A 123626-nucleotide genomic window follows, 5' to 3' on the forward strand; every position below is an offset into this window, starting at 1 on the left:
ACAGTAAAATATTGCAAAAATTTTGCCAGCAACAGGTGGAAACTGGATTTGCTGGTATCGGCAGCAAAACACACAAGCCATTAAGATAACAATTTTTTTTTTAATCTTGTCTAGATGTGCATACTCCAAGCAGCAACTTGTATCGCGAGAGGCCTTAAGAAATATTTCAATAATTTGTAATGTTTCTTTTTTTTTTACAAAAAAAAAGAAATAATAAAAAATAATTGTTAATATCAGGAAACAACTATGGCCGAAGTTTAGTGGGAAATTTTTTTAATTGAGAAAAATTTTGAAATGTTTTCTTTAAAGTTTTTAGAATTTGACACAGTTTTTTTCGAAATTAAAAAATTTATAAACATGGTGATGATGATGCTAATTATGGATCATGGGTGGGATTGATTAATGACCAACCCAGCCATTAGTGGATAAATAAAAAATGCTATTTTGACAAAAGAAAAAAAAAAAACCTTATAAGACATACGAATACGAATATGTAAACATCTATGTCCAATCCCTAATGGCTGGACCTAAATAAAATGAATAATTTATTGAACCAAAATAAAATTAAGACATATATGGAAAGTGAAAAAAAATGTCAGTTCATTTTACAGAAACAACTATATATTTTGAAGAAGAAGAGAAGAAGACCATGGTAGAAGAATACAGGTAGATGCATCAACGCTTTTGATAATTGATATGTCAAAAATTTTAAAATATTTTTTTTCAAAAATAAGTAAATTTTTATAAGTTTTCTTGTACAACACCAACCGGAGGTTATTATGATATAAATTTTTCAATAATTTTTACAAATTTCAATAATTTTTCATTCACAATTGTCAACTTCAGCAGCTGTGTCGATGCGACTACCTGTATTCTTCTATCATATATATCTATCATATATATATATACCTATATGTGTGTTAATATGCCATTTTTATTTTAGCTTTGGAAATGTCTTGTACTTGTCCTGTGGAACGTATTTTTTAGGACTTCACAACTGAAGGAAAAATTGGAATCATGGTAGAAGAATATAGGTAGACGCATTGACACAGCTGATGGGACAATGAAGTGTCAAACCAATCTTGGAATGGAAAATGTTGAATGAAAAATGATTAAAATTTGTAAAAATTGAATTGAAAAACGCGATAACCTCCGAATGACGTCGTATGAGAAAACATATAAAAATCTATTTATATTTGAAAAAACATTTAAATTTTTTGACATATCAATGCTCCCAAGCGTTGATGCATCTACCTGAATTCTTCTACCATGGGAATATTGATATGACAAAATTTTTACAATATTTTTTTTCAAAAATAAAAATAAATCGGAGGTTGTTATGATATGCATTTTTCAACAATTTTAACGAATTTGAATAATTTTCATTCAACATTTTCAATTTCAAAATCGGTTTGATTCTATATTCTTCCATCATGATTTTGGCATTAAATTTGGCAATCATACATGTGGTATGGAACGTTTTTCAGAAAGTGGTTGATTTCCCTTATTTAAAAGCGTGTTTATACCATGGTAGTTGAATATAGGTAGACGCATTGACACAGCTGATGGGACAATGAAGTGTCAAACCAATCTTGGAATGCAAAATGTTGAATGAAAAATTATTCAAATTTGTAAAAATTGAATAAAAAAACGCGATTTATAATAACATCCGAATGACGTCGTATAAGAAAACATATAAAAATCTACTTATATTTGAAAAAACATTTAAAAATGTTTGACACATCAATGTTCCCAAGCGTTGATGCATCTACCTGCATTCTTCTACCATGGAAATATTGATATGTAAAAATTTTTACATTTTTTTTTTTTTTGAAAAATAAGTAGATTTTTATAAGTTTTCTTATACGACACCAATCGGAGGTTGTTATGGAATACATTTTTCAATAATTTTTAAAAATTTGAATAATTTTTCATTCAAAATTTTCAATATCAAAATCGGTTTGACAGTTCATTGCCCCAGCAGCTGAGTCGATGGGACTTCCTGTATTCATGATTTTAGTCAAAAAAAAACGTTTTATGTATTCTCACCCTTAGTTCCAGCACACGCATATTTCTTTGGGAATACATTTCATTTAAAAAATTCTCATTCCGTTATTATACCCTCCACCATAGTATGGAGAGTATATTAAGTTTGTTATTCCGTTTGTAACACCTCGAAATATACATTTTAGACCCCACAAAGTATATATATATTCTTGATCAGCATAAAATTCTATGTCGATATCCGTCCGTCTGTGGAAATCATTCTAGCTTCCGAACGAATTGAGGTAGATTGATAAAACTTTACTCAAATGTATACTATGTCTGCGGGACTTTTGGTATTGAAAATGAACCATGTGGGTCCATGTCTTCGTATAACCCCCATATAACGATACCTCCCGATATTCGGTATTTTGATGATTTTAGCGACATTATTCACCGGAATTCTTTCAAAATTGGTATTTGATGTTCGTAGTGGATACTACAGCCTTCGGCATAAAATTATCCCTGTATGTTTACGTCTTCCTATAGCCCCCATATAACGGTACCTCCCGATATTCGGTATTTTGATGATTTTAGCGACATTATTCAACGGAATTCTTTCAAATTTGGTTTTTGAAGTGCGAAATGGATACTACAGCCTAAGACAGAAAATTGTCTGTGTAGGTTCACGTCTTCGTATAGCCCCCATATAACTGTACCTCCAGATATTTGGTATTTTGCTGATTTTTGCGATAATATACATCGGAAGGGTTTCAAATTTGGTATTTGATGTTCGTAGTGGATACTGCAGCCTTCGGCATAAAATTATCCCTGTATGTTTACGTCTTCCTATAGCCCCCATATAATGGTACCCCCCAATATTCGGTACTTTGTTGATTTTAGCGACAGTATTCAACGGAATTCTTTCAAATTTGGTATTTGAAGTTCGTAATGGATGCTACAGCCTAAGGCAGAAAATTGTCTGTTCAGGTTTACCTCTTCATATAGCCCCCATAAAACGTTACCTCCCGATATTCGGTATTTTGATGATTTTTGCGATAGTATACATCGGAATTGTTCCAAATTTGGTATTTGAAGTTCGTAATGGATACTGCAACCTTCGGCATAAAATTATCCCTGTATGTTTACGTCTTCCTATAGCCCCCATATAATGGTACCCCCCAATATTCGGTATTTTTATGATTTTAGCGACATTATTCAACGGAAATCTTTCAAATTTGGTATTTGAAGTTCGAAATGGATGCTACAGCCTAAGACAGAAAATTTTCTCTGCAGGTCCACGTCTTCGTATAGCCCCCATATAACGGTACCTCCCTATATTCGGTATTTTGATGATTTTACCTACATTATTCACCGATTTTTTTTAAGTTTCGCATTTGAATCTGACAAAAGTTACCTATACAGGTCCATGTCGTCGTATAGACCCTAATGTAACAGCCGCATTCGGTATTTTTAAGATTTTAATAGAATTTGTAACAGATTTTATTGTTTTTGAGAATTGCGAAATTCCTTCCAAATGGTGGAGGGTATTCAAAGTTCGGCCCGGCCAAATTTCATTACATATCATATTTTTTTGGATCCTTGTTATAATTATATCCTGCCTTAATTAATTCCCTTTGATTCCCACACACACATTTGATGTGGAACGTTTTTCATTTTAGATTGCGCTTTTTAGGGTTAACGTTGATAAATAAATTATCATTGTTTTTTTTTTTTTGGAATGTCTAGGAAAATATTTTAAAAAAACCTCAAAGAAACTTACCTTTTTTACCGAACCTCGTTGAAATATGAAAAATATATTTTGTATTTATAATCCCAAACAAAATAATAAGGCTTAATATCGTCGACACTTAGTTCGTTTTAAAACTGTAATAAAATCAAGATAAGAGGAGATTTACTTTACACACAATAATAAATATTTTGAAAATAATTAATAATTCAGTATTTTTTTTAATTTTCAATTTTTTTTTTTCAAATTCTTGCATTAATATGTTTTTTTCTAATTATAAAAGGTATCAAAAGGTTGGGTGGGGGATTTTCAACAAGCTCTGGTAACACACAGTTTAAACATAGTAATTAAAATCGTTTCAACTTCTTTTTTGTTTGTTTTGTATTATTTTTAGGTTTTGAAACTTGAAATCACCAACAAAACAAAAAATAAACATTAATCAATTGGTATTTGTGTTTTGTTGTTGTTGCTTTTTTGTATTTTCTTTTATGGGAGCATTTGAAAATCTTTCACTTTTTTAAGAGGCACCACAAAGACGGCTTGTCTGTGTTTTAGGGACAAGTTATTCAAATTAAAAAAAAAAACATCCACGAAAAATAGAGAAGTCCATTGGTATTTTATTGATTTTTTTTTTCAAGATCCACTACAACAACAACACGACAATCAGAAAAAAAGTCGAAAAACCGGACTCACAGTCAAGTCAGTTAAACACAGCAACTAAAACGTTTTATTCTCCCCAAAAACTAAACCAAATTAAACCGAAAATCTTTATTTATTTGTTTTTTTTTTTATTTCTTCTTTTTCCGTCGCGATATTCAATCCCGCTTTTTGCTGAACGTTCTTCAATGCTCTATTGACAAGTTCTGTGCAATGCAGTTCCACAATTCGAATGCAGCAGCTAGTTTACAAAAGACAATCCAAACGACGACCATCCGAAGAAACCACCTCCAAAAACGACAAAGCCAACAACAATTTTGCAACAACAACAAAAAAATAGACGTAACTAACGTTTACAAAAGCGCATGCGTTTCTGGCTCCCAAAAACAAAAATGTGTGATGTTCGTTGCGTGGCTACAAACGAAGACTACCACCAGCTTTAAGACATTCACCAAGTCATAGCTCAAACAAAACCCCAAGATATGCAAGTCGAATGGCTCTTGGAATTTGTTCTCTCTCGCTCCTCATTTTTTTCTGTTAAAGCTTTTGGGTTAAGCAAAAGCTTAAAAATAAACGAACTATAGACCAACACGAAGAAGGCTAGACACTCGAAGAAAAAAGTTAGTTAAAGTTTAACAATTGTAAGTTTTTGATGGAAGAGTATGGGGAGGCGATCTTCCATGGACAAACTGGAAAGAGGAGAGAGAGAGAGAGAGCGAAAAAGTCTTCGATAAGCCAATTTAAAAGAGAGTCTCTAATTGGGGACGACTACTTGTTAGAAGACGGCATTTTTAAATATTCAAAAATAATGAGTATTAAATATTTTGTACAATATCTCTGGTACTTGACAAGCTATATCCACCAAATCTATGTAATTTGGAAGTGTGCTCATTTTTCTTTCTATAATACTTCACTACTTGAATTTATTCCAAACACTTTCAAAGTTATGGCCCCGAGAAAATGCTTGCTCAAAAATTGTAAAGTTCTAAGAAAATAGAGCACATAAGAAACTGTTCCGATATCTCGGGTATTTGAACTGTTTTATTTACTAAATTTTTATTTTTTCTAAAGGTGAGACTTTCGTCTTTCAAAAAATGTGTTACTTCTTGAAGTCGTCTTCTGCGGTTTAAAAGTTATGGCCCCTAGAATATGATTGCATAAACTTTTTCAAATGTTGCGAATTTTGAGTATGAAATATTTTGTACGATATCTCTGGTACTAGACAAGCTACTTCCACCAAATCTATTTTTGTTTGGAGGGCGATCACTGCTCTTTCTATCAGACCTCAATACATGAAATTATTCCGAATATTTCCAAAGTTATGGCCCCGAGAAAGTGATTGCGCAAAAATTATAGAGTATTATGAAAAAAGAGCACATGGGAACCTGGTCCGAAATCTCTGATATTTGGAAAGTTTTAGTAACTAAATGTTTATTTTTTCTAGAGTTAAGACTTCCTTCTTTCAAAAAATACCTTACTTTTCGAAGTTATCTTCAGTAGTTTAAAAGTTATGGTCCCTAGAAAATGATTGCACACACTTTTTAAAAGTTTGACAAAATATGAGTATGAAATATTTTGTACGATATCTTTGGTACTAGACAAGCTGCATCCACCAAATCTATTTTTGTTTGGAGTGTGATCATTGCTCTTTCAATCATACTTCACTGCATGCGATTATTCCGAATATTTCCAAAGTTATGGGGCCAAGAAAGTGCTTGCTCAAAAATTATAAAGTTTTAAGAAAATAGAGCACATGGGAACCTGCTCCGATATCTATGGTATTTGAGCAGTTTTACCAGCTAAATGTTCAGTTTTCTAAAGGTAAGACTTCCTTCTTTCAAAAAATAGCTTATTTCTTGGAGCCATCTTCAGCGGTTTAGAATTTATGGCCCTAGAAAATGATTGCACGTAGTTTTTAAAAGTTTGACAAATAATGAGTATGAAATATTTTGTGCCATATCTCTTGCACTTAACGAGCTACATCCACGAAATCTATTTTCGTTTAGAGGGCGATCATTGCTCTTTCAATCATACCTCACTACAAGAAATTATTTCGAATATTTCCAAAGTTATGGCCTCAAGAAAGTGCTTGCTCAAAAATTATCAAGTTTTTAGAAAATAGAGCACATGGGAACCTGTTCCGATATCTATGGTATTTGGACAGATAGACTAACCAGACTTTAATTTCTCTAAAGTTAAGACTTCCTTCTTTCAAAAAATAGTTTACTTTTTGAAGTCATCTTCAGCGGGCCATAGAATATGATTGCGGACATTTTTTTAAAAGTTTGACAAATTATGAGTATGAAATATTTTGTACGATATCTCTGGTACTAGACAAGCTACATTCACCAAATTTATTTTTATTTGGAGGGCGATCATTACTCTTCCAACCATACTTCACTACAAGAAATTATTCCGAATAGTTCGAAAGTTATAGCCCCGAGAAATGGATTGTGCAAATATAACCCATTTTTTTAGAAAATAGAGTAAATTAGATCTTTTCCGATATCTCTGGCATTTGAACAATTAAATTAATACTGCTTTTGGGGATTTAAAATCGGGATGTTCTTCTTCTAGAAGGATTTCAAATTTTGAATAGGAAGCGATTTTCATAGAAGTTATGACCTCCACAAGACGATAACCAAAGAATTTTCTAATGAAAAAAAACCGGAGGAATGAAATTTCTTTTCCCAAAAAAATCCTTTCTCAAACAAAAATTCCTAGCCTAAAAATTGCTTACACTGAAATCAAACAATTTCCAATTCCGAAAAGTAAAACATATCCAATGCTATTTGATGCGGAAAATTTTAATAAGCATTTGTGTCTGCCATAATGATTATGATTGCAATTTCAAATATTATGTGTTTTGGTTGGTTTTATTATTTTCATTATTATTGTTGTTGTTGATGATTTTTCTTTTAAATTGAGTGTGATTTGGAAATCGCAATGCAATGGAGAAGAAAAAAAACCTAGTAACTGTTTTTATACAAAGTTGCTTGCAATTTGCTCCATTGCAAATATATCCATGGGCCGGACGAAAACACTTGCCTCTCCGCCAAGGCAATTTGATCGTCATTGTAGGCAGTTTGTTGGGGTTTTTGTTTTTGTCCATTTGTTAGATATCAATTTTTGCGGTTTCTGACGATGGTGCCAGCCATTCTGTTTGTGGTCACAAAAATGGAAAAAAAGTGCTTGGTTGTTGGGGTTGGGGAAAATCTCATAATAGATAATTGGTTTCTATATAACAATCAATAACCTCTCTCCCATGTAGTAGTTGCTGGGAAGGAAAATAAGTCTGGAATAGGAAACTGAAACAGATAATAAGCATAGATAAGAAGGAAGGTTAGTGGCAGATATCTTTGGAGGAACAGAGTAAGAAATACACAGCGTTCAGCTTTGCGGGGAAACCAGCACCATTCCAATGGGATTTAGACAGCATTATCGAACCGGAACTGGAGCTACATGCTTTCGCATATCTCGATGGTATCAGTCTCCTGATCGGAAGAAGGTTGGATGAAGATCTGAAGGTCTTTCGTAGGCTACGATCGAAAAGAGTAAGAAGTATACATCATTCGCTGATGCGGGGAAAAGTCTTGGGATGTTCTTTGGCCTTCATTCTGCACCAGCACCATTCCAATGGGATTTAGGCAGCACAATCGGACCGGAGTTGGAGCCATTTGTTCTCGCATATCTCGATGATATCAGCATCCTGATGGGAAGAAGGTTGGATGAAGATGTGACCAAAATATTAGAGGTCTTCCGTAGGCTTCCTTAGGCCAATTTTCGTATAACCTCCGACAAATGCCAGTTCTTTCAGAATCAAATCAAGTATCTGGGTCATGTAGTATGCCGCTAAGGTATGCAGACCGACTCCGATAAAGTAGCTTCAATTCTGGAAATAAAAAAATGTCGGGGAACTGAGAACTTTTCTAGGCCTGGCGTCCTGGTAAGGACTTTGACCAATCCAGTAAAATCTCTGCTAAAGAAGGGAAAGCATTGGCATTGGACCGAAAAACACTGACGGTTTTTGTACCCTCAGCCATATGGCTAGAGAGGGTATGTATCATTTGATGAGGGTATGTATCATTTGCCTCATCGAAATAACTGTTTTAGATCCTAGGTCTCTTTGGACCAAATCCGTTTCAGGACATTTGGAGTCGATCTAGCGTTGTCCGTCCGTCTGTCTGACTGGCTGGTGCGCACGATAACTCTCAAGGGGAGTATCCGATTTGATCCCAGCTTGGTACATCGTAATATTGATGTCAAACTAAGATCGGGTTCGGAGAAGGGCAAATCTCGGTCCACTCCTTCTGGTACCTCCCCCACAAAATGCCAATATTTTCAAAGAAAATAATTTACTGCACAGAAAGGGAAAGGATAATCCGATTTAGCTCCAACTTTGCATATCCTAATATTTGCGTCAATGCTAGGTCAGGTGCGAAAATTGACAATATCAGACCACTCCTTCAAGTACCTTCCCCACAAAGGGTCAAAATTTGGAATAATCATAACTTTTATAAAATATGATGTAAGTCTCCGATTGTCTTCATATTGCACACATCACAATATTTTTATTAACCCAAGCTGTGGTGTGAAGATGGCAGATATTGGTCCACTCCTACAGGTACATCGCCCACAAAGGGTCAAAATTTTGAATTTTCAAGAAGCTCATAAAACACGAAATTAACATCCAATTCCATCCAGACTTGACATATCTCAATATTTCCATCATTAAAAGATATGTTATAAAGATGACAGAGATCGGACCATAATTCTGGTACCTCCCCCACAGAGGGTCAAAGTTTTGAATAACAAAAACGATTATAAAATGTGATGTAAGTTTCCGATTATCTTCAAATTACACACATCACAATATTCTTATTAACCCAAGCTGTGGTGTGAAGATGGCAGATATTGGTCCACTCCTTCTGGTACATCCGCCACAAAGGTTCAAAATTTTGAATATTCGTGAAGCTCATAAAATCCGAAATAAGCATCCGATTGTCTTCAAATTACACACATCACAATATTTTTATTAGCCCAAGGTCTGGTGTAAAGATGGCAGATATCGATCCACTCCTTCTGGTACCTCCCCCACAAAGGGTCAAAATTTCGAATATTCATGAAGCTCATAAAACACGAAATTAACATCCGATTCTCTTCAGACTTGACACATCTCAATATTTTCATCAACACAAGATCTTTTACAAAGATGGTAGAGATCGGACCATTCCCTCTGGTACCTCTCCCACAAAGGGTCAACATTTTGAATAACCAAAACGATTATAAAATCTGAAATAAGCATCCGGTTCTTTTCAAACTACACACATCACAATATTTTTATTAACCCAAGGTCTGGTGTGAAAATGGAATATATCGGACCACTTCTTCTGGTACCTTCCCCACAAAGGGTCAAAATTTTGAATATTCATGAAGCTCATAAAACACGAAATTATCTTCGGATTCCATTCAGACTTGGCACATTGCAATATTTCCATCATCACAAGATCTGTTATAAAGATGGTAAAGATCGGAACATTCCTTCTGGTACCTCCCCCACACAGGGTCAAAGTTTTGAATAACAAAAACGATTATAAAATCCGATATAAGCATCCGATTGTCTTCAAATTACACACATCACAATATTTTTATTAACCCAAGCTGTGGCGTGAAGATGGCAGATATTGGTCCACTCCTTGTGGTACCTTCCCCACAAAGGGTCAACATTTTGAATTTTCAAGAAGCTCATAAAACACGAAATTAACACCCAATTCCATCCAGACTTGACATATCTCAATATTCCCATCAACGCAAGATCTGTTATAAAAATTGTAGAGATCGGACCATTCCTTCTGGTACCTCCCCCACAAAGGGTTAAGATTTTGAATAATCAAAACGATTATAAAATCCGAAATAAGTATCCGGTTCTCTTCATAGTACTCATATCAAAATATTTTTATTAACCCAAGGTCTGGTGTAAAGATGGCAGATATCGGTCCACTCCTTCTGGTACCTCCCCCACAAAGGGTCAAAATTTTCAATATTCATGAAGCTCATAAAACACGAAATTAACATCCATTTCCAACCCTCTTTGTATATTTCTCCTTTTCATTCCATTAACATAAGACTCCAGACTTCCTCTCGTCGACAAGGGTTTTTCCTACACTTGTTCATAAATAGGTCTTTTATTTTTTCCTTAATAATACGAATGCCAGATTCAAATAAAATTAAAAAAAAAAAACGAAAACAAAAAAACAAAACGTATTTACAAAATTTCCATACTTAAAATACTCTACTGCATTTCTATACCCTCTATTTGTTTGTTTAACTAAGTTCTTCCCCTTCGCTCAGCTCCCGGCCAAGCTCATTTAATGTTAAAATAACTGCCCCAATTAAATGTATCGAACCAGTAACCAGCACATCCAATTGCTGCTGCGGATAATTCTCTCTTATAGACTGAAAACAGGACATAACTGTGGTATAGGTTTTGGCTTGCTGTTTTGTTTTCGCTTCCATTTCTTCGCTGGGAGATCTCCGTATATCTTCACACAATTCTTGCCAATTGCGCAAATGCATTTGGGCCCGTTTCAGTTGTTCCACATGGGAGTGTAAAACTGATTTGGTATCTTGGGTATTTTGGGCCGATGTTGCAATATTCGGTACAAAACACACCATATCGAAGTGTGTGTAATTACGCAGGATGCGGAGGAGATTTTTGGAATCACGATCACCGGTTGTGTTGAAAATTAAAATTTTGGGTCTTCGCCTGGAGACCTGGGCAAACCAGTTGCCACAGACCTGCATACTTTCCACCGTGTGGGCACCATCCAAATGCATGCTGGAGCGAAAAAAAGAGGAAAATTTAATTTCAAAAGTCCTGATTTAAACAGCAGGTTGTACCTACTTGAAATTATAAAACTTCACCACCTGACATCGGCCGGGCCACACACAATTCACCAAGCCCTCCAGGGCTAAATCGCTTAAATGCGGCCGATTAACGCCATAGTGTTTAAAGAAACCATTACGATTTTGTCTCAACCAATCGTAGGCCAGCTGCAAGGCCAGGGAACCATTCAGGGAGATGATGTTACTAAACGACTCCCTTAGCTTTTGATTTTTTTCTCCAAAATACTCGCCAAATTCCGGTACAATATGGAGGCAGGCATTTTTCTCCTCAGCCCTGGCCTTTATGACCTCCAAACATTCCGGCTGTTTGACAGAGGTATATACCTGACAATTGGGTTTTATAATACCCGCCTTTTGCCAGGCAATTTCCTTGAGCGTATTACCCAGCAAATTTGTATGTTCCAAACCCAAGGAGGTAATGCCCACCGTTTTGCTATGCGGCACTATGTTCGTGCAATCCAATTCCCCGCCAATACCCACCTCCAAAATGACCACATCCACTTTCTCCGCCAAATAGATATGGAAACATAAAATTGTAAGGAATTTAAAATAGGCCGGCATATCTGTTTCATTTTCCTGCAGGGCCTTTAATCGATTGTAGACAGGCCAGAAATGTTGCGTAAACTTTTGCTTGGATATCGGCTGTCCATTGATGCGTATACGTTCGGTAAGCGATACCAAGTGGGGAGAGCTATAGAAGCCTGTTTTTACACCATAATGGCGTAGTATGGAATCCGTCAAGGCACACGTTGAGCCCTAGAAGAGATAAGGGAAAAAAATATAATTATGGAATCTTAAAGTGGTTCGAACCGGTTAGTTTTGGAACTAAACAAAACGCAGTTCAAAAAAAACCTTTGACCCCAAAAAGTGTTGGCAATTTTTTTTTTTTTTTTTGTTTACAAAAATTCCAAAATGTTTTGCATTGTTGTTGTTGTTTTTGTTGCCAATCTTATCGTTTACAAATCGCATAAGCTACCCGCCCTCCGGTTCCCTGATATGACATTCCTGCCATAATTATGGTACGTCATGGCGTTTCATTAGATAGTTGATAGCATTTTTTTTTTCTTCTTCTAAGTTTGTTATTGTTTTATTGGTGGTCGTAAGGTTATCGGAGCTTTCTAGCGCAATTCTGGGCGAATAAACAGAATTGTGTCTACCTCACGATGCCATTGATCGTATTTCATTGCAACTTTTTTGCAAGCTAATGGCTTTTTTTGTTTCTCAGGTTTTAGAAATAGAATTCCGTTTTAAAAAACGGAAAACAAAAATTCGGAGGAAGACGAAGCAGAAGCCATAGCTGCCAAAAGATAAGAGAAAATGCCCATCAAGATAAGTCTAAGAGATGGATGGATTTGGATGCTTATTTTGCTTTGTTTGAGCGTTTCTTTTCCAAAAAATCTTAAACCCTATGTGGGGGAGGTACCAGAAGGAGTGATCCGATCTCTACCATCTTTATAACAGATCTTGTATTGATGGAAATATTGAGTTGTGCCAAGTCTGAATGGAATCGGACGTTAATGACGTGTTTTATGAGCTTCATGAATGTTCAAAATTTCGACCCTTTGTGGGGGAGGTACCAGAAGGAGTGGACCGTTATATTCCGACTTCACACCAGACCTTGGGTTAATAAAATTATTGCGATGTATGTAATTTGAAGAGAACCGGATGTTAATTTCGCGTTTCATGAGCTTCACGAATATTCGAAATTTTTACCCTTTGTGGGGGAGATATCAGAAGGAGTGATCCGATCTCTACCATCTTTATAACAGATCTTGTATTGATGGAAATATTGAGTTGTGCCAAGTCTGAAGGGAATCGGATGTTAATTTCGTGTTTTATGAGCTTCATGAATTTTCAAAATTGTGACCCTTTGTGGGGGAGGTACGAGAAGGAGTTGACCGATCTATCCCATCTTCATACCAGACATTGGATTAATACAAATATTGTGATGTGTGCAATTTGAAGAGAACCTGATACTTATTTCGAATTTTATGATCGTTTTTGTTTTTCAAATCTTTGACCCTTTGTGTGGGAGGTACCAGAAGGAATTGTCCGATCTCTACCATCTTTATAACAGATCTTGTATTGATGGAAATATTGAGTTGTGCCAAGTCTGAATGGAATCGGGCGTTAATGACGTGTTTTATGAGCTTCATGAATATTCAAAATTTCGACCCTTTGTGGGGGAGGTGCCAGAAGGAGTACATCGATGCATCCCATCTTCACACCAGACCTTGGGTTAATAAAAATATTGCGATGTGTGTAGTTTGAAGAGAGCCGGATGCTTATTTCGGATTTTATGGTCGTTTTGATTATTCAAAATTTTGACCCTTTGTGTGGGAGGTACCAGAAGGAATGATCCGATCTCTACCATATTTACAACAGATATTGTGTTGATGAAAATATTGAGTTGTGCCAAGTCTGAATGGAATCGGATGTTAATTTCGTGTTTTATGAGCTTCATGAATATTCGAAATTTTGACCCTTTGTGGGGGAGGTACCAGAAGGAATGGACTGATATATTTCAACTTCACACCAGACCTTGGGTTAGTAATAATATTGTGATGTGTGTAATTTGAAGAGAACCGGATGCTTATTTCGGATTTTATGATCATTTTGGTTGTTCAAAATTCTTGCCCTTTGTGGGAGAGGTACCAAAAGGAATGGTCCGATTTCTACCATCTTTATAACAGATCTTGTGTTGATGAAAATATTGAGTTGTACCAAGTCTGAAGGGAATCGGATGTTAATTTCGCGTTTTATGAGCTTCATGAATATTCAAAATTGTGACCCTTTGTGGGAGAGGTACTAGAAGGAGTTGACCGATATATTCCATCTTAACACCAGACATTGGATGAATACAAATATTTTTATGTGCGTAATTTCAAGACAATCGGACACTTACATCACGTTTTATAAGAGTTATAATTATTCCAATTATTTGACCCTTTGTGGGGAAAGTACTTGATGGAGTGCACCGATTTTGTCCATTTTCGCACCTGCTGTAGCACTAATGCAAATATTAGGATTTGCAAAATTGGAGCAAAATCGGATTATCCTTTCTCTTTTGGTGCAGTAAATGATTTTCTTTGAAAATGTTGACATGTTGTTGTGTGAGGAAGGTACCAGAAGGAGTGGACCTATAGTGCCCATCCCCGAACTCGATTTAAGTTTGACAATAATCTTACCATGTACCAAGTTTGAAACAAATCGGATACTCCCTTCGAGAGTTATCGTGCGCACCAGCCAGCCAGACAGACGGACGGATATCGCTAGATCGACTCCAAATGTCCTGAAACAGATTTGATCCAAAGAAACCTAGGGTCTAAAACCGTTATTTCGATGAGGCCCGTTTTACCCTCTCTAGCCATTAGCTGAGGGTATAAAAAACAGTTTATATACAATCTAAAGGGGTGTCCAGGGGTGATCTAAAATGGAGTCTAAACACAAGCTAAAAAAGCAGTCTAGATACAATCGAAAATAGTGTTGCGACACGATCTAAAATGGAGCCTAGGTGACTAAACGGTAGTCTAAAGGCGAGGTAAAAGGGAATCCATAGACGAGCTAACAGAGGGCTAGAAAAGAGTGTCCATAGATTAGCTAAAAAGAAGGCTAAATACCAGTTAAAAGGGTGTCTAGAGATGAGCGGTTGAATAAAAAAGGGATACTATTGGCCAAACAAAAGTTAAGCTAAAAGGTAATATTTAGACGAGCTGAAAATCTGGTCCAGAGCCTAGCTAAAATGAAGTCCAGAGACTAGCTAAAATGAAGTCCAGAGCCTAGCTAAAATTAAGTCCAGAGACTACCTAAAATTAAGTCCAGAGACTACCTAAAATGAAGTCCCGAGACGAATTAAATGGGAATCTAGAGATGAGCTGTTAGAGAGTCTTTAAATGATTCTATAAAGACCCCCCTTTTTGGTGCCCCATCAATAGTGGTCCTACACAGTAGGCCCTACTGTGGAATAGCTCTAACATTATATCGAAGTGACGTTTGTTCGCTGCTCCTATCGGTTCGCAATTACTACTCCCCCGTCTTCTATGATTAGGAGTTCAGAGCCGTTGCTGCAAAACGGTCTTTTCAGCCATCATAACTTAAATTTACGTATCCTTTTATTTTTGTATATCAACATTGCGAGGGGGTATGTTCAGCGTTATCCCGTCAATTTTCATATGTCGAGGCATCTTTTATTTGTAATTCATGGAATAAGAAATCTACCATGGTCTCTGACATCTCGAATTAAATCGCTTATTTGTATTCAAAGCATATACTTATATCTTGATTCCAGTTGCTATGCTTCCGACCTTTTTTTGTAAGAGAATCTTCTTGCAAATCTCAGCAATTCTTCCTCCAAATCGTACCAATTTTGTCCCAAGGCCAAACGAATAAGCTGTGCTATGATTTGTCTCAAACGCTAATTTGTTTACCAAATTATATAGACATAAAGATGGACGGAAGGCCTTTGCTAAATCAATTCAGAATGGGATGCATATGCATATCTCCAAGAGGAACCATAGGTCAATCTAGTTGCCTTTTGTATGTTACGAACAAATGCAAAAAGACAGCACGTCTATATCATTTTTTTGTGGGTCAAGCTATAAAAATTCGCTATACGGTTTTCTATGTTGAGTGTCTCTTTCGAGTTATGGAATATCTCCTCTCCGGTGCATTGCTGTATGACACCTTAATGCCATGGAAAATTGCAAATGGTTTCCCCCCCCCCCCCCCCCCCTCAAAAAGAAACTGATAATTTCCTCTCCATTCTTATCGGCATTTTATGAAAACATGTTTCTATTTAAAAAAAAAACCCACATACACATAATCGGATGTTCTGCGGAAATAGCAAACAATGAATAATAGCTGCAGGGGGGATTTTTTTTTACAAAATCCAAAGAATCCAAGAATTTCAAGTAGCAATGCAAAAAGTGGGATTTTTTTGAAACTGCATTTGAAACAGAGAAAATATAAATAAATTTTTCAACCACAAAAACCACACACAGGTGTTGGCCACACATACATACCTTTCCCTTGGTGCCAGCCACATGTATGATCGATAGAGCTTTTAAGTCATCTAAGGTTAAGCCACTGCGTAACAGATATTTTTCCGTTTCCTGTAATGAATTTAAGCGACGTCGCTGATGCAGGGATGAGCGTAAGGCCTCCGCATTCGATTGGAGCAGGTTTAGGGCCTTTACGGCTTCCTAAGGTAGAAATGGAAAACAACAAAACATAAGATTTTTTTTTCTCAAAATCCATAACACATTTCCACCTACCTCATAGTCCAAACTGGCTTCTTGTTGGTTTTGCTGTTGTGGTTCTTCTAAGTAGTTTTTATGGCCCACGGCCAGTAGATTGTTCAAAGTCAACCACTTAACATCGTTTGAAGGAACCTTTGTTGTTATTAATGAATTAGTTGTTGTTTTCACATTGTTATTATTATTATTTTTGTTGTTCTTATCAGAATCCATGCCAGGCGTAGAAGTGAATTTCTTGTCATGTGTTTGGAACACATATTCCTCAAACATTTTCCTCTGCAGCATTTTCTGGTGGTTTTTATTAGGTCGCCAGGTGGAAAATGCCATCCTTTCACATTGGTGGTTATGTATGGTCGATGCTGATCTCTGAGAGGCAGTAATTGCCTCACGTCCAACCAAATGCAGGGCACGAGTTCTAATGATGAATGATTGGTGGCGAAGCGTTGGCCACAACAACAGAACATGTGTGGCCAACATTTTGGTTTGAATTTGAGTTTGTTTGGTTGGAATTGGGCGGGAGAGGTGGACTTCACAGAGAGAGAGAGAGGGAGAGAGAGAAGTCGTAAGTGTTGTTCTTGTTGTGTGTATTTCTGAAAGAGAGACGACATTTACTTAGTAAAGAGAGAGAGCGCATCAACATAATAAAGAGATCAACATTTAGGGTTGCCAAATCATAGATAATTCATCAAAGAGGGACATTTCATGGGAAAAAGCGTGGTAGAAGAATATAGCAGCGATGCTCAAAACCGTGTTCTAGAACATGAACCGAAAAACGAGATATTTTAAGAGAAAATTAAAATTCTATTTTCCTTTATATTTTATGGTTCAATTTAATTGTTTTTAAACACGAATGTTTGCCAAAATAATTTATAAAGCAAATGGATAAAAAATATTTGTATAAATAATGACTTAACACTGTTTTGTTCTTGATTTGAATAAGCAAAGAGAAATTTGACTGAAAAGAGATATTTTTTCTTGAGCACCGCTGATATAGGTAGACGCATCGACACAGCTGCTGAGACCCTGAACTGTCAAACCAATTTTAGAATTGGTGAAATTTTCACTGCAAATTTCAGATCATTAAGCTCGTCTCAAAAGAGAAAACAAACACTTAAATCATAAAACATATGATCTTCGCCTTAACAAGGCAAAACTCAAAAATTCAGCCGAGCCTGGCTGTGGGATTTGAACCGCGGACCTCTGTGTGCAGCCAACTAGAAGTTGCCGTCTCTACGTTCAGAGCCATTAACCCGTCTTCCTAAAGCAGCACTAAAACAAGTGTATGCATTGGAAGCAATGTAGTTGTTGTGGACAAAATGTATAATTCGCATATGCTAATTTGCAATAAGTTCGAAATATATACTACTTTCCAGAGAACGGCCCTTGTAAGCCATCATCCACATCAAATATGCCTGATGAGCCGCTTAACCAACGGCGAAACGCGTCGCATAGTGGTGAGTGTGTGATAGTGTCTATCTGGCTTTCCTTTTCACTGCAAATTTCAGATCATTAAGCTCGTCTCGAAAGAGAAAACAAACACTTAAATCATAAAACATATGATCTTCGCCTTAACAAGGCAAAACTCGAAAAATTATTTAAATTTGTAAAAATTTTTGAAAAACGCGAATTATAATAACATCCGAATGACGTCTTATAAGAAAACATTTAAAAATCTACTTATATTTGAAGGAAAAAACATTTAAATTATTTTGACATATCAATGCTCCCAAGTATCATCTACCTGTATATTTCTGCCATGGGAATAAGGCAAATAAAAAAAATCGTTACTGAATATTGGGTGAACCTTCATTTTTGCAACAAATGGACAAACATGTTGTATAATTTTGGGATAAAACTGAATTGTCGTAACATTTTCGATTCAATTTTGTGGAATAACCGCATCAGTGCTAGGTCAAGTGTGAATATCGGTCCACTCCATCAAGTAACTCCCCCACAAAGTGTCAACATTTTGAAAAATTTTATCTTTTGAAAAAAATGGCAATATTTTTAGTAACTCCCAGGTCTGGTGTAAAGATGGAACATATATCAGTTCACTCCCCTCAGAGGGTCAACATGTATATCCATGAAGCTCATCAAATGCGAAATTACAATTCGATTCCATTCAGACTTGGCACATATCAATTTTCCATAAACGCACGATCTGTTATAAAAATGGTTTAAATCGGATTATTCTTTCTGGTACCTTCTCCACAAAAATTCCAACATTTTGCATAATCAAAACGTTCATAATATCCGAAATAAGCATTCAGGTGCTCTTCATAATTCACACATGCCATTATTTCTACTAATACAAGATCTGCGCTGTGAAGATGGAATGTACCGGTCCACTCCTTATAGCACCTCCCTCACAGAGGGTCAACATTTTTGAATACAGGTTGAGATGAAAAAAACTGCAACCAACTTCAGACTTCAGTAAAGACGCGACTTGATCGAAAGCCACGTCGCAGTGGCCGAAAAATGGCTCGTAAGCTGAATATATCGCAATATTCCATTCGGCAAATATTGAAAAATGGGCACCAAAATCTGTTGAACTCCGTTGTGTCTTGAGTATTTTGGAAAGCAAAGTTGGCACTAAAAAATATCAAAGTGTCGATCACCTCAAGCAATGGGAATGGGCCAAAATAGCGCAGAGCAACATTCGGGCAGCGTGTGACGGTTTGAAGGCCATCCAAAGACCTAAAATGGTAAAGACTAGACAAAATGCATTTTGAGCAAATGGTTTGTGTCTACAATACATAGAGTAACAGCTCATGGCAGAGACATGTTAATATAAAAACCAATATTACAGAAACGGATATCAAATAAAAAATTGAAAAATCCAAAATTTTGGTTTCAAAATTCTATTCCATGGACCTTTCCGAAAATTTGCACATTGCTTTGGCGGTTTAAATCAGTTAACATTTGTAATTATGTTGTTATGATATCGTAACAACAGAGGTATTTTCACAGGGTTACCATATCTTGACTCTGTCTTGTCCTATCTTTACACTTCTATGTCTTTGGGCTATCATTCGTGCCAAAGGTGACCAAATCTAAACTTATTCTAAAATTTGATGCTATTTCCGACATTTTTTGCTTTCATTCCATAAAATTTAAAAAAAAAATGAAAAAATTATGGCGTTTAACTTTGTTGCAGTTTTTTTTTGTTGCCATACTTCTGCGTTGTTCCATTAATTATAAAATTCTTATATCTAAGTTCTTGGAAATCTCGATTTATTTCAAAAACTATCATCTAACAGCTCTTTTCAGCGTTAAATCACAAAGTGTAAAGCCCCCTTAATACTACAACTGGCTCACTCTCTCTCTCAAATTCTTATGAGAACTGTCATTTTCATGCACGTTTTTTGTTTCTCATTAGTTTGTTTTGCTTTTTAAGTTGTTGTTTTAGTAACGCGTTTACGTCTTTTTTTAAGTTTTTTAAGTAGAAAAGTTATTAAATTAAATATCAAAATTGGCGTCTTAGCTTCCAAAGAATAGAAAAGGTAAATAAACTCTTTGACCTCAATCACAAGTGGATATAGCAAAGGTGGCTAAAAGGACAAGCAATTATTAAATTTGTGTGAATTTTTTGCTTTAACTCAATAAAATTTAAAAAAATGTAAAAATTATGTCGTTTGACTTTGTTGCAGTTTTTTTATCTCACCCTGTACAAATGTTGCCATACCTCAACGTTGTTCTATTAATTATGGAATTCATATATCTATATATTATAAGTTCTTGGAAATCTCGATTTAATTCAAAAACTATCATCAAACAGCTCTTTTCAGCGTTAAATCACAAAATGTAAAACCCCCTTAACACTACAACAAAAACTATCATCAAACAGCTCTTTTCAGCGTTAAATCACAAAGTGTAAAGCCCCCTTAATACTACAACTGACACACTCTCTCTCAAATTCTTATGAGAACTGTCATTTCCATGCACGTTTTTTGTTTCTCATTAGTTTGTTTTGCTTTTTAAGTTGTTGTTTTTTAGTAACGCGTTATTGTTTTTACATCTTTTTCTTAAGCTTTTAACAAGAAAAATTATTATATTAAATATCAAAATTGGCGTCTTAACTTCCAAAGAATAGAAAAGGTAAATAAACTCTTGGACCTCAATCACAAGTGGATATAGTAAAGGTGGCTAAAAGGACAAGCAATTCCAAGGGAATTTGTAAAGAAATGTTTTTGGATTTCTTCATTTTTTGCCGATGTTTATTTTTGGTATACCGGTCAAAAGTAAGCCAGAGGGGCTCGAGGGCTTCTTTTTTTGTTTTTGTTTAAATACTTACAGAAGTTGTAGACGGCTTGAAGATCTGTTACAATGAAAGGTATCTTTTTCACAAATTTAGCAATTTTTATAGGTATTTTATGATATTTACTATTGTCTTAACTTTTTTCATTTAATATACACAAACTTGATGAGGACACTGGTTACATGATTACAATTTTCAATCTATTATTCACTTATTCCTGTATATTTTTGGCCAAAATCAGCTGTTTGCAGATATGCATTGGCCTACCACACTGCGCAATTTGGTTAACTGACCTACCACCACCACCACAACACAGCAGCCACAGTAGTCAGTTGCCGGTGCAAAATTTTTGAAATTTATATTTTTATTATTTTAACAAAAAAATCTCATTTTTTTCTAATTTCAGAATAAAAATCTATTAAAAATCAACGAGAAGGAGGTATGCTGTCGCCGTCATATAATCACGTTTTAAACTGATAATTTGCTTTTTTTTTTGACATCATCATAGGCTTGATTTTTAAGTCTCGCCGTCGTTGAGGAACTGATAAGCCGGAAACCCCTGCGACTTTGTAATATAGCTTCAGTTTTGTGTGTGTTTCAAAGATGAAACGTACTTGTTCCACTTCAGATGATTCCGAAGAGATAATTGTTGTAAAAAAGTCACATAATGATGGTGCAATTAATCTAGATTTGAAAATAAATAATGAAGATTCTGATAGCGATGTGAGTGAAGGTGACAATGATGAGGAGGAGGACGGCGATGAAACACCGAGAGGAAGGTAGGTAACAAAGAAATAAAATCATAAACATATGATCTTCGCATTAATAAGGCAAACATTTATTTAACAGAAATTTCTTGATTTAGATGACTTACAAATTTCGTTGCCATAAAGTACTTGGTGGCTATTTGAACTTCTGACATAAAACTTGGCGCCTAGCTCGTCTTTTTAGTAAACCTCCCATAACCTCAAAATCTGAAAAAAATTTCAATATTCCGCAAAATTACCCAACGGATTTTGTTCTAATATTACAATTTAAGTTATATTTGGCTCAGGTTTATTTTGACCAAAAACCACCATAGTAGGCTCCAAATTTTTGCGACGGGGCCCATATAATTCTTCAAAATTTTAAAGATTTTAGTTAAAACTTCTAACAAATTTTGTTGTTATGAAGTACTTGGTAGCTATTTAAACTTTTGACATAAAAATTAGATATGTAGCTCCTCCTTTTTGTATACCTCCCATACAACATAACCTCAAAATCGGACATATTTTAAATTTTCCGCCAAATTTCGCAAAGGATTTTGTTCTAATATTGCAGGTGTAGTTCTGGACGCCTTTGAGATAAAATCGCAATATTAGGCTCAAAATTTTTGGCATGGGGCCCATTGAGTTCTCCAAAATTGTCCAAAATTTTGAAGATTTTAATTAAAATTTCTAACAAATTTTATTGTTATGAAGTACTTGGTAGCTAATTAACATTTTGACATAAAAATTAGATATGTAGCTCTTCCTTTTAGTACACCTCCCATACAACATAACCTCAAAATCTGATATATTTTCAATTTTCCGCCAAATTTCGCAGCGGATTTTCTTCTAATTTTGCGGTTCTAGTTCTAGGCGGCTAAGACATCATTTGAGAAAAAATTCGCCATATTAGATCCTACATTTTTGCGATGAGGCCCATAAAATTCTAAAAAATCGTCAAAATTTTGAATATTTTTATTAAAATTTCTAACAAATTTTGTTGTTATGAAGTACTTGGTAGCTAATTAGCCTTTAGACATAAAAATTAGATATATAGCTCGACTTTTTTGAATACCTCCCAAACAACATAACCTCAAAATTTGAATTTTTTTTTAATTCTCCGCCAAATTTCGCAACGATTTTTGTTCTAATATTGCAGGTGTAGTTCTGGACGCCTGAGACATCATTTAACCAAAAATCGCCATATTAGGCTAAAAATTTTTGCGACGGGCCCCATATATTACTCCAAAATTGTCAAAATTTTGAAGATTTTTATTAAAATTTCTAACAAATGTTGTTGTTATGAAGTATTTGGAAGCTAATTAGCCTTTAGACATAAAAATTAGACATATAGCTCGACTTTTTAGAATACCTCCCAAACAACATAACCTCAAAATTTGACATTTTTTTTAATTCTCCGCCAAATTTCGCAACGGATTTTGTTCTAATTTTGCAGTTGTAGTTCTAGGCTACTGAGACATCATTTGACCAAAAATCGCCATATTAGGTAATACGGAAGGGGAAACCTTGTGACATAAGAATTAAATGCATAGCTCGTTGTTTCAACATAACCTCAAAATTTAACCAATTTTTAATTTTTAGCCAAAATTTGGCAGGCAATGTTGTTGTAATGTGGCAGATTTAGCTTTTGGTAAAAAAAAAAGCTTTTGGTAAAAAAAATCGCCAAAATTGCTCCACATTTTGGGAAAGGTCCCATAAAAAATATACCCCAAAATTGTGCAAAATTCTCAGATTTTGATTTTGAAATTCAAAAAAAAAATTGTTGTTATGTGAGATATGATGTTCCTAAAGCATAATAACTCCTGCGACATAAGAAACATATCTCGCTTTAACATAACCACAAAATCACATAACCTTAAAAAAATTGTATGGGCTTCCTCCAAAGAAAGCCCTAGGGTTTTTCAATTTTATGGGAATTTTTATAAAGATCATGCCCTTATTGGATTGTATGATAACCTCAAAGCCAGGGAAAAAAGTCCCACATTACTCCCCCATTTGATATTGACATCCTTCGACATAACCTCACAATTTAAAACAGTTTTTACAATTTCCCCCCTTTGAGTTTTTTTCCCGAATAACATAATTTTTATTTAATCGTTTTCCAGTTCCAATGCAAATTTCCCCGCCCGTTTGGGTAAGTGTGAAGTATGTGCCGCCCAAGAAGCCCGCTACACCTGCCCCAAATGTGAAGTGAAAACCTGCTGCCTGAACTGTGTACGCATACACAAGAAAGAACTGGAATGTGATGGCATACGGGATCGCACCAAATTCATACCCCTCAAAGATATGACAAAAATGGATTTTATGAGCGACTACTATTTTCTCGAAGAATGCACACGATATGTGGAAGATCGTAAAGTGGATCGTGTTAAACGGTATACACGTTTCAATACCGAATTGCCCATACACTTGTATCGCCTTAGGCAGGCGGCCAAGGAGCGGAAATGTACCCTCAAGATTTTGATACAAAACTTTGCCAGACATAAGGAGAACACCACCTACTATGATTGGAAGACGAAGAAGATTTGGTGGCGGGTAAAGTGGATTTTCGTCAATGCCGGGAATTTGTGTTATGTCGATGAGAAATGCCTTGAGGATGAGTATCTAAGAGATTTACTCAAGAAATACATAGATAAGGATTGTCCGGAGCCGGTGGCAGAGAAAAAGAAATTGGAGTTCTATCAAAGCAAGGGGGTGCAGGGTTTAAGGGTAAGATATTTCGGTTAGAAAAATAATAAAAAAAAAACTTAATTTTATTTTGCCTTTAGGTCATGCTAAAATCGGAAGGCATTAAAGGCTGTAAAAATCGTTATTATCTCCTGGATGTCAACAAAACCTTGAGAAGTAATCTTAAACATAAAACCTTGGTGGAATATCCTTTCATATATGTTAGCTATGAGGAGGATCCCTGTGGTTTTGACATCATTGATTCAGGTGAGATTCCTTGTAGTTTTCTCAAATCTTTTTGTAAATATTAACTCTTGTGCGGTTTCAGAGGAAGATGTTGAAGGTGAAACAAAACAACATCAAGATCTGCTGGAACAATATCGCAAGGCGGCACTGGAAAAACAAAAACGCCAACAAGCTGAGGGCTCTGAAGAGGATGGCGATGGCGACGATGAAACCCCTGCTGATGTTGAAACTTTGGTAAAGTTACAGGCCGAACAAAGACGCAAAGAACGGCAACGCAAACGTGCCGAGTATGAAAAACAACAAAGTCATAACTTCCTCTTTACCGATGAACAGCTAATGGAGGCATTATCTTCTTCGTCCAGCGAGGATGAAGAGGGCTAATATAAACCTTTAATAATTTTAAAATTAAGATGTAATATACTTGTTTTTATACATATCAAGGTTTTCTCTTTAGTTCCCGATATATCTATTTCAGTATTCGAAAGGGTTAATTCTTCTCCGTAAGTATGAAATTTCAGGAGACCATGGTCAAAGTTCTCAAATTCGACGTGGAATAAAACTTTCCATGATGGTATACCACCTCATATTTTACTTCTGCCCATAGGCAGGCTCTATTTGTAGGAGAGAAAGGTTAGGGGACTGGAAGTGGGGAATCGAAGTCTAAATATAGCCTAACCTCAAAATGTTGGGCAAAGAACCTGACCTTAAAATTTAGAAAAATCCCAAAATATTATTGGCATTTTTATTAAGACTTTTTCAGACAGATTGCTATTTGATATATAGCTGTCCTGATGGATATTGAGATGCAAAAAGAAAGGCAAAGGTAGTATATTTTTAGCGATGTCCATCCGCCCGTCCGTCTGTGGAAATCACTCTAGTTTCCGAACGAAATGAAGTAGGTTGATAAAAATTTTACCCGAATGTATATTATGTCTTCAGGACTTTTGGTATTGAAAATGGGCTATGTATGTCCACGTTTTGGTATGGCTCCTATATAACGGTACCTTTCGATATTCGGTATTTTCATGATTTAAGCCACATTATTCACCGGAAATGTTTCAAATTTTGTATTTGAAGTTCGTAATGAATGCTACAGCCTAAGACAGAAAATTATCTGTGCAGGTCCACGTCTTCGTATAGCCACCCATATAACGATACCTCTCGATAGTCGGCATTTTGATGATTTAGGCGACATTATTCACCGGAATCGCTTCTAATTTGGTATTTGAAGTTCGTAATGGATACTATAGCCTATGACAGAAAATTGTCTGTGCAGGTCCACGTCTTTGTATAGCCCCCATATAATTTTAACTCCCTATTTTCGGTATTTTGGTGATTTAAGCGACATTATCTACCGGGAATTTTTCAAATTTTGTATTTGAAGTTCTAAATGGATACTACACCCTATGACAGAAAATTGTCTGTGCAGGTCCACGTCTTCGTATAGCCCCCATATAACGTTTTTTTTTTTTTTTTTTTTTTTTTTGTTTTTTTCGAACGTTCCCTCGCCTCACATTCCCACCCCTGCCGACCGAGGGGGCGACCTCCCTTTACGGAGGGATCGCGTACACATCATGATCCGCATCATAATGGGAATTCAGTAGGAAATTTAAAACCAGCTACAGAATTTAATTCATCAGCTAGTTTGTCAAATAATAAAACATGTATGTTAATTGTTTAAAAATAAAATTATTCTAGATTTAATAACTTCTAAACTCATACCAAAATCTACATTACAGTACACAGAATTAAAGTCAACACACATTTTACTAAGAGGTTCGCCCATTGAATAATTCGTGCGGTGAAAATCAGTATATAATAATTGGTAGTATCTACTAGATCTAAACGGAACATTAATTCTAATAGATGAAATCAGAAAATCTGAGGGTATATTACCATTTAATATTTTTAGTACAAACATGGAGTTCAACATAATACGTCTGCTTTTAAGTGTAGGCAATCTAATTAATTTTAGCCTGCTAGCATAAGAAGGCAAAACAAAATCACTATTCCAATGTAAACCTCGTAAGGCAAATAGCAGAAATTGTTTTTGCACGGATTCTATTTTATCTGAGTATATTGCATATTGAGGATCCCATACAACAGAACCGTATTCCAATATAGGTCTAACAAGAGACGTAAATAACTGTTTTGTTATATATGGATCAGAAAATTCTTTGGCCCACCGTTTAACAAAACCTAAAACACCATTTGCTTTATTTACCATTGTTATTACATGGCTATTAAAATTTAATTTTGGATCCATCAAGAGGCCAAGATCAACAAATGAATCTACAGTTGATAATGAATGACCGTCAATATTATATTTTAATATCAGAGAAGAAGATCTGGAGAAGCACATATGCTTACATTTGCTTAAATTTAACTCCATACAATTTAACGTGCACCATTTAAAAAGGCTATCTAAATCGTTTTGAAGTAAACTCGCTCGTTTATCACAATTATGGGAAATGAATAATTTAACATCATCTGCGTACATTAACAATTTCGAGTAATTTATGGAATTAGGTAAATCGTTGATAAATAAAAGAAAGAGGACCGGTCCAAGGTGACTTCCTTGCGGAACACCCGATGGAACGTTAATCGTTTTGGATAGATACCCTTCAAACAAAACTAGTTGTGATCTATTTTGTAAGTAAGATGATATCCATTTGACTAAGTTTGTGTTGAAACCCATATAATTTAATTTATATATTAGGAGTTCATGGTTAACCCTATCAAAAGCTTTACTAAAATCGGTATAAATTGTATCAGTTTGTTTACGCTGAACAAATCCTTTTATTACTGTTGACGTAAATTCTATAAGATTTGTTGTAGTTGAAAGACCACTACGAAAACCATGCTGATATGGACTCAATATAGATTGAATTTTCTGTGAAATTACTGCAGTAATTAATTTTTCAAACAATTTTGGTATGGCACTTAATTTTGCAATTCCTCTATAATTTGACACATTAGTAAGACTACCAGACTTATGTAAAGGTATAATATAAGATTTTTTCCAAAAAGTAGGAAAGTGACCAAATTTAAGTGAATAATTAAACAATATAGTTAACGGAAGTGCTAATGTTTCTGAACAATATTTAAGAATTATATTAGGTATGCCATCCGGTCCTGGACATTTAATCGATTTTAAACTACGCAGACTATTGGATACATCATGACGTTGTAGAAAAGGCATACAAATTTGATCAGCCTGTGATAACTTATAAGGATACGAGTCTTTAATTTGGCAATATGTACTGGAATAGGTTGTGGCAAAAAAATCTGCGAAACATTCAGCAATATCTGTGCCTGTGACAAATTCTTTATTGTTATATTTCAATACTGAGGGCTTTGAGGAAACTTTTCGTTTTAGATTAACAAAATCATAAAAAGATTTAGGATTGGATTTAACATTATTTTTAATCTTGTCTAGGTAAAGATTATACAATCTACGAGACTCTAAAGTATATTTAGATCTAGCAACAGAGTAATTAGTGTAGTCTATTGTTAAGCCTGATTTTATATATTTACGAAAAAGCTTATTTTTAGAATTTTTTAAACTTGATAACTCAGGGGTTATCCATGGATGTTTATTTGAATTTCTAACTCTAGTGGTTGGAACACATTCCAGTTTAAATCTATTTAAAATATCATAAAATTTATCAATTACATATTCTAAATCTGTATGGCTGTTACACAGGCACACAGAAGCCCAATTTATGGAGGAAATGAGGGTATTAAGTTTTCGAAAATTAGTTTTTTTGTAATTAAGGACTGTTTTAAATGAGTCGGACTGACTTTCTTCAATTACATAACTGTGAGTCATGGAGATATATAAAGTTGGGTGGTATATATCTTCAGGAGTGCATATTGGAGGAATTCTGAATATATCAAAATGCTGTGTTATATTTACAAACGCCAAATCAAGAATTTTTCCGTGGGAATTTTTTACACTGTTTATTTGATAAAGATTTAAGTCACACAAACTATTTACAACATCAAATGTATACTGGGTACTGTTCATTTCAGATTGCAAAGGAATCAAAGCTTCAGAATCTGGCATTGGAAGCCTATTTTCCCCTATTTCGGTATTTCGGTGGTTTAAGAGACAATATTCACCGGAATTGTTTCAAATTTCGTATTTGAAGTTCGTAATGGATACTACAGCCTAAGACAGAAAATTGTATGCACAGGTCCATGTCTTCGTATAGCCCCCATATAACGGTACCTCCCGATATTCGGTATTTTTATAATTTTGACGACATTATTCCCCGGAATTGTTTCAAATTTGGTATTTGAATTTCGTAATGGATACTACAACCTAGGGCGAAAAATTTTGTATGCAAGTCCACGTCTTCGTATAGCTCCCATATGACGGTACCTCCCGATATTCGGTATTTTCATGATTTTAGCTTCATTATTCACCGGAATCGTTTCAAATTTCGTATTTGAAGTTCGTAATGGATAATACAGCCTATGATAGAAAATTGTCTGTACAGGTCCACGCCTTCGTATAGCCCCATATGATGGTATCTCCTGATACTCGGTATATTGATGATTTTTGCTACATTATACACCGATTTTTTTTAAGTTTCGCATTTGAATATTGTAATAGTTCTGACAAAAGTTGCCTATGCAGCGGTTACATTCGTTATTTTTAAGATTTTAACAGAATTTTTAACGAATTATATTTTTCTGAAAATTGCAAAATTCGTTCCAAATAGTGGAGGGTATTCAAGCTTTACAGCTTTTTTATTTGTTTTTCAAAGCCCCCTGTTAATCTTAACCTAACATTTAAACCAATAATATTTAAACTTATTTTCAGGGAGATTTTCTATGAAGTTAGTAGTTCAGAATAGAGGTAGATATCCTCACTGTATGAAAAAGCTGCCGAAACTGGTCCATTCTTTTTGGTAAAATCTCTATAAAACATAACCTTAAAATTTTCGTATACAACATAACCTCAAAAATTCAAATATTTGAAAATGTAGCTCAGTTTTTTATGGTCTCCCGTCAATTTTTGCCTAATTTGACAAAACAATTAACATTATTGTAATTTTTTTCAATAAACACAACCTACAATTTAAACCAAAAATTTTGAGCGATTTTCAAATCGATTTTTTTCAAGCTGATGACAATATCAGTAGATGAAGAACCTTGTAAAAAAAGCTTCAATTTTTGGTATAGCCCCTAAATAATATTAAAGATATTTCGATATGCTTTTGATAAATAGATTGTTCGGAATCTTTGACGCACAAAAGTTATCAACATTTGTCAACTTTTGTATGGCCTCCCAAAAATATAACCTAAAATTAGATCACTCTTCAAAATTTTGATCACATTTTCCATAAGGTTACCCTTCAAAATGGTCGATTAGAATATGAGAAGAAGAAGAATTTTCGTATTAGAACCAGTTTTGTTATACTTTCTATATATTATGGAAACAGTTATAACTAATTTTTGTCCAACTTGTCGTACTGAATTCTTTATGGGTAGCGGATATTGTGATTAAAAAATGATTATTTTTGTATCTGCAGTTTTTGTTATAGATCCCAAGTAACATAACCTTACTTTTTAAATAACTATTTTCACTATACATTTTTTTAAATTGGCGGAGCCAAGAATTTTTAACACAAATCCTTTTTTTCCTATAATTCCTGTTTTTTACCTGTTTTCAACTTTTTATTTGTTTGTATCAAACAAATCAAAAAGTCCAAATGACCCTTAAGTTTGGCAAATCAGCCGGCTTTGTTTACATTTGCTTCATAGAGTTGCCGTGTTTTGTATTAAAAAGCTGTCTTTTCGCCCCTGGAATTATTAACACAAACCTAAGTTGACTCCAAAACTTTTTCAAATAATTTAAATTATAACATTTCGTTATATTTTTCTTCACTTCTCTCATCTTTATTACTATTTCACCTATTTTAATTTAATTTAAATTATGTCTTATTGTTTCTCATTTATAAAAAAAAGAATAAATTTTTTTTAACCAACACACAGAAAGAAAGATTTTTATATATAAAAAAAGGAAAACAAACAATACAAACATATATTTTAGAAGGTAGTGGAAAATGTGATAAGTTGTTGTTTTTTTGTTGTCCGCAAAGAAATATATTTTTTGCTCTGGTTTTAAGAAATAAATTAATAAAGTGCGGGGGATTCGTTACATTCCAGTTGCTGTTGTTGTTACTCTTTACACTCTAAATATGCGTATAACATATATATTGGTGTTATAAGTTTACGATTTTCAAATATTTGATATCTATTGCCTTGGATGATGCAGGATGATCTCCACTTTCGTTTTTTTTTTTTTTTTTTTTGGTTTTGTCTCACTATTACAAAACCCAAAAATATAAAATAAATACTATAACAACTATGCCAGCGGCAGCAGCTTTCACATACATTGATTTACGATTTAAATAGGTGGCATCTTTTTTATATTTCTGCGACATCATGGAAAGATTTTGGGTTTTTGTATCAAGTTCTAGAAGAAAACAGAAAATTAGTCTTTAAATTCAAATTAAAAGAGAACACACAAAAACATACCTGATAAAACTGTACCACGTTGTAGCACGTCATCGATGTTTTGAACCTAAAAAAGAGAAAAATAATTAATTAAGTGTTTAAAAATATTAGTTTGGGAAAAAATTCTCTATGTAAAATTATATTTCATGCAATAAATTTTGTCGATGACTGCATTTCTTTATAGAAACGTTTGTGATTATAATTTTCTGTGTATAAAAGTTGTCGATAACAAGTGTTATCCATAGAAAAGTTGTCGATAACAACTTTTCTCCTTAGAAAAGATGTGGATAACAACTTTTTATCCATAGAAAAGTTGTCGGTAACAACATTTTTGTGTAGAAAAGTTGTCGATAACAACATTTATGTGTAGAAAAGTTGTCGATAACAACATTTCTGTGTAGAAAAGTTGTCGATAACAATTTTCCCCATAGCAAAGTTGTCGATAACAACTGTTTTCCACAGAAAAGTTGTCGATAACAAGTTTTCGGTATAGAAAAGTTGTCGATAACAAGTTTTCTGTATAGAAAAGTTGTCGATAACAAGTTTTCTGTATAGAAAAGTTGTCGATAACAAGTTTTCTGTATAGAAAAGTTGTCGATAACAAGTTTTCTGTATAGAAAAGTTGTCGATAACAAGTTTTCTGTATAGAAAAGTTGTCGATAACAAGTTTTCTGTATAGAAAAGTTGTCGATAACAAGTTTTCTGTATAGAAAAGTTGTCGATAACAAGTTTTCTGTATAGAAAAGTTGTCGATAACAACATTTCTGTATAGAAAAGTTGTCGATAATAACTTTTCTGTATAGAAAAGTTGTCGATAACAACATTTCTGTATAGAAAAGTTGTCGATAACAGCTTTTCTGTATAGAAAAGTTGTCTATAAGTTGTCGATAACAACTTTTCTGTATAGAAAAGTTGTCGATAACAACTTTTCTGTATAGAAAAGTTGTCGATAACAACTTTTCTGTATAGAAAAGTTGTCGATAACAACTTTTCTGTATAGAAAAGTTGTCGATAACAACTTTTCTGTATAGAAAAGTTGTCGATAACAACTTTTCTGTATAGAAAAGTTGTCGATAACAACTTTTCTGTATAGAAAAGTTGTCGATAACAACTTTTCTGTATAGAAAAGTTGTCGATAACAACTTTTCTGTATAGAAAAGTTGTCGATAACAACTTTTCTGTATAGAAACGTTGTCGATAACAACTTTTTTCGATAGAAAATTTGTCGATAACAGATCTTCTGTATAGAAAAGTTGTCGATAACAAATCTTCTGTATAGAAAAGTTGTCGATAACAACTTTTCTGTATAGAAAATTAGTCGATAACAAATTTCCTGTATAAAAAACTTGTCGATAACAACTTTTCTGATGATGTGTCGGGAATATGTTTTCCCAATTGAATAGTCCTTGATGACAGCTATATAGCTTCTCCGTCAACGAACGTCTTTGTCCCCTCTTCATCACTCACCATTATCCTCTGTACATCCTGCAATTGTGTATTAATTGTATTTATATTACGTCTTCGATCGGTCAATTGTTTCTTGGCCTTTTGTATATAAACATCGAATTCGATAAAAGCATACGGTCTTGTCACTGAATTCACTTTACGGCCATAGTTTGCATGAAATTCTTGTGCCAAATCCTCCAGATAATTGAACGCCAAACGCTTCGAATACATTTTATCCACCATTACCAAATAGCAAACATCATTCTCTATTAAGTAGCTAAAACCGATAGGGAACATAAATAAATGGAATATTTAATTAGCCACAGTCACAACTTACTGAAATAAATATGGACCGGTTTCTATGCTACATCTGCTGGGTGAGTGTGAGCCCAATTTGCGAAACAACATTTTGGCTTGATTTTGATATTCCATAATACTGCGTCCAGTCTAGTAGGTGGGTGAATTAGGATTAAAACAGTTTAGGAATTATGAATCACAATTGGGAAAAAATTTGTTCCATTACCTGTTCATCATCCTGCATGGTGCCCACTAGTGGCAGACCATCTATAACTCGAGCTATCATCGTCAGCAAAGCCATTGTTTATGTCCTTTTATTGTCTTTCCTCCTGGCCTAGCTATGTTTTAAAATGTTTCCTCCGTGTGATTGCCTTTGGACTGTGGTAGTCCCGTCCAATTTGTCAATTTGTCTCGTGTAAGTTTCACAATGTTATGACGTTCGATTTGTATTATGAAATTTTTAAAAAAGAAATGTAAATTTCCTTTTACGAAAAAAAGAAACGATCAAAACTTAATTAAGAGCACAAAAATTTCGGGATGAACTTGGGCAACACGTCAGCTACGTCAACAAAAAGTCAAAACTAGATGACAAGAGGACTATTGCAAATTAGTGCAGCAGCAACGTAACGTAAAGCAAATGCAGGGGAGAGAATCATATGTTTGGTGAAGACATAATCAAAAGCGTTCCACTGAGATTTTATTTTGCATTTACGTCACAGAAAAAGGAGAAGTGTTGAATTTTCTTTTAATTTGACAATAAATAGCAATCTGACAATGAAAATACTTTAAATATATCCACGCTTAAGTCAGCTTTAAGAAGTATCCTCAAAGTTATGAATAATATCATTATATTTGTTACTCATCCACCGTTTACACAGGTCAAGGCAATGGAGAATGTCAATATGCAATGTAATCAAAATAAAAATCATTGACTTGGAACCATGGTAGAAGAAGACGCATCGACACAGCTGCTGGGACAATGAACTGTCAAACCAATTTTGTAATTGAAAATGTTGAATGAAGAATCATTTAAATTTGTAACAATTCTTGAAAAATGCATATCATAAAAACCTCCGATTGGCGTCGTATAAGAAAACTTATAAAAATCTATAAATTTTTGAAAAAAAATTAAATTTTAAAAAATTAAATTTTTTGACATATCAATGTTCCCAAGCTTTGATGCATCTACCTGTATTCTTCTACCATGCTAGGAACTCTAAAGGTGGATATACATAAACAGCTTGGCATATTAATGTTAAATTGTAAAGGAAAATAACAGCAGGGTTGCACATGAAACTTTAAATTTTGAGAATCAATTACAAAAATAATTAAATCTATTCATGGTAGAAGAATACGGGTATTAGCATCGACACATCTACTACCAAACCAATTTTGGAATTGAAATTTTTGAATGAAAACGTATGCAGTTTTTTAAAAATTGCTAAAAAATGTATATCATAACATCCTCTGATTGGCATCGTGCAGGAAAACATATACAAATCTACTTATTTTTGAAGAAACATTTAAAAATATTGATGTAGCTACCTGTATTATTCTACCATGGTTAGTATACAAATCATGGTAGAAAAATACAGGTAGAAGCATCAACGCTTGGGAACATTGATATGTCAAAAATTTTGAAATGCTTTTTCAAAAATAAGTAGATTTTGACATGTTTTCTTATACGACACCAACCGGAGATTGTCATGATATTCGTTTTTCAACAATTTTTTCGAATCTGAATAATTTTTTATTCAAAATTTTCAATTTCAAATTTAGTTTGACAGTTCATTGTCCCAGCAGCTGTGTCGATGCGACTACCTGTATTCTTCTACCATGATACAAATGGTCTGTTCCAGAACTGCAGTCGAATCCTACCGTCGTTTCCCCTTATAATTTGACATTACAATGCCTAGCCATGATGCCAAGCTGCTTATGTATCCTCACTTTAAAGGTGGGTATTCATTAACAGCTCGGCTTCGCATCATGGCATAATAATGCCAAATTGTAAAGGAAAGCAACAGCATCCGGATTTATTCAACAAGATTTACTATACAAAAATAGATCTTCTCAGGCGTGGAATCTACACACTAACAAAAATCATCTCTGTGTACAGCATTTGTACGGCATTATTATTAAAATTTTATTTGCTCATGATAATATATTGGAAGATAAATTAATTTCCTATGTATGTTTAGCTAAAAAACATTTAATAGTATAAATACTCTTTTATTCTAATAGGAACTCATTCCAATTGGTGGTAACTGTCATTAAAAGTAACCGGTTGATTTTCAACATCCCTAACGCCGTCACACTTTCCAATCAGTATGGCTCGGTTCTTCGCGTCTCGTAAAAAAATAAAAGTTTAAAAGATTTCACCTGGAAATTTACGAGGAAATTGTCAACAATTTCGACACAAAACCCCTTGAAAACAATAATATAATGTGAATATTATCGGTAGTGCTGAAAAGAAATATAAATAACGAGTGTTTTCGAGCTAAAAAAGCGATAAAAAATCCCGAATAAGTTAAGGTAAAAAAAAGCTACAGAGGATTTTTTCTTTTCATTTGCTTCATCCATCCATCCAAGAGGTGCCAACGTATAACATATATTTGTGAATGTGTTTGTGTATATGTGTGTGCCGAAGAACAACAACGAAAAAAGTTGACAGAAGGAAAGAAAAAAAAAACGCAGAGTAATGACTACTTGTTCAGTCATGCTCAATGGTGTACGTTTTCGTGTCACAGATTGTCATGAAGTTTCTCTCTCTTTTTATTATTAAAACGGTTGTTGTTTGACAAATGCAAAATTACTTCTCTTGTAGTGCCACTGTATATTTTGTGAGCAATTCTGTGATGTATGAAAAGTTTTTTTTTTTTTTTTGAGGGGTAATTTGGGGGGTAGTACAGTGGCTGAGAGAGAGCATAAGCTATGCCGAAAGGCAGAGAGAGAGAAAGAGTGTATGTGTTTGGTTAAAAGATCCACGTAAACTTAAGTTTTGCACAATTGCCACCAGCAGCAGCTACAACAACAACAAAATAAAAACAAGACAATTATCGGAGAGTAGAGTACTTATTATTTATTTCTTGTACTTGTATTGTGTTTCCCCAACAGCTGTGCATGGCTGTTGACAGACTGGATTGACTTGCTGGTTGGGTTGCTTAATTTTTTTTTTCGACAATTAAATGAAAGTAAAATTATTTGGGGCATTTTAAAAGAAGGAAAGAAAAAAAAACAGACGTTTTTAAAAGAAAACAAAGGTAAAAGAGAATTACGTTGTTGCTGCCATTGTTTGTTTAGTATTTAATTTTTTTTTTTGGGTACTTGTGACGTTGATAGAATCGAAAAAGAACAACAACAACAACCATCCATTATTACAACAAGGCAAGCCAAACGAACGACTTTTTTTTTTCTTTTTGAACAAGGGTGCATTCAACTTTTGAGCTAATTTTGAGTAATCCGGTTTCTGCAGACCAACAAAAATCAATAAATTGTTCATATATTTCTTGTTTTTTTTACATAATCACATTGTCCATTTTGTGTGTACGTATGTATGTATGTATGTGGTTTAATGTTTTTTGTATATATTTAATAATATATATTGCTTTTCTTAATATCTCAGGTGCTTTTTTGTTCATTGAAGAGCTCTTTGAGTATTGGCTTGGGAAATTAGAATACAAAAAACAAAAAAATGTCTTGGGTCCATCATCAAAATCAACATCATCCAACTCATCAAACATCAAATCATCAAAAATCCACAACAACACCATTATTGTCATCCACATCCACATCATCATCATCAAAACAACAAACATTTAATATTAATGTCAGCTCCTCCAACAACCCTTCTGTTATACAGCAGAAGCAGGTGTCGGCGGCGACAGCGGCACCACCACCATTAAGATCTGGTTCCCTGGCACAACAACCATCATCGTCATCATTACCATCATCAGTGGCATTGAGAACCACACAATCCTCTAACTTGTCCTCGGCGCTGGCAAATAATTCAACATTATTGATGACGTCACAACAGCACCAGCCACAATATTCCTCCCAAAAATCGACAAATTTGTTGACAAATAGCTTAGGCACAAGAATGCGTTTAAACAATGCTGCTGGTCCACCTCCCTACCAACAACAACAACAACAGCAACAACATGTTCATGCACCAACATCGCAAGCCAACATGGGCCACCACCATGCCACCAACAATAATAATAATCCCATGCCGCTTAATCAAGGGGCGCCTTATCAGAATCAACAGGTAAATGGGGAGTTATCTTCATTTTCCATCACTTTTCGTTTTTTTTTTTTTTTTTTTTTTTTGAAACTGGTTTGGCATGTTTTTTATTTTTGTTACAATTTTCTAATTTTCACATTTCCATAATTTTCCATTTTTTTTTATAAATGTCACTCCTTGGTTTGCATTTTTGGGATTTTATGTTTGGCACTTTTTTTTTTTGTAACAAAAAATTAATTTCAAAATTTTTCGATTTTATTAATATTTCAGAAATTTGTTTTTTTTTTTCAGAAGGTCATTATTAATTTTTAACAGAATTTATATCTGCTACTTTTGTTTTGAGATAAAATGAAAAGTAATTTTGAAAATTTTAAAGAAAGGAAGTTCTCAAAAAGGATACCTTTCGCCTCATTGAGTCCTTGGGGAATTTCTAATTTTTTATTGCAAATAAGAGGACAGATTTTCCCGATTTCGACCTTGGTATTCTTTGTTTTAGACCAATTTTTGGTCTTTTTTTATCTCCAAACATAAGTAGCAGACATCTGTATTTTCTCCACCCCCCCCAACTCTTTATTTTAAAAATTGAAATTAATTTATATCTTTTTTCCTATCAGAACTCTTGGCAAAATCTCCAAACGGCAACAACACAAAATTATTTGTCTGCAACGAAAATGATACCCCAACAAGCCACACAACCACCCATGCCACCGGCGATGGCGGGGGCATCAGGAAATACGACCAATGCCAAGAATTGGCAACATAACTATCAAAATTCCAATGTTATGTATCAGCAGCAGCAGCAGCAACAACAACAACAACAGCCGCCACAACAGTTACAACAACAATGGCCACAACAGCAGCAGCAGCAGCAACAAAATCCAGGAAATGCTGCTGCAGCAACCTATGATAATTTATTCAATCATGTCGTACCACAGGCGGCTCAGCAACAACAAGTCAGCAATGCCGCTTATCAGCAACAACAACAACAGCCTACACCAGCGGCTGCAGCTTCATATTTTCAACAGACGACTGCAGGATCAGTAGGGCCAAGCGCAAATGCTGTTAACTTCTTTGACAATGCCAATAACAATCAATCCAACACCGGTGGTGGTGGAGGTGGGGGTGCGGATGGTTGGGGTGACTGGGATTGGAATGATAATTCCACCATAGATGCCAATGGCTCGCAGAACATAAATGAGTCAAGTCAGCAGCAGCAGCAGCCTCCAACGCTGGCTGCAGCCCACCCACCACCAGCTTCTTCTGCTTCTACGGTGGCCAATGATCTTCAACACCATCCACCTCCTCCTCCTTCTGCTGCTGCGCAAATTCAGGCCAACAATTCCAACATTATTGCTGATAGCTTCAGTCAGCCACAAAATAATGATTCCTGGAATTGGAATGCCTCCAACGATAATGAGCAACATATTCCAACAAATGAGCCCAAATTGGAGCAGCAACAGCAGCAGCAGCATAACGACAATTGGAATTGGAACTCCTCCAATGATATGGAGCAGCCAGCAACGAACGATCATTCGAACGACAATTGGAATTGGCAAACGAACGAAAATCAACAACAACTAACAACAAACGCAGCATCCCAACAACACCAGCAGCCATCCTTGGAAAAACCGCCCACAAAACCGACGGAAATCCAAGCTCCAGTTTTTGTCAATCAAAAACCGGAAAATCCAATTCCCATTGTGCAAATGGCCACCTCAACGGCTGTGAATTCTGAGAACTATAACTACAATAGCCCGGCAAGTCAAGCCATGGCCCCATCCACCAATAACATTCCAAACACAGTATTTGTATCGCAAGCCAAGCCGGTGACCTTGCCTTCCCGGCAATATGCCTCACCGCCCATGGGCAATACACCGGTCAGTGAAAATCCACCGGAGACGGCACTGATGCCACCCCAGGCATTTCAAAATACGGTGGAAGAACCACCCGCAACCATCAGTAGGCCAGCAAATGTGCAAACCCCCAGTTTACCAGGGCCACCCCCAACTTTGGCAGCCCCGCCAGGTATGCCACCCGCTGTACCACCAGCCTCTGCCACCTCGGCTGCAGCTGGAAATCCCTTTAAACGCAGCGGTTTGGCCCAACATCATCGAGCCAGCGGCCTAATGGCCACCACAGCTCCCCCAGCGGTTGTACCACCCGCCCCCATGGCTATGGCACCACCATCGGCCTTTAATATGCCAGCACCACCACCGCCAGCTGATTTTGCCAACCCATCAGCTGCTGCCATTACTCTTATGGAACCCGAAAACAATGAGATGCCATTGCAAGAAAATCAAGAAATTCTAACACCACCCGTTGGTTCCATAACTCTACCAAATGCTGGGCCCCAAAACTCCAGCACCACCTCCTCCAACCAAACGGCGCCTCCAAATGATGAACGTAATCAATATTTACAAACCAGTCATTTGTCGGAAAATTCCGAGGAACAATCGGGCGAGGCTGATGGTGGTCTTTTGCCACCGCCAGGCTTGTCCCGTTTGGTGTTAGGCGAACCCGAATTGGAGGCTTCACAACGCATGGTTATGGGTACAGAGGCTCACACAGCAACTGTGGCAGCCCCAATTAGTGATGTTATGCATTTGGAGGAGCGTCATGCCGATGGTGAGGATACAGCCTCAGAAAATGCAGCCCCAAATCCAGATCCTTCATCCAGCAATTCCACCACAGATCGTAATTTGTATATGGTGCCCGGCGAGAGCAATGTGGCCAATCAACAACAGTTGCAAACACCACAACAACAACAACCCCAACGTGTGGTCACCGGGGTGGAATTACAGGAACAGCGAGAAATCGAAATGGACGGAGAAAATTTGGAGGATCAGCAACAACCCCAACATCAAGTTCTATCCCCCGAGGCCCGCAATGAGCCACCCGTGGAGGGAGCTGATGAAAGCATTGATAATGGCCTGACAGCTGGGCCAAATAATCCCGTACCCGAACCCATGGAAATTCATGCTCCTCCTTCCTCAAAACCAAAAGATAATCACCCTATCTCTTCGCCCAATGACGAGGATGACAGTGACGAACGTCTGCTAAATGATCGGGCTAGCTCCTCTAAATCCCGTTCCAAATATGAAACTGAACGGCATGGAGCCTCATCATCATCTCGACGTCGTCGTGACAAACGTTCCATGCAACGCTATGACAGTGAGGAGGAGTATCTTAACTCTGAGGATGGTGGGGAATATTCCAGTGATCGCGAAGAACGTGAACGTCGTGAGCGGAACAGTGAACAACAGCGCAGACGTAATTATCGGGAGGGTAGTGTAAGAAGCGACCGTGGTGGGGATGAGGAGGATAACAAGCGTAGTCGACGCCAGCCGGGGGCCAGGGATAAACGCGACAAATATTATTACGATGAGGAAAGGTCAAGGGGTGTTAAGTCGGAGAACAGGCGTCAACGTCAGCGTGGAGGCGGAGGTTATGAAAATGACTCCCGCTACGAAACCGAGGAGTCCACAAGGTTCGATGCCCGCAAGGAATCATCCAGGCGTAGTATGCGTCATCCCGACAGCGAACGAAGAGGTGAACGCCGTCATCAGGGCAGCGATCAGGGTGGTGACTATGACGACTATCAGCGTCGTGGAGGTTATCGTTCTTCGAAACGCTCCGGAGGCGATAATTACGAATCAGATCGTCGTGAGCGAAGACGTGATGACTATGACACCGTGGAGCGGCGACGACGCAGTGATAAACATCGTGATCCACGTTATCGCGTAGATGATCCCCGCTATGATCCACGGGAATATGAAGAGTATCGCAAGCACAGCTCACGCAATGCTCGCGAAAGTGATTTGGAAAAGGAGCAGGGTGGTCCCGGCTCCAGACGTATGTTGCACGATCCCCGGCATGCCGCAGCTGCCATGTATGGTGGTTATCCCTCGGCCGGGGGATATTATGATCCATATACGGCATATTATTATCAACAAATGGCTCGGACCAATCCCCAGGCCTATGCCGAGTGGTATAAGAAATATTATGGACAACATGCTGGTGCCGGCACAGGGGCGGTAGCAGCAGGTGGCGTGGCTGGCGTAATGCCAGCCATGCCGGGAGCTGGTGAGACCGCCGCGGCCACAGGAAACGATGGACGTGAGTCGGTGCACTCGGGACGTAGTTCGGCCCACAATGACATGGTGAAGGATAGGTAAGTTAGACATTTCGAAAAAATCCATTTAAATGCTAATGGAAATGAATTTTTTGAATATAAGTTGGAAGTCCAAGGATGCTATGGGAATGTTGGGTAGGATGTCTATGAAAAGGAAAGGAGGGATACTTTGAAGGATTTTCGTTTTGCAATGAAAGGCAGAAGAGACCCTGAGAAAGTAGTGAAATTAATTCATTTCATTTTCAAAAGCTCCCTGGAGAAGTGGGGGAAATAATTTCATTTTCCATGGCCGGGAAGCCATGAGCTTCTGAGCGAGAAGACAAAGAGTATTTGGGCCAAAATTGAAAGAAAGGATTTCACAGAAATTTTGTGAACGTTACGTTTTGGCAGAGATGAGTCTTGATTTTTGTTTTTCTTTTGGAGGCATTTTACTCTGGAACAATTTAGAGCTCAAGAGCTCTTGAAGAAAATGGATAGTAATTTCCATTTTTTTAAGGGGAAATAAATTTCAGGGATCCAGATGAAATTTTGCACAAATAATTTTTTTGGCCCAAGGACAAACCCTATTGAAATTGGAGATAATCTGTAAAAATTTAGATATAGCTCCCATATAAATCTTCGTCCGATTTGCCTTTTATTGTGCACCAAACGTGTAATATCAGCCCGAATAGTATGGAATTTTGCACATACAATAAGATTAGGCCTAAAAATAAGTGTGCCAAATTTGATCGAAATCGGTTCAGATACAGCTATAGCTCCCATATATATTGTTCATCCGATTTGTTATTTTTGTCCTCCGCAGCCGTAATATATACTCTGTAACAACAATATTTGGCTAAATATATCAAATGCAGCTCAGAAATACTTTTGCTAAATTTTATCGAGATCGGTGCAGATTTGGATATAGCTCCCATATATACTTCGTCCGATTTACCTTTTATTGTGCACCAAACGTCTACTATTAACCCAAATGGGATGGAATTTGGCACATACGACGGAATTGAGTCTACAAGCTAGAATGACAAATTTGTTGAAGATCGGTTCAGATATAGCTATAGCTCCCATATATATTGTTCATCCGATTTGTTATTTTTGTCCTCCGCAGCCGTAATATACACTCTGTAACAAAAATATTTGGCTAAATATATGAAATACAGCTCAGAAATACCTTTGCTAAATTTTATCGGGATCGGTGCAGATTTGGATATAGCTCCCATATATAACTTCGTCCGATTTACCTTTTATTGTGCACCAAACGTCTACTATTTGCCCAAATGAGATGGAATTTGGCACATACGACCGAATTGAGTATAGGAACTAGTATGCCTAATTTGGTGAAGATCGGTTTAGATATAGCTATAGCTCCCATATATATTGTTCATCCGATTTGTTATATTTGTTACCCACAGCCGTAATATGGACTCCGTAACAATGATATTCAGGGAAATATATGAAATACAGCTCAGAAATATCTTTGCCAAATTATATCGAGATCGGTTCAGATTTGAATATAGCTCCCATATATAACATCGTCCGATTTACCTTTTATTGTGCACCAAACGTCTACTATTTGCCCAAATGGGATGGAATTTGGCACATACGACCGAATTGAATCTAGAAGCTAGTATGTCAAATTTGGTGAAGATCGGTTTAGATATAACTATAGCTCCCATATATATTGTAGATCCGATTTGTTATTTTTGTCCTCCGCAGCCGTAATATACACTCTGTAACAACAATATTTGGCTAAATATATCAAATGCGGCTCAGAAATACCTTTGCTAAATTTTATCGTGATCGGTGCAGATTTGGATATAGTGCCCTTATATAACTTCGTCCGATTTACCTTTTATTGTGCACCAAACGTCTAATATTTGCCCAAATGGGATGGAATTTGGCACATACGACCGAATTGAGTATAGAAGCTAGTATGCCAATTTTGGTGAAGATCGGTTCAGATATAGCCATAGCTCCCATATATATTGTTCATCCGATTTGTTATATTTGTTACCCACAGCCGTAATATGGACTCCGTAACAACGATATTCAGGGAAATATATGAAATACAGCTCAAAAAAAATCTGGCAACGCTATGCCTGAATAAACGTGGTTTTTGTTCATCGCAGCTTTTCATTCTTCAAATGAATAGAATTTATTAATAAATCGGACGCATTATACACATTCTTCGGAAATTGCAGTTTGTTGCATGACTTGTTGTTAAAATTAAATTTAAAATACCGCTTTATACACAATATTGCATAATTGTTATTTTGCTGCTAAATTGTTGCTGTGCTGTTGGTTGCTGATTTTGTTGCTGCATTTTATTGTTGCTCTTGTTTGCCTTGTTTTTGGATGCTTCTTCTGTTTTTTTCTCCAAGTAACCAAAAATGCCTAGTGCGGAGAAATGTGGTATTTGCAACAATTCTATAACAAAATCCCAAGGAAGCATTATGTGTAAAATGTGTAATAAATGGATACATGCCGCCTGTGCTAATATCAATGAAAAAGATTTAGCTGCTTTAAAATCTGTCAAATCCAGCATTTTTACTTGTGTCTCATGTGAGAACTGTCAACGAACCAATCCCAATAGGAATAGCATATCGGACGAGTTTCGGAGTCTTAATGCTAAGTTAGATGGCATAATAATGAGTAACCAGACTGAAAAGAACTCCATTAAAGCAGCTCTGGATGAAATTAAAAATGAGATGAGATCTTATTTAACTGAACTTAAATCCGATATTAATAGCTGCAATGAAAAAGTGAGCAACCTAAAATCTGCTACAGATTCAAAAATATCAGATCTCCAGGCTGAAGTGAATGTGTTACATCGCAGACTGAATAGAGCTGACTTTTTAATCAGCGGCTTGCCTGCTGGGTTAACAGACTTGGTTGCCCCGGTAATGGCGTTAAGCTCATTTTTTAATGTGTCGCTTTCTACTCATGATATCAATTATATTGGCTACATAAGCAACGGAAAACAGATCCTAGTTAAGCTGAATAATGTTAATGCCCGCGATTTAATCATGAAGGAGTATTTCAGAACCAGGACTCTTAAAGTGTCGGACATAATTAAAGGTGAAGGTGGTGACCTGTCAAATAGAGTTTACCTAAACGACCATTACACTCCTGCTGCGGCATATCTAAATTCGCTCTGTATAAGGCTTCGCCGACAAGCAGTTATAACCAAATTTAAGGTTCTAAATTCAGACATACTGAAAGCCAAACTGATACTCACAGATGGCACCGAAATTTTTGCAGATGCTAAGAAATGTTCTTCTTTGTTAAATAACTCTGAACAAGTTCAAAATTAGTGTAATACAACTTCAGAAATTGACTGTTCTACTTAATCTTTATTAATGAATTGAAAATTGAACTCATATTAAAAGTGAAGAGCTGCATGAATGTTATTGCAATATTGTTCTTCTTTATGGAAATATTATTGTATTTTAAAAAATTTGTATTAAATATCTTTTTTTGGCTCCCCATTTTCAATTTTTGGCTCTGTCGTAATGTCTTTTAGTGAAAATCTAGGTCCAATAATTAACGATAACTCGTACATTAAATCCGTGTTGTGTCCGTATAGTGATAACTTAAAAGTGGCTCATCTAAATTGCAGGAGCATCAAGCCTAAAAACAAACTTGATGAACTGAGACTTATTTTAAAGGGCAATGTGTTCCATATTTTTGCTGTGACAGAAACGTGGCTCATGAATGAAATTTGCAATAAAGCCGTTTCTTTACCTGGATATAGACTTTGCCGGAATGATCGCCAGGCTCCAGGTAGAGGAGGTGGTGTAGGTTTATTTATTGTTAATGGTCTCCCCTACAAAACGGTGTTGAAAACCTCTTTTCCTGGATGTGAATCGCTTTTCGTTAAGTTGTGCTTTGATAATATTGAAATCTTGTTTGGCGTGGTTTATTTACCAACTGGTAATTTATATGATTTTGAGTGTCATCATATGGATTTATTTTCGGAGCACCAAAATATAGTTATTTTTGGTGATTTTAATAATAACCTATTTGATGATACTAAGTCTAGTAATTTTCGCTCACTGTGCATAAGATATAATTTGTCAATTGTTCACAATTCTAAGCCCACACATTTTGATTTAAGAACAAGAACAACTTCATTAATAGATTTCATGTTGGTAAGTGATGCTTCATTTGTTAACTTTAGTGATCAAGTTCAGTGTCCGTCTGTCTCTGACCATGCCCTACTTTTCGCGTCTCTTTCCTTAAGTTATTATAAGCCGCTTGAATTCCTGGAGTACCGAGATTACAACAACATGGATTGGGATAGATTTCTGTTGATCTTGCGTGCTTTTGACATGAATTTACTGCTAAGTGAACCTGATGTAAACATCAAATGCTCTCAAATTAGTTCTCTAATTGGTAGCTTATTTGCCTGTGTACCTGTTGTTAGGAAAAGGGTACAACTTCGCACAGAAACATGGATTAAGGCTAGCGATGTCACATTTGCTAGATCCGTTAGAGATTTAGCTTTTAATGCATTTCAATTAGACCGTTGTCAGGAGAATTGGGCTGTTTACTGTAAATATAGAAACAGGGCAAGGACCGTTATTAGAAGGGCAAAGAGGAAACATTTTGTAGCAATGTTTGGCAGGTTAGATACATCTGGCGTTTGGAAATTGTTGCGTAATGCAGGTTATGTAAATCAAAATCATTCTGTTTTTGATATTGATGTGGATGACATAAATTGTTCCTTTATTAACACTGACCATAGACCTGCAGGGCAAGTGGACTTTATGCAGGATGTTGATTCTAACACGTTATTTTCTTTTCGATACGTTGAGGAGGCTGAAATTTTTGAAGCATTGCACAAAATTCACTCTAAATCAGTAGGGGTGGATATGATACCCATACGATTTATTAAGTTAATTTACCCGTACGTCATGGATATATTTTTACACTTCGTGAACTATATATTAGTAAGCTCAACTTTTCCACTTGCATGGAAAAAAGCTCGTGTTGTCCCCATCCCCAAATCGAATAATGTTAGTTGCCCAGATGACCTTCGCCCAATTTCTATACTACCATCTGTATCTAAGATAGTAGAGATTATAATGAAGAATCAAATTGTGGAATATACTTCGAGTCTAATATCTGACACTCAATATTCATTTCGAAGAGGGCATAGCACTACACACTTGCTTATAAAGGCAACGGATAATATACGCCAGAATATCAACGAGGGCAGAGTAAGTGTACTTGTTTCTCTGGACTTATCAAAAGCTTTTAACTCCGTAGATCACATAATTATGATAAATAAACTTAAGAATATATTTAATTTTTCGTCCACGGCGTGTAGGCTTATGTATTCTTATCTCAGTGATAGGTCCCAGTTTGTGGCTCTGAACGGTTGTCAGTCGGATACTATTTTGACCTATAGTGGCATACCGCAGGGGTCGGTATTAGGACCACTTTTATTTATTTTGTATGTGAATGATCTTAAGGATGTCACTGATTCTGATTCATGCAAAACTTATCAATTCGCGGATGATATTTTCCTCCTTTTTAGTGGTGACCGTGAGTCGCCGTCAGTGTTTGAAAATCGCATTAATACGTGCCTTGTTCAGTTTTCATATTGGTCATCCATGAATTTACTTACAATAAATCCAACCAAAACAAAGGCCATGATGTTTGGAGCATTTAAAAATCATACTATTAATATAAAGTTGCTTAATGATGATGTGGAATTTGTCCCCCATCATAAATGTTTAGGAGTGGTAATTGATAATGAGTTGTCTTTTAAGAATCATATTGACATCATATCTGGGAAGGTGTGGTCTTATTTACGACGGTTTTATGCATGTAACCTATATTTACCTTGCTATGTAAAGGAAAAGTTGGCGCATGCTCTGTTAATGTCTACAATATTATATGGCATTGAGGTAGTGTCCGGTGCTACTGGTATTCACCTTCTCCACTTACGAAGAATCGTAAATTCTATAGTTCGGTTTGTATATAAGGTCCGTGGAAGAGAGCATATATCTGAATATGTGAAACGGTTTATCGGATGTTCATTTAATGAATTAATTACCTGTCGTAATCTCGTATCCTTTTATAATATAATAAGAAGTGGTAGACCAGTTTCTTTGAGGATGAGTTTCACATTTTCTCATTCAACTAGAAACCCTCAAATTTTTATTCCTAGGATCTTTAGAAATGATTATGCACGATCGTTTCTGGTACGGGTCGCGCGATGTTGGAACACATTACCCCAGGAATTAAGAGTTTTTTCACATTCTAACAATGTTTTTCGATTAAAACTGCTTCAACATCTTGCATCCTAATTGTTGTTGTTATATGTAGCAGTTTTATTACTTGATTTTTTTTTTTTTTTTTGCTATCTAATCTAAAAGTTATTGTTAACATGGACATTAATTACCTTGTATTCAAATTTTTATGGCTGGGGAGCCAATAACAATAATAATAATAATAATAACAAGTACTTTATATAGTAGTATAATGTATGTACGTATGTATATATCATGAAATTGTGAATTTATTTACTTTTATTATTGAATTGTTTTTTAACTCAGGTTTAAGGTAGGCTATGTAATAATTATGTATGGTCTATTAGGCCTTTTTATTACAAATGGATTAATAAATAAATAAATAAATAAATAAAATATCTTTGCCAAATTTTATCAAGATCGGTTCAGATTTGAATATAGCTCCCATATATAACATCGTCCGATTTAACTTTTATTGTGCACCAAACGTCCAATATTTGCCCAAATGGGATGGAATTTGGCACTTACGACTGAATTGAGTCTAGAAGATAGTATGTCAAATTGGGTAAGATCGGCTCAGATATAGCCATAGCTCCCATATATATTGTTCATCGGATTTCTTTCTACCTATGATTGGTGGGGTCCTTGTTCTATCCTTCTGGGTATTCCATTTTTCTTTCTTTTCAACCCAGATTTCCTAAGCATCTGACTTCCAACTCAGTGTTTTTATTTCACACATAAATAAATTTTTATTATTATTTTTTCTTAAATTAAAAAAAAAAAAATAAATTTTCTAAAAACATATTTATTTTTTAAATCTTGATTTGTATTTAAATTTTGAATTATTTTGTAATGTTGTTTTCTTGAATCTAACCGTCAGTATAACATGCCTTTCCCTTACTTAACAACCATTCCTCCCTATTCCCTTTGTTTTTTAAGCGTTTTAATTGTTTGCTTTTAATTTTGTTGTTTGTTTGACCATCACCTCCTCTCCACCACCCCCACACAAAATAATTTTTCTAATTGTTGTAGTATAATTCACATTGTAGTTGTTGCTTTTTTTTTAAATTTCTAATTCCTAATTCTTAGCGATAATACTTCCTTTGTATGTCACCCTGGTAACCTTAGCAGCCCAGGAGCTCGTAACTTAGTTGTTGAGTAGTTAGTTAAAAGAACTGTATCTACTTGAAGTAGTTTTTTTGAGAATTTGCTTGATTTTCAAATTGTAGACAATTTCAGAACCCTAGAAAGCATTTAAATCATCTGGATACCAGCAGAATAATTTCGATTTTTTTCAATTATCCTCCAATTGAAACAATTTTTTTTTTAAATTTAATTTTTCATTTTTTTTTTGTTTTTGTTTTGGAATTTTTTGAATTTAAAAAAAAAAATTAAATTTGATTCCAGATCCGTAGAAACCATTTGTAATCTTCTTGTCTTGCCAATTTTGAAAATAAATTCTATTGGATAATGTAAAGTATTATTGATTTCAAAACTTAATGTGTTTCCGAACTAACAGCTTGGGCGCCAATTGAAAAAATTTCAAAACAAGAACAAATCATTTTAATGCGTTTAACAAGGATATTATCTGACACCCTTCCGGAGGGGTATTTTATATCCTACACCACATAGTGGTAAGGGTATTATGGCTTTGGGCATTTGCATTTGCTAGAGCCATAGTTCCTCTTGATGATTTGCATAGAATCACATTCTGAGTCGATTTATGCATGTCTGTCCGTCTGCCCGTCTGCCCGTCTGCCCATGTATTTTTGTAAACCAAGGACAGGTCGCATTTATTGCCCGAGATCGAGATGATATTTTGCATAAATAATTTATTTGACCCAAGGACGACGAACCCTATTGAAATTGCGAATAATCGGTCCAAATTTAGATATGGTTCCACATATATCTTCAAACTATTTTAGGTTAATTGTGCACCAACTGGCCAATATCAGTTCAAATGACCTGAATTTTGGTACATCCCAGCGAATTCGGTCTAGAAGCAAGTATATCAAATTTGAAGAAAATCGATTCAGATATAGCTATAGCTCCCATATATATGTTTCACCCGATTTGGGGTTTTAGGTCCCCCACATGTGTAATATGCGCTCCACAACAATGATATTTGGTATCAGATATCAGATAAAGCTTAGAAAAAAGTGCATAGAATTTTGTCAAGGTCGGTTCAGATTTAGCTATAGCTCCCATGTATATGTTTCATCCGATTTGGGGTTTTAGGTCCCTCATATGCGTAATATGCACTCCACAGCAATGATATTTGGTACAGGATAACTTATTTAGCTCAAAAATACCTTTGTCAAATTTTATCGAGATCGGATCAGATTAGGATATTGTACCCATATATATCTTCAACCGATTTCGGGTTAATTGTGTACCAACTGGCCAATATCAGCCCAAATGACCTGAATTTGGGTACATCCCAGCGAATTCAGTCTAGAAACAAGTACATGAAATTTGGAGAAAATCGGTTCAGATATAGCTATATCTCCCATATATATGTTTCATTCGATTTGGGGGTTCTAGGTCCCTCACATGCATAATATGCACTCCACAACAATGATATTTGATACCAGATATCAGATACAGCTTAGAAATAAGTGCATAAAATTTTGTCAGGATCGGTTCAGATTTGGGGATATAGCTCCCATATATACCTTCAACCGATTTCGGGTTAATTGTCCACTAAATGGCCAATATCAGTTCAAAAGTCTTGAATTTTGGTACATCCGACCATATTCAGTCTAGAAGCAAGTACATTAAATTTGGTGTAAATCGGATCTGATATAGCTATAGCTTCCATATATATGTTTCATTCGATTTGGGGGTTTTAGGTCCCTCACATGGGTAATATGCACACCACAACAATGATATTTGATACCGGGCATCAGATACTGCTCCTAAATACCTCTGCCCAATTTTTATCGAGATCGGATGAGATTTGGATATAGCTTCTACATATACCTTCAACCGATTTCGGCTTAATTGTGCACCAAATATCCAATATCAGCCAAAAATACCTGAATTTTGGCTTATCCAACCGAATTTTGTCCAGAAGCAAGTATATCAAATATGGAGAAAATCGGTTCAGATATAGCTTCCATATACAGGGTGAGATAAAAAAACTGCACCAAAGTCAAACGCCATAATTTTTTTTTTATTTCATTGAATAAAAGCAAAAAAAATGTCGGAAATTTTAGAATAAGTTTAGATTTGTTCGAATTGGTCATCTGTGGCACGAATTATGGCCTTGAAACCGTCTCACGCTGCCCGAATGTTGCTCTGTGGTATTTTGGCCCATTCCCGGCGAAGCGCTTGCTTGAGGTGATTCGTATTTTTTAGTGACAACCTTGCTTTCCAAAATACTCCAGACACGATAGTCCAACGGATTGGTATCCAGAGATTTTGGTGGCCATTTTGCGTTGGAAATGAAGCGAGGAAACTCATTTTGTAACTATTCTTGGGTGGCACGTGCTGAGTGCCATGGTGCTGTTGGAATGTCCAATGTCTGCGGCCAAAATGTTTGCCTGTCCAAGGCTTTAATACACCCTCCAGAATATTTTCGCAATAATATTCGGCATTTATTCTGATGTCACGGTCGATGAATACGAGCGGAGAGAGACCATCGGCTGTTATGGCGGCCCACACCATTACCATGGCCGGCGCTTGAGTTCTGGTGGCCACCACCAATCGAAGGTGCACATTTTCAGCAAGTAAACACGATTATTTTGTTTGTTTACAAACTGCTGGACGACAGCGAATGTTTCCTCATCGGAGAAAACCAAATTCGGCAGTTCACCACTTTCGGCCAAGCGAAGCAACTCTTTAGCTCTTTTGAGTTCTTGCACTTTTTGGAAACCTCCCTCATAAAGGGTCAACAGTTTGAATAATCATAACTCAAGGCTGGGGATATACATCTGTAGATAAAACCGACTAATACTATTTTACTTGTTTAGAAATGTTTTATTGGCGCCCAATGTCTGTTTGTCTGCTGAGTTCTTTCCTTGTCCCCTCCAGTTCTTTATTCCTATAGTCTGCTGTATTGTTTCCTGCTTTCACGAGCATTGTGTTTTGTTATTTCCTTTTCTCCCGTGTTTTACATAGTTTCCCCTTTGAACTTTTCTTACAGAATCCTATGTTAGTTTTCCCCCCTCACCTCCGAGTAGGTTATCTGAGTTTCCATTACTTTGACTATTTTTTTAGTTAGAATTCCGAGTAAATTTATTAAATTTATTTTCCATATGAAATTAATAATTAACAAACAAATTTACACCTTCCATATGTCCATAACTCACAACACACACCCCCGAAACAGAAACCCCAAAAACCACAATTATTAAGAAAAATTAATATTTTATAATATCTCTAAACTAAAAAATAATGACCCACATAATTCAAAAAAAAAAAATATTGAAGCTATGTTTAAAAAAATTGTGGCTAACTCTTACTCACACGAATTGGAATATTTTAGAAATATTAAAATTTAATAAAAAAAAATCTGAAACTGTTTCACAATGTCTAAGGGAATGTATCTTTAGAATCGAGAAGAAATTTTGTTGATGGTTCAACTCTAATTGGTTCAAATTTTGATAAAACAAATAATATAAATCTCAAGTTGGGGAACTTGAGCCGTTGACACCAACAAGATTAAAAAAAACCTACGAACACGTACATGTATACACTGGGTTGGCAGCTGCTGGCCGAAACTGGAGTGTTGCTGTGTTTCGGGACAATCAGGTGTCTCAGAAGCCGCTGCCTTGAGATTGGCATGATTTTTTGGATTTACATGAGGAGACGAAGGTTCTCCCCTTACGTCAGCATAATCATATGTTGCAGTACCTGTTTGGGTGTTATCGTAGGAGTCATTCTAACTAGCATATGGTGGACAGGTCTCCCCCCACCCAGGCGTGTCACGAAGGCCATGCATGATCTAAAGAGAGAGAGGTTCACCGATATAAGAGAGAGCCCCTAGGTCATGAAGCCTATCAAGCGGGTCTGAATAGCATTCTTTCTGATGCAGTCGTAGACGTAGTTAACAGTTACAGTATGAATGCCATCCTCGGCCGGAGATTTGAACAAAAAGAATCGCATAAAGGAGGGCAATACTTGATCAAATACATAAATACACCAGCTGTTGGCTGCAGATTGCTAGGAGAAGGCAGAACAGTTATGGTGGCACTTAATTTATCAAAAACTTTTGATACAGTCAATCATGCCACACTGTTCGAGGACATTTAACGCACCGCCCTCCGTTCAAGTTTAGACGTTGAATAATAAACTACATGTATGGACGTCAGTCGTACGTGGAATTCAGAAACATGAAGTCGAGCATCGGCAGAGTGTTCCCCACCTTGGGAGTTCCCCAAAGTGGGGTTATATCTCCGAAACTGTTTAACATCAACCTTTCTGAAATTCCAAACACCCCCCCCCCCTACCCCCAACAGACGGCATAGAGACAATAACGTACGCAGATGATTGTACGCTCTTGGCGCCCGGACCCATCATTGATGACATTTGCGATCGGTTGAACGCTTACCTAGTTGATCTAACTGCCTTTTTCGACACCACTAAATCGACAGCCACACTTCTCCCCACATGGATTGCGGAGATGAGGCTATCTTTGAATGTACAGGTTGATGGTGTTGTAATTCCGACCACCAACTACTTCAAGGTCTTAGGGGTTACATTCGATTGGCTTTTTAAGTCGTCCGCGCATACCACTGCCATATGCGACAAGATTAGAAGTAGGAACAAGGTTCTCAAGTCATTGGCCGGCAGCACTTGGCTAAGCTAAGGGAAATATTGTCGACCTCTTACAACGTGATCGGCCGGTATGTGGTGGTAAACTATGCGGCTCCGATGTGGTCCGCCAACGTTAGTGCTACACAGTGGAGAAATATTCAGTCCTACCAGAATGCCGCCTTTAGAACCGCAACAGGGTACCTCCTCATGACTCCTGTCGATCACCTACATCAGGAGGCGAAGGTCTTACCGGTGCGACAGCATAATAAAATGCTGTCAATGCAATACCTGTTTGGTTGTTACAGACAGAACCATCCGAATCGCCATGTGGTGGATAGGCAACCTCCGCCCAGGCACGTAAGGCAAGACTTTCATGATCTAGAGACAGAGATAAAGAGGTAAAAGAGAGAGCCTCAAGCAGGACTGAATAGTATTCACTCTAAGTCTTTTGAATTTTGGTGATTCAAGCGATATTATTCACCGGAAATGTTTCGAATTTGGTATTTGAAGTCCGTAATGGATACTACAGCCTAAGACAGATAATTTTCTGTGCAGGCTCATACAATGGTAACTTCCGATATTCGGTATTTTGATGATTTTAGCGACATATTCACCGGAATTGTTTTAAAATTCGATATTAGAAATCCGTAATGAATACTACAGCCTAAGACAGAATATTTTATGTGCAGGTCCATGCTTTCGTATAGCCCTCATATAACGGCTCCTCACTATATTCGTTATTTTGGTGATTTAAGCGACATAACTCACCGGAATTGGTTAAAATTTGGTATTTGAAATTCGTAATGGATACTTCATCCTATGGCTGAAAACTGCCTGTGCAGGTCCACATCTGCGTATAGCCCCCATATAACGACTCCTCCCGATATTCGGTTTTTTGATGATTTTAGCGACATTAATCACCGGAATTGCTTGAAAATTCGATATTTGAAATTCGTAATGGACACTACAGCCTATGACAGAAAATTGTCCGTGCAGGTCCACGTTCTCATGTAGCCCCCATATAACGGCTCCTCCCGATATTCGGTATTTTGGTGATTTTAGCTACATTATTCAGCGGAATTGTTTCAAATTTGGTATTTGAAGTTCGTAACGGATACTACTTACGAATATTCACGGATTTTTTTTTTTTCATTTATTTTTTCGATTTAAATAGAGATGAGAAGTCTTAAAAATATTTTTTGTCCAATAAGACCTCGAAAATCATTCTTAAAAAATTCACGATTTTTGCCCCGGAAGTCTTTGGAAAAATCCATAATCTATGTAGTCGCGAAGTCTTTGAAAAAATATTCGAATTCATTTTAATTTATGTAATCGAGTAGCTTTTCAAAAAATATTTTAGTTGATTTTTAGATTTATCTCTAAAAGTGTCTTCTGGCTTTGGGGAAACATACATGCCCGACATCTATTTCACGACATTGTGATTCAGTTTTAAATTCCTATAATTTTTATGTCCTAAGAAATACTATTAATTTAGTAATTAATTATTTATTAATTATAATTATTAATTAATTATAAAATTAAATATATTTATGTATATTTATTTGAGCGTTTGTTTTTTGTCATACATTTCCCCTTCTCTGTTTATATTGTATGTATCCTCCCTCTATTTTGATGAATTACAAAATCTATAGGTATACCCATGCCTACATTACACAAGCCAATGAATATCATCGTCATTATCATCAACAACAACACCATCACCAGCAGCAGCAACAACAGCATCAACTCCATTACCACCAACAACAACAAATGGCATTCAATCAAACCCATAACTCAACAATGTTGGACGAAGATTCATTAAATCAAAGTACTAGTCTGTATAGTGGCATTGGCATCGGCGGCGGCGGTCCCTCCAGGGCCCATTCACAAACAAATCTTTCACAAATTCACGGTGGTTATTATGTAACGCCCACGGTGGCGGCTGCAGCGGCCATGGCCTCTGGTGGACCAGCATCGGCCATGTATTATGCACGTTCTGATTATGCGGAATCAAGGTGCTTTTTTTTTTAGAAAAATACAAGAAAATAAGAAACTATTATGTAGAAGACCTATCTATCTATATCTTGTCAAGACATATTGCTAATGCATTTTTATGTGGTATTGCTAGAAACAAAAAACAAAAAAACAATTGGAACAACTTATATGTAATGGAAAAAAAATATCTCCTATACTATTTCCTACCAATATTTACAAGTATATGGCTGTCCTCTTATTTTTCTAATTTCTATATAAGGAATTGTATTTTATGGCTTTAAATTATATAGCATTGGGTGATTCTTTTTCCATATTCGGAAGGGGAAATGTACAAAGAAACCTCTCATGGAATTTATAGTTATTTAGTTGAACTTCCTCGATAAAGAACTTATGTATAGCTCTCCACAACGTATAAGAATTTGTAACAGAATTACTTCTCTTCATGCCATAAGCATCAAGTTTTTTTCAGTCTCATAGACAAGTTTGTCGGTATTCCATAAAAGGATAGCCTATTTTTATCCTTCATCTCTATAATTTTATTCTCTATACATTTGGTTTCAAAGGAAAGGTTTCTTTGTGCATTTAATAATTTTTATGATATTCAGTCTTCTTCTGGGGTCTATTTATAATTTTAACAACAATTCTTCTTCACTTTGTCTGTGTGTTTTTAAAATTATCTTCCGAATCTCTCTACTTATGTCTATATTAATCTTAATATAATGGGGTCCATTTTGGAAACTGTGGCACTTTTTAATGCCAACTTTACTGACCTTTCCAAATTATTTTCGTATCATTTTTGCATGCCATAATGTCTAATACGCTCATATTTTTGCAGAATTCATAATTTTTCCACTATTTTTGGCCCGTAGGCCATCTAAGGTAGTATTCTAAGAATTCTCCATACTTTCAGAAAGTCCTTATAGATATTGTAATCTGGGTTTCTTTCACTTATTTTTTTGGACAATTTTTGGACATGATGTGCCTTTAAACAAGTTAAAAAGTATCCGTCGGGTTTGCCGACAGATGTATACCCTAAGCCAATGTTCGATTATTATACCCTCAGCCATATGGCTAGAGAGGTTACATATCATTTTATATGACCAAAACGTGCCTCATCGAAATAGCGGTTTTAGACCCTAGATTTCTTTGGACCAAATCCGTTTCAGGACATTTGAAGTCGATCTAGCGATGTTTGTCCGTTCGTCTATCTGGCTGGTTGGTGCGCCCGATAACTCTCGAAGGGGGAGTATCCGATGTGATCCAAACTTGGTACATCGTAATATTGTTATCAAACTTAGATCGAGTTCGGAGATGGGCAATATCGGTCCACTCCTTCTGGCCTGCCCACAAAATGCCAACATTTTCAAAGAAAACAATTTACTGCACAGAAAGAGAAAGGATAATCCGATTTTGTTGCAACTTTGCAAATCCTAATATTTGCATCAGTGCTAGGTCAGGTGCGAATATGAACAATATCGCTTCACGCCATCAAGTACCTTCCCCAAAAAGGGTCAAAATTTTTAATAATGACAACTCTTATAAAATGTGATGTAAGTGTTCGATTGTCTTCAAATTACACACATCAAAATATTTTTATTAACCCAAGGTCTTGTGTGAAGAGGGCATTCCTTTTGGTACCTCCCCCACAGAGGACCATTCCTTTTGGTACCTCCCCCACAAAGGGTCAAAATTTTGAATATTCATGAAGCTCATACAACGCGACATTAACATCCGATTCCATTCAGCCTTGGTACATCTCAATATTTCCATCAACACAAGATATGTTATAAATATGGTAAAGATCGGACCATTCCTTCTGGTACCTCCCCCACAAAGGGTTAAAGTTTTGAATAACCAAAACGATCATAAAATCCGAAATAAGCATCCGATTCTCTTCATATTTCACACATCCCATTATTTCTACTAGCACAAGATCTGCTGTGAAGATGGAAAATATCGGTCCACTCCTTCTGCTACCTCCCCCACAAAGGGTCAACGTTTTTGAATAAACAAAACGATCATAAAATCCGAAATAAGCATTCGGTTCTCTTCATATTTCATACACCTCAACATTTTCGATAACACAAGATCTGTTATAAAGATGCTAGAGATCGGACCATTCCTTCTTCAACCTCCCCCACATAGGGTTCAAGATTTTTGAAAAATAAAACGGTCAAAGAAAGCGAAATAAGCATCGAACTCTCTTCAAATTTCGCACATGCAAACATTTTTGCTATCACAAGATCTGTTGGGAAAATGATATATATATCTGCGAAACCCTTCCATTACCTCACCCACAAAGGTTGACAATTTTCAATTCATTTATCTGTCATAACCTGCGAAACAAGTCAGTTATTCTTTACAAACTTGATCTCTCTCCCTCTCCCTCTCTCTCTTTTGCTATATCTAAATATTTCTCTCAACCAGAAACCTGAGATAAATATGGAATTTTTGATTTCCCATAAAATTGGTTATAAATATTCGGTTTTCTTGTAATTTTGGCCATACCAATATTTTCATCTGTATTAGATGAGGTGTGAAAAGAGGATATTTCGGTGGACTATATCTGGTACTCCACGCACATTTCAACATTTTCTAACAATTATCACTTATTTCTCATATAAAATGAACGAAGTCGGAACCTGGCTCGTCGCAATATTTATATCATATTTGTTTAGGTGTGATACAAAATAGACAATAATATTGGACCATTTCTTCGGAACCTATTCCATAAAGGGTAAACGATTTGAAAAATCAAAACCGAAGTCTAAATATTTTTAAATAATCGAACATTGGCTGAGGGTATACATCTGTGGGCAAACGAATGATACTTTTTTCCCTCTTTTTTTATATTGCCCCTCTTCAAACCTGAAGAGGGGCAAAAGAGACATGAAATCTTATTTCCATGAGGCACTTTTTTGTCCCATCGAATGCTGAATATCCATCTTCAAATCTGACATAAGTCCTGAAACGAAATTTCGTCCAAAAGAGACATGGAGTCTTATTTCCATGATGCCCCTTTTTGTCCCATCGAATGCTGTATATCCTTTGTAGCATCAAGGCTGAGGGCAAAAAAGCTCATGATCATGAGGTCTTCTATATATTTTATACATCTTCTATATTTTACACATCGAAACCCTTATGGCGAGGTCTTTGGCCCCCACCCGACTTGTGTATATTCCTAACTGGTTTTGTTTATTTTTTTTTTAATTTTAACAGAGTGTCTATTATAAAATGTGTATTTCTTGATATTATATATTTGTTCTAGGGTCTGTTGGCTTAGGTCTCTTGGTTTAATAACTGCACCTACGCCATATATATATTTTTTTATGAGGGGCACCTTGTAGACAATTTCTTTCTCCATTATCATCATCTTTGTATAGATAATTTCTTTCTCCATTATCATCATCTTTGTATTTTTAATTCTTCCTCATTATCATCATTTATGGCCATTCACATTTTGCATGTCATGCTTTGCCGCTGAATTGTTTGTAGCAAAACAAAACTCATTTCAACAAAACTCTTCTCTTTCGTTAATTTGGCTTCATAATATGGCCTGCCAAAGAGCATGCAAAAAGCAATGGAAAAAAGCCTCTTTATTTGCATTTTATTTAAGAGCATGTTCTCACTCTCTCTTATTTTCTCTCATTTTATTTGCTGAGTATATTTTTCTTTGCCACATTTGGTTTTGCATTTATTTTTTATGCATGGATTTTATTTTTAATTTTTATTTTCTCAATTCTAATTGGAAATTTAATATATATTTTGAAAATAATTTCAAAATATACCATATTAATTAATTTTCCATTTTTTCCTGCCAGATCTGGAGCACGTGATCCAGATCCCATTGCCACGGAGCCACAACGTTTGACTCCCTGTAAATTCATCAACGAACATGCGGTTGTTAGTTTCGGTTCGGGGCTCTTGGTGACGGTGAAACCGAAATACACCCCACATGGCCACATTAGCAACATTGTTAAACTGTTGAAATTCAAACCCAACGATGAGACGCGTAAACTGTTCAAAGTCTTCCCTGGGCCGTTGGTAAGGGGTTTGACCCACAAGAAAACGGTCATAGAATTTTGCCAGGAGCAAATTCGTTTGGGACCCATGGAAACGACAATCTATGCCAAACAGCTGATTAGCAACAATGCCGAGAAATATCGCGGCTCCTATACATTGATGTGGAATCTTTTGATTTTGCTACTGAAACAGAATGGAGTAAGTCACCCCTGCCACCCTCAAAATAATGTATGGCAAACATTAATTCTCCTTCTTTTGTTTTACTTCTTTTCCAGATGGTTGTGGGCACAGACATTGCCGAATTGCTGCTGAAAAATCAACAACAGTTTGCCTATCAAACACCCAGCTCCACTTTGAATAGCTCTTTAAAATCGAAATCGGGTGCCAACTCTCCCGTGGCTGCAGCTGAACAAGAGGACCCAACCGCCACCACCAAGGATACTGATAATCCAGAAGAGGCAAATCCTGAAAACTCATCCCGTAATGAGGATCACGAAGAAAATCGCTTGGACAGTGGCGAAGACGAGGCCAAGGATGAAGCAACCAGCTCCACACTAACCGACAGCGAAATAACCGAGAAATTTAGAAACTATTTGCTATACGGCAATGTCAACGAAGCCCTGGACTGGGCCACCGACAATAATCTATGGGGTCATGCCCTGTTCTTGGCCTCGAAATTGGATCGCCGCTCCCATGCCAATGTCATGATGAAATTCGCCAATAAATTGGCCCTAAACGATCCTCTGCAAACATTGTATCAGCTGATGAGTGGTCGTACCCCCTCGTCGGTGACATGTGTTCAAGATGAAAAATGGGGTGACTGGCGTCCACATTTATCCATGATCCTATCGAACACCTCACAAAAACCGGAACTGGATCGCAAGGCCATAACGACATTGGGTGATTCACTGTTCAATCGTGGCGATTTGTATGCGGCACATTTTTGCTATTTAATGGCCCAGGTTAATTTCGGTCGTTATCAGGAGTCGGCAACACAGGAGACTTCGTTGCAACAACATTTGCCAAAGTAAGTAATGGAAAGGGTGGCATCGTCAAGTGGGGAATTATCCAAAGCCTCCAAATATTTCTAAACATTTTGAAATGACACTTTATCCAAATTTGTTTAACCGTTACGGATTTTTTTTCTTCCCTTTCAGATTGGTCCTGCTGGGTTCTTCGCACTACAAACAATTCCAAGATTTTGCCCATAACGAAGCCATAATTATGACTGAAATCTATGAGTATGCCTGCTCGTTGAATGATGAGAAGTTCTCCATTACTGAATTCCAGGTGAGCAGCATTTCATTATATCCACAGGCATATGACTTCTTATATCCTCAGTCATATGGCTAGAGAGAGGGTATATATCATCTGATACGGCCAAAACGTGCCTCATTGAAATAACGGTTTTAGACCCTAGGACTCTTTGGACCAAATACGTTTCAGGAGATTTGGAGTCGATCTAGTGATGTTCGTCCGTCTGTCTGGCTGGCTAGTACGCACGACAACTCTTGAAGGGAGTATCCAATTTGATCCAAACTTGGTACATCGTAATATCATTGTCAAACATAGATCGAGTTCGGAGATGGACAATATTGGACCACTCCTTCTGGTAGCTCCCCCACAAAATGTTAACATTTTCAAAGAAATTTATTGCACAGAAAGAGAAAGGATAATCCGATTTTGCTCAAACTTTGCATATCCTAATATTTGCATCAGTGCTATATCAGGTGTGAAAATAGACAATATCGGTCCACTCCATCCAGTACCTTCCACACAAAGGGTCAAAATGTTGAATAATTATAACTCTTATAAAATGTGATGTAAGAGTATGATTGGCTTCAAATTGAACATATCACAATATTTTTATAAAAACAAGGTCTGGTGTGAAGAGGGCAGATATCGGTCCACTCCTTCTGGTACCTCCCCCACAAAGGGTCAAAGTTTTGAACTTTCACGAAGCTCATAAAAGGCGAAATTAACATCCCATTCCATTCAGACTCAGCACATCTTAATATTTCCATTAACACCAGATCTGTTGTAAAGATGGTGGAGATCGGACCACTTCTTCTGGTAACTGGCCCACAAAGGGTCAAAGTTTTGAATAACCAAAACGATCATAAAATTCGAAATAAGCGTCCGGTTCTCTCCAAATTCCACACTTTACAATATTTGTATTTACCCAAGGTCTGGTGTGGAAATGAGATATATCGGTCAATTTATTCTGGTACCTCCCCCACAAAGGGTCAAAATTTTGAATATCCCATGAAGCTCATAAAACGCAAAATTAACATCCGATTCTATTCAGACTTGGTACATCTCAATATTTCCATAAACACAAGATCTGTTACAAAGATGGTAGAGATCAGGCCATTCCTTCTGATACCTCCCCCACAATGGGTTAAAGTTTTGAATAACGAAAACGTTCATAAAATCCGATATAAGCATTAGGTTCTTTTCAAATTCCACACTTCACAATATTTTTATTTACCCAGGGTCTGGTGTGAAGATGGAAATTATCGGTCCACTCCTTCTGGTACCTCCCCCACAAAGGGTTAAAATTCTGAATATTCATGAATGTCATAAAACACGAAACTAACATCCGATTTCATTCGGAATTGGTGCATCTCAATATTTCCATCAACACAAGATCTGTTATAAAGATGGTAGAGATCGGACCATTTCTTCTGGTACCTCCCCCACAAAGGGTCAAAGTTTTGAATAACCAAAACGATCATAAAATCCGAAATAAGCATTAGGTTCTTTTCAAATTCCACACTTCACAATATTTTTATTTATCCAGGGTCTGGTGTGAGGATGGAATACATCGGTCCACTCCTTCTGGTACCTGGCCCATAAAGGGTCAAAATTTTGAATATCCATGAAGCTCATAAAACGTGAAATTAACATCCGATTTCATTCTGACTTGGTGCATCTCAATATTTCCATCAACACAAGATCTGTTATAAAGATGGTAGAGATCGGACCATTGCTTCTGGTACCTCCCTCACAAAGGGTCAAAATTTGGAATAACCAAAACGCTCAAAGAAAGCGAAATAAGAATCCAATTCTTTTCATATTTCACACATCCCATTATTTCTACTAGAACAGGATCTGCTGCGAAGGCGGAATTTATCGGTCCACTCCTTCTGGTACCTCCCCTACAAAACGTTAAAATTTTGAATAACCAAAGCGATCATAAAATCCGTAATAAGCATCCGGTTCTCTTTAAATTACACATATCACAATATTTTTTCTAATCCAAGTTCTGATATACATCTGCCAACTCCTTCTGGTTCCTCACCCACAAAGGGTCACAATTTTCAATACTTATATCTGTCATAACTTGCGAAACAAGTCGGCGATTCTTTACAACTTGTTATATCTAAATATTTCTCTTAATCAGAAATCTGATATGAATATGTAAATTATCGGAATTTATGATTTCGCAACAAATCGAGCATTGTCTGGGGTATACATCTGTCGGCAAAACCGACTGATACTTTTTAACTTGTTTTTACTATCCAAAAGCAAAAAAAAAATATTGATTTTCATCAATGAATGTTTTTTCTTCCCTCCCCTCTAGCCCTATAAGTTCCTGTTAGCTACACGGCTTTTGGATTATGGTTTCCATTTGAAGAGTTTAATGTATTTGGAGCAAATTGCTGTACACATCGCAAGGGATCCGAGCAAATATGAGGGCAGTTTTATCAACAAGGTAAGGCGCTATCAAGAAACCCCTTTAGCTTCACAGAAAACTAATTGTTTTTTTCTCTAGGTCTATGAATTGGCTGATCGTTTGAAATACTACGACCCGGTGCTGGAGAAAACCATTGATGACCAGCAACAACAGGGCCAGGATGAGGCTGGCGATGGCAATCTAAATCAATCCCAGCAACAGATGGAGGAACAAAAATGGCTGCAAAGTCTCAGGCAAATGGCTCAACAATATAAAATCGATTGTGGCTTAGCTGTGGCAGCATCAAGCACGCTAGCTGCCCCATCCGTATCCATGATGGACGGCCAACAACCAAACCCCGCCATGGTGGATCCATCATACAACTATCAGCAACAACAAATTGATCAACAATTTATGGAAATAAATAAACAATTTAGTGAATTGAATTTACAATATCAAAACAATAATCAGGAAGCAAACCAGCAACAACAACAACAGCCTACTTTTTACAATCCCGAATTGATGCAGCAAAATTCCCAACCCCATGCAGATCCCCTACAACAGCCGGCATCCTTAGATCCATATCAACAACAAAATGATCAGCCACTGAACCAGGATCCTCAACAGCAGCAACAGCCCCTGGATCCCCAAAATCCCAATCAAGATCTTTATCAACAACAACAGCAGCAGCAATCATCATCGTACATGCAACCTGATCCACAATATCAAGGTTATACTCAGGCCTATTATGATCCCTCTCAGCAGCACTATAATAACAACGATCCTAGTTTAGATCAACAAACGACGGCCACAGATAATGCTGCCTATGATTATTGGTCTCAACAACAGCAACAGCAAATGCAAGGTGGCTATGGCTCCGAGGAGGTAAGTTCGAATTAATTTTCAGTTTTTTAGTTTGTTTTTTTCTTTCAGTTCCCAAAATGTTCCTAGATTCTTTTTTGATTTCCTATTTTTCTGTTCTCTTCTTTTCTTTAATTTGATTGGTATTTAAATTTTTTGTTAATATTTTATTTTTATTTGTTTTAAAATTAAAAAAATAATCCTTTAGGCTAGAGCATCCTCTTCTTCCACATACTTTGATATGTTTATGTGGCTTTGGCTAAAAGAGAATTGAATTATTATAACCTCCAACATAGTATGGAGGGTATATTATGTTTGTCATTCCGTTTTGTAACAACCTCGAAATATAAATTTAAGACCCCACAAAGCATATATATATTCTTGATCAGATTACAAATTCGATGCCGATTTTACGATGACCATCCGTCCGTCTTTCCGTCTGTGGAAATCACTCTAACTTTCGAACGAATTGATGTAGGTTGATAAAATTTTACTCAATTATGTGTTTCACCTGCAGGACTTTTGGTATTGAAAATGGGCCATGTAGGCCCATGTCTTCGTATAGCCCCCATATAACTGTACCTCCCTATATTCGGTATTTCGGTGATTTCAGCAACATTATTCACCGGAAATGTTTCATATTTGATATTTGAAGTTCGCAATGGATATTACAGCCTATGACAGAAAATTGTCTATACAGGTCCACGTCTTCGTATAGCTCCCATATATCGGTACCTCCCTATATTCGGGTTTTTGATGATTTTAGCGACATTGTTCACTGGAATTGTTTCAAGTTTAGTATTTGAAGTTTGAAATAGGTACTAAAGCCTTAGACAGAAAATTGTCTATGCAGGTCCTCGTCTTCGTATAGCTCCCATATAACGTTACTTCCCTATTTTCGGTATTTCGGTGATTTCAGCAACATTATTCACCGGAAATGTTTCATATTTGATATTTGAAGTTCGCAATGGATATTACAGCCTATGACAGAAAATTGTCTATACAGGTCCACGTCGTCGTATAGCCCCCATATATCGGTACCTCCCGATATTCGGTATTTTGACGATTTTAGCGACATTATTAACCGGAATTGTTTCATATTTGGTATTTGAAGTTCGTAATGGATACTACAGCCTGTGACAGAAAATTGTCTATGCAGGTCTAGGTCTTCGTATATCCGCTATATAACAATACCTCCCTACATTCGGTATTTTGATAATTTTAGCGACGTTATTCACCGGAATTGTTTCAAATTTGGTATTTGAAGTTCGTAACAGAATTCTTAACGGATTTTATTTTTTGAAAATTGTCAATTTCCAAATTCTGGAGGGTAATAAAGCTTTTTTTTCTTGTTTTTGTTTAAAATCGTTCATTCGATTTCAGTTGTTTTTTTTTTGTTTTTGCTTTTTTATTATTTTTATTTTAATATTTTTCGTTTTGGTTCTCTAACCCAAATCAAAATTTTGTTTTCAAAATTTGCAAGTAAAAATCAATAACAAAAATATTCGCCTCCAAATCGATATTTCCATTTCCATTTCTGTTTCTATTTTTTGTCCTGAAATGGCATGCCTTAACCTTTGGAAACCCTGTGCAACAAACTTTAGCCACCAAGTGATAAACATGAAAGCTATGAAAGTCCTGAAGTAACATTGGCTAAGGCGAAGTCTTTGCCAAAACCCAAAACAGCTAGTAGTCCTCCTTCAGCTGCTAAAACAACAGCCAACACCAATTCCTCATCGTCTTTGTATTTAAACAACAACAATAATAATAACAATAATAATAAAAAATCATCATCATCATCTCTAATGAAATCTTCAAGTCTGCTACAACAACATCAACATCAAAAAAATAAAACAATGACAACAACAACAACAATGAGAACAAGCAGCAGCAGCAACAACAAAAATCATGCTAAAAAATCCCTAGATTCGGCTGCTGCGAATCATCATTTGGCATTTAATAAATTAGATCATGAATCATCCACGGCTAGTATTAAGGATCCCTATAATCCAAACACAACAACAACAACACCCCAGTCATCTTTGTCCCCAACATCACCAACAACAACAGCAACAATGCCATTTTCAATCAATAATGTAAGTAAAATCAAATCATCAAACGAACAACAAGAACAGCTACAAGCAGCAGCCCTTCCGCTTGGCAATAGCTTAAAAACAATTAATGCTCAAACCTTACAAAAGCCACAAATAACACAAAATCCCCCTTTAAGCCAACATCATCATCATAGGCCGCTGAAACCGCTCACCCCGTCTAGGTTAAAAAATGAAAATAAATTGAATAATTTTGCCACGGCGAATTCAAATGATGGCAAAAAAGTTAATTTTTATATACCTGAAAAGGAAACTGCTCTGAAACTCAATAGGGGTCGCAACAACTCCTGGATTTCCCCCTCAGCCTCAGCCTCCGCCTCCTCCTCCACATCCAGTTCCATGGAGGACAATAATGTTAGGGAAGAAGAAACGCCATCAGGCGGTGGCCAACAAAACCCCTTGGCATTGAATAAAAATCCTTTGGCAAGCCACTCGATGTTGGTACGCCGCTCCCCGGGCCATGCCTACCCTGGAAAATTGCTGAATAAAAACATTGTTTTCAATGGCACCTATCCCATTGATATGCCTTTGCAGAATCGTTTCAAAAACTATGATCCCGAGGCCAATTGTGGTATCGATGAGAATCAATTGTATGAGGCCACATATCAAGATGCCTCATCCAATGATGGGGAATATGAGGACGAAGAAGAAGAATATGATGAGAATAACTATTATGATGAGGAGGATGATAATGGTTATTTCGAATACAAACAACAACAACAACAACTTCATGACTTGGAATCCCTCAATAGCCATTATCATCTGCATCATCGTCATCAAAAGCATAAACAATTGTTATCCTCTTATGGCATTATCAAGGCCCCCACTACTTCTTCGTCTTCCTCTTCCATGGCGAAACTGTCACAAAAACCAGCCCACCAAGTCTGGTCCATGCAAGAGCTCATCAATGACCCGTCCATACCCTTGAACTACAAGAAAATGTGCAATGAAGTGGAACAGTCGCTGCAACAATTTGAAAAATACATTGATGCCAAAACGGCCAAGGGAGGAGGAGGAGGGGGAGGGGAAGTTACAACAACTGACAAGAACATGAAAACAAGTTTTAAATCATCCCACATACCACCCCCCGTGGTGAAGACATTCAATATCGACGATCCAATTATTGATTTCAAAAAGAATAATTGAAAAGAAATTTAAATTCAATAAAGAAATCAATAACATTTAGGGTATTTATTTTATTTTAGAATAAGTTTTAAAATGAAACCATAAATCCCCCATGGCCGTAGTGGAGATAGACATTCAATATCGCCGATCCAATTATTGATTTCAAAAAGAATAATTGAAAAGAAATTTAAATTAAACAATGAAATCAATAAAATTTAGGGTATTTATTTTATTTTAGAATAAGTTTTAAATTGAAACCATAAATCCCCCATGGTCATGGTGGAGATTTGATTTAAAAAAAAACAAAATTGTTGATGTTGAAAAACAATAACAATATCTTTGTTTTTGATAATTTTAGAATAACTTGTTAAGTCTTTAGAATAAGTTTTTTTTATTTGAAACCACCCGCACCTGGTTTGTTTTTATGTTTTTTATCTTCTTTTGTTTAGATATATATATTTTTTGTTTTATTTAAATCATATTTGAAATATACATGTGTGTATGTATGTGTGTCGCATATGTGATTGTGTTTGTACATGAAATGTTTTTGTTTTCCTTTTTGTTTTTCATTTTGATTGACAAGATTAATGGGTGATAAATAATAAGGGGTAAGGTGGAAAGATGTGAACAGCAAAGAAAAACTGTATTCATAATTTGAAGCATACTTTTAGGCACTCGTTTTCAATTATCTTAAGGAAGATTACATTTTTCTTTAATATTTAATAACACGTTATGATAAATTATAATTATATAAATTATAAGATAAATAGACATGACATGACCATCGCGTCATTGTACATTTGTGAAACAGGAATTGTGTGTAGTTTGTACAAGATGGCGCAGAGAGAGTGAAAATGCCACCAATTTTACGATTGGTCCATAATGTCTTAATTATAGCCAAAAAACATCGAAATGTCTGTCAAGTACAGATGCATATAAGAAGTGAGGCGTAATTAAGACATTAGGGGCCAATCGTAAAATTAATAGCATTCCATGAAAATATAGCAAATAAGATATTATTTTCAGGGGTTTTCCGACTTTTGAACTTAAAAAAAAAAAAAATAATAATTTTTCGAAGATATTCGACACCCACTTAGGGGCAAACAATAATCGTAAATAATTGAAAAATATTTTCTCTAACTCCATCTTCAGACATGTTTTTTCTTTTAATCTTTTTTCAAACCTTCTCTTTAAACGTGGATTTAAAAAAAATTCTTTATTCGACTCATAATCTCAGTGTGGGTTTTTTGAAAAAGTAGAAAAGCCAGAGCCAGAACTCGTTATAGATGACAAAAGAAATCCGTCTCTGAATTCACACACTGAGATCATGAGTCGAATGTTCCCCGCATAGCTCGTAGTCTCCTTTGATATGGCAGAGAAGTGAATATCAGTTGTATGCATGGTTTGTAGCATGCTTTTAGGAACTTTCCATTGATCTCAGAATATATTATTAAGGAAGTCTTTAGTTTTTGGTCTGGAAAAAATATTTTTTAAAAAAATTGTAAAAATTTAAAAAAACCACGTTTGAAGATAGTCTTGATTTTTTTTTTAAATCCACGTTTGAATGTGACCTTGAAAACATTTTTTAAAAGTCCAAATTTGAATAAGGTCTTGATTTTTTTTTTAATACACGTTTGAATGTGACCTTGAAAACATTTTTTTGAATCCTCGTTTGAAGATGGACTTGAAAACTTTTTTTTAAAATCCACGTTTGAAGTTGGTCTTCAAAAATACTTTTTTTTAACAAATCTACGTTGGAAGATGGTCTTGAAAAATATTTTTTAAAGAATCCAAGTTTGAAGATGGTCTTGAAAAACATTTTTTTAAAAAATCAACATTTGAAATGGCTTTGAAAAATATTTTTTAAAAAATCTTTATCCACGTTTGTAGATAATATTAAAAAATATATATTTTTTGGGAAAAGATTTAAAAAAAAAGCCACTTTTGAAGATAGACTTGGAAAAAAATATTTTGCAAAAAAATTAATTTTTCTTAAAAGTTCAAAAATCGAAAAATTTTTTGAAAATAAAATGTTTTTGAAAACTTTATAAATATAAGATTTTTTGGTATTCTGAATAATTTTCCAAAATACGAAAATTTTCCGAAATGTAATTTTAAGTCAGTGATTATATGAGATTCTATGAGTGTCCCGGGAAGTGGTTACATTCTAACAAAAAAAAAAAAAAAAAAAACATGACATTTGTATAAAAAAAATCTGTGTTTATTTAGTTAGAAAATTCGCAGTTAAGTTGCTGCATTTCCCAAAAATCTATATTTTTCAATTTTCAAAAGTGAGGTTATGTCAGGAAATTTTCTGAAAGTGAAATTTTAAATGGTTTTTTAAATATCATCCATAATTATATGAGATTCTATGAGTGCCCCAAGAAGTAATTACCCACCAAAAAAATCATGGTATTTTTATTTCTAAAAATTTTTCCAAAAGTGAGGTTAATTTTAAAAATTTTAGAATTTTATGGATTTTTGTGTTTATTTGAGGAAAATCTCATATAAATATTAGTTAAAAGGGCATATATCCACAAAAAAAAACTATATTTTTAAAAGTGAGGTTGTGCCGACATTTTTTTTTTTTTTTTTTTTTTTGAAAATACAATTCTAAGTCTTTATTTAAATATCATCTGTAATTTAATGAGATTTTAGTGTTAGTGGTAACATTCTACCCAATAAAACCTGGAAATATTTTGCATTTTGATATTTTTATTTTAAAAATTTTTGAGACTTTTTTCCAAAATTGAGGTTAATTTTAGGAATTTCATGGATTTTTGTGTGTTTTTTTAAGAAAATCGAATATGAATATTAGTTACAAGACCGTATATCCCCAAAAACTCTATTTTCTCCCATTTTCAAAAGTGAGGTTATTTCCAATTTTTTTTTTTTTTTTTTTGAAAATACAATATTATGTCGTTATTTAAATATAATCTGTAATTAAATGAAATTTCACGAGTACCCCGGGTAGTGGTAATATTCTCCCCCATAAAATCTGAAAATATTTTGCATTTTGATATTTTTTTCAAAAATTTTCGAGAAATTTCAAAATTTCATTGCTTTTTTGTGTACAATTAAATCAATTTTGCACATAAATACTATTAAATACTACTATTGACCCGAAAAACGTAATTGTTGTCTTTTTTTAAAAAATGGAGTTATGTCTGAAACATTTTTTTTTTCAAATGTTTCAAAATTGAGTTAAATTGAGGAATTTCGAAATGTAATGGAGTTTTTTTTTGTATATTTAAATCGATTTTTCACATGAACTTTGGAATAAATCGAAAAACTCTTTTTTTGTCTTAATTTCAAGAGTGAGGTTATGTCTGATTTTTTTTTGAAAATAGACTTTTATGGATATATGAATTAATTAGAAATTATGTAAGATTTTTTGAGTAAAATAATTATAAAAATAGTTTATATTTATTGTATTTAATTAAAAAAAAATTAAATTTAATTTTTCAAAATATTTTAAGGAAAAACTGATCAAAATAAAAATATAAATTTCGTAACAAATATGTTTAGTATATATTCTGCTATTTAATTATTGCCAAAGCAAAAATGTTCTCTCTAACCATAGTTTAAAAAATATATTGTCCTGTTATCATTTCCTTTTTGTAAAACTCAAATGCTTTTTCTCTTCTAAGCTATACTCCTTCCTCTTTTGAAATACATAAATTTTCTTTTGGAAATTTTTTGTATTTCCCTTAAATTATTTATTTTTATTTAATATTTTTGGTTTTTTAATTTCGTAATAACTTTAAAAATCCTTGAACTTCCGCACACTTTAGAATGCAAGACCAACAATTTCGATGCCAAAATCCAAAACCTATGATACGGATGATGAAACAAACCAAGCGGCTGATAAACAACAAAAGGGCCAGCAAAAATCTGGGGGGACTTCGAATGACTCCAAACAGCAGCAACAACAGGCGGCAGCCGCCCAAAAGAATAAGGAAAACAAGGATGCGAAAAAGTAAGTTTTGAAATGATATTTTATATTTGAAAATTTAATGAATTGTTTACCCTTCTTACCCTGCAGTGCCAGTAACTCAAATCAAAATTCTGGTTGGTTTGGTGGCATATGGAATAAGTTCTCATTGAAACCGAAAAATCAAATGATCCTACCGGATGATAAGAATCCCTCGATTGTCTGGGATCCAGAGAAAAAGAAATGGGTCAACACCGATGCCGATGAACAGGCTGAGGAAGCATTTAAGCCACCGCCCAAGATGGGTGATTTAATGCCACAAGCATCACAAGGACCACCATCACAACAACAGCAGCAACAACAACCGCCTCAACAGCAGCATCAGTCCCAAACCCAGCAACCACAAATAGCATTTATGGATCCTCAACAATATGTGCCTACAGCATCATCAACACCCCTGTCGTCGTCACAACAACCCCAACAACCAACAGCAACAACAAATGTTGCTGCTGCTCCCAATAATCAAAATAATCCAGCACCTGCCAAAACTCCCACACTACAGTCCAACATGTTTAAAATGCAAAGAAATCGAAGTAAGTTTTGAACCCTTGCCCCTTTTTACGATGCTATGCAATATTTTACTAATCATTGATTCATTATTCTCAGCCCTGAAAAATGCCTATGTCGATGTATTCAATCCATCTGGTGCTCCTGTAAATAAGGCTGCTGAAAATATACTTGCTCCTGCATTACCTCCTGCCACAGTGCCTCAAAGTGGATTCTTTATACCGGGCGGCACGGGGTCAGGGCCCGCGACTGGTAATGGTGGTCAAGATACAAGTGGTGGTTATCAACAGCAAGCGCAAGATGTAAGTGGGAAATAGGAAAACGGCTGCCAAATATGGGGGTGCATCATTTTGATCTTTCTTGAAATTCGTAATGCCTAGAAAGGAGAGTTTGTTGCCATTTTTTTTTCATCGTGGAAGACAACATCTATAGGAGCTCCCAAAAAAAGATCCCATGGATCTTAGAGAAAAATGATAATATTCTTCCCAGAAAACCCATTATTTTTAAAAGACATTTTTTGGCCTCCTATTTCAACATTTTCACACCTCTTTTGGGAGACCTTTTAATTATTTATTAGAAGAGCCTTTCAGGTCGAAATAGTAAGCCAGAGGGCACAAGAGCAGGAGTATTCATCGAGGAAATGAACATCAAGCACTTATATAAACTTAACGACATAAAAACTCTGTAGCGTGCGGAGCCTAAATGCAATGTGACGTTAGGACAATTTGGAACATAATTTTACTTCGTAGAACTGAATCCCAATTTTTTTTAACAAAAAAAATTAAATTAACCTCAAAAAATATTACCAAATTTGTCACACTTTTTTTCCGACAAATGTTATACATGGCAATTTGATATTTTCGATGACTTATATTGAAATTTTATATAGAATATATTTGCTATTGACAACATTCGGCTAAAATGAAGTGTTGAGGAAATTTTCAAGGAAATACAGAAACAACTCCCAATGAAATGCATTATTAAAAATTCCCGAAATGAAACACAATTTTATTAGGGTGCATTACATATTTACAGTTATCATTTATTCTGAGACTCATAGTGAAATTTGAAGTAAGATATTTTCTCCTTTAACGCGATCTTCCTATAATGAAGTTTCCTTGGCCATTTCGTACCAATTTTAAATAATTAAAAAGCTAACCTAAAAAAATTATAATCAGATTGTCACACGATTTTCTTCCGATAAATATTATATATAGCTATTTCATATCTTCGATGACTTATATTGAAATTTGATATAGAATACATTTTCTATTGACACCATTCGGCTAAAATGAAGTGTTGAGGAATTTTTAAGGGAAATTCACAAACAACTCCCAAAGAAATGCATTATTAAAAATTCCATAAATCAAACACATATTTATTAGGCTTTATTACACATTTACAGTTATCATTTATTCTGGGACTCATAGTGAAATTTGAAGCAGATTATTTTCTTCATTGACATGATCTTGCTAAATTGAAGTTTTGTGGGTCATTTTACCATCATTACCAAAAAAATGGGAAATTAACCTCAAAAAGTTATAATGAAATTGGTATACGTCTTTTTTGCCGGCAAATGTACGTTTTCCGATTTCTTGTCTTTGGTGACTGATATTGAAATTGGGTGTAGAATTTTTTTCCCATTGGTACCATCCACCTAAACTGAAGTATGGATAACAAATTTGAAGAAATCGGGAACAGCCCAAAATTATCTTGGAATAAAAAAACAAAATTTAAATTAGAGTTTTATTAAATCACAATATATTTATATATTTAATGTTTGTGTTTTTTCATTTCCTTGGAGACTCATAATAGAATTTTGTGAAGAGTATAATCTCCTTTGACATCAACTAGCAAAAATTAAGTGCAATGGTTGCTTTTGATACCAACTTAAAAAAACACGGAATTAACCTCAAAAACTTGTGTGACCAAATTGTTACAGATTTTTTTGCAGACAAATATTGTAGCTAGAAATTTCTTGTCTTCGGAGACTTATGATGAAATTGGGTGTAGAACACTTTTCCCATTGGCAACATTAACCTAAAATCATGTAATGTGGGAGATTTGGAGGAAATTTGTACAATAAATCTGAAAAGGTTATATTCAAATAATACCCATTTTGTTATTGCTATTTTAGTGAGTATATATTACATATACGTTCTTTATTTGTTTTGGAACTCATAATAGAATTTTGAGAAGATTATTATCTCCTTTGACACCAACTCCCAAAAATTAATGCTAGTGGGTAATTTTAGCTTCAACCCAAAATAAATAAGAACTTAACCTCAAAAAATTGTATGACCAATTTGTATCAGATTTTTTGCAGTCAAATATCATAGCTACAAATTTATTGTCGTCAATGACTTATGGTGAAATTAGGTGTGCAACACTTTTCCCATTGGTAACATCCTCCTAAAATCAAGAAATATGGATGATTTTGAGGAATTTCGTGCAATAACTCTAAAAAGGTTATATTCAAAAAATACCCATTTTGTTGTTGCTATTTATGTGTGTATGTATTACATATACGTTCTTTATTTGTTTTGAGACTGGTAATAGAATTTTGAGAAGATTTTTATCTCCTTTGACGTCAACTCCCAAATACTAATTGTAATGGGTCAAGCTCCAACCCAAAAGAAATAAGAACTAAGCCTCAAAAATTTGTGTGACCAATTTGTTACAGATTTTTTTCACACAAATATTATAGCTACAAATTTATTGTCTTCGGAGACTTATGATGGAATTGGGTGTAGAATATTTTTCCCATTGGCACCATTTGCCTAAAACGAAGTATAAGGGGAAATTTTAAGGAAAATCGAAGTAAACTCAAAAATATCTTGCTATAAAAAAGCAAAATTTAAATTAGAGTTTTATTAAATCGCATTACATATTTACAGTTATCATTTATTCTGGGACTCATATTGAAATGTGGAGTAGATTCTTTTTTCCATTGACACGATCTTTCCAAATTGACGTTTTGTGGGTCATTTTGCCACCATTCTCCAAAAATACGAAAATAACCTAAAAAAGTTATAACAAAATTGTTTCAGGCCTTTTTTTGTCGACAAATGTTCGATTACCGATTTCTTGTCCTTGGTGACTTCTATTAAATTTGGGTGTAGAATATTTATCCCATTGGCAACATTTGCCTAAAATTAAGAGTTGGGGGAAAATTTTAAGGAAAGTCGAAATCAACTCAAAGATATCGTGGGGATAAAAAGCAAAATTTTAATCAGAGTTTTATTAAATCACATTACATATTTACAGTTATCATTTTTTCTGGGACTCATAGTGAAATTTGGAGTAGATTCTTTTCCCCATTGACGCCATCTTCCTAAATTGATGTTTTGTGGGTCATTTTGCCCTCGTCCCAAAAAATGGGAAGTTAACCTCAAAAAAAATTATAACTAAATTGTTACACGTCTTTTTTTTGTGGACAAATGTTCATTTTCCGATTTCTGGTCCTTGGTGACTTCTATTGAAATTGGGTGTAGAATATTTTTCCCATTGGCACCATTTACCTAAAATTAATTTTTGGGGAGAAATTTTGAGGATAATCGGAAACAACTCAAAACATGTTCTTTTTATTTACTTTAATTAACAATAATTTTTTTTCTATATTTTCCCTCTTTGCAGACACCACAATTCTATAATCCTAATCAATATGGAGCTGGTACTGGTTATTAAAAAATATTTATATATAAAAAACAAACTATAATATTTTTATGTTTAATATTTTTTTAATGTGCAAATGCTTGTTTCAGTGGATGTGTGTCTTAAGTTGTTTATATAGTTTAAATATATATATTTATAATTAATCAATAAAACAAGGAACTAAACAATATAGCAAATTTATATATACACAATAAAAAAAAGGATATAAAAAATAAAATAAAAAAATGTTAAACGGAAAGTAAATATGTTTTTTGAGTAAATTTCAGTCAGTCAGTCGGATGGATGGATGATTATGCTGATGTATACATACACATATATAGCAAAAAGACATACAAATAAAGAAACGAAATTGAAAAACAAAATTTATTTAGGATTATAAAAAAATACTAATTGAATGAATGAGTAAATGTACATGCAAACAACTGATTAAAAAATATATATTTTTTTTAATTATAATTTTTTTATATGTATTTTTTATTTTCTTTTTTTTTTTTTTTGTTTTGTATAAAACTAATCTGTCTAAATATTTCTTTCTACTCTTAAAAAAATATATTCTTCCATTTTTTGATGATTTTTATATTTTTGCTTACCATTTTTTGTTCTTAAACGCCTTTAATGCGTTTCAATAAGTAATTATTTTTATTATTATTATTTTTTCATTTTGTAATTCTATGGTATATTATTATCTATATATAAAATAAATATTATAATTATTATTTAGTTCTAAATCAGTAACAACATGTAATGTTTGTCTTCTTTGTGTTTCCTTTATATTTTCCATTCTTTGTTACATTGTTCAATATTTTACAGATATCAAAAAAATGTATACTTTTTATATAGAAAAAAAATAGAGAGAACGTTTCAATATAAATTCGAAATTTTTTTCTTTACAACTTATGTATTTTCCATTGATACTGCAAGCATTGTGGGTCCTTTTGCCAGAGGATTGTGTATAACAGAATTGTTATAGTCTACTTTTACAGATAAATATGTTAGCTACAAATTTCTTGTCTTGGGAGACTTATGGTGAAATTGGGTGTAGAACAATTTTCCCATTGGTACCATCCACCTAAATTCACTTAAAAATGACATTTTGGGGGAAATTTGAAAACTAACTCTTAAAAAAGTTATATTTAAATAGTACCCATTTTGTTGTTGCTATTTTCGTGTGTTTATAATGCGAATACTTATTTTATTTCTTTGGAGACTCATAATAGAATTTAGTGAAGATTATTTCCTCCTTTGACATCAACTACCAAAAACTAATGGTAGTGGGCCATTTTGACACCAACTTATAATATATACGAACTTATCCTCAAGTTTGTTTGACCAAATTGTCACAGATTTTTTACACAAAAATATTATAGCTACAAATTTAATGTCTTCGGTGACCTATGGTGAAATTGGTTGTAGAACACTTTTCCCATTGGTACCATTAACCTAAAACCAGGTAATGTGGGAGATTTGGAGGAAATTTGCACAATTACTCTGAAATGGATATATTCAAAAAATAACTATTTTGTTGTTGTTATTTTAGTGTGTATATAATACGAATACGTATTTCATCTCTTTGGAGACCCATAATAGAATTTAGTGAAGATTATTTCCACCTTTGACATCAACTCCCAAAAACTAATGGTAGTGGGTCATTTTAGCTCCAACTCAAAATAAACACGAAATTAACCTCAAAAATTTGTGTGGCCAAATTGTTACAGATTTTTTACACACAAATATTATAGCTACAAATATAATGTCTTCGGTGACTTATGGTAAAATTGGGTGTAGAACACTTTTCCCATTGGTACCATTAACCTAAAACCAAGTAATGTGAGAGATTTGGAGAAAATTTGCACAATTACTGTGAAAAGGTAATATTCAAAAAATACCCAGTTTGTTGTTGCTATTTTAGTGTGTATATGTTACATATACGTTCTATATTTGTTTTGAGACTCATACTAGAATTTCTTTGACATCAACTCCAAAATATTAAGGGATGTGGGCCATTTTGACTCCAACTAAAATAACCTAATAACATAACCTTTAAAAATGGTATAACCAAATGTTTAAATAAAAAATTCTCTTAAAAGTCCACTATCCATAGCTAATATATATATATATATATATATATATATATATATATATATTTCTATTTATTAACAAAATTGCATTTGTGATTGTGCAATACATTTATTTTATATATATATTTTTTAGATTTTTTATTTTTATTATTTTTTTACTTTAATATGCAGTTGATATTATTTTGTTTCTTTCTTTTTTATTTTTATAATTTCTTTTGAATTGTACACATATATTAGATTATTCTTTTTTATATTATCACTAAACCAGGTGCGGGTTATATACATAAAATTATTTTTTTAAATAATCTACATTATTACTTTTTCAATATTTTCTTCAAATGATCTTTGTTGTTCCATTGCGAGAAATAATGAAAAAAAAATAATTTTACTTCAGTTTAAGTCACAAAATTTGTTAAATAATATTGTTTCTCTATAAATATAAGATACGAAAAAATATTTACACAAAATTAAAAAAAAAATAAAATTTATAAAATTACTATAAAAATGAATTTCAGAATTATTTGGTTACCATTTTTCTGTTTTCTTTTATAAAAAAATGTTTACCTAATCGTAAATAATGGTAAATAAAATTGAACTAAAATAATGGTAAATAAATTTAATAAAAAATTAAAAATTGACATCTTTAAATATAAAAACAATAAAAAAGATATGTTCATATATTTAAATGTAATATAAATAAAATTATTATTAATAAATTATATACAAATTATAAAAAGAACATAAAATCCTGTTTTTAATGGCAACACAAAACAATTTATTTAATTTGGAATTTTAAATTCTTAAATTATAGAATATTAAAGTAATGATACTAAATAATAATAATAAATATAAAATAATATATTGGAAATTATTAAAAAATTGAAATAGAATATTTTTGTCGCTCCAGACATGTCAATATCTGCAAAGAAAAAACGAAGTCAAATGAGAGTTATAAAAGTGTGTGTGGGAGAGAGAGAGTTAAAAATAACCATTAATTACACTGTGGGACAAAATTATTTTATTTTTAATTACGGGAAAATCCAGCAGACTGTGAAAGTAAAAATAAAAAAAGAAGTCAAGTGTATCGGCGTCTTGAATGTTTATATCGCAAAGTAACCTAAATAGAGGAGGCAAGTTCCCCCGTTTTCGGATTAAGATTCATCGGAATCCATACATTTTAGGGGTAAAATGTCTTCGGCAATATTGCTGATAAAAATACGGGGAATGTTTCAGTCCAGTATTTTAACCCTTAAGCGAGTCAAGAAAGGGGTCTTTTTGGTGCTTTTTTATTTAAAATATCGTTAAAAACTTCTAATAAACGCGATCGTAGCCAGTCAAAAATCATTTGTCATAAAATTCTAGGCTCTAGAAGACGTGAAGAGTCTAAAGTTTACTCAAATGTCAGGAATTCTTATATATAAAACAATTTTTAGAGTTAAAGCCACACTTTCGCGAGTTTAAGCAATAATCTCCAATAAAGCATCATTTTTAAGGGATGACGTCAAAGACAATAATGACGTAAAGACAATAAATATTCTCTATAAAATTTCACTATAGGTCACTAAAGCAAAGAAATCTGCATTACCTCTACATATAAAAATTTGAATCGATGTTCACAAAAAAGATCCCGAAAATATTCCTTTTTTATTTTTGATAGATTTTTCCTTGGACTTTTTTTGGTTAAACGCCTGAAAATAACAAAAATTTTCGTTTTAGGCAAAAGTTTCCAAAAGAAGAAATATTCTACACAAAATTTCACTATAAATCTCAAAATAAATCATGCATCTAGTTACAATAGTTTTTAAGAAAATTACATTTAAAATTTATAGATAAAAAGTGGAAATTATGTGTTTAGGTTTTTAGCTGCTAATTTAACACGTTTCCATTCCAAGTGAAAATGTCCCTGTATACTTGATTTTTTGGGAAAAATGTCAATGGAAGAATTATTCCTCATCAAATTTCACTAAATGTCACCAAAGAAAAGAAATCTCTATTTCCATTACATATCCAGAATATAATTGCATCTGTTTGGAAAAAACTCGAAAACATTTCCTAATTTTTTTATTAATTTTTCTTTGGACCTTTTTCGAGTTGATGCCTGAAAGTAACATAAAATTTCGTTTTAGGCAAAAGGTGCCAAAAGAAGAAATATTCTATACAAAATTTCAATACAAATCTCAGAATAAATCAAACATCTAGGTACAATAGTTTTTATGAAAATTGTATTCAAAATATATGTACTAAAAGTGAAAATTATGCCTTTCCTTTTTTTACTGTTAATTTAACACGTATCCACTGCGAGTCAAAATCTCCCTTTAAACTTAATTTTTTGGGAAAATTGTCAATGGAAGAATTATTCTACATCAAATTTCACTAAAGGTCACTAAACAAAAGAAATCTCTATTTCCATTACATATCAAGAAAATAATTGCATCAATTTGGCAAAAAACTCGAAAACATTTCCTAAATTTTTGATCAATTTTTATTTGGACCATTTTCGAGCTGATGCCTGAAAGTAACATAAAATTTCGTCTTAGGCAAAAGTTGCCAAAAGAAGAAATATTCTACACAAAATTTCAATATGAATCTCAGAATAAATCATATATCTGGGTTCAAAAGTTTTTAAGGAAATAACGTTTAAAATTTATTGATTAAAAGTGAAAATTATGTCTTTGCTTTTTTTATTGCTAATTTAACACGTATACTTTGCGAGTCAAAACCTCCCTTAAAACTTCATTTTTTTGGGAAAGTGTCAATGGAAGAATTATTCAAGATCGAATTTCATTGTGAGTCTCTGAACAAAAGAAATTTGTATATTCAATATTTACCATGAAAAAATGTCACCATTCTTTTATATAAAAAAAACAGAAATTTGGACATATCAGTCCAATTTTTGGAATAGTCCGCTTGTAAGGATAACTTCGATTTCAAACATTTTTACCTTTTTGGTCATGTTTTCCATTTAATTTTGCCCTACATTTTGGTATTTTTAACTCTTATTCGAAATTTAATCCTAAGCTCTCTAGATCCCTGGCCTTACCTATACCACACAATCCCAGAAAATCCATGGAACAAACATTACGATTCTGCCTACACCTGGAACAGGGTGTACCCGCAAGGAATTCATGGCTCAACTGGGTGGCATTATAAGCCGGATAATAATAGCAAACTATGAGGTAAAGTGCAGGAGCAATACTAAAAAGAAACGTCTTTTAGATGTTATTTTGAAAAAAACCCAATGCATTCACCTGCCGGCTCCACAGCCCACAAATTCCACTGAAGGCCATATCATTTGGGAAAAATTCTCCATTGTTGTGGCATTATTTTCCAATAGATATTCTTCGATGGTGTTGATATTATAACCAATTTCTAAATACCATGAACGTACAACCCGTCCGGGCCAACGTTTGGCTAAACGACGTCTGAGGCAATAGTTTTGGGCAACTCTTAGTCGTTGTTCGCCGACTATCAGGCAGTGGTCTTTGTTTATCTGACAGGTTTGTAAATACAGCATGGCCATGGTTTCCAAATCACGACTCCAGTGCTAAGGAGAGAGGGGAAAGGGGGACATATCAAGGGAATATTTAAAAACCATTCCTACCACCAAATTCATATTGGCAATATGCCAATCTTCGGCCACCTTGTTGCGTATGCCATTATGGCCAGCTATGAAGATACGTTTCCATTCATTTGTTAGCTGCACATGCTGGTAATTGGAACAGGGTTCCACGGACTGCTTCGGAAAGAAAAATATTAAAAATATTTTTCTTTTGACATTGTTTGAACCTACCTCCTCACAAAGAAAATGACTTTTATTATCGGCACATTTGTAATTTTCGGCGGGACATAAATGTTCCGTTTCCAGGGGTAATTGAAATTGATATTGTTGATAGTTTCCAGCAGCTGGGAAATTAATTGATAATGCCATCAATAAAATTTTGCAGAAAAAATGGGAGGAAATTAATTTCAAAGACATTTTTGGGTTATTTTGGTTTTGACCTGGTTTTTGCCACAAAACTTCAAATTTCGGTAATGACTTCAAAGGAGAAAATATTCGCCACTAAATTTCACTACATTTTTTAGGAATGGAGAAGTCTCTAGATTTTATGCTTAAACATAAAAATTGCATATCAAATTGGCCATTGGGTGAATTTTTGGGAAATTTAGTCATTTTTTTCCAAATGACCTAAATTATCCCACAGTCCCTCATTTTAGGTGGCTGATGTCAAAAGTGGAAATGTTCCACATGAAATTTACTACGTTTGTCAGAAGAAAAGTAATGCTCATATCGGATAAATATATCATGGAAAAATGTCGATCAACTTGGCCATCTGGCTAGTTTTTAGGTTAATTTCATGATTTGTATATTTTGTCCTATTTTCAAGCGAAAACTTTGTTTTATGGCCATGACCTCAAAGGAGAAAATGTTCTAGCTCAAAATTCACCATGGGTCTCCTAGGAATAGAATTTCCTATATGTAATAAATATCAGACAAAGTGAAGTCTCAAATTGTACGCCTTGCAATTTTTAGTATCAACTTCCTTATTGATCCTTAAATATGAATATTTCTCGAACTATCTTCCATTTTAGCGCCAAGGCTTTAAAAGAGAAAATGTTCTACTTGAAATTTTACTATGGGTCTCCAAAGACAAGAAATCTCTATATGCTTTACATAACAGTAAAACCCCAGTCACAATTAGGGCATTTTTATAATTTGTAGTAAAATGGCTTTTGATTCCTGAATGGGCTTATTTTTTCTACGAACGTTCCATTTTCCGCCGTGACCTCAAAGGAGAAAATTTTCTAACTCAAAATTCACCATGGGTCTCCTAGGAATAGAATTAACTATGTATAATAGATATCAGACAAAGTTACGTCTCAAATCTTACGCCTTGCAAATTTTAGGAACAACTTCCTTATTCATTCGTAAATAGGCCTTTTTCTCCAACTATCCTCCATTTTAGCGTCAAGACTTTAAAAGCGAAAATGTTGTACTTGAAATTTTACTGTAGGTCTCCAAGGAAAAGAAATCTCTATATTCTAAAGCATATCAGCAAAACCCCAGTCACAATTAGGGCATTTTTGTAATTTGTAGTAAAATGGTTTTTGATGCCTGAATGGGCTTATTTTTCCTAGGAACGTTCCATTTTCCGCCATGACCTCAAAGGAGAAAGTGTCCGAACTTGAAGTTCACTATGGGTCTCCTAGGAAAAGAAATCCCTATATCTTTTAGATATCAGAGAAAGTTATGTCTAAAATTGGACACTTGGGAATTTTTAGTATCAACTTCTTTATTAATTTTAAAAAAGGCATATTTCTCCAACTATCCTTCATTTTAGCGCCAAGACTTTAAAGGCGATAATGTTCTACTTGAAATTTTACTTTGGGTCTCCAAAGACAAGAAATCTCTATATGCTTTAGATATCAGGAAAACCACAGCCCCAGTTAGGGCTTTTTTTTATTTCATATTAGTTAATGGAACGATTTTTATTGTGATTGGTCAATAACCACGTTTAGCCCAGATGAAAATTGGATCTAAATGTACTTCTATTCCGATATTATACCCCCCCCCCCCCCCCCCCATGAGAGTTCATAATTGACGTTTTTTATATATTCATAATAAAAAAACAGAAATCAAAATATATATATTTTTTATATTTATTTTTCAAAATAAAATCTAAAAAAACTTGACTCTCTATTTTAGACCAGACTAAGTTTTAGATAATAAAGCTGTTTCTTAAACGCTTGGCCTGACCAAAACGCTGCTTCCATTAATGGGGTAGCCCGTACTTTTACCTGATGCACCTTTGGACTACCTTTTGGAATGTGCAGCGGCATTTTCATTATTCGACGTTGGCATGCAATTTACAATGAATTTATTCAACTCTTCCGAATTGTTGCTTACATTAGCTATGCATTTGATCAAATTGTATCCGATACCAGCACCATAACCACTATATGTAGGCATGATAATTATGCAATAGATAAACCTATTTTTGGGATGTGTCGATGTTTCTAAATTTTTTGATGCGATGGGCCTTTAACTGTTCATATAGACTCTTTTGGGGTACACATTTTGTTTCTTCTTCCATTTCAATGAGTATACCAATTGGCTCCTCCTCTTCTTCTTCGTTGTCAATATCATCATAATGTAATGTATTTGTTGTTGAAATGCTGTTCGGAAATCCTGACGTATCTAAAGCATTTTCAGTGGACTCCGCATTATTGTCCGAGGTAACGAAGTATGGCTCAGCAACCACATAATGATTATAGTGTGACTCTGTACCAGCATTTAAAATACTAGAGCTTAGGCTAGATAAGGCACTCAAGTCTGTTTCCGTTTTAAGACTATTTGGTGATAATTGAGAATTATTCGGTGATTCACTTTTAAATTCCTGATAATTTGGTTCAGCTTCCAATGGGAGAAATTCTGGATCATAATTATTTTCCGATTTCAAATTGGCAGGAAAAGAAGTATGATTTTCTGAATCGAGAGGCGTATGGCATTGTGGATTTGAACTTTCTTCCAGAGAATTATCATTTAAAATAATATATTTATTGTCGCCACACCCTGTGTTGGTATTATAGGATAATCCATATTATACGTGACTGGCATTGCTGTAGAGGGTTCAGCAATTTTACATGGCATCGAACATACGCCTGGTATTGGAATATTTGTTGGATCATTATTAAACCCCTGTGGTAAAGTTTCAACATGCTGAGAATTTATAACATTTTCTTCTAAACGTTTGTCATTTCGAATATTTGCTTTCCTTTTTCGTCTACTTTGCTTTGCTTCCGCCACCGCCATTAGTTTCTTTTGTGATTTACCCACAAATTCTTGGAACATTTTGAATTCCATAATACATTTACAGCACTGATGACAAATCCAACGGAATGGTTTGGCCCATGCCAAATTCAAAAACTGCAAATTATCAGAAATCATTAAGAAACGCTTTAAATTCTATTATCGACATTCTAACTTACCACCGATGTGAAATACAGTTCCACAGCTTTGTATATTTCATTGGGATCGTCATTTGCACCAAACAAACAAAGGTTATTATAATTTTTGCAAGCACACAGGCGGCAATAATCCCTCATGGTCATCTTGGTGGCAATTTTACGTGCATTGATCCTCTGGCTATCTGTAAAACACGTACGTTAAAGTAAACTTATTGCAATAACATTCCAAACCCCAAAGGAATGCGATTAGAGAAGTGAAATCTCTTTGCTTTTTACAACGTAAATTTAATATTTACAAAATTCGAAATGAGAATGTGAGTCAACTCCACCCTTATCCGTTTAAACATCGCCCAGCAGGATATGGGCAATTCATTTTTTTCTCCTTTATATCAATGTTATTAATGTTATTACTTCCATTCACAATTTCACAATTTCGTTATGATGCTCTGATTGTCATTAACAGACTCTCTTGATCCAGTTGCTCTTTAAAATCAGTAGGCACAAAAACATGCTCTTTTTATTCTTTAATAATTTTAATAATATAATAATATAAATCGGCTTTCAATCATTAAACAAGTACCAATATTATATTATATTATTTATATTATTATATACCATTATCCTTAAATTGTTAATTAATTAATTATCTTCTTAATCATTGAAGTTTAGTAAACAGAGAGAGACATACCGTTGACGTTTACGGGAGTATCAGTCCTGGGATCAGTGTTGCCAGTATTTTTCTGCCTTTCGTCCCCAAAATCAAAAAAACGTTTTCCCCAAATATCCATAAATTTGATTCGATTTCCTCAAAAAAAAACCAGGCATTTAAAAATAAACGAACGAGTAAATTTATTTGATAAAATATTTGTACATAGAATTTATATATATTATATTATATATTATACATATATATATATATATATATATATTATACATGTAAAAGAACATAAAAATAGAAAATAACAAATAAATAGAACATTTTAATTCCATAGACTAGAGTTTTCAAAGTTGCAATGCAACCACGTCAAAAACTTCAAATTCCAAATCGTCAGCATTTTCAGTCTCATTTGGTTTATATAAATTCTTATAATTAAAACACTTTAACATTTCTTTGGTAGGCTCAGAATTTTTGCAGCAAATGGAATTATTTGATAATTGAGTATTTTTACCATGGTGCAATTAAAGGGAGTTTGGTAGAGCTAACAGCTGATTACAATTTTTTCTAAGTGTGTCCGACTTCTGCCAATTTTGTGTATGTATTTATTGTTTTAAAAAATGAAAACAAAATATTTTCAAAACCAATGATTGGAAGACACGTATATTGCGGCTCGCGCATTTAAGCTATTAACCAGTATAGCCATGAAATTGAAATATTGAACAGTTAGGATCATATTTTTGAGAGAAAATCCAGACAATTTATTCATTTTTAGCGCTATTGAACTCATTTAAAAAAAATTAGGAAAAATATGAAAAAATGAAAACAATAATTTTGAATCAGTCTGACAGGAAGCGGGCATATCCTCAGGGCTTTATTTTTGTAGTTTTACGAAGCTGTTCTACCTCCTTATTGTACCATGCGTTTTTACTGGGTTCATAACATGGTAGAAAAATTCAGGTAGATGCATTAACGTTTGGGAGCATTGATATGTCAAAAAATTTTAAATTTCTTTTCAAATATAAGTAGATTTTTATATGTTTTCTTATACGACACAAATCGTGGGTTGTAAAGATATGCATTTTTCAACACAAATTTAAACAATTTTTACAAATTTAAACAATTTTTCATTCAACATTTTCAATTCCAAAATTGGTTTGACAGTTCATTATCCCAGCAGCTGCGTCGATGCGTCTACCTATATTCTTCTACCATGGTTCATAACTAAAAAAACTCGTTCTACACATGAATCGCTGGTTGGCACCCTCTATGTGCCATGCAACTTTTATCGCTTTTTCGTCCCCAATTTGAAAAAATATCGCCTTTTTGGGGAAAATTCCTCAATACTGGCAACACTGCCTGGGATTTATAAAAGTGACGCCGTTACTTTGTGAGTGAGTTGAATAAAACGAATGTTAAGATGTCAATTGCGGTTACTTGGCTGAACAAACTTAACAAAGATATTAATAGAGGCCATTGAAACTAGGGTTTCAAAGGTCAGAGGTGGTCAAAAGTGGTAAATAAATATGATGAAAGTCTTTGTGTCTGACCTTTGGGTTTTTGCGCTTTACCGCCATCAAACGTCACAGTCCAACAAAATAACGCCGTTATCGAAGTAACAGTGCAACATGGTACTCTAAGGCATGTGTCAAAAACAAGCAGTAGACAAGTAAACACAGTTTTCTTCAGTGTGTACCCAGTTTAATATTCTTAACGGCACCAAAATGACGACCTAAAGCCGGCCGATTTCTTCCTCAAGTTGAAGGAACTTACTCCCACGGTTCATTTAATAAATGGTGGTCTAGCGGTTCGATTTCCTCATGTCTCATTCGTAAACAACAGAGGTCCCTCGGGGATTTTGCTTTCTCGTTCTTTTTTTATCGGGCGTTCCTTTTTGACTTCTTCAGAAGTATGGTAAAAGCATACAGGTAGTCGCATCGTATAGCTGCTGGCATGGTACAACAAAAATGTAAGGTAGAGCTACCAGTCGATAAATTTTTTTCTAAGTATGCCCGACTTATGGCAATTTTGTGTATATATTTATTGTTTTGAAAAATAAAATCAAAATATTTTCAAAATCACTGATTGGAAGAAACTTATATTGCGGGGCGCGCATTAATGATATTAACCAGATTTGCCATGGAATTGATCGATTGAACAGTTTGGACCATATTTTTGAGATTAGGCATTTCGTTCATTCTTCGATCTAGTGAACTCATTTTAAAAATGAGGGAAAAATATGAAAAACAAGTATAAAACATCAAGTTCGGCTTTTAATACCCTCCACTTTGGGGTAAAGGAAACAATAGAACCCGTTGTGACCCCAAAATACAAACAAATTTGTAGACAAATCTGTGAAAAAAATTTGACAAAATCATCAAAATACCGAATATAGGGAGGTACCGTTATATGGGGGCTATACGAAGACGTGAACCTATTCAGATAATTTCCTGTCCTAGGCTGTAGTATCCATTTCGAACTTCAAATATCAAATTTGAAACAATTCCGGTGAATTATGTCGCTAAAATCATCAAAATACCGAATATTGGGATGTACCGTTATATGGGGACTATACCAAAACGTGGACCGATATACCGATCATTTTCAATATCAATCATCCTAGGCACAATACATGTTGTTCTGCTAAATTTTGACGCTCTGCATCAAATAATGTGGGCTGTATCGTGATTTCAGCAGACAGACGGACGGACATCGTTAAATCGACTCAGAATTTTATGCTGATTATTAATATTAATACTTTATGGGGTCTACGACAAATATCTACCAATATATATGCAAGTACATAAGAAGCTTGGCTTGGCATTTTTTGTGACATTTCATAACGGGATTACAGAGCCGCACTAAAATCCTGCCGGCGTTTTTCATTATAATTTGACATTAATATGCCTAGTCATGACTTCAAGCTTTTTATGTACTTGCACCCTTATAGTACCATGGCTGCTGGGACAATGAACTGTCAAACCAATTTTTAAGTGAAAAATTATAAAAAATATTTAAAAATTGTTGAAAATGCAAATCATAACAACCTCCGATTGGTGTTGTATAAGAAAACTTATAAAAATGTATTTATTTTTGAAATAAACATTTTAAAATTTTTTACATATCAATGTTCCCAAAATGTTGATACCTGTATTCTTCTACAATGCTGCAGAGTTGTTATACATATTCGCCACAAAAAAATTCTTCTGTCAAGGCGAAAATATTTATTTTCGCCTCAAGCATGAATTTTGACATTTCGAGTAAACACAGTCGTCTCTTTTGTCTTTTTTCCTCAAATAGATGTAAATTCTACATTATTTTAACATAAATATTAAAAAATACAAATAACAATTGTTAAGTGAGTATTTAGATTAATTAATTTTCTACTGAATACTAAAATTTCAATTTTCTTGCCTTATAAGAAAAATAATAAAGAAAGGGAGTTCAGACTGTGCCTGCTTTGGCTTGTTGTGGAAATGTAGTTGTTTGTGTTTGCCTGATTGGCTTTGCATTTGCAATAGAAGCATTTCATTGCTCCCGTAATATTACAAATAATTAAAAAGGATTTAGTGAAATGATATATAGCTCAACTTCCATCTTCATTACCATCGTGTCACTTCCATTGAAAAAGAACTAACAGATGGACACACAAAAAATCAGTGAATGTGACGCAATATTGAGGAATCGCCAGCGGCTTGATCTGGATAAAAAAATAAACTTGGATTTTGTCGCCATATATAGTAAACAATTAGTTTATGAACGGGAATAGTCCTGAACGTTAGGCCCATGTAGAGAAAACATTCCCCTGAGTAGTATTGGTTAATAATCCCTCGCACATATTTGTAATGTAACCTTTTGGTAAGTTTCCCTCAAGAGTTGTAAATATGAGCAAATCTCATCACACCTCTATGATATTTGCAGGAGTTGAAAATATTCAGAGTTTTTAAATTTTTCTTTATCTTAAAGTGGAGAATCAGCTTTTCCAACAAGTTGTAGACTACTACAATTGATGTAAAAAATCTGAAAATATGCGAATTTATGAAAGCGACTTCCATAGGTTTAAAAAAATAACATAATGTTGTATCAGGTTATTTTTGGAATGATCGTAAATGGATTAGAGGGTGTAGCGATAGATATAAATTATAATACCAGACTCCATTGTCTACACTTGACATTTTTTCTTATATCGATAATGTATGAGCCTAAAAGTATGCAATATTTTTTAATTTGGAGCTTGCAATATTGCAATAATCTTTTCAAATTCCAGCTAATAATCTCTATCTCTTACCATTTTCTAGGATATTTGTTCATCCCCCCAAGATTTAATCATTCCCCGCAAAAACGTAATTTCTATTTTTCGCAAAAATGTCTACCGAAATTACCTGCCGTTTATGCTTAGAATTTTGTAAGGATGGTTATTGTGATCTTTATAATGAATATTATGATGGGGATATGAATACAACGATCACAACAAATGAGGTGTTTGAATTAGTTAAGAAATATTTTCCCGAAGAGGTAAGTTCAAAATAAATACCCATGAAGATTTTGTAATAACACAATCATTTTCATTCTGTCCCACAGCTCTTGAATATGGACTGCAGTAAACATTTAACCAAATTATGTCTACAATGTTGGCATTATATTGAAGAATTTCACAATTTTCAAGAAACCATAATAATGGCTCAGAGCATGAAAATGAGTGAAAATTTCCACATTGTCGAAGAAGAACAGCAGGAGTGTGAAGAGGTAGAAATGGAGATGCAGGAAGAGGATGAAGAGGAACAACAGGAGACACAGAGCTATGTTTCGGAAGTACCCATAAAATTTGAAGAATTCAATATTTGTGAAGTGAGCTCCCAAGAAGTAATGTCCCATGTTGAAAAAGAAGAAATTCAAGATGACGAAGAAGTTGTGGGTGATGAATTCGTTGAGGAAATTGTCGATGATTATATTATGGTTGATAACCCAGAGAACACAGAAACCTCCAACGAGGAAGACAGTGAAGATGATTATGAACAAAAGGTGGAAACCACACGTGATGAGACAACACATCTTACCAATTTATATATCACCGAAATAATCGAACATGAGGATAGAAATGTGACAGTTCAGCAACGTAATACAAAGGAGTTACAAACCATTGAGGAGTATGATGACTTCATTGCAAATTGGAAATCCCAATTGGAATGTGTAATTTGTTATGACAGTTTTGAGACCTACTCCCTGCTCTGTGATCATTTTAAAGAGCAACATCCCGAAGAAGAATGCCACATAGTTTGTTGTGATTTAAGGCTGCAACAACGTTGGGAAATTGTAGAACACATTCTGTATCACAAGGCGTCGTCAAGTTCCCAAAAGTGTGATATCTCTTTTGAAACTGCAGTCCAGGACTTACCGGCCAAGAAACACTTCCGACAAAGATATGCCAGTCGAAATGGCGAACGGTTTGGTCAAAGGCAAATGAAAAAAGACAAATTGAAAATATATAAATGTAAAATATGTGATAAGGTATTTTTCAATAATGCTGGACTGAGAACTCATCGTGAGGCGGAGCATCAACAACAAACCGATATTATTTGTACATTTTGTCCCCAGACATTTTCCCAGTTTACCGCCTTTCAGTCACATTTAAAAACCGAACATCAGCAGGAATGGCAGATGAGACGTAATCAAGAGGCAATCGAAATGTTGCCCGAGATACGTAAACATCTGGCTGGAGCCAAGTTGAGCCAGAAAAACAAACTCTCAAATGGCCCACGGAAAACCAAGCAAATCATTGACTCATCCTCAGACTGTAAATGCCCCATCTGTGGCAATATTTATCACTCCAAGCGATATTTGAGGGCCCATCTTGCCTTGCATGGAGGCAAGGCCATGTACCTGTGCCAATTCTGTTCTAAGTCATATCATCTGCCCAATAGCTTATCCTATCACATACGTCTTAAACACAGTGGCCATACGGAGGTGGTACAAATGAAATGTCACATTTGTAATAAGATTTACTACACGAAAAAGGCCTTGCGACAACATCTCAGCATGCACGAGGGCAAGCCGTCATTTTCCTGTAAAATCTGTTCCAAAGAATACTTCTTTAGTTCGAGTTTATCGAATCACATGAAATATTTCCATGCACCCAACCTGAAGGAAGCCAAAGCTAGGGCCGCCAAATCCACGGGTTACTCAGATTCAGAAGAAGGAAAAGCCAAAAGAAAAAACCGTGGCCCACCCGAATCAGATCCAATGCCCTGCCATATTTGCAACAAGGTTTATTACACCAAAAAAGCCCTAAATCAACATCTGAGCAAGCACGAAGGCCGGCCATCCTTCACCTGTAAACTATGTTTCAAACAGTACTACTTTAGTTCGAGTTTCTCCAATCACATGAAATACTTTCATGCCCCCAAAAAAGAAACGACCGACTCAAGCAAACACAAAGCGAAAATGTTGGCTCTCGTCGAAAAGGCCCTGGCAGAGGGTAAGACAATATATAAATGCAATGTCTGCGATAATGTCTATCAAAGTCGTCGCACTCTAAAGGAGCATGAGAACACGCATGGAGGTCAACAGTCATATACGTGTAAATTTTGTCCTAAAATGTACTATTTAAAATCGGCCATGTACAATCACATGAGCAAGATCCACAACTATCAACCGCGTAAGGAAAATTCACTGAAAAAGGCACAGAAACGGGCGGCCCAGGATAACAACGAGTCATTGGATGATTTGGTCGAAGATCTCGAGATGGATGAAACGAAAAAGAAAACATCAGCAAAAGGTCGCAAAGCATTATCCGAGAAGTTCAAGAACAGTGGCTTGAAATGTGCCACATGTGATAGATACTATCAATCGAAACGTAGCCTGCGCGAACATGAGGCCAAACACACCGGCGAAGAGTTGTATTCTTGTAAATATTGTGGAAAAAAGTTTTTCCTCAAGTCCACCATGAGTACGCACATTAAGAAGCAACATCCCAAAGATAGTGGCGCCAGCATTCAGACCAAGGAAGAAGATACAACGGCGTGCTACGATGAGGAACAGCAATATGCGGTGACATCAATAACGGAAGAGGAAATTGATGTGGTGACAGAGGAAGTAATCACATCCACTAATGTTTAGGTGGTTTGAACAAAGAAACGGAAGTTAGGAAATGGAAGTTTGGGGAACATGGTATTTCCCCCAGGCTTATTGTTATTATTCAGGACACCAATGTTGAGGGGCATGTTGCTCGCCTTGCTGATATGGTGATAATACCTCACATGGTATTTGTGTGTTAAGTCCACATAAATAAAAAACAAATAATTTGTTGAAAATAAATACCTTTTTTTATATTCTAATAAAAATTGTTGTTTTCTTTTTGTAATTCAATGGCAAAACTTTGTGGGGGAGGTACCAGAAGGAGTGGACCGATATATCCCAATTTCACACCAGACCTTGGGTTAATAAAAATATTGTGATGTGTGTAATTTGAAGAGAACCACATTCTTATTTCGGATTTTATGATCTTTTTGCTTATTCAAAACATTGACCCTTTGTGGGGGAGCTACCAGAAGGAATGGACCGATCTCTACCATATTTATAAAAGATCTGATGTTAATAGAAATATTGAGATGTGCCAAGACTGAATGGAATCCGATGTTAGTTTCGCGTTCTATGAGCTTCATGGATATTCAAAACTTTGGCCCTTTGTGGGGGAGGTACCAGAAGGAGTGGACCAATATATCCTATTTTCACAACAGACCTTGGGTTAACAAAAATATTGTGATGTGTGTAATTTGATGAGAATCATATACTTATTTCGGATTTCATGATCATTTTGGTTATTCAAAACTTTGACCCTTTGTGGGGGAGCTACCAGAAGGAATGGACCGATTTCTACCATCTTTATAACAGATCTTGTGTTGATGGAAACATTGAGATGTACCAAGTCTGAACGGAATCGGATGTTAATTTCGCATTGTATGAGCTTCATGGATATTAAAAATTTCGACCCTTTTGTGGGGGAGGTACATGAAGGAGTGGACCAATATATCCTATTTTCACAACAGACCTTAAGTTAACAAAAATATTGTGATGTGTGTAATTTGATGAGAATCACACACTTATTTCGGATTTCATGATCATATTGGTTATTCAATATTTTGACCCTTTGTGAGGGAGGTACCAGTAGAAATGGTCCGATCACTATCATCTTTATTACAGATCTTGTGTTGATAGAAATATTGAGATGTACCAAATCTGAATGGAATCGGATGTTAATTTCGCGTTTTACAAGCTTCATGGATATTCGAAGTTTTGACCCCTTATGGGGGAGGTACCAGAAGAAATGGACCGATATCTCCCATCTTCATACCAGACCTTGTGTTAGAAGAAATATTGTGATCCGTGTAATTTGAAGACAATCGGACAATTACATCACACTTTTATAAGAGTTTAAATTATTCACAATTTTGACCATTTGTGGGGGAGGTACTGGATGGAGAGACCCGATATTGTCCATATTCACCCCTGACCTAGCTCTAATGCAAATATTCAGATTTGCAAAGTTGGAACAAAATCGGATTATCCTTTGTCTTTCTGTGCAGTAAATTATATTCTTGGAATGTCTTGATATTTTGTGTGGGAGGTACCAGAAGGAGTGCACCGATATATCCTATTTTCACACCGGACCTTGTGTTAATAAAAATATTGTGATGTGTGAAATTTGAAGACAATCGGACACTTACATAACAATTTTATAAGAGTTATAATTATTCACAATTTTGACCTTTTGTGGGAGAGGTACTGGTTGGAGTGGTCCGATATTGTCCATCTTCGCACCTGACCTAGCACTGATGCAAATATTAGGATTCGCAAAGTTGTAGCAAAATCGAAGTATCCTTTCACTTTCTGTGCAGAAAATATATTTTTTGAAAATTTCGATATTTTGTGTGGGAGGTACCAGAAGGAGTGAAATGATATTGCCCATCTCCGAACTCGATCTAAGTTTGATAATAATATTACGATGCTCCAAGTTTGGAGCGAATCGTATACTTCCTTCGAGAGTTATCGTGACCACCAGCCAGACAGATCACTATATCGGCTCCAAATGTCCTGAAATGGGAGAACCCAAAGAGACCTAGGGTCTAAAACCTTTATTTGGATGGGGCACGTTTTGGCCGTATCAAATGATATATACCCTCCCACTCTAGCCATATGGCAGAGGGTATAAAAAGTGTTGTTTTTCAATTCAACGGCAGGATAATGGCCAGGAAATATAATTTTTAAATTTTCAGAAAAAAAAAATCAATCGCGTTAATTTTTGGAAATATCAAAAAACATTTTTGTTCCAGAACTGCAAGAATGTAAGAGGTTTTACTACGATAACCGATTTTCCCCTTTTTGATATCCAAGAAAATTTGCAAAAATAGTGGATTCTTGCAGGTACTGGAACAGTGCAAATATACAACAATAACAATAAAAATTTTTTTTTTTTTTAAATAAATAATATTATGATTTTAGGTGGATGGACTTAAAAACATATTTTCGGGAAAAAATTATAATGCACTTGCCGAGAGACGCCTTCCTTGTTATTTATTAACCAGAATATGTTTTCTCTTGCATACTCTCTCTCCCTCTCTCCAAATTTCTCATTGTTTACAAATGCATTTAAATCAGGCTCAGGCAGAGAATTGCCCGTTAAGTTCTCTCCATTTTTTTACTCTCTGTTTACATTGTTCTTCGATGGTTCTGAGTATGTGTGTGGAAAGAATAACGCACTGACAAGCTGCCTTAAAGCCATAAACTCCTAATTAAGTTCCTCCTTTTAATTTCAGGAATTTTTTTTATTGTTTTTTACTTTAGCGCCTACCTGTCCTTCCGCGAATCATAAAACTGCGACATTCGCGAAGGCGGGAGAACACGCACACACCATTTTTATTGGCATTTTCCCAGTGACTTTGCATGGTGGTTGACACAAAAATTATGGAAAAATATTGTCGCCTGTGTGCTGAGGTTGGCACAAATCATCACTGCCTCTACACCGTCGATGGTCGTCCAAATCAAAGCCATAAACTTTTGGAAAAATATTTCCTTCCAGCGGTAAGTTTGCAAAGTTAATGGCAAATTTAAAATTTCCCACTAAAATATGTGTGTGGGTTTTCCCTAGTTTTTCCAGGTGGAATGGTCGAATTCTTTCCGATATGTGTGTCGCCAATGCGAGACCTATCTGGCAAACTTTAACAGCTACCAGGCATTTGTGTGCCAGGCCCAGAGGAAACTTATTAAAGTTGCAGCAAAGAGTATTCCCAACGAATATTGGAACTCATTCCGGGGTTCCGTAACGGCAAATGATTCGAAAAACAATATATTGCCAATAACAACAGGTTCAGTTGGATTTACCCCAAACTTGTCTGGGATGCTTGAGCTAAACAGAGATTTACAACATTTGGCGCCCAACGCCAACGGTCTGGTAGATTCAAACGCTGTTTTTGAGTATTTTAAAGAGTTGGGGAGTTCGGAGACGAACAGACAAGACAGCAATGCTCAGCATTCGAATACTACTGCTACTACTGAAAATGTGTCACCCAATGTGAAGGAGGAACAACCAGCGTTTTTCCAACGTTCCAATGTGGAAGCCAATGTAGCAACAGTACTGGCGCCCAATGTCCGAAACTTATCCGGTCAAGATTTTAATATGCAAAATCTAAATTCCTCCGATCATACAGGAAATTTAGAAACGCTGCCACCCAATGTCAATACAAATTCATTTCAACACAGCCACCAAAGAGAAATGTTGGCGCCCAACGCAAATGTGTCCGGTAATGGAAACAATCAAAGCCAACAATTGCAACCGGGGAATGACGACTCCAAAACATTACAAAATCTCAATTCTTCGGAGAATACAGGAAATTTGGAAATGTTGGCGCCCAATGTTAATTCAAATTCATTTCAGCACAGCAACCAAAGAGAAATGTTGGCGCCCAACGTAAATGTGTCCGGTAATGGAAACTATCATAGCCAACATTTGAAACTGGGGAATGACGGCTACAAAAAATTACAAACCGTGGCGCCCAACCATAACAATGTTGGGGATCAGAATCCGAATTGGGAAAAATCAAATGTAAACAACAATGATTCACACCAATTGGTCCCCAACGTTAATAGATCGAAGGACCAAAATATTTATCAACAAAATTCAGCGTCCGACGCCACCGCAACGTCTAGTGCCTTGCAAAATCCCAGTGAGGTTACAAATTTGGCGCCCAACTCAAATGTTTTTAGGGTTCCAAACTCGGCAAGCCAATATTCAAATGTGAAAGATTTGGTTGCGACGGGCAATAGCATTAATTCTGGAAATCTGAAATATGATACCCAACATTTCAATGACCAAAATTCACAAATTTCACAAATTTTGGCGCCCAACATTAACACACCCCCAACTGGAGTGATTGTTCGAACCCAAAATACAAAATATTTGGCGCCCAACGATTCCATAAAACAAAACCATGCAAATAAACATTCCAAGGATCTACACCTATTAACAAGGGATGCGAACAGGTCTATGGGTCAGGATAATGCCACTCGACACCTCAATGAGGACTTAATTTTGGAAAATCAATATTCAAATGAAAATATAAATCAATTGAATATTTTGGCGCCCAACGTAAATGATAAAGCGAGTGGGGATCATGCTTTGGATTTGAATCCCGGCATTAAGAATTTGGAGACCCGAGACAATACTAAACAAGTTGGGTATCCAGAAAATCCCCAAAATCTGGAGACAAACCCAAGCGCTTCTGCAGTCATTAGGCTTACACAATCGGCGCCCAACGTAAATAATTCTGAAAAAAGAGACGGTCCGGGAACTTCTCCAAATTTGGCGCCCAACGTCCGTTCACCTGTAAGTGCAGCCCAAGAGCCTGCAGATAATCCACAACAAATGGCGCCCAACGTGCATTCACATCTAAGTCCAACCAATGAACCCGTGAAAAATCAAAACGATCCAGGAGCTTCTGAAAATTTGGCGCCCAACCTCCGTTCACCTGTAAGTGCAACAAAAGAGCCCGCAAAAAATCCACAACAAATGGCGACCATCATCCATTCACATCTGAGTGCGACCAATGAGCCCAATGTTAGCGCTTCTGGAAATCAAACCCATGACAGTCATCCTTCAAATATTGAGAACAAGGAAGATTTGGCAAATATGGCGCCCAACGTTAAAACACATTTACCTCCTGACATTGGACTTGCCAAACGCCAAAGAAGGCATAGCCCCCTCTCCAATGACGGAGAACCAGAAAATGCCCACCATCAAGATTCTGATGAATCTGGAGATTTTTCTTCATCTGCTTCGGAATGGTCGGGAGGAGAAGAACAAGAAGAAGAAGATAGCAATACCCCCAGCAATGCTAGCGCCAGCGATGGCAGTTCCGATGATGAGCTACCCTTGGCGGAGTATAAACAAAAAAAGAATCCTGGTAATCTCGGAAAATCATTGCAGGAAAATACCATGGCACGGGGCTCTAATGAAAATCCAAGGAAAAGTCCAGCATTTGAGCAGGAAAACGGACATAAAACCGCCTATGATTTTGATATGTCCGATGAGGAAAATTTGACAGTCTCCGAACGTCGTTCTACCAAAGCTCAGCGGGAGATATCAGGCCAGGATGTTCAGTCCCAAAATAAAATATACAAAACAGCTTACGATTTTGATGAGATCGACTCGGAAATAGGCAATGAAATCAGCTACTCCGGGGAACCCTTTTCGACGAATGATAAACCACTTAAAACTGCCCTCGATTTTGATAAATTGGATGAGGACATGAAAGAAGAGCCACCCGAGGAAGAAGGGCAAATCCAAGGAATTTTGTCCAGCCAAACAATAGCGGACAAAGCTGGAGGGGAAATACCTCGACGTAATTATATTGAGTCCCTGGAAGACATGTTCGAGAATGACAGTAAACAGGAGCTGCCATACAATATCCGACAATTTCCAGCGGCCTATAAATTTGATTTCTCCGACGACGAGACATCTGGCGATGAGACGTATTTCAATAAATCTGAAAATCAATTGGGCGCCAAATCCAAACGACCCCTAAAAACCTCATACAAAAAACATTTGAAACGACCCGCCACCCGTGAAGAATATGACGACTTGATAGCCAAATGGAGACCCAGCCTGGAGTGCAGAATTTGTAAGGCCACCTGTGGCAGATTTCAACAGCTGCAACAACACTTTGCCGACCATCACCCGGACGATGAATGTTACGTGGAGTGCTGCCAACTTCAGCTAGGCTATCGCTACAAAATCGAAAAGCACATCTACTATCATCGGGTAGAGGGCGCCTTTAAATGTGAAGTTTGTTTTGAGATCTTTACGAGCAAATACAAGTTGGGTTCGCATCTCGTTCAGCGCCATGCAGCGGGGGGAGAACCCAAACCAAAAGAGATTCTCAAATGCAATATCTGCGGCAAGGAATACGCCACCCAATGTCGATTACACACGCATCTTAAATATTGTGATGGAAGTGAAGTCCCGGAACCCGGACGCGCCAAATGTAAAGATTGTGGAAAATCGTACAGGTCGCAACTTTTTTTAGAATTGCACCGACGCAAACATCACAGGAATAAAAAAACGTTCCCCTGCCCGGTTTGCGACAAATTGTTTGCGAGCAAACATACGTTACACTATCACAGTTTCACCCATGCCACCGAACGTAAATTCGTCTGTTGGGTGTGTCAGAGAACCTTTAAGGTACCCTGCATACTGCGTGGACACTTTAAACACTGTCACGTCGAGGAGTACAAAGAAAAAATGCGAAAAATTAAGGAGCTGCGCAACACGAAAAAGACCTACAAGTGTGATCAGTGCGACAAGGTATATCAAACCTCTATGGCCCTCAAGGAACACAAAGCCCAGCATGAGGGCATTAGCGCGCTCTACAAATGTAAATATTGTAGCAAAGAGTATAAGTACAGTTCGAATCTGTCGGCCCACGTCCAAAGGGTGCATCCGACAAAATACCAGCCGAGGGCTAAGAAATCCAAAAAATCGAAAAAATCTAAAAAGAAATAGATACAAAATAATTTTATTGGATTTACTTTTTCAATGGATATAAGAAAATTAAAACAGGAAAAAAGAAAAAATAAATTAATTTTTAAGCCATGTCTTTTTCATTTTGGTCGTAGGGTGGGATCTCTGTAGTTTGTTTTGATCTTTTGGGGACATTAAATGTTGGAAAAACATAAAGCAAAAAAGGTAGTACCAATGGATTCTTGAAGGGCAATAATTGCTGGGTTCCCCTTAAGGAGAAGAAAGTGAAAAAACCCCTAAAACTATAACTAAATCTATTAAAAATGTTAAAATTAGATGGCAAACCGCCAACACATCAGGGGTCATTCGATATCAAAATATATGATCCAAACGAATTAGAATTCATTAATTTTATCTTGCCTTAATTAAAAATTTCAGTAAAAAACACAAAATAACAAAGGTTAGAATTGAATACCAGAATTTTCTAATAAAATTTTCTTTTTTTGTGATATTTTTCGATGGGAATCAACATATCCAGTCATGTAGTCTTTAAGAAAAATTGAAAAAAGTGATGAAAGTACTATATTCTTTCATATTCTGAAATCGATCTAATGTTCCCTATCAGCTAATGATCTTTTTGAGAGTAAAACTTGGCATCACTTTGCAAGGCGGCAAAATCGAAGTCTACAAAAGTTGAAAATACGACGCCGTTGCAATTACCGCAAAATGAACTAGTTCCATCGGCGTCGAATTTTTCGGTTGCATGGTACAGTTATGCTAGGAACACAATTGGAGCGAACGACGAATTTTTTCGCGGCGTATGTTCGTCGTCAAAAATAAAACACATATGTGTATATGGAAGTGCACACAATCACGGCACCGGCGAAAATTTCGTCGGTCGCCGCGAACTCAATTAGCTTTATTTCTATTTCATACGCCGGCGACCGGCGAACAAAACAGTACAAGGTGGCCATACTTGTACGAATTTTATGTGTTTTAGTAAATAAAGTTACTTTTTACTTTAAAATTTGTTATGGTCACTCTACTATCTGTTACTCGTATAAAAAAAACATAATTAATTTGTTTATTTATTTGTGTACTTGCGCCTGAGTGAAGATGGATATCAGTGAATTTATAATAGAGAAGATGGACATAAGTGAAATTATAATAGAGAACGTAAAGAATTATGTGTTCTTGTTTAATTCATTGTAGTCAACAAATGAGCAAAAAGTAAACAACTTCATCAGCTGTTTTATAATTTCGTCGGTATTGTGTTCCATACGACGAATTTTCGCGGCTCATTTTGTCGCCGCGTAGGGCGAAATTCGTCGTTCGCTCCAATTGTGTTCCTAGCATTAGGCGTTTTAACACAGAAAGAAACTCTTAGAATATACCACCAACCATGGCTCAACCAGAAAGGTTGCTCAACTTCAAGAAACTAGAAAAAATACAACTTTCAACAGAATACTTGTAGTGTCGAATTGACTTTTAAATATGCAACAATTTGTTGTTGAAAAAAACAGACAAACATGAATGGAATGTTGGAGTTATTCCACTAAATTTAATCTAAGATAGTGGGCCATACGTTTTTATCCCAAAATTGTATAGTCGATATGCGTTGACAGAATAGTGGCATGTTTTGACAGAATAGTATCACCAAAAAGAAAAAAAATGTACATTCGGTAATTGTGCCAAAATTTCATCCCGCTTTCAACACCTGGAGATATTGGTCGGATACGCCACAAGGGCATATATCTATGATCAGCTTAAAATTCTATGTCAATTTAGCCATGTCCATCCATCCGTATGTCTGCCAGTCTGTTGAAATTACGATACTATTAAAGAAATCCCAACTATGGATATTTTTAAATAATTTTTTTAACTAATATGCAAGGCGACGATTTTTTTAAAAAATATTTTCGAACATTACAGGCTTGAATTTAGAAAAAAATATTTTTTTCGTACAATTATGACAGGCGTGGATTTTGAAAAAGATTTTTTTCTTTAAATTTTGAAATTCGTGGATATAAAAAAATATATATTTTTTTCGTTAAATTATGAAAGGCGTGGATATAAAAAAAAATATTTTTTTTTCGTACAATTATGACAGGCGTGGATTTTGAAAAAGATTTTTTTCTTTAAATTATGAAAGACGTGGATATAAAAAAATATATATTTTTTTCGTTAAATTATGAAAGGCGTGGATATAAAAAAAATTATTTTTCTTTTCGTTAAATTATGACAGGCGTGGATTTTGAAAAAAAAAATATTTTTCGTACAATTATGACGGGAGTGGCTTTTGGAAAAAAATATTTTTTTGTATAATTTTGAAAATTAAAAATATTTTTTTGTACAATAATGGCAGGCGTTGATTTAAAAAAAAATAATATTTTTTGGTTTAATTTTGACAGGAGTGTATTTTTTTGAAAAAAAAAAAAATTTCGTACAATTATGATTGAAAAATTTAATTTTTTTTAAAAAATCCTTTCTCTGCCTGTTATACAAGGCGATGATATTTTAAAAATACTTTTCCTAACTGTTATGCAAGGCGAGGATATTTTAAAAATATTTCTCTAACCTTTGTACAAGGCGAGAATTTTTTAAAAATATTTATTCTAACTGTTTTACAAGGCGAAGATATTTTAAAAATATTTTCTCTAACTGTTATACAACCTTGGATTTTATTGATATTTGGATATTTCAAAAATATATTCCTTACTGTTATACATAGCGGGGATTTTCAAAAATATTTTTTCTAACTATCATACCAAGCATGTATTTTTAAAAACATTTTCCAACAGTTACACAAGGCGAGTATATCTAAAAAAATTTCTCCAACTGTCATACAAGGCGAGGATATCTTAAAAATACTTTTTCCAACTGTGGATTTTTAACAATATTTTTTCAAACGTTATGCATAGCGGGGCTTTTTAAAAAATATTTTTTAGTTTTTGCACGCAACGTTAAGTATCTAGCCCACTAAAACCATTAAAAATAACTATCCATTACAGAATGTGAACCACCCTATTGTTAAACTTATTCAAATTGCAACGGCGTTACGTGGATAAGCCGTCACTGGAATATTGTATACTAGTTTCGCGCTCATTTTCATGAACTTGGCGTTGTTTGGTTGATTGCGTTTTTCTCATGTCTCATTCGTAAACAAAGCTTTTCTTGGCGTTATTTATTGCCCTGATTCGTAAACAATGGATGTTTTTGGATATTTTATTTTCTCTTTATATTTTATCGGTTCATTATGTTTTGCCTTATTGGGGACGTTTTTTATTTTGATGTTACACAGATGGACATACATACAGACAAACATTCATCCAACTACTTTGGTCCAGGAAAGAGGCGTTGTGAAATATAAACAATTTCTTGGAGCAATTAACTTATTTATCAAATGTAATTTATTGTAAGTGATTGAATATTGTTATTTTATGGTGTAAAAATAAAATGTTTATTTATGATTGTTAGAGAGAGAGAAAAGGAGAGGGTTGAGAATGGATAATCAAGCAAATTGGAATTGCGAAACAATTCCTTTTGTTATTTTATTCTCCTATTATTTGGAAAGAAAAGTCCAGGGATCCCGAATATTTCCAGGAGCCAAGAGAAATTCCCGTATCCTACCCCTTGTCTCAATTTGTACACTTAAAACTTTACGGGCAAATCAAAAGAACATCTTGCCAATTTCATGTCCAAACGTGTCGAAGCATTCAGAGGAAATACTCGGCAATAAGAAAATAATTGTGTTAGGAACTGAATATGGACTGTGCGTGGCCTCTAGAACATATTTCGAAATCATTTTTGGGGATTCCTTGTGTATATGATGTTCCATGCCAGTGCAGAGCTAGAATCTAAGTGGTTTTATCCTTTTGTCCATTTCCAGGGGAAAATTGCAGAAATTCCTCTCAAAAAGTGTTTTTCGTGGAAAAGAACAAAAATGCTCCCCCTGCCTACGTCATTACCATTCCGTCTGCTCAAGTACCTCAGAAGTCATCTTTGAAAAATTCCGAACCTGCTGCAAGGGATTTGATTTTTAATTTCCTGCCTTAATGTTTGCAACATATTTGTATCACATGCATATGGAGAGTCCTTTAATTACCCATTAAAAGAAAATTATGTATTTATGTTTAATATTTCCAGGTTATTTCCCAGATTCCAATCGCCGTAGAACAAAATGAAATCTGAGATAGTATGCCGTTTATGTTTGGAATCATGTAATAATGGCTATTGCGATCTTTACAATCAGGATGTTCAAAAGGATTTTTTGACATCTACAAATGAGATTTTTGATATGGTCAAAAACTATTTTTCCGATGAGGTAGGTGATCTTCGAAAAATAATATCAATTTTTTACCTATAAACCAACCTTTACTTTTTTTCAATTTCCTTTAGTTCCTAAACATGGATTACAATAGGCATTTAAGAAAACTCTGCATACAATGCTGGCAGTACATTGACGAATTCCATAAATTTCAAGAATCCATAATTTTACTACATACCATGAAAATGCCTGAAGTGATAGAAACGGTGGTGGTGGATGAAAACAAAAGCTATCCAGAACCGGAAGTGCCAATAAAAATGGAAGAATTTACAAGTTGTGAGCCAGATACCCTGGAAGAGGGAACTGAAATTCGAGATAATGTAGAGGCCAATGTAAACGTTTGTATTATAAAGCATGAAAATGAAACGCAAAAATTCACCACACCAGAAATTAAATCGGAATTCCCAGAGGAAAATATTGGAGATTTAGACAGTGGTTCGGTGAATGAAATTCCCATGACGGAGAACAAACAAAAAAGAAAAACGCTGAAAGTTAGAACATTTTTGCCGGAAACCCCCGAAATAGAGAGTGGATCTTTTGAGTCCCCTGACGGAAACAGCCTTAGCTATTTGCAATTTAATCCAGAGGGACTTCGAACGGCCTACGATTATGATATATCATCCGATGAGGAAATCAGGAAAGAACACGAGAACAGTTTAGTGGAGATATCAGACTACATTGCCTATGCCAGAGATGGTATATCTAAAACACCTTTGGATTTTAATGAGTCTGAAAGGAACATTAAACAAGAACCCGAAACCGATGATTATACTTCAAATGACGAATTCGACGATAAATCTGATGAGGATTTTAATATATCCAATGTTTCGAAAGATTTATCCGATACTGAGTCTAGTATTGGAGAGTCTTTAAAAGATAGGCCCAAGAAACAAAGTAAAATTGGGCGGGAGAAATCAAACCAATTCCCAGCGACCCACAAATCTGATTTGCCCATTACACTGACTTCTGATGAAGAAAATTGTCGAAGTTTAGAAAATCCAACGAGCCCCAAATCCAAAAAGCGTACAAAATTTTCCTATAGGAAATATTTGAAACGTCCTGAGACACGTGAAGAATATGACGACTTAATAGCCCAATGGAGACCAAGTTTGATATGTAGAGTTTGCAGTGCCACCTGTAGCAGATATACCCAGTTGGAGCAACACTTCACCGAACAACACGCCAACGAGGAATGTTACGTTGAGTGCTGTCAACTTCAGCTTCGCTATCGCTACGAAATCGAAGAACACATCTACTATCATCGTGTAGATGCATTTAAATGTGAAATTTGTTTTAAATTTTACACTTCCAAAGGCCCATTGCAGGTACATCTGTTTCAGCGCCATGGCCTGGGCGAGGAATGTAAACCAAGAGAGTCTGCCAAATGCCCTGACTGTGGAAAAGAATATGCAAGTCAATATCGATTACGAATTCATCAAAACTATTGTGAGGGAGAAGAGGGTCGGGAAACTCGTCGCTATACATGTCCAGATTGTGGAGCTGCATATAAATCGAAGTATGTTATGAAAAGTCACCGAAATCATCATCACCAGGCCAGAGGACTCTCCCGTTGTCCAATTTGCGACAAAATGTTAACGACTAAATCGGAGGTAACGAGGCACCTACGCACCCATAGCTCGGAGCGTAAATATGTTTGTCAAGTGTGTCAAGATGCTTTTACAAATCCCGACATGTTACGTTCACACTTTCGTCGCATTCACGTCGAAGAGTACAAGGAACACCAGAAAAAGAAAAAAGAGCTGCGCAACGTCAAGAAGACCTACAAGTGTGATCAGTGCGACAAGGTATATCAGTCGCCAATGGCCCTCAAAGAACACAAAGCCCAGCATGAGGGCATTAGGGCACTCTACAAATGTAAATATTGTACCAAAGAATATAAATACAGTTCGAACATGGCGGCCCATGTCCAAAGGGTTCATCCGACAAAGTACGCAGGAAATGTGAAAAAATCTAAAAAATAAAAATCAAGATTTTTATTCCATTAGGTATAAGACATTTTATAAGACAGAGCGAAGGAAGGAAGGAAAAAAAAAACGAAACTAAAAAAATACATATTGTAAATATGTTTATTGTTTAAACATTTCTTTTTTATTTTAACCATTCTGGGTAGCGTCTAAAAGTAAAGTAAATGATAAAGAATGCATTAAAAACCTATTCGGTCTGTTCCAGAAATGCAAGAATGCAAAAGTTTTTACTACGATAACCGATTTTTCCTTTATGGTACCGAAAAAAAGTAGATTCTTGCAGGTTCTGGAACAGAGCAAATATCATAATAATATTCAATAAATTTATTTTAAATATATCACAAAGATTTAAAGCATGATAGCTCAACAAGTTCTATGTTAAATATTGCCAAGACAAGAGTTTTCGAGCCATCAACATGAAATCGATCGTTTTCTACAACTATCTTTTGCATTTTTATAGCATACTTTTAGACTCTCCCCAGAATTTAAAAAAACCATATACTAGAAGTATAGGCTAAATAAAAACTAGTGGCAATTTATAATATATTGTGTATATAGAATAACGTTATTTTTAAGTTAAAAATTGTTGGAAGCTCCTTTAAATGTGCTATTAAAATATGGAGTAGAATTTACATAAAACTCTTGCATCATGTAGAATGTGGCCTTAACATGTTTAGCCCTGTTCCATAAACAAAAGAAATGTTTTCAACAATTTAATTTAATTACTTTTTCAATCAATATTTTCAATTCAAATGATGTAATATTTCCAGTAAATAATTAAAACAACCATTTTCACATAACATGTGAACCACCCTTTTCTTATATTCATTCACAAAGTAACGGCGCTACACAAGAATTACTCTGACATGTTACTCTGTTGTCATATGCTGCTCTCTTGAAGAATGTGTTCAACAATTTGAAATAATTTAATTACTTTTCCAACTAATATTTTTAATTTAAATTATGTAACTTTTCCAGTAAGCTATGAAGCAACCATCCACATATAGCATGCGAACCTCCCTTTTCTTAAATTCGTTCACAATGTAACGGCGTTACACATGAATTACTCTGACCATGTCTGTTGACATATGTTGCTCTCTTGAAGAAGGCTTTCAACAATTTGAATTAATTTAATAACGTTTTCAATTAATATTTTTAATTCAAATAATGTAATATTTCCAGTAAATATTTAAAACAACAATACACATATAGCGTGTGAACAACCCTTTTCTTTAATTCATTCACAATGTAACGGCGTTATACAAGAATTACTCTCACATGGTACTTCGTTATCATATGTGGCTCTCGTGAAAAATGTTTTCATCGATTTGAACTAATTAAATTACTTTTTCCATCAATATTTTTAATATAAATGATTTATAATTTCTAGTAAATAATTAAAACAACCATCCACATATAGCATGTGAACCACCCTTTTCTTAAATTCTTTCACAATGTAACGGCGTTACAGAAGAATTACTCTGACATGGTACTCTAATATCATATGTTGCTCTCTTGAAGTAGGTTTTCAACAATATGAACTAATTTAGTAACGTCTTCAATTAATATTTTTAATTCAAATGCTGTAATGTTTCCAGTAAATAATTGAAACAACCATCCTTATATAGCATGTGAACCACCCTTTTCATAAATTCTCCCGCAATGTAAGGGCGTTACACAAGTATTACCCTGACTTGGTACTCTATTATCATATGTTGCTGTCATGGAGGAGGTTTGTTTTTTTGTGGAATTTTACTAGAAAAAATCTAAATAATATGTTGTGAACAATTAATTTGTTGCTAAAAAGGAATTTTGTGGTACAAATCCAATATAAAAGTATTAGTTTATGGTGTATAAATGCCAAGGGATAGCATTTTTGTTGATAATTATTGTGGGAGAGAAGTGCAGTGAGAGAGCGAGTAACGGCATGCAATTGTGAATGATTGTTTGTTATTGTTTACATTTTGAAAGGAGGCATCCTCAGTATATAAGCTAATCAGAAATCCAGGATTGTCCGGGCAGTGTATCAAATTTAAAGTGTTTACATTTTGTTCTGCTACAAGTCATGTCTGCCAGTATCAAGCCCAGTTGATAGCTAATATTGGGGAAATGCAGGGATATGTTTATAAAGGAAAAGTTGATTGAATTTCCGTGACGAATTTAATTTAAATTTTCAGAATATGAACTAACGGCATTGGAAATCATGCAGGACTGTGATTGAACTTGTGTGCTCATATGTGCTCCAGCGTAAATCAAATATTTTTTAAATTAGGGGAGATATTAGTTGTCCCCCAAGAGTTTGCCAGAAGTACCTCCCTCCCTATAGAGTCTTTGACAACGCAGGTATTTGGTATAATTTATATTTCTTTTAATTAAAACCAAATATTTTCAATACCTATTTTCAGAGTATTTCCCCCACAACAAAATGCCTGCCCAGCCAACCTGCCGTTTATGTTTGGAATATTGTACTGAGGGCTATTGCGACCTATACAATGAGGACTTCCAGGTTGATTGTGAGACAACAGCAGCTACAGCGGCAAATGAGGTTTTCGATATGGTCAGGAAGTACTTTCCAGAGGATGTATGCAGCAAGAAAAATTTGAGTGTTGTAAATCTTAACTTTATTAAAATTATTCCTTTCTTTCAGGTATTAAATATGGATTGCAATAAAGATCTCCGGAAATTATGTCTACAATGCTGGCATCATATAGAGGAATTCCATAAATTTCAAGAATCCATAATTTTGCTACAAAATATGAGAATGAGTGGACAAGTTATAGAAATGGTAGACGTAATAGAGGCCTATGAGCCGGAGGTACCCATTAAATTTGAAGAGTTTAATATTTGTGAGCCAAAGAACACAAACGACAACACGGAACAGCCACAAGAAGATGTGCAGAATATTGTGGAGGAGGATGTAAATGAGTTTGTTGTGGACACACGTCTCGACTCTGCTGAGGAAAATGAAACCGACAATTTTATAACAGAAATGACTGAATCAGAATACCACCTAGAGGCGAATACGGAAAATGTAAATACCGAAGATTTAGATGAATTAATTTCAAAATGGAAATCAAATCTGGAATGTATGGTTTGTGGTGAAAATCACGATAGGTTTTCATTGCTGCGCAAACACTTCGAACAACAACATCCCCTGGAAGAATTCTGTATAGTCTGCTGTGGCTTGGCACTGCAAAACAATTTCGAAATTGAGGGACACATTTTGTATCACAAGGCCTTAAACGAGTTTCGATGTGACATTTGTATGAAACGTTTTGCCAATCGATCTTCCACAAAAAGGCATTTCAAAACTAAACATGCCATGAATTTGGCTGCTAAACATGACACGAATTTGGCTTCGCGAAAGCACATTAAAAAGGAGAAGGAGAAATTTAAACTTTATAAATGTAAGACGTGTGATAAATTGTTTTTGGATAACATGGCAGTTAGGGTGCACAACGAAACCGAACATGGCGGCCAGCAAAGGGAAATTAGTTGTAAATTTTGTCACGGAACATTTGCCGAATATGGAGAATACCAATTGCACTTGAATCGGGAACATCAGGAGGAGTGGCAGGCCCAAAGGAATCAGGAGGCTATTGAAATGTTGCCGGAAATACGGCGACATATGGCGGCAGGGGTTAAATCGAAATTCTCCAAGATCCAAAAGCAGGCGAGACCCATCAACGATTCATTGGCCAACTGTAAATGTTGGATCTGCGGCAATGTTTATCATTCCCGGCGTTATTTGCTGGCCCACATTAGCCTACATGATGAGAACAAAGAGGCCAGGTATTCCTGTCAATACTGTTCGAAAAAATATCACCTACAAACAAGTCTCTCCTATCACATACGTCTCAAGCACGAACAACGTGACGCTGTTAAACCCCTGAAATGTAAAATTTGCCACAAGGTGTATTACACCAAGAAAGCAATGCGCGAACATCAAAGCAAACACGAGGGCAGACCCTTATTTTCTTGTAAAATTTGTTCCAAAGAATATTTTCTAAGTTCCAGTTTGTCCAGTCACATGAAAAGTTATCATTCGGGTGGGGTGAGAACCCGAAGAAGGGCATCGATATACGAAGAGGCTAGACTAAATTCAAGTGGCACGGTGGCATCGTATAAATGCCATAGCTGTGATAAAGTCTATCAAAGTAGACGAAGCCTCAGGGAACACGAATCGAAACATTCGGGCTACAAGGCCTACAGCTGTAACTTTTGTTCCCAACAATTCTATATGCAATCGTCCATGTACACACACATGAAAAAGCAGCACTACAGCCTGTATCAAAGGAAACTCAAATCGAAGCTTTCGAGAAGACCAAAAGAAAAGGTTACAACACCGAAAAATCAAAGCCTGGATGACTTGGTGAAAAGTTTGGATATTATGGCTCAAGTGGAAAATACTAAATCACATCAGCCACGAGAAGCCTGTAGTACCCTCAAATACTTTGGTTTAAAATGCCGAACCTGCAATAAAATCTATCAGTCGAAACGTAGCCTACGTGAACATGAGGCCAAACACAGCGGCAAAGAGCTGTACTCATGTCAGTTTTGTGCAAAAAAGTTTTTCCTCAAATCAACCAAAAGTTCACACATCAAACGTCATCATCCTCAGGGATGCAGGGCGGGCAAGGCAGGAGAATCTGCGATATGTAAAAATCAAGAACAAAATTTTGCAATATATTCCATAAGCGAAGTAGGAGAGGGAGGAGAAGGAGAAGTAGAAGTCAGCCAAGCAGAAAAGCCCGGGGCCTTGGAAGAAACAATTATTTCAACGACTGAAACTACTTATCTTAAAGACAATGAAGAAGATTCTTCTCTTACGGATCCCCTAACCAGGGAACCCAAAAATTTACTATCTCTACTAACAACAAATGAAACCCTAGCGAATAAGAGAAAATCACCAACGAGGAGCAGACGAAATGTCATCTCCCCCCTAGATGATCGACAAAATTATGCCTTCAAATGTTTGAAATGTGATCGTCGATATCAATCGAAACGTTCACTGCTCGCCCATCAACAGGTCATGCATGAGGGCAAAAAATCCTATAGTTGTAAGTTTTGTTTCAAGAAATTCGGCTTGGAGACCAGTATGTATAATCATTTGAGGATACAACATGCACAGGAGAGGTTGGCAGAGAAAATAAACAATGCGCAGAATTTACTGGCGGGCGAAGAAACAGATCAAACTTCATTGATTTGTAACATCTTAGATGATTATGCCAGCTAGAGGAGATGCAAGGGTGTCGGACGTACATCTTAAACATTCCAATGGCAGAAATGGAAAATAAAAAATGGGAAAAACACTGGCAGCGAGAAAAGTGATTCTCGGTCGCATTTGATAATGCCCAAGGCAATAAAATCTGCGATTCCCAAAGGGGATGGGGATGGCAATTTTTGATTTTCTAAGTAAATTAAAAAAAAATATTTATTAAAAAATGGGATTTATTATCATTTCTTTAACTCTATAAGAGTTGGATAGTTTAATTTTTAAATAAAAAAAATATATTTTTTTTTATAAAAAAATATAAATTTTATAAAAAAATATTTTTATAGAAAAAATAAAAAATAAGAATATTTATTGAAAAAGAATACAATTATTAAAAAATAATGTTTTTATAAAGAAAATAAAATAAAAAAATAATAATAAAATATTTATTAAAATAAACAAGATGTTTTTATATATTTATTTTTATTTTTAATTCATAAGAGTTAGATAGATTTTTTTAAATTAAAAAATAATGTTTGTCGCAAAGAACATCAAAAATAAATATCAAAAATAAAATTTATTAAATTGAAATTAAAAAAAATATATTTTTATAAAGAAAATTAAAAAATAATAAAAATATTTATTATAAAATTATGTGTTTATAAAAAAATATATTTTTATAAAGAAAAAAATAATGAAAATATTTATTAAAAACTAATATTTAAAAAAAATGATATTTTTATAAAATTAAAAATTAATAATAAAAATATTTAATGAAAAATAATAATGTTTTTATAAAGAAAACAATAAAAATAATTATTAAAAAAATATAATATATTTAAAAAAAATAATAATATTTAGTAAAAAAACACGATTTTTATATATTTTTTTAAATAGGAGCTATATAGACTTTTTTTAAATTAAACAATAGTGTTTTTATAAAGAAAATAAAAAAAGATATTTGTTAAGAAAATAGTATTATAAAATAATATTTATTTAAAAATAATATTTTTATAAAAAATCATATTTTTATAAAGAAAGAAATAATAATAGAAATATTTAATAAAAAATAATATTTATATAAAATATGATATTTTTATAAAGAAAAAAAAATTAATAAAATTTAATTTAATAATTTATTAAAATGTTAATATTTTTATAAAAATTGATATTTTTATAAAGAAAAAAAAATAATAAAAATATTTATTAAAACTAATATTTTAATAAAATGATATTTTTATAAAGTTAAAAATTAATAATAAAAATATTTAATGAAAAATAATAATGTTTTTATAAGGAAAATAATAAAAATTATTATTAAAAAAATTATATTATATTTAAAAAATAATAATATTTAGTAAAAAACACGATTTTTATATATTTTTTTTAATTAGGAGCTATATAGACTTTTTTTAAATGAAACAATAATTTTTTTTGTAAAGATAATAAAAAAGATATTTGTTAAGAAAATAGTAGGGTAAGTGTGCCTAAGTTCGGCATGTCCCAGTAGTCGGCACTTTTTATTTTTAAGACCAAATAAATGAAACTATTATAACTAAATGTAGTTTGTTTACTTCAAATATACTACCAGCTATCTTTTTGTACAATTTCTTTAAAAAATTAAATTTTTGTCTGTGAAGGTCCTCAACAATCCATATTCTTAAGAAAAGTACAATCAAGACGTCGAATCAGTTTAACTAAACAAAAATATTATATTTTAATGAATTAATTTATTATTATTATTAATTATTCTTACAAAAAATTTGGTTTGCCGACTGTTGGAACATGTCATACCGCCAATTGGCAAGTGGTGCCGACTAGTGGCAAAAAAGCATTGTTTTAATAAAACTACAAATTTATGAAATTTAATAAAAAGTTATTAAAACTTTATTTATTATTGCAAAAACTATACAAAATTTCGAATCTGAATAAATTAACTTTGTAATAATTGAAAAGATCCACTCAGAATGGTGAGCGATTAAAAACGCGAAAATCCTAAAAGTGCCGACTATTGGTACACTTACCCTATAGTTCTAAAACATAATAATGGAACTATTTACTAAAAAATATGATAATGTTTTTATAAAGAAAAAAAAAATAATAAAAATATTTATTTAAAAATAAAAAAGAAAGAAATAATAATAGAAATATTTAATAAAAAATGATAATGTTTTTATAAAGAAAGTAAAAAAAAATATTTAATAAAAAAATATTATAATTATTAAAAAATAATATTTTTATAAAAAAAATAAAAACTAATAAAAATATTTATTAAAAATAATATTTTAATAAAGAAAAAAAATAATAATAATAAAAATATTTAATTAAAAAAATGATAATGTTTTTATAAAGAAAGTAAAAAAAAATAACGAAAACAATTAATAAAAAATAATATAATTATTAAAAAAATAATATTTTTATAAAGAAAAAAAATAATAATAAAAATATTTATAGAAAAACAAGGTTTTTATATTTATGTTATATTTAATTTTATAAGAGGTAGATAGATTTTTTTAAATTAAAAAAATAATGTTTTTACAAAGAACATCAAAAAATATACATTTATTAAAATGAAATTAAAAAATAATGTTTTTATAAATAAAATAAAAAAATAATTAAAAATATTTAATAAGAAATAATATTTTTATTTATTATTATTTATATTTTTTTAAAGAAAAATTTAATAATAATAAAAATATTTAAAATAAAATAATATTTATATAAAAAATGTTTTTTTATAAAAAAAAAGAAAAAAAAAAAAATAATAATAATAATAAAAATATTTATTAAAAAATAATATTTTTATAAAATAATAATAAAAATATTTAATAAAAAATAATATTTATATAAAAAATGATATTTTTATAAAGAAAAAAAAATAATATTTAATAATAAAAAATTATAATGTTTTTATAAAGAAAATTTTTTATTATATTACGTAAAACTACATTCAACGGCAGACCCTGAGGCCAATAAAAATTATGGCGCCCAATGTTAACTATTCTAACTACAAAAATAACAAACCCAAATGTCAAAAAAGCACAAACTGGCGCCCAACGTAATCCAAATCTTTTTCAGCGCACCAAAGACTCAAGACTAAGGTGAGATCAACTGGTTTTAACAAGGTTTCTATAATTTAAAAATAGTAAAATTGTTTTTTATTTTTGCATAATTCCTCCCTCTCTCTCTATCCCGTTCTTCAATTGTTTTTCCTTAAGTAATTTTATATAATTGTTTATTATTTATTTTAAATATTTGTAAATGTTTTTGCTGCATTCCTCTCTCCTCAATTGTTTTCTTTAATTATTTTTACATAATTTCTTACTATTTATTATACCCTACAACACTATGTGTTGGGGGTATTATAAGTTTGATTGGGCCAAAAATATTGATTTCCCATATAGGAAAGTATATATGGATCTTCCTAGCTCGACGAGCTGAGTCGATCTAGCTATGTATGTCCGTCCGTCCGTCTGTCCGTCTGTCCATGTTAATTTGTAATCACTCTACAGGTCGCAATTATGGTCCGATCTTCACGAAATTTAAAATGGAGGTGGGGCTAGGGTCAGAATAGAACCCTATTTCTTTTGGTGATGATCGCATAATATTTAGGGGTTTAAATGGACCAAAAACTGAAAAAATTCCTGATTTTGCACTTGCTCTACAGGTCGCAATTATAGACCAATCGACGCGGAATTTCGCATGTAGCTAGAGTTTAGGGCTGGCAAGAAGCCTACCCATTTGGGTGGTCATCGGATAATATTTAGCGGGTAAAATAGACCATATCTTTTTTGTTGAAAAAATTCAAAATTTTTCATTAAACCGCGAATGTTTTAAATCCCGGCGAAATCACAAAGCCATGACAAGGTTACTTCTGATCTTTACATTGATGTTAACATCCAACAAAACGGATATGTAGAAAATATGTGCGATATATATGTTCATCAAAGAAGATATGCTTGAAAAATCTCTTATATGTCGAGAACGGCTGAACTGATTTCGACAGTTCTCATTCATTTAGAATGGCCTCTTGGCAGGAAAGAAAAAACGTCTAAAAAATCTCATAAAAATATCTCTCTAAAGATGAAAATATTGATTTTGTAAAATTTTCTCATATTTTTTCAATTTTGTCATATTTTTGGCATATTTTCATTTTGAATTAAACATTTGGTAATATTTCTACAGCTAACAAAGCTAAGTAGTTAGGATATCAGGATATCATATACAGATCGCATTTATGGCCCGATCTTTACGAAATTTTGCATGAGGGTCAGAATAGAAGCCTACTCTTTTTGGAGATGATCGCAAGATATTTAGGGGTTTAAATGGACCAACAAAACTGCAAAATTGTCAGCAGGTCGTAATTATGGGGGTTACCGGACATTGCCAAAGCCAAGCAGTTTTGGATGGCAATCCAAAAATATTCAATGTGTGAAGGAGTTTGCCAACTTTTATAAACAAAATACGAAAATGTCCATTCCAGTGATTTTTTGGACAATTCACAAATACAGGAAGACACACTTCTGACTATTTCGTTAACGCTGATTTCGTGGAAGAATATATTCAAATGTCTGTATCTTATATAGATGCGTTTCAGTCAAAAACCAATAATAAATGTTAATCTTTTGCCACTTCTGAGAGATTATAGGTCTTTGGGAAATATTGGTTCCAGATCTAGGAAGACCATTTGCGTGCAACATCTACCAATAAATTGGAAATGTGCAAATTAGTTTAAGTTGCTATTATTCGAAAATTAGGGAACGGAACCCTTTTATTATTTGTCACAATATCTTGTGGAATTCTTTCGAGTATCTCGCCTATATAAACTGTATCGTTTTTTATAGTGTTGTAGGGTATTCAACGGTCGGCCCCGCTCGACTGTAGCCTTTGCTTACTTGTTTTTTAAATATTTTTATAATTTTTACTATTTTTTTATTTTCTTTTATTCAGCATTTCTCTCTTTTCCCCCTTTTTTTATTTTTACATAATTAAATGTATTATGTCTTTGTGCATTTGTTTGTAACAGGCAAAAGGAAACGAGATAGACCCATAGTTCCTTTTGATGATCTGCATAGAATCTCATTCTGAGTCGATTTATGCATGTCCGTCCGTCCGTCTGTCCATGTATATTTGTGAACAAAGTACAATTCGCATTTATTGCCCTATCCAGATGAAATTTTGCCCAAATCATTTGTTTGGCCCAAGGACGAACCCTATTGAAATTGGATATAATCGGTAAAAATTTAGATATAGCTCCCATATATATCTTCGTCCGATTTGCCTTTTATTGTGCACCAAAGGTGTAATATCAGCCCGAATAGTATGGAATTTTGCACAGACAACCAAATTAGGCCTGAAAATAAGTATGCCAAATTTGATCGAAATCGGTTCAGATATAGCTATAGCTCCCATATATATTGCGGATGAACAATATTATAATTTGTATTTTTGTCCTCCGCTGCCGAAATATGCACTCTGTAACAACAATATTTGGGGAAATATATCAAATACAGCTCAGAAATACATTTGCTAAATTTTATCGAGATCGGTTCAGATTTGAATATAGCTCCCATATATAACTTCGTCCGATTTACCTTTGTTTGTGCACCAAACGTCTAATATTTGCCCAAATGGGATGGAATTTGGCACTTACGACCGAATTGAGTCTAGAAGCTAGTATGTCAAATTTGGTGAAGATCGGTTCAGATATCGCTATAGCTCCCATATATATTGTTCATCCGATTTGTTGTATTTATTACCCACAGCCGTAATATGCACTCCGTAACAACGATATTCAGGGAAATATGTCAAATACAGCTCAGAAATATCTTTGCCAAATTTTATCAAGATCGGTTCAGATTTGGATATAGATATCTTTATCCGATTTCAAATTAATTGTGCACCAAATTCTCTCATAAAAACTTTTAATTGTTATGTGGAGCTCTACTAAATTAGCAAAGTGGTGTAGGGTATCATAAAGTCAGCCCCGCCCGATTTTAGGACTTTTTTTTACTGGTTTTATATGTTTCTGCTCTCTCCCTCTTGCCCTTCCCTTTCTCTCTTATTATTTTATATAATTTTTAAAATTTTTTATATATTTTTGTGGCATTCCTCTCTTTCTCTTCCTCTCTCCTTTATTGTTTTTATATATTGTTTACTATTCATCTTTAATATTTTTATACATTTTTGCTGCATTTATCTCTCTCTCTTCCTTTCCTCTTATTATTTTTATATAATTATTTATTTTTTTATATTTCTATATATGTTTGCTGCATCCCCCCCCCCTCTCTCTCTCTCTTCCTCTCTCCTTTATTGTTTTTATATATTTTTTAGTATTTATTTTTAATATTTTTATAACTTTTTGCTACATTCCTCTCTCTCTCTCTTCCTTTCCTCTTATTACTTTTATATAATTATTTATTTTTGTATATTTCTATATATGTTTGCTGCTGTTCTCTCTCTCTCCCCCCTTTATTTTTTGTATATATTTATTATTATTTTTTTTTAACATATTTATATATTTTTTTATTATTTTTTTTAATTTTTATTATATATTTTTGCAGTATTTCCCTCTTTTCCTCCATTTTTTATATAATTGTTTATTATCAGTTTTAAAAATATTTTTGCTGCATTCCTCTCTCCTCAATTGTTTTCTTTAATAATTTTTACATAATTTTTATTTTTTTTTTAATATTTCTTTCCCTTATTTTTATATAATTTTTTATTATTTTTTTTTCAATATTTTGATAAATGTTTTCTGCATTTCTCCCTCTTCCCTTAATTGTTTTTATATAATATTTTATTATATTTTTAAAATTTTTATATATTTTTGCTGCATTCCTCTCTCCTCAATTGTTTTCTTTAATAATTCTTACATAATTTTTATTTTTGTTTTAATATTTTTTATATATTTTTGCTGCCCTATTTTTTATATAATTTTTTATTTTTTTTTTCAATATTTTAATACATTTTTTCTGCATTTCTCCCTCTCCCCTTTATTATTTGTATATAAGTTTTTATTATTTTAATACATTTTTGCTGCATCCCTTTCTCTCTCTCTCTTTCTCTCCCCTTATTATTAATACATAAGTTTTTATTATTTTTCATGTTTGCTGCATTTCTCTCTCTATATCTCACTCTCTCTCTCTCATTGTCTCCCTCCCTTCAAATTGAAACACAATTTAAAAAATAACGTATTTCATTTCTTTTTATTTCTCTTTCTCTTTGGTTTTTTCACCTTCCCCCGATATTTGGTGGGATGCACCCTTTGCACATGGGCCGCCATGTTTGAGCTGTACTTATACGACTTGGTACAATATTTACATTTGTACAGCGCCGTAATGCCCTCATGTTGGGCTTTGTGTTCTTTGAGGGCCGTCGAGGTTCGATACACTTTGTCGCACTGGTCACATTTCTTGTTTTTGCGTAGCTCGAATTTCTTTTTCAAATGTTCCTTGTACTCCTCGACGTGTAGCGCTCTGATATGTTCCCGCCTTCGGTTGGCATCTTTAAACGTCTTATGACACACCGTACAGGCATATTTACGCTCCGATCCATGACATAATAGGTGATACCTTAGGTTTGCTGGACATGATAAGATTTTGTCGCAAATGTGGCACTGGCTCACCGCATTTTCCCTGTGATACTGTATCCGGTGAGTTCTCAAAATTTTCTTGCATTTAAATGATTTGCCACAGTCTGGACAGGTGATGGGACGAGGGCCTTCGGCTTGGCCGCCCTCGCAATAGTTTTGATGGACGCGACATTTGAATTTTTCTCGGAATTCTTTGCCACATTTGTGGCATTTGAGTGTCTCGACTTCGGCATCGATTGGCCCCGGTCTATGGTAACGTGAATGATGCCTATCAAGACCACTGAGCTGTGTGAAGATCGCATAGCAAATGTCACATTTATAGGCGCCCTCTACCCGATGATAGTAGATGTGCTTTTCGAATTCGTAGCGATAGCGTAGCTGAAGTCGGCAGCACTGCACATAACATTCCTCGTCGGGGTGATGTTCGCTGAAGTGCAGTTGCAGCTGTCGAAATCTATTACAGTTGGCCTTGCAAATTCTGCACTCTAGGCTGGGTCTCCATTTGGCTATCAAGTCGTCATACTCCTCCAGGGTCTGGGGTCGTTTCAAATGATTTCTATAGGAAAATGTTTTTGTACTTCTTGGGGTGTTCGTTGAAAAATGTCCGCTGTTTGCGAGCTCATCATCATCGGGGGAATCATATTTATAGGCCGCCGGTGGGCCTAAAGCCGTAGGCTGGGAGAATTCATCCCATTCATCTTGCGATTCATTGAAATTGTGGCCATTGGAGGTTGGGTCTTGTGTTTCCTCATCGGATAGATCAAAATCAAAGGCTCTCTTGTGGCCTCTAATATTTGGGGGGACCTGTTCGGTTGGCATATTTCCTTGGTTTTGGGAATAATAGATTTCCCCCGCAGTTTCATGTTCTCTTTTAATTTTCCACACAGGCTTAGGAGAAGGCGGGGGCTTTGCAGAAAAACTACTTCGGGGGAAAAAATTCTCCCCTGAGGCCTGGCAAAAACTTCCATCAACTTCGTTCTTAATATCCTCATCGGATACATCAAAATCATAGGCAGTTTTGTGGCGTTTGGGATTTTCTGTGGGAATTTGGTTTTCAAAATGATTTCTCTCCTCCGAAGCCCCATTTGTTCCAGGATTCTCATTGGCCCTGCTTCCGATCATATTTTTGGTACTTTCCTGCAACGATTTCCTTTGGTTACTTGATCTTATTTTTTGTTTATATTCCGCCAAGGGTATATCATCATCATCTGAAGTGTTGCTGTCATCACTGGAGGCATAATCATCACTTTCACCTCCCGACCACTCCGAGGCTGATAAAGAAAAATCTTCATTTTCTTCAGAGTCCAGGAAATATTCATTTGAATTCTGCTCCTGGATTTGAGACATTTCCGGTTGCTCAACATTAGAATAGGGGATAGAAGTTGAATTAACGTTGGGCGCCATAATTTGTGAAGCTTCGGAGACTTTATAACTTGGATTTTTGTTGGGCTCTGGGACTTCCGTTGAATGTGGATTTACGTTGGGCGCCATAATTTGCGAAGAGTCAGCTACATCTTTATTTGGATGTTTGTTGGCATCAGGAATGGCAGATGAATGTAAATTAACGTTGGGCGCCATAAATTGTGAACCTTCGGAGACTTTATAACTTGGATTTTTGTTGGCTTCAGAAATAGCAGATGAATGTAGATTTACGTTGGGCGCCATCATTTGCAAAGATTCAGCGACATCTTTATTTGGATGTTTGTTGGGCTCTTGGACTGCCGCTGAATGTGAATTTACGTTGGGCGCCATATTTTGTAAATCATCGAAGCCTTTTTTATTTGAATTTTTGTTGCCCTCATAGACTGTCGTTGAATGTGGATTTGCGTTGGGCGCCATAATTTGCATAGCTTCAAGGCTCTCAGCTTTTGAAGGTAGATTAACGAGATCTAGATTCCAAGAATCACTTATGTTGGGCGCCAAATGTTGCAGATTTTCGTTGAGCTCATTCTTTGCAGTTAAATGCGAGCTCACATTGGGCGCCATATTTTGCAGATTTCTCTGGAATTCGTCATTAAATTGATGGGAGCTAAAGATATGATGCCTAGAACTGATGCTGTGTTCATTGCTTGCGGTTGAATGTAAATTTACGTTGGGCGCCACAATTTGCATAGCTACAGGGTTTTCAGAATTTGGTGGTAGATTAACGAGATCTGGATTCCTAAAGTCACTTACGTTTGGCGCCACACGTTGAAGATTAGTGGCGTACTCATTCCTTGCTGTTGACATCGGATTTACGTTGGGCGCCATATTTTTTAAATTTCTTCGGAATTCGAAATTTTGTGAGGCACAGACTTGTTTCGCATTGGGTGCAAAAGGTTGCAGATTTTGATCCGTTGAATGAGATTTCACATTGGCCACCATATTTTGTAGATTTTCTGGGTTTCCGATATTTAAATTAAGAAACTCACAACCTTGATTCCTGGCACTACCAGTATTAGGTGCCAAAAGTAGTAGATCTTTCACCTGACTATTGCCTATAATTGACGGCGAGTTTAGGTTGGGCGCCATATTTTGTAAATTTTCGGGGTGTCCGACATCTACATTTTGCAAGTCTCTGTCCTGATTCTTAGAAATATAGGGGTTGTCGGAATTATTGATTGCTGACGAATGCAAATTAACGTTAGGCGCCATATTTTGTAAATTTTCTGGTTGTCCAATATTTAAATTTTCCAAGTCTCCGTCCTGATTCCTTGAAATATAGGGGTTGCCGAAATTATTGATTGCTGACGAATGCAAATTAACGTTGGGCGCCATATTTTGTAAATTTTCTGGTTGTCCAATATTTAAATTTTCCAAGTCTCCGTCCTGATTCCTTGAAATATAGGGGTTGGCGGAATTATTGGTTGATGTCGAATGAGAGGCAACGTTGGGCGCCATCACTTCTTCAGCCCTTGGGTCCTCAGCATTTATGTGATATGTCTCAGAAAAACTTTCTTTAGAATTATTCCGATTAGGCATCAAATGTTGCCCATCTTTGGTGTGTCCCATGACGCCAGTGGTGGGGAAGATATCACCTGGTGCGGGAACCTCTGAATTTTCTAAATATTCGGCATTTGAATGTGGCTCATTACAGTCTGGATCCTCAGTACCATTGGACTTGGCTTTGAAATTTTTTGCATGCTTCCTTACCAAGAATTTTCGATCTTTTAAAGAATTAACGTTGGGCGCCATTACTTGCAGTTCCTTGAAATTTTCATTTGGGTATTGGCTACTCGAAATATTGGCATTGGATGACACGATATGCTCGAAATTCTCATTGGAGTGATGTGGAGGAACACCGGCTGTGTCCTGAGATTTATGACCTGCCAAGGATAAGTTTTGTAAATCCTTAGGGTTTCCTTTGTAATTTTGTTCCTTGACATTATTGACGTTGGGCGCCAAAAATTGTGGATTTTTGAATGAATTATTCCTGCTTCGAACATGGGGCACCTGGGCATTGGCCGACAACATTTGTAGGACTTTGGTGTGCGGAAACATTTGAAAATCTTTGGTGGGCTGAAATAGTGGTGGGTTATCGTTGGGCGCCATTTTAGACAATTTTAGAGGGAATTCGGCTTTGGAGTTTTTATAGGCGGAGGAGTTAACATTGGGCGCCAAAATGCCATCAGCTCTGGAGGGTTTATCGAAGTGTTTTATATTGGAGGTTTCATTCATGGAACAGGAAGCGGCGGGCGTTATTGGGGACAATTGTAAATTGTAGTCCTTTCGGCTAACGTTGGGCGCCAAATTTCCCAAATCATTGAAATACTCCAGAACGGCATTAGAATCTACCAGACCATCAGAGTTGGGTGTCAAATGTTGTAAATGTTGGCTTATGGCTGACTTTGAATCTGGGTTAGGGTTATCTACCAGACCATCAGAGTTGGGTGTCAAATGCTGTAAATGTTGGTTGGCCTTTGCCTTTGAATCCAGGTTGGGTTTGGCGTTGGGCGCCATTTTTGTTAAGGCCTGGGAATATCTAATATCTTCGTTAAGAAATATACGATCACATGGGTGAGCATTGGGCGCCATTAATGCATTGTCATGTAAGTCTTCTGTGGTTGCGGAATTTTCAAATCCTGGGCGCTTGAAGGATGCTGTATTTAAAATCCAATTCTGAGGAGTGTCAGTGGCACCCCACGAATGCCTCGATGAAGAGGAATGAAATGTTGCCTGGAAATCTTTACTATCGTCTGGAGAAGTTGCAGAGCTGGGACTAGCCACATTGTGATGTAGATTTTCTGATTTAATATTTAATCTAGACAGAAGATTTTGGCTTACAGCTGGAATTGCCGGAGCATCCAAAGTTGTCTTTAACAAAACCTGATCCGAGGTTGAACCCCTCCAATTTCCTTGGGGTAAATTTTGAGCGGCCACATGCAACTCTAGGAGTTTTCTCTGCGCCCTACAGGCAATCTCCCGGAATTTGTTAAATTCTGTAAGACAAAATCGGCAGCTGGCACAGATATAACGAAAAGTTTGCGACCACTCCACTTGGAAAAACTGAAAAATAAAATTGAAAACAAAATAAATTTTTACTTCATCCTCAAGTTGACAGACAACCTACCGCAGGAAGAAAATATTTTTCCACAAGTTTATAAAGCGAATTTGGCTGGCCTTCCAGGCTATAGAGACACTCATGATCACTGCCAAGTACAGAGCAAAGCCGACAATATTCTGGCATTGCTGTCGGGACGAAATGCCAATTTGAAATGAAATGGGCGGGTGCTGTGTGTGCCAGGTCGTAATGTAAATGCATATGTTTTAGGGACAGGTAGTAAGTGACTTTCCGCTTGGAAAAAAATGTGTCCGTAGAAGGATTTTCCCCCGATTTTTATGGATGTTATAACAGGAAAATAAAAAAAATGTGTGGGCCATTCAAGCGAGATGTGACATTTTTTCAAATAAAAGAGTGCTGCTACAATTGGTTTGTAGATGGGAGAGATAGATATTTTGCAGTGGTCAGAAATCCTTGGAGACAGCTCAGGTATATTTTGAATTGAAATTAAATAATGAATCCTTTTTTTACAAAAATGTTTGATGAGGAGAGGAGATATGACCCTCAAAAAACGATTACCAAAAAATTTGTATAAAGGAACATTTCAATTCGGTTGACCAGATTTTCATTTTTTGTCTGCCACTCTAAAACAAATTCTCAAAATTCTTTCAATAAGAGATATCCCTAAGAGAATAACTTTATTTTCCTCAAAAACTCCTATTACCCTAAGAGTTATGGCCATTGAAAATTATTAATACAAAACAAGAATTAAATTTAAGAACTTAAGTATATGTGTATATTTGGTCATAACTCCAGTACTATAATAGATACATCAATATATCCAATTACAAAAGTCAAGAAAATATATGGTTTTCCTAAAATCCGTTTACTTGAGTTGAATACTTCGAACCGTTTAGGAATTATCAGCTCTATAAAATGATTACGCAAAAAATTCAACGCAATGAAAAACAAAAGTATTTATCCATTTTTGCCCATATCTTAGTTACTTCATAAGTTACACCCATAAAGTGCATCAATTTTTTAGAGATAAGTCTTCGTACTTTCAAAATCAGAACATATTTATTTGACATCTTGAATATAAAATGAAGTTATAGGCTCTGGAAAATGATCACGCAAAAAATTTAACAAATTTGGAAACTTAAGTATACATGTATATTCGATCATATCTCCAG

The 123626-nt window shown here is 34.9% G+C and overlaps 12 protein-coding genes across 21 annotated transcripts in view; 6 read left to right on the plus strand and 6 right to left on the minus strand.

The window, feature by feature from the left end:
- LOC101890285 (short-chain dehydrogenase/reductase family 9C member 7) overlaps positions 1-4873 on the minus strand; it is a 61763-nt gene extending 56890 nt beyond the window's left edge. Inside the window, exons 1-2 of one of the 2 annotated variants that reach the window (XM_059122457.1) lie at positions 4742-4873; positions 3767-3870 (exon numbers count right to left, since the gene is read on the minus strand). The gene's annotated coding sequence lies outside the window, so the exon portion shown is untranslated. Of the gene's footprint in view, positions 1-3766; positions 3871-4426; positions 4670-4741 lie in introns of those variants that run through there. The other variant, XM_059122458.1, reaches the window with a different exon arrangement.
- Positions 4874-10525: 5652 nt separating this feature from the next.
- Positions 10526-17119, minus strand: LOC101895287 (putative folylpolyglutamate synthase). The gene is made up of 4 exons (XM_020040012.2): positions 16570-17119; positions 16318-16497; positions 11295-12052; positions 10526-11228 (listed from the first exon to the last, which is right to left on the minus strand). Exons 1-4 carry the CDS (start codon positions 17026-17028, stop codon positions 10715-10717), a joined length of 1911 nt encoding a protein of 636 aa, XP_019895571.2. The 5' UTR covers positions 17029-17119; the 3' UTR covers positions 10526-10714.
- Positions 17120-20001: 2882 nt separating this feature from the next.
- On the plus strand, positions 20002-24925 carry LOC101895810 (box C/D snoRNA protein 1). 3 transcript variants are annotated; one of them, XM_059122461.1, is made up of 6 exons: positions 20002-20054; positions 21216-21248; positions 21318-21588; positions 23682-24285; positions 24345-24510; positions 24572-24925. In XM_059122461.1, the coding sequence occupies exons 3-6, from the start codon at positions 21413-21415 to the stop codon at positions 24868-24870; spliced, it is 1245 nt and encodes a 414-aa protein (XP_058978444.1). In that variant the 5' UTR covers positions 20002-20054; positions 21216-21248; positions 21318-21412; the 3' UTR covers positions 24871-24925. The 3 variants fall into 3 exon arrangements, with proteins under 3 accessions (XP_058978444.1, XP_058978442.1, XP_058978443.1); XM_059122460.1 differs by lacking the exon at positions 20002-20054 and adding an exon at positions 20520-20649; XM_059122459.1 differs by lacking the exon at positions 20002-20054 and adding an exon at positions 20518-20649 and having other exon boundaries at positions 21216-21588.
- A 5442-nt stretch (positions 24926-30367) lies between these two features.
- Positions 30368-33347, minus strand: LOC131802336 (vesicle-trafficking protein SEC22b-B). Its single transcript, XM_059122462.1, has 5 exons — positions 32990-33347; positions 32804-32913; positions 32488-32743; positions 31042-31087; positions 30368-30979 (listed from the first exon to the last, which is right to left on the minus strand). The coding sequence occupies exons 1-5, from the start codon at positions 33062-33064 to the stop codon at positions 30831-30833; spliced, it is 636 nt and encodes a 211-aa protein (XP_058978445.1). The 5' UTR covers positions 33065-33347; the 3' UTR covers positions 30368-30830.
- A 1743-nt stretch (positions 33348-35090) lies between these two features.
- LOC101895985 (protein transport protein Sec16A) lies at positions 35091-75448 on the plus strand. 6 transcript variants are annotated; one of them, XM_059122463.1, is made up of 14 exons: positions 35091-35295; positions 36386-37027; positions 37618-41174; positions 54805-55167; positions 58969-59368; positions 59446-60197; positions 60328-60460; positions 62757-62888; positions 62949-63734; positions 65315-65806; positions 70741-70925; positions 70992-71473; positions 71547-71749; positions 75084-75448. In XM_059122463.1, exons 2-14 carry the CDS (start codon positions 36455-36457, stop codon positions 75132-75134), a joined length of 8109 nt encoding a protein of 2702 aa, XP_058978446.1. In that variant the 5' UTR covers positions 35091-35295; positions 36386-36454; the 3' UTR covers positions 75135-75448. The 6 variants fall into 6 exon arrangements, with proteins under 6 accessions (XP_058978446.1, XP_058978448.1, XP_058978447.1 ...); XM_059122465.1 differs by having other exon boundaries at positions 36595-37027; XM_059122464.1 differs by having other exon boundaries at positions 36623-37027.
- Positions 75449-77990: 2542 nt separating this feature from the next.
- LOC101894731 (venom allergen 5-like) lies at positions 77991-81278 on the minus strand. 2 transcript variants are annotated; one of them, XM_059122447.1, is made up of 5 exons: positions 80991-81278; positions 80802-80936; positions 80449-80744; positions 80241-80395; positions 77991-78119 (listed from the first exon to the last, which is right to left on the minus strand). In XM_059122447.1, the coding sequence occupies exons 1-5, from the start codon at positions 81174-81176 to the stop codon at positions 78016-78018; spliced, it is 876 nt and encodes a 291-aa protein (XP_058978430.1). In that variant the 5' UTR covers positions 81177-81278; the 3' UTR covers positions 77991-78015. The 2 variants fall into 2 exon arrangements, with proteins under 2 accessions (XP_058978430.1, XP_005175533.3); XM_005175476.3 differs by having other exon boundaries at positions 78001-78119; positions 80802-80933; positions 80991-81274.
- Positions 81279-83106: 1828 nt separating this feature from the next.
- LOC101894572 (uncharacterized) lies at positions 83107-84982 on the minus strand. Its single transcript, XM_005175475.4, has 3 exons — positions 84855-84982; positions 84188-84348; positions 83107-84125 (listed from the first exon to the last, which is right to left on the minus strand). The coding sequence occupies exons 1-3, from the start codon at positions 84952-84954 to the stop codon at positions 83742-83744; spliced, it is 645 nt and encodes a 214-aa protein (XP_005175532.2). The 5' UTR covers positions 84955-84982; the 3' UTR covers positions 83107-83741.
- A 3045-nt stretch (positions 84983-88027) lies between these two features.
- LOC101894409 (zinc finger protein 808-like) lies at positions 88028-92137 on the plus strand. The gene is made up of 3 exons (XM_005175474.4): positions 88028-88179; positions 89120-89336; positions 89403-92137. Exons 2-3 carry the CDS (start codon positions 89187-89189, stop codon positions 91935-91937), a joined length of 2685 nt encoding a protein of 894 aa, XP_005175531.2. The 5' UTR covers positions 88028-88179; positions 89120-89186; the 3' UTR covers positions 91938-92137.
- A 2544-nt stretch (positions 92138-94681) lies between these two features.
- On the plus strand, positions 94682-96374 carry LOC101893483 (GATA zinc finger domain-containing protein 14-like). Its single transcript, XM_059122540.1, has 3 exons — positions 94682-94898; positions 94966-96306; positions 96357-96374. Exons 1-3 carry the CDS (start codon positions 94761-94763, stop codon positions 96372-96374), a joined length of 1497 nt encoding a protein of 498 aa, XP_058978523.1. The 5' UTR covers positions 94682-94760.
- Positions 96375-96448: 74 nt separating this feature from the next.
- LOC101893649 (zinc finger protein 423-like) lies at positions 96449-105915 on the plus strand. Its single transcript, XM_059122542.1, has 3 exons — positions 96449-98865; positions 103007-103156; positions 103231-105915. Exons 1-3 carry the CDS (start codon positions 96739-96741, stop codon positions 105139-105141), a joined length of 4188 nt encoding a protein of 1395 aa, XP_058978525.1. The 5' UTR covers positions 96449-96738; the 3' UTR covers positions 105142-105915.
- Positions 105916-106922: 1007 nt separating this feature from the next.
- LOC101893814 (zinc finger protein 14-like) lies at positions 106923-110624 on the plus strand. Its single transcript, XM_020037128.2, has 3 exons — positions 106923-107487; positions 107550-107725; positions 107792-110624. The coding sequence occupies exons 2-3, from the start codon at positions 107570-107572 to the stop codon at positions 110378-110380; spliced, it is 2745 nt and encodes a 914-aa protein (XP_019892687.1). The 5' UTR covers positions 106923-107487; positions 107550-107569; the 3' UTR covers positions 110381-110624.
- A 6924-nt stretch (positions 110625-117548) lies between these two features.
- Positions 117549-119367, minus strand: LOC131802303 (zinc finger protein 888-like). The gene has a single exon (XM_059122322.1). It carries the CDS (start codon positions 119355-119357, stop codon positions 117558-117560), a length of 1800 nt encoding a protein of 599 aa, XP_058978305.1. The 5' UTR covers positions 119358-119367; the 3' UTR covers positions 117549-117557.
- Between the last annotated feature and the right edge of the window lie 4259 nt (positions 119368-123626).

The sequence above is a fragment of the Musca domestica genome, unplaced genomic scaffold (assembly GCF_030504385.1).
Source record: "Musca domestica strain aabys unplaced genomic scaffold, Musca_domestica.polishedcontigs.V.1.1 20, whole genome shotgun sequence".
Lineage (NCBI taxonomy): Eukaryota > Metazoa > Arthropoda > Insecta > Diptera > Muscidae > Musca > Musca domestica.

What these genes read in the sequence shown, in the direction of transcription:
- LOC131802336 (XM_059122462.1), bottom strand. Translation starts at nt 33,064, where the DNA reads ATGGCTTTGCTGACGATGATAGCTCGAGTTATAGATGGTCTGCCACTA. An exon ending in CCATGCAGGATGATGAACAG is followed by an intron (nt 32,914 to 32,989) that starts GTAATGGAACAA and finishes CCCACCTACTAG; the next exon opens with ACTGGACGCAGTATTATGGA. An exon ending in ACGTGGTACAGTTTTATCAG is followed by an intron (nt 30,980 to 31,041) that starts GTATGTTTTTGT and finishes GTTTTCTTCTAG; the next exon opens with AACTTGATACAAAAACCCAA.
- LOC101895985 (XM_059122463.1), top strand. Translation starts at nt 36,455, where the DNA reads ATGTCTTGGGTCCATCATCAAAATCAACATCATCCAACTCATCAAACA. An exon ending in TTGCAACAACATTTGCCAAA is followed by an intron (nt 60,198 to 60,327) that starts GTAAGTAATGGA and finishes CTTCCCTTTCAG; the next exon opens with ATTGGTCCTGCTGGGTTCTT. An exon ending in TGCCATTTTCAATCAATAAT is followed by an intron (nt 65,807 to 70,740) that starts GTAAGTAAAATC and finishes CGCACACTTTAG; the next exon opens with AATGCAAGACCAACAATTTC.
- LOC101893649 (XM_059122542.1), top strand. Translation starts at nt 96,739, where the DNA reads ATGGCGCCCAACGTGCATTCACATCTAAGTCCAACCAATGAACCCGTG. An exon ending in AAAAATCGAAAAAATCTAAA is followed by an intron (nt 98,866 to 103,006) that starts AAGAAATAGATA and finishes CAATCGCCGTAG; the next exon opens with AACAAAATGAAATCTGAGAT. An exon ending in AAAACTATTTTTCCGATGAG is followed by an intron (nt 103,157 to 103,230) that starts GTAGGTGATCTT and finishes AATTTCCTTTAG; the next exon opens with TTCCTAAACATGGATTACAA.
- LOC101893814 (XM_020037128.2), top strand. Translation starts at nt 107,570, where the DNA reads ATGCCTGCCCAGCCAACCTGCCGTTTATGTTTGGAATATTGTACTGAG. An exon ending in GGAAGTACTTTCCAGAGGAT is followed by an intron (nt 107,726 to 107,791) that starts GTATGCAGCAAG and finishes CCTTTCTTTCAG; the next exon opens with GTATTAAATATGGATTGCAA.
- LOC131802303 (XM_059122322.1), bottom strand. Translation starts at nt 119,357, where the DNA reads ATGGCGCCCAACGTTAATTCAACTTCTATCCCCTATTCTAATGTTGAG.
- LOC101895287 (XM_020040012.2), bottom strand. Translation starts at nt 17,028, where the DNA reads ATGTTGGCCACACATGTTCTGTTGTTGTGGCCAACGCTTCGCCACCAA. An exon ending in AAGCCAGTTTGGACTATGAG is followed by an intron (nt 16,498 to 16,569) that starts GTAGGTGGAAAT and finishes TTTCTACCTTAG; the next exon opens with GAAGCCGTAAAGGCCCTAAA. An exon ending in GTGAAGTTTTATAATTTCAA is followed by an intron (nt 11,229 to 11,294) that starts GTAGGTACAACC and finishes TTTTCGCTCCAG; the next exon opens with CATGCATTTGGATGGTGCCC.
- LOC101894731 (XM_059122447.1), bottom strand. Translation starts at nt 81,176, where the DNA reads ATGTCTTTGAAATTAATTTCCTCCCATTTTTTCTGCAAAATTTTATTG. An exon ending in GTGGGCTGTGGAGCCGGCAG is followed by an intron (nt 80,396 to 80,448) that starts GTGAATGCATTG and finishes GTTTCTTTTTAG; the next exon opens with TATTGCTCCTGCACTTTACC. An exon ending in TCTGGGATTGTGTGGTATAG is followed by an intron (nt 78,120 to 80,240) that starts GTAAGGCCAGGG and finishes TTTTCTTTGCAG; the next exon opens with ATATTGACATGTCTGGAGCG.
- LOC101894409 (XM_005175474.4), top strand. Translation starts at nt 89,187, where the DNA reads ATGTCTACCGAAATTACCTGCCGTTTATGCTTAGAATTTTGTAAGGAT. An exon ending in AGAAATATTTTCCCGAAGAG is followed by an intron (nt 89,337 to 89,402) that starts GTAAGTTCAAAA and finishes TCTGTCCCACAG; the next exon opens with CTCTTGAATATGGACTGCAG.
- LOC101893483 (XM_059122540.1), top strand. Translation starts at nt 94,761, where the DNA reads ATGGTGGTTGACACAAAAATTATGGAAAAATATTGTCGCCTGTGTGCT. An exon ending in AAAAATATTTCCTTCCAGCG is followed by an intron (nt 94,899 to 94,965) that starts GTAAGTTTGCAA and finishes GGTTTTCCCTAG; the next exon opens with TTTTTCCAGGTGGAATGGTC.
- LOC101895810 (XM_059122461.1), top strand. Translation starts at nt 21,413, where the DNA reads ATGAAACGTACTTGTTCCACTTCAGATGATTCCGAAGAGATAATTGTT. An exon ending in AGGGGGTGCAGGGTTTAAGG is followed by an intron (nt 24,286 to 24,344) that starts GTAAGATATTTC and finishes TTTTGCCTTTAG; the next exon opens with GTCATGCTAAAATCGGAAGG. An exon ending in TTTTGACATCATTGATTCAG is followed by an intron (nt 24,511 to 24,571) that starts GTGAGATTCCTT and finishes GTGCGGTTTCAG; the next exon opens with AGGAAGATGTTGAAGGTGAA.
- LOC101894572 (XM_005175475.4), bottom strand. Translation starts at nt 84,954, where the DNA reads ATGGATATTTGGGGAAAACGTTTTTTTGATTTTGGGGACGAAAGGCAG. An exon ending in TACTCCCGTAAACGTCAACG is followed by an intron (nt 84,349 to 84,854) that starts GTATGTCTCTCT and finishes CGTGTTTTACAG; the next exon opens with ATAGCCAGAGGATCAATGCA. An exon ending in AACTGTATTTCACATCGGTG is followed by an intron (nt 84,126 to 84,187) that starts GTAAGTTAGAAT and finishes GATAATTTGCAG; the next exon opens with TTTTTGAATTTGGCATGGGC.